Consider the following 144,179-nt stretch of genomic DNA (forward strand, 5'->3'; position numbering starts at 1 on the left):
AGTCACCTCTACTCCTGTGTTCTATTTTCTTTTAGTAGATCCACCAAGTTTCTCCAGAGTAACAGAGGGAATTATTAGCGTGGAGGCAGAAATCTCAAAAGCTATTTATACTATATTCTCATAAGAATATTTATAATAATAAACCTAATAAAACCTAATAAACATTTATTAGGTATTTACCATGTGCTAGGCATTGGGAATACTGAGAAAGGCAAATCTAATTTTTCCCCTCAAGATACTTAAACTCTAGTGGGACAGACAACAAGCACATGATTAGTTATATATGACACACTCAGAACAGTTGGAGGGCTCTAGAGAAGATGATAGACTGGGAGTAGGGAAAAGAGAAAGGCAGGTGGCATTTGAGTTGAGTCTAGAAGGGATTCTAAGAAGAGGTGAGGTGAGACTGCAGACCAAGCCCAGAGATTGGAAACGGTGGACAGAGTGTCCTGGGGGAGAAATAACACTTAGGCCAGTATGATTGGATTGTAAAAGGTGGGAAGGAGGAGTAAAGGAATGAGGAGAATGAAAAGGTAGGAGGTCATATTAATAGTAATCATAATAATGATAATGATGATGATGATTAAAACAACAGCATCACAATTCTTGGTACTCTTCTATCAGCATTTCAGAAAATCACAGAATTTCAGAGTTGTAAGGGGCCCTCAACAAGATACCTGGTAATTATCATTCAGACTTTGGTTAAAGGACTGTGATAAGAGGGAGCCTGCCTCTTGCGAAGGAGGAGACATCTTTTTCAGAGATCTTATCAAGGGAAAGATTCATTCTTCTCACAAAACTGATGGGGTTACATCATGAAGAAGTGCATTTTTTCCATTCTAAACAAGCAATCCTGAGATATATAAAATGTTGCACAGCTAATCAAGATTCTGCTTATGAAATATTTTTTCCATTTCCAAAAAAACCATCCCAAAATTTCGCGAGTGTTTTGTAGCTGAAGCATTCAAATGAGACTTTAAAAAAATACCATAGAATACCGAGGGCCATATAGCTACTAAGATGCTCAAAGTGTCTTGTTTAAAGTAATTTTGCTTAAATATAGTTTAAATGTAATAAATATAGTTTTATGTATAATTATAGTAAAAATTAATTTTTATACATTAACATATTTTTAAAATTTCTGTCATTATTATGCCCAAGGATGAAGATGATTGCATATAAAATCATATCATTCTCAGATACTTAATTGCATCGTCTATATAATCAGATGAACCTATTGTTAGCTTGCTCTACAAAAATTAAAGATAGGATTATAATAGACATAATGGAGTTAGTCCATTGGGACCTTTTTCTTCTTACTGAAATTCTAACTTGTTGATTGAAAAGCAAAGATAAATGCCAGATAAAGATAATTTTTACAACAGTCATCATTCAAGGGGAGGGGGACATTTTAAAATAATTAGTTAAAGGAAACCAGACTTGTGGCAATGGCAATGAATGAATGAATCATTTTTAATTTCAAGGGTTCAAGTTTTTTGTGTAATTCAGGATAGACATGTCAAACACATGATCCAAGGCTTGCAAGTATCTTATAATAGTTCTGAGTGTGCCCAAGCCAAATTAAAATGTAACTGGAAAATATTTAACAAAATAAATAAAAAACAGATAATATTACATTTTAAAATCAGGAATATATGTTTTGTGGCCCTGTTTCTGTTTGAGTTTGATTCCATTGATTAAAGATGTTTATTCATTCATTTGTTTGGTAGATCTTGAGCTACTCTTCCTGGAACTGTGCCCCAGATAGAAAAAAATAGAAAACAACTATAAGACAGGGACTCTGTTGTCAATAGCTCTGAAATCTAGTAGAGGATTTTAAAGTGCTTTGGGAAGGCAGGTTCAAAAAACCCCTCTAGATTAAGGTAGTTCATACCACTGTTACAAGTCTCCCTGCCCCTCTCCTCCCCCCTTCCCACTCCCCCCTTTCAAATAAAAAAAGTAATCCCCTCTACAAGATACCTGATGACTGTCATTCAGACTTTGGTTAAAGGACTCCAATAAGAGGGAGCCTACCTAACAGTTTCCAAAATTTCTTATAATTGCAATCATATAACCCCTTGTGTATTTTCAGAGTATTGGATCCTAGGCAATTGCTAAAAAAACTTTTCTAAAAAGTTTTTAAAAAAGTTTTTTGCTGTTTTAGAAGTTTTGCTGGGGCAGGTAGGTGGTGCAGTGGATAGAGTGAGAAGGACCTGAGTTCAAATTGGGCACTTGACACTTACTAGTTGTGTGACTCTGGGCAAGTCCCTTAACCCTGATGGAGGAGGAGGAGTAGGAAGAGGAGGAGGAGGAGGAAGGAGAGGAGGAGGAGGGGGAGGAGGAGGGGGAGGAGGAGTTGTGCTGTACTTGAAATTAGAAGGACTGGGTCTGAGTAATTTCTATGCCACACTTTAGCTGTGTGACCATAGAAATGTCCGATAGCTTCTCTGAGTCTCAGTTTATTTCTCTGAAGAATGAAAATTATAAGACTTGCTTTAGTTACCTCATAGGTTCTTGGGAAGAAAACATGCAAGTTGTAAGTTGGTTATATAACTGTGAGCTAGGAGGGCTATTGGTATACTCAGGCAAACCTTTGGTTTGTCTTTATTTATGAGGCACTTCCTTCCATGATTGCTTCCTTCAATAGTGCAAGGTTAAGGATTATGGTTTCTCTTTTGAAAGATTTTAATATTAAAGGCTGCTGACTCGAGGTTTTCTAAATGCTCGGAGGAATGCTCGGGGGAATGTCCTTTGCAACCCTCTGTGTGTCTGCTTTCATGCCTCCAAGTTCTTCTCAATCCTTTTCAGACTGAAGTGTCCCTGACCTCACCCTGGGACCTTTGTTTTCCAGTGCAATACTGTGAGAAATTATATTCAAATGTAATCTCTATCAGCATTATCAGAGAATAGCCATCTCACCCTATTTATAGTAGAATGAATATCTTTCTACTTCTCATGACATTTCAAAAGGGAGCAAAAGTCATTGGTAGAGGAATTCAGTTTATTCTTCTTGGCCCCAGAGGACAGAACCTTTCTTGGGGGCAAGTGTGTAGTGGGTAGAAGTTATAGGGAGGCAGATTTGGCATAATATAAGAAAGAATTTACTACATATGAGAGCTGTCCAAAAATAAATAGACTGCCCCATGAAATCATGAGTTTTCTGTCACTGTAAGAATTCAACCAGAAGCTTAATTGACTGCTTTTCAGGGATACTATGGAAGACATTCATGATCCAGGTAGAGGTTAGACTAAAGGACCTCTAAGGATCCTTTTCAGGTTTCTATAACTGATGGGCAAGTTCCAACATTCACTGAATAACATGCAATATTTATGGTGTATTGCTATCTGAGGAGTTCCCATAAATCTCTTTAATTGCCTTTAAGGAGGAATGAGATAAGATAATAATACATTTGTTTGAAGATTGGTTGATTGATTCTCAAGGTACCTAAAAGACAAGAGTATACTAAAGGCAAAAAAAAAAAATTAGGAATCTTATTATTACCAGACATGACTAAGAGAATATTAATTGGGACAGCTAGGTGGCACAGTGAGCAGAGTACCAGCCCTAGAGTCAGGAGGACCTGAGTTCAAATGTGACCTGAGACACTTGACACATGTACTAGCTGTGTGACCTTGGGCAAGTCACTTAACCCCAATTGCCCTGCCCCCCCCAAACAACAACAACAACAACAACAAAACAAAAAAAAAAGAATATTAATTATACTTTCCCATTTCTGCAAAAATTTTAAAAGAATAGTATACACAATCCATTGAAGGTATCCTTGAGGACAGTATAAGAAGGGAATAGAAAAGCTTTCACATGTTTTTCTATTGCAGTCTACATCACAACAGTCATACAGTTAGTTGACAAAGGTGCAATGAATATAAGGTCAGACCACAATTGACTGTTTACCTCAGAAAAGAATTTGTTTCAGTAGAGAAAATTCCAGCTAAAAAACTTTACTCCATCAAAGTTATCTCCCATGTGTTTGTTTGAATTATATAATATTTGTAAAAAGATGTGAGAAAAACGTTAATTTGGTGGTCATCTTTTTATTTATTTTCATTTTTTTTTTGGAGGGGGGAAGGCAAGGCAATTGAGGTTAAGTGACTTGCCCAAGGTCACACAGCTAGTAAGTGTGACACGTGTCTAAGGCCAGATTTGAACTCAGATCCTCCTGACTCCAGGGCCAATGTTCTACTCACTGTGCCATCTAGCTGCCCCTCTTTTTATTATTAATATCAAATGATGCATAAGACAAGCAGACCTGCTTGCTACAAATGTTTTCCTATAGCATGGTACACATGGTAGGATATCCAGTGCAAGGTCCAAGGTCAGGAAGGATTCCCTATATATGGTGAAGATCTACAGATTCTCCTTTTTGTATATGATTCTATGTTAATTGCAGCAAGTCCCTGAAGACTATAGAGCACCAAAAATGAGATGCATAATCACTAAAACAGTTTAGCCTATCTATGCAGGAAAAACCAAGTAGAAGAAGAATTGACCACCCGATGACAACTGTTCAATATAACAAATGTTCAATAAAATACATGTACATGTTCATACATATACATGTACCTGCAGAAATGTATTTATATATATACATATATACATATACATATATATGTTTGTGTGTGTACATATGCATACATATGTATATGCATATGTGTGTATGGATAGCTAGCTGGATCCATATGGAACTATTTCATTGATGTGAAGAATTCTCAGGTTAGGAAATTCTAGGAATGAAGGCAGGCATGTTCTATGCAAATTATTTGTTGCTATTGTTATTCAGTTGTTTTCAGTCATGTCCCACTCTTTGTGGCCCCATTTGGGGTTTTCTCGGCAAAGATATTAGAATGGATTGCCATTGCCTTCTCCAGCAGAGGTACTGAAGCAAATAGGGGTTAAGTGACTTGCCCAGGGTCATTTAGCTACAGGTAGGACTTTAACTGAAGTCCTCCTGATTCCAAGCCCAGTGCTCTGTCCACTGTGCCACCTAGCTGCCATTCAAAGTATAGACTTAGAGATTTAGCTAAAGCATTCAAGTTAAATAACTTTCCTAGGGTCACATAGTCTGTATGTGCCTTACACAGAACTTCAAGTCTCCCAAAGCTTATTCTACATCCACCTTGCTACCTTGCCTACACAGAAAGATATATGCACTTATATACGTAGACACATGTGCATTTGTGCATACACACACTGTTATATACACACATATACATATACGTGTCTATATTTATACTCATGTCTATATTCATATTCCTTCACACACAAATTTGGTTGTCCATTAAATTGAATATTATAAACTGGTTCATAGGCATTAGATTTTTCTTCGTATATAATAAAACTATATGTATGTAGTAGCTCTTAATAGATGTTTATTGAATGAATTGAATGAATATTTACATAATATGTATATAAACCCACACATTAATACACACGTATAAATATATATTAGACAGATTGTATTTTTAATGACCTCAAAAATTCTCCTTGAAATCAAGGCTCATCTTTTCCTGAGCCTTTGCTGTTCTTTTCTATTCTAGATTCCATGAGAATAATTTTTAAAAAATTTAAATGTTTTAAAATAAAGAGAAATACTTGTCTGGTTATTTGATATGGTTATGAAGAACTAAAGTTAAGAGTCACCAAAAGGGCCACAGCATGCATGAGTAAGCTATAGGACATTACCAACCAAGAATTACACAACAGAAGTAAAATAAAAATTTACAACACAAAAAGACAGGCTGATTGAGAGTAGGGGATTACTGATGAAGAACCAACATTCTCTAATAGTTATAGGCGATGTTGCAGATTTTGAGGAAAGCCACTAAAATATTGAGTGGGCTTCTATGGAGTATTCAGGGGAGAGCATATACAGGAGCTGCACAGGATAGGAGACATTAATAAGCTGTGGTACGTGGAAAGTCATGCCCATATCAGTGAGATCACCAATCCATCAAAGTATTTAAGTATTCTTTTCTTCTCTGATTTTCATTATATATGGCAAAAATTAGAAATCAAAAAATAATGATGTGGTCAAAAGTCTGTGCTGCCATTCTCAAGTTGGTTTTCATATTAACTTCAGTTTCTTCCCCTATAAAACAGTGATAAAAGCACCCCTCTCCCAGGGTTGTTGTGAAGGTAAAATGAGACAGTGTTTGTGAAGCACTTTGCCAAAGTACTGTATAAATGAAATCTATTTATCATCGTCATGATCAACATTTTCTACTTAGGCTGAAAGGTAACATTTTAGCTACAAGCAGAAGTAGTCCAAGTGCATTTTCTTTTTCATAACACTATCTATTGTTCTCCTCTACTCAATGATCCAAGTAGATGATTCCCCAAAGAAACTCTCACCTAGCATTCTTGTAGAGTACCTCTGCTCCCGGGGAAGCTATTCTAAATTAAGTTCTATAGTTAAGAGTAGACAAAATTCTGCTATAAATACAATAATAGTTATGACTAAAGTGTAAATCCTAGCTAACATAAACTAGTGAATATTAGACAAATTCAGAGACCATGAGAAAAAAAGGAGTACGTGCATTAACTAGACTTTTTTTGTCATAACTACACTTAAATATCAGCATTATTCTTAAAGTGCAAAAAAATGTTCCTTTTATTGGTGCTAATTTAGTGATAACAATGTTAAATACTTTTTTTTGTTTTACTAGTAATTTACATTGGCTAGATTTTGTAATGTTTGTATAGCATATCTTTATTTCCTGATACAAAATCCATTGTTTTAGCCATGAAGCTTATAGAGCTTATTCTGCAAATGGCTTGAATTTTGTTCCATTTTTGTTTTGAGAGGGAAAATATTTCTTTGGAAGGTGCTATACATTTAATGTATTTACTGTCTACATGATTTATTTAACTTCTTCAAGTCACTTAACTTCTTGGTACTATGAGAAACTCTAAGAGTATACGTTGTGGAAAAGATGCCAATATGCATCGATAAATGGTGTTTCTGTTTTGGGGAGTTCCCTGTGTCAATGAGATCACAGGTCCAGTGTCTTCTACTCTTATTCCTATCCCTGTCCCTATCCCTATTCCTCTCCTCATCCCTACCCTTATCCTTATCCCTTATATACATATTCCTAGATTCATAGAATAGGTATATTTATTTAATAATTGCATGTAGAGCAAAATTCCATGTAAACTGTTTCCTTATTGACTGTCATCAAATTCAAGATATGATTCTCTCAGGGAAAAACTCTGACCCCAATTTGTAGTAAAATATCATTTCTAAATGTAGCAAACTTTTCAATCAATCAATCAGAAAGCATTTATTAAATCTCTACTATGTGTTAGGCACTATGCTAAGGCCTGGGGATACCAAAAGAGGCCTAAAATAGTCCCTGAGCTCAGAGCTTTCAGTCTAATGGGGAAGATAGCACACAAACAAATATAGACAAAGCAAGTTGTATATAGAATAAATAGGAAATAATTAACAGAGAGGAGGAGCTAGAATTAAGGGGGGGGGGGGTTGGGAAAGGCTTCCAGTAAAAGATGGGATTTTAGTCAAAAATTAAAGGAAATCAGGGAACTTGGTAGGTAGAATTGCAGAGGGAGAGCATTCCAGGCATGGGGAACAGACAAAGAAAATACCTGGAGCTGAGAGTTGGACTGTTTTGTTTGTGGAGAAGCTAAGATGGCAGTGTCACTGGATCAAATAGTATGTGGTGGGGAATAAGGTATAAAAAGACTAGAAAGGTAGGAGGGAGCTTGGTTATGAAGGGCTTCAAATGCCAAATAGAAAATTTTGTATTTGATCCTGAAGACCCTAAGGAGCCATTGGATTTCATTGAATCTGGGGGTGGGAAGGTGTTGGAGGTGGGAATATGGTCAGACTTGCATTTTAGGAAAATCACTTTGGTGGCTGAATCAAGGATGCATTAGAAGGGAGAGAGACTTGAGGCAGGCAGACCCTCCAGCAGTCTTTTGCAGTTGTCTAGGTGTGAGGCAATGAGAGCCTGAAACAGAGTGGTAAACGTATCAGAGGAGAGAAGGGAGAATATTTAAGAAATTATAGAGGCAAAATTAACAACTGTGCTGCTAAGTGGCTCAGTCCACCAGGAATGGAGTCAGGAAGACTCTAGTTCAAATCCAGATTCAAATACTTATTAGCTGTGTGACCCTGTACAAGCCATTTAATCCTATTTGCCCCAGTTTCCTCATATGTAAAATAAACTGGAGAAGGCAATGACAAACCAGTATCTTTGCCAAGAAAACCCCAAATGGAGACATGAAGAGTCAGGCATGACTGAAAATGACTAAACAAGAAATCAATGAGCCTCGGCAATAGATCAGATAAGGGGCAGGGGGGTGAGAAATAGTGAGGAGTCTTAGGTCAAATTAAGATAACTCTTAACTTGAAAGCTTGAGGACCTAGGAGAGTAGTGATGCTTTTTACAATAAGGAAGGTAGGAGGTGGGGGGGGGGGGCAGCGTGTAGAGGAAAGATAAGATTGATTTCCAACTTCTTGAGTTTAAGGTGTCTACTGGAGATCCAGTTTTAGATGCTTTTGCAAAGCATATCTAAAAATGAACAATTAAAAACCCCCAATAATCCAGCAACTTTATGTTAAATAATAATGAAAATATTCAAAACGAGCCACAAAATAAAAATACTACAACTGAGATTTGACTGCATTAATGATACGGATGATGATCATCAATCAGATATTCTACATTCAAATAGCCCTTTATACTTGTCTAAGCTTTCACGTTCATGGTAGTATAGCAAGAAGAAGGAAAAAGACTAGAAGAGCTTTATACAACAGACCCCTTTACCCACTGAATATTATTATTGCTTTAACATATGTCAGTGATAGAAGAGGGATTCTTAAGTGAATAATACTTTGGTCATATTTTACTTTATTTCCACCTCCATTTCTACATCCTTGTACTTGTTGCACAACCACCTTCTAAACACCACATAATATTTATCTATTCATATCCTTTCTTGGGGGTACAATGGGGAGAAAATCATATTTAAGAAGCCAGGTCTATTATGGCGTGCCTTGCCCAAAAGAGACATTCAGCGAATGCCCACTGAATTTAATTTGTTACCCCTTATTTCATCCTTGCCCACTTGTCTTGTTGGTGTTGGGATCCAACGACAGTGATTAATAGCACCCTTTCTGGTTCAAGGTTAATTGTAGAGATCTAGAAAATGGTTATGAGGAAACATAATTCTGTTAAACTTAAAAATAGAGTAATGTTTCTTTATGTCCTATGATTGTACTATGCTTATGCAGTCCCCTGCACTCCATGTCCTCTTCTTTTCTCTCTGCCACAATAGCCCTATTTAATTATTCAAGAACTAGCTCAATTTAATTTAATTTCATAAACATTCATTGAGCATTTCCTATGTATATGGCACTGTACTAGTTGCTAGGAACATGAAGATATAAATTAGATAGTCCCTACCCTCAAGGAACTTATTTTTAGCAGGGAGAGGAGGCAGGTACTCAAAGAGCCATAATAACAGTTAGAAAATGGATATTATGTAAATTTTAAAATTTATTTGAAATTTTCAAAAGGAATAACTTCTTCCTATGGGGGAGAAAGGGACAGCAACCAGGGAAAAACCTCATGGAGCAGGTGAAACCTGGGCTTGTCTTCGAAAAGGGGGGTGCAATGTCAATATCCAGAGATGCAATATCGAGGATCTGTTCAGGGAGGATTGTGTTCATACAGCCACAAAGGTGGATGAGAGCAAGAAAAATTTAGAAAACAGTCAGTATATGAAAGGAAGCTTCTTTAACATAATACTAGAAAAGCAGACTGAAGCCAAGTTGTCAAAGATGTTGGATTTGGCAGCTGAGGTGTTAGTTGTCAAAGGTGGAAGGCTAAGAGTTTGTATTTTATTCAGCAAGCAATGGAAGCTTCTAATGAGCCAGACATATTCTTCAAACAGGAGTCTTCCATCTCCAACCCTTTGCCCTGGCTCTCACTGTTGCTTAAAATTTACTCTCTCCTCACTTCCATTTCTTCACTCCTATAGCAGTTATCATCTATCTGTATAATCTGATTTACCACTTAGAGACATTATGATTTTTATGGGCAGCCAGGTAGATAGAGCACCAGGCCTGGAGTCAGGAAGGCCTGAGTTCAAATCTTACCTTAGAAATTTATTCGTTGTGTGACCCATGGCAAATAACTTCATCTCTGTCTGCCTCAGTTTCCTCATTTGTAAAATAGAGATAATGATAGCACCTGCCTTACAGTGTTGCTCTAATGATCCAACTAGATAATAATTGTAAAGGGCTTAACACAGTGTCTGGCACATAGTAAGTGCTACCTAAATGTTGGCTATTGTTATTGTTTCCCACTGCTTCAGGTAGGTTGAATGCTAGGTGACATTGCTAGACATTAATTCCATCCTATACACCATGAGGACTGGTCCTGGGAAATTGTCTTGAGATAATGTCAGAGGGTACCAACCCTCCATAGTTCTCAGAAAGCAAGTGACCTTCCATCCCTGGGCTCAGCCTCTCTCTGGGCATCTATCTCATTAGCCAAAAGGATAGTGGTAGAATGGATTTACCTGATCAGGATGATTCTTAGCCTCACCCACATGCCACACTAGTAAACTGTGCTTCCTCCCTAGCTTCAGCAGCTAGATATGATGGAGTCTTAGATATGGGACCTTGCTTAATGGAGTCAACTACCCATATAAACATACAAGCTAAAGGGTTAATGTTGTTTTCACTCCTTGTATAGAATCAATAAAAGCTATAAGACAATAGAAAATAGAACATTGACCATGTAGCTACATGCCCTAAATTTCTTTAAGATCCAAATAATACCCAGTTTCTCTGTCACAATCGACATTTTGCTTTTTTGTCTCTCTTTATCTTTTATCCTATCCTTTCTCCCATCTAGATGAGCACTAAACTTTTGTCAAATGTTAGCCAAACTTAGCTTCTCTTTCTTCCTTTCCTCTCCTCTCCTGATAGTTATAGAAGGAGGAGGAGACGGTGTGTGGGCTTTGTCTGTGTTAGATATGATCCTCCAATTGGAATGTAAATTCCTCAAAGCCATGGGGCCATATTAGCTGCTCAGTAAATATTTATTATCACTGATATCTGAGCCTGTTTTTTTTTTGTTACTAGGTCCTGATTCCTTTCTGAAACACTAACAACATTGCTAGTACTAAAAAAAGCAGAAACAAAACCTATTGTTAAAATCACATGACATATTTAGGAGTAGATAAATAATAAAAATAGCCAATGCAATCTTGGAAATAACAAGTCATTCAATCTTCAAGCCTAAATAACAGATCTAAGGAATATTTGTGGGGTTCTGGAGGGGTACATACATAATTCTGACCCCACTGAGAAAATCTGAACTGGGGGTATAGGCAAGAGGAGATTTTACTATTTTAAACTCCAGCTGGGCAAACAGGTTTTCCCACACTGATAATGCTGTTCACATCTGTGCAGTATTGGTATAACTGTGAACTGATCCAACCATTCTGGAAAACAATTTGGAACTCTACCCAGAAAATGACCAAATTGTGCATATCCTTTGACCGAGCTATACCACTGCTAGGCCAATGCTGGCATAGAGGTGGGATGGAGATGGGTTGGAGAGAGAGTGTTACTGGAGCTGATTGTTAAATTTTCAGGGTATTTACACCAAAGAAAACAGCAAATGCTACAAGTCATTGCTTGATTTATTGTTTTGTTGATTATCTAGACTTTAAAAAAATGATGCAGAAAGTGTTAATAATGCCAATTAAACTTAAAAGTATATTGAGCCTTCCTTTTGAGAGTCATTTATTAATTATTTACCAGAATACTGTACTTCTGGATGCCAAAGAAATCAAAGAAAGAGGAATGGGTTCTAAATGTCCAAAAATATTTATAGCAGCTCTCTCTTTTCATTGTAGCCAAAAGTTGGAAACTAAGGTGATGTTCTCTTATGGGGAGTGGCTAAACAAAGTGTGCTCTATAAATAAAATGTAATATTATTGTACCATGAAAAATGATGAACTGGACAATTTCACAGGACACTGGGAAGATCTTTATGAATGGACACAGAGAAAAGTAAGGAGAACTACGAGAACAATTTGGGTGATATGATGACATTGATCAATGCAATGAAAAATCATGATTTCCAAAGAATGAAGATGAAACAAGCCACTCACCTCTGACAGAGAGGTAATGAAAATAAAATGTAGGAGACTTGTGGTTTTGGACACGATTAAGGTGAGATTTAGTTTTCCTGGACTATATGTGTATATGTATGTATACATGCAATGAAAGTATGCACTTATATATATATATATATGTCTATATATATATATATATATGCATATACACATACATATGGAAAGAGAGAAAGAGAGAGAGAGAGAGAGAGAGAGAGAGAGAGAGAGAGACTAGTTTATTGTTTTAAAATTTGCTCATTAGGTTGGAGGGAGTTAGAGGGACAAATTAATAAAAATACTCATTATTTGAAAAAAATAAAACCAAATGTTTTAAAATGTTCAAAATCCCTATAGTTTTAACTTTCATGAAAGATTCTCTGAGCATCCAAATTTAAAGGTAGGATGAAAGAAAATAAGAAAAGGGTTTGCATGTCTGTATTTATGGGTGTATGTCAGGTTTTCTGACATAACATATCATGCATTGAGATTATTTTTTGATAATTTCATTTTTAAAACACTAGAGAATGTGGTGAATAGAACTATTTTATCAGATTTTTTTTTACTGAAAATTAGTTTTTGTGATCCTCTGAAACCATAACATAAAGATTTTCAAATGCACTATCTTTGAAGAGATACTACCATAGTTTCTAAGCTATCTTCTAAGAACATATATGGATCTGAAGGGAGAAAAATAGCCAATGAGAACAAGGCATAATACCCTTATAAGTGTCTCCATAGACAAAGCGGAGTGTTTAGGAAATTATTTGAGTGACTATGGTAGGAAAGAAAAAAAAAACAAAAACAAAAGCAAAAACAAACTAATACTCAGGCATTAAGGAAAATGATGATTTCTTGGGTTTGATTTCTTAGGACTGATTGCCAGTACTGTTCCAATTCATCATAAAGATTCTGAGCTTTCCATTTTGTTTTTGTTATCTCAAAAAAAGTATACATTCAGCATATTTTTATCCTTTTGGACAATAATTTTTTGGCTTCTATTTATTTCACTCTAACCTTAGTTTGCCAGCTGTCTACAGTACATTTATTTAAGCTCATTCATATTTAACTCTTTCAGAAAAATAAAATCATTATATAAGTCTGTATAATTGCTTCACAGTCCCCACCTCCAATTCCTTTTAAAAATCGGAAAGATATCAAAATCTTCCTCTTATGTCATTAAGTTAGCAGATGAAAAAGGCCATCTTGGGGACAACATATTTGTCCATTTCAGGGCCCCTTCCAAATGACAAATGAAACAATGATGGGAGAGTTAGTGAGTGATTGATCTGTCAGCTACTCTGCAATCATTTTCAGGAAATAAGTCACGTCAATTAGGGAAAGAGAAGGAAAACAGAAGAGGAAGAGGAAGAAAGGGGTTCTTCCCTTCTCTCTCCCCCAGGCCCATGTTACAAAGAAAAAGTAAAAGCTGGGAATAATTGATGCAATGTTTCATACCCAAAGATCATAGAGAAGGCAGCCAAAAGGAGAAAAAAAAGTCAATTCAGGGTCATTAACTTTTCCAACATTTGAAAAAGACAGTATGCAAAGAGCCCACTTAGCACTTCCATCTCTGTAGAAGAAAGGTTAAAAAATGCATTCTTCATTAGGAGAATAGATGCTCAGGGACTCAAACCTATTCTGTGGTTATTAGTGGCACAGGGTTGAAGTACTGCCACCATTTGGGGACTAATTTAAATCTGGGATTCACTCCATTCACTTTTATTTCCTGCACTGAATCAAGGAGGGGTGTTGTCATACCTCCCCCTGCTGGTGGCAAACATGAAGTGTAGCTTTTATTGGAAGAAGCACCCCAATTCCTAAACCTAGCTTAAAAAATAGGATTTACTTTTGTAAACCACAAATGCTATGTAAATATCACTTGCTTATTTAATTTAAAAACTCAAAATGAGACATTTAAAAATAATTGGAAACATGAAAATGATCAAAAGTACTATTAAAGCTTATGGAAAATTTCTCATTTATGAGAAGTAAAAATAAAGTTGGCATATGTTTTGATTTAATTAAGTTAGATGTGCTATAAAGCTTTATGGTTTTGTAACCTATTCCTTGGATTATTTTTATTCCAGTTCCTTTTGTGCATCAGACCATAGTAGTACCAGATTTAGAGTTGAGCTGTGTAGTTCAGCTGGTATGACATCTTCATTTAAAAGATGATGCCACTGAGGACTGCATGGATTAAATGGTTACCCAAAAGTCACACCAAAAGTAAGCAGCAAAACCAACATTTTAACCCAGCACTCTATGTCCAGTGCTTTTGTCTCTTTACTTTTGCTGCCTTACTTCTGTCTATAATTTTATTAATCAATTAGTCAACAAACATTTATTAAATGTGGACTATGTGCAAAGTACTGTACTTCATGCTAGTGATGCAAAGGTGAAATTTATTCATTTAAAGGCAAATTGTAGGGGATTAAAAACCTGTATTCCACAATTATTTATGGCTACCTCTGTAGCAATATACATGTTTATTTTACATAAGTTCTCTGAAAGTATTGAACTAGATGCGGGGTTATAACATGTCAAAAGTACTAGATCTGTAGTCCAGAGACTTGGGTTCTTATCTTTGCTTTTATGCTTGCTAACCGTATTACCTCCTGAGCCTTACTTAAATCCAATTCACTTACATGTCATGGCATCACTTCCTTGACCGAAACAGAGAATGAAAGACAAACAACAACAATAAATATGAAGAGGGATAATAACACATATACTGCCTACCTTGAAGGGTTGTTGTGAGGAAAGTGCTTTGTAAGTCTTAATGTATTATATGAATAAGATTTATTATCATAATTCAGGTAATCAAGAAATACTTATTGGGCATGTAGAATGGCAAGACACCCTGACAGCTGCTGCCACTGTGAGGATTACAAAATATTAATACAATTACTGCCCTCATAGGGTGTATACTTTAGTTGAGGAGACTAGGCATAGCATAAACAATGGAGAAGCTAAAGGATGATATGAAGTGTTGTATAAGCACAACATGATTATTGACCCAATGGAGCTTGCTGCAGGTATTCAAGAAATGCCAAAGATTAAGCCAAGGGTGAGTAATATAAACCAGGGCTGTCCAAAATGTGGCCCACAGGCTGCATGTTGCCCACAGGGTGATTTATGCCACTGCCTGGAAGCATAGAAATTTAAATAAATGCTTTAGTAAATGAATCCGAGCTACTGCAGAGCTCCACTAAAATGGCAAATCAAAATATATTGTCTATTGTTTCAATAAAAACCTAAGGTTGGACAGCCCTGATATAAACAATGAGTCTTAAAAGTCATAGAGTTATAGGCCATGATGTAGAAAAGACATTGCAAATCATCTAAGCCATCTAAAATGCTGGGGGTTTTCATTGCTGTCTCTTGAGATTTCGATAATAATAGTAATAATAATGGTTATCCATTGCTTATTCATTGCTCTCCTTATGCAGTGGGACCATCTTATTTCATTTCTCCTGTATAACTCTTTTTTGTAATTTATTGCAAGTTGTTCATGCCTATCACATGCCTCTTCGATGCCACTTTGGTGATCTTTAGCTTCTGTTCTTTAGAAATCATAACATTCTATGACTCAGAACATACAATCACCAGAATAGTATTGGTGTCAAATATACAAATTTTCAAATCAAGGAGAAGTATGGGGTCATTAAAAAACACTGGGCAATTTCCCAAAGAGGGTAGCTTGTTCACCCTGTCCTTTTTACTTTTGTGCCCGTTTCGTCTTAGATTTTTAGTGTCCATTCTAGTTAAGGATGAGCTACATGCACAATAGACATTCTCCATCCACATGATTTTTCCTGTATGGGACCCAAATCTCTTGAATAATCCTAGAATTCATTTAGGAGGTTCTGTTATGTTCCAAGGTTTGATTAAATCAGCTCTTGAACCCAGAAATACAAGAGTTCTAGTTCCACCTCTGACATATATTGGTTATGGGACTCTGAGCAAGACAGTTAACCTTTTGGTACTCTAGAAAAATCCTAAAATCAAAACTTACAGAGAATATGCTAATGCTTAACTGCAAAAGGAATTTCTTTATCCAGGAGTTTTCCAAATCAATGAAATCACAGGCCCAGATCCTAAAATCACCTGTGTGTAGGAGCATCTGAAGCACCTCACCATTGAAAAGGAATCCTTCTTAAAGTTAGACTCTATGCTGGACTTCCTCCACAACAGTGGCAAACACCTTTGGCAAGCATATACTTTCATATCTTGCTTGATATTAGAAATCTGAACCTCATTCAGCAAATTTATCTTTGTTACATATTTCAAGAAATTTTTATATAATAACCATGCAAAGTACTCCAAATTACGAACAATTAGAGAAATGCATGTAAAAGTAACTCTGAGGTTTTACCTTACACCCATCTGTTTAGTAAAGTTGATTTTAAGAAAGTCAAACGGTAGAGGGGCTATGGGGAGTGACATTTAGGCACTGTTGGTAGAGATGTGAATTGGTCCAGCTATTCCGGAAAGCAATTTGGAAATGGAACCCCAAAGTTACTAAATGTGGCATACCCTTTGACTTAACATACCACGACTAGGTCTATACCAAAGAGATCAAAGAAAAGGGGAAATGACCCAAATGTATTATACATGCACACACACACATACACACACACACATATAATAGCAATTGGTAGAAATTTCTCATATATATGTATATATAATACAGATGTACATTATATATACATATATATATAATACATATATACAATATATATAAACACATTTGGGTCATTTCCCCTTTTCTTTGATCTCTTTGGGTATAGACCTAGTAGAATAAATATGTATATGTATATGTGTATATATATATGTGCATGTATATGCATACATATATATCAGCTCTTTTTGTGGTAGTAAAGAGCTGAAAACTAAGAAGGATCCTATTAATTGGGGGATGACTGAGCACATTGTAGGCTAAGAATATAACAGAATACTATTGTACCATAAGAAACAATGAAGACGACGATTTCAGAGAAACCTACGACTTGTAAAAACTTTTACAGAGTAAAGTGAAAAGATCCAATGGAACAAATTTATTCTATGATAACAATACTATACATACAGAGGGCACAGGGTGAGTTGAATATGAAGGGATGACATCTAAAAAAAATCAAATTAAGGGATGAGAGAGGAATGTATTGAGAGAGGGAGAAAGGGAGAGATAGAATGGGGTAAATTATCTCACATAAAAGTGGCAAGAAAAAGCAGTTCTGTTGGGAGGGAAGAGGGGGCAGGTGAGGGGGAATGAGTAAATGTTGTTCTCATTGGATCTGACCTGAGGAAGGAATAACTACACACAGGAAAGAGGGAAGAAGGAGATAAAAAGGGGGGAGATAGAAGGTAGGGGAGATGAGGGAGAAGGTAATCAAAGGCAAACACTTTTGGAAAGGGACAGGGTCAAGGGAGAAGAATTGGATAAAGGGGGATAGGATTGGAAGGAGCAAAATATAGTTAGTCTTTCACAACATGAGTATTGGGGAAGGGTTTTGTATAATGATACACATGTGGCCTATGTTGAATTGCTTGCCTTATTAGGGAGGGTGGGTGGGGAGGGAAGAGGGGAGAGAATTTGGAACTCAAATTTTAAAAGCAGATGTTCAAAAAAAATGTTTTTGCTTGCAACTAGGAAATAAGATATACAGGCAATGGGGCATAGAAATCTATCTTGCCCTACAAGAAAGTAAGTGAAAAGGGAATGGGGGGAGTGGGGTGACAGAAGGGAGGGTTGACTGGGGAATGGGGCAATTAGAAGATATGCCATCTTGGGGTGGGTGGGAGGGTAGAAATGGGGAGAAAATTTGTAATTCAAACTCCTGTGAAAATTGATGCTGAAAACTAAAACTATTAAATAAATAAACAATGATTTGAAAAAAAAAAAGATGAGGTATACTGTGGAATATCATTTGTGAAACCTTTCTATTTTTGTTTCATAACTTCTTGAATGGAAAGATTATTCTCATTAAAATTTGTGTAGACAGGAGGTTGGCATATGGGTCAGTCACTACTGCTATTCTCTCAGTCTCCCTTTTTGATGGTAATGTCTGAAATTATTTTCCCCTACTTTTTATATCTTTCTCTCCTTCATATATCTTGAGAAATAATTCCTCAGTATCCACAAAATTGTGTCACTTCCAACTTTAGATGACACTGGTCTTTTCCAGCTACTTTATCCATCTTTGTCAGTGCCATTTTTAGTTCTTTCATATATATATATGTATGTATATGTATGTGTATATATATATGTGTGTGTGTATATGTGTGTATATATATATATATATATATATATATATATATATATTTTTTTTTTTTTTTTTGCAGGGGTATATCAACAATCCAGCTAGCAGCTTCTGTGTGGGTGTAAGATCCACCAACAACCAGCACCCAGAAAGCTACCAACACAGGTCCTTTTGATCTGCTTTACTTAAGGAAAGCCATGTTAAGGGGTTAACAATCTTACTTTAATCCACCATACAAATAACATCCACCTAGTTCAGGGGGAAAAGCCAGCACCCTGAATTACAGACCAAACACAATTCATAGTTATCTACATCTGGGTGTACAGCCGGGGAGCTCATTAGAACAGCTGGCCCAGAGTCACACGCCACTCCTGCTGTGGCTCAGAGCTCTGAGAGAGAATGCAAACCTTTAGGCTTATGCTTATATATCCTGTTCAGGGCTGAATGACCCTGACCTCACCCAGGCTGGGCGTGAAGAAGTTCCCCACCCCCAATATCACATCAGATACAAATCAATGGCTCCCAATTGTTTCAGTGCTGAGAAATACAAAAACATCCCACTTTATCTGCCCCATTCAAACAAAGGCCAGAATCATTAAAGGTCCCACCTTAATTACTATTACATTGTCCACTCCTTTCCAGGATCTATAGACTAACAATATCTAAATTAAATGGCCATGGATCCTGGAACAAAATAGAAACATCATACATTGCAATCACTTCAGGGAAATACTACAAAACATATCATTCACAACAAAGCAAAACATACCATTCAGTGCCATTCCCAAATATTTGTTTACAATTCAAATGTCTACCTCTAGGTCCCAGAAAGTTAATCTCTTTAAGCAGTACAGAATGTCCGAGCAAAGCTCTTCTTGAGTGTCCTCCCCACACAGCAGTTGCAGGCTTCCTGCTGCTACCCTCAGGTACCACATGCTTTAGTTAGCAAAGTCCCAACACAAAGTCCAAATTTTGTTCTCTTGGGGATGTGTCCTTCTCCCCACACTGCTCTAGCACCCCGCTTCCGAGTCCTGGGGGCAGCTGGGCAACAAAGCCAACAGGGTGGTGTCTCTGGGAGTTCATGGCACTTCCCCAACCCCACCATAGACAAATGAGGAGAATTAAATTCTTTTTTGGGGGGAATGGCATTTCATTTAATTGGGGTTAAAAGTTAGTGTTCCCTATCACCAACATCAATTGCAAATATTTATCTGTTAATGCTGATCTGTAAAGAGATTTTATGTATTTCATCCTTGAAAATGTCTTTTCATACAGATGGTCAATGCCAAGTACTGATATCAATCCACAAGCATATGATTTTAATAGAGCATATTCATTACTTTTAATGTATTTATGGAATTCTATTAGGATCTTACATATTGTAGATTAATTGCTTGTAATTGAAGGTTAGTTAGGTAGGCGCTCCTCAATTGCACAGTAAAATGGATTGTGAAATATGAAAATTTCTTTTGCACTGGCATCAATGTCTGAAAAACACTGCTGTAACTGTAGTTTGAGGTCAAAAATATATCCACTACAACTTTGTGGGAATGGAGGTCTTTTTTCTTGTCTTAAAATTATACACTTGTGGAAAGTGTAAAATGGTTGGACAGTTCCTGTGAGTTGAACGATGTTACTTGTCAAGTTGACTCTACCCCATTTAAATTTTAAACATGAATGCTTGTTTTGCTTTGTAATTTTAGGTTGAACTCATCAAGAAATATTGTCAAGGCTGTTATGGGAACCAAGAACCCAAATACATATTTTTAATAGAGCTTGGGATGTACTTTTTAGTTTCTGTGATGATTGTGCAATTGTTTATTTCCATGAGCACTATTACATGTTATAATAGGTTTACATAAAGCATTTAATTTCAAATCCAGAATTAGAATGGTGTAGGAAAAATGTCTGGGGCAGCTAGGTGGTGCAGTGAATAGAGCACCGGCCCTGGAGTTAGGAGGACCTGAGTTTAAATCTGTCCTTGACCCTGGTCAAGTTACTTAACCTCTATTGCTTTGCCAAAAAAAAAAAAAAAAGAAGAAGAAGAAGAAGAAGAAAAGTATGACCAAAGAAAGATGTCTTATCAATGTTATTCGAACTATTTTCTGTCCTATAAATGTTATTTAAGGATCTGAGAATGTGGTAATTGCAAGTGTATTGGGTTGGCTATTAAAATATTTTAGAGAGAAAATATTTTAGAGAGAGGCCATGGTAGCATTTTGAATGTTCAAAAAATCTAAACAACTCAATTTGACATATTGAAATTAAACAGACTAGGGCTTTAAAAGTGGGCACATTCTCACATACCTATTGATAAATAAAATAAATATACTATTTCATGTAGTAATCTCATCAGTTCTCATAGATCCAATTGTTATCTCTATGCAGATGATTTTCTGATTTGTTTATCCAACCTTAATTCGTCTCCTGACCCCTAGTCTTGCATCTCCAACTGCCTGCTTGTTATTTTCAACTGGATAGCCTGTAGATGTCTTAAACCCAGCATGTTCAAAACTGAACACATTATCTCCTCCCCTTCCCCAAATCCTCCTTTATTCCTAATGTCCTTGTTACTGCTGAAGACAAAGCCATCCTCTCAGTCACTCAGATTCACAACCTAGGTATTATCTTCAACTCTTCATTTTCTCTAACCCATGTCCAATTTGCAGACAAGTTCTCTTGATTCTACCTTTTTAACTTGTCTTCCATATGGCCCCTTCACTCCTCTGACACATCAAGCCTGATGCTTACCTCATCACCTCATGCTTATACTATTGCAATAGGCTGCTAGCTGGTCTTCCTGACATAAGTCCTTCCCCAGTTCAGTCCACCCTCCTCTCAGCTGTCAAAGAGATTTGTCTAAAATTCAAATCTGACTCTCTCTCTCTCTCTCTCTCTCTCTCTCTCTCTCTCTCTCTCTCTCTCTCTCTTTCTCCCTCTCTCTCTCTCCATTTTCCCCCCTCATCCACACCACACACACACACACACACACCACACCCTACCCCACACCACCACCGCCAAACATTAAAACAACAAAACTCCAGTGGTTCCATATTATCTTCAGGAACAAATATAAACTCTTCTGTTTGGCTTTTAAAGCTCATCAGAACTTGGCTTTCTTCTTATTTTTCCAGTCTCTAGGTATGATGGATAAAGGGTAGATATTGTTGGGCTGGAGACATGCTTCATTATTGCCTATCATGGGAGATATAACTTATCTTCGATTGGTTGATCATAAACAACTTGGAATCATGCCCCATCTGCCTATAGATCTCAGGCTCTTAGAGACCACTGGAATAGAAAATTTCTCAGGTCACATCTGGCTTTGAAAACTCTATTACTCTAGGCTGTAGCACATGGAGGGATAATTGTAGACAAAAGTGTGAATATTAGAAAGTACAATTTGTGTTCAATTGGGAATAAGTAGGAAACCCATTTGATTTCAAGTAGTGGGTTCCTATATGAGAGTGAGTAATGGGTGACAAAGTTAGAAATGGTACATATGGTTAGATTGTACATGGCTTTAAATGCCAGTGTAAAGAATCTGAACATTGTCTACTAGACAATGGGAAACCACTGGCATTTTAAGAAGATTAATCTGGCAGCAGCATACAGGATGAATTAGAGAAATCACAAATTGGTTACAAGGACAGTTTTTAGGAAGTTCTGCTACACATGTCCAAAATCTTCACTATTAGACTTTTGGCTGGGGTTGAATCACTAGATCAAATGCAGATATGATTTCTCAGACCACTCCAGGGCCAACTTTTTAAATTTCCTAATTTTCTTGGTGTTGTCTGTTCCAGGTCTATTTTCTTTCATTTACAACAGTTATAAATGACCGTTGATTTGCCATGTTGCCTTCATGCTGATTTGTCTCATACAGTTTGATCACTTAGGACACCAGTAGTAATTGAGAGATAGTGGTTACCAAGGCATTATGTGAAAGGAAAAGCAGTAAGATATTTTATCTCCTCCACTAAATCATGAAAGGGAAATATAAGCACTTCACTGGTAAGCAGGTGGCTATATTTTCTCAACCTGAAAAATGAAAGTGAATTGAATTGATGTTAGAAGAAGAAAATTCATAGAATTTCAGAATTTATTCAGAAAAAGAGTCATCCTATGAAAAATGGTACTGATGTTTTATTTTCCACAGAGATGACAGGTGCCAATATATTTATACTTTGTTCTGCAGGTCTTTTCCCATCATATTTCTATTCATGATGCTTCTACAAAGTTAAATGTTTCTACCCAAGGTTTTTGTGTCCATCATTTTTTGTAGTAAAACATTGTTATTAGCAAGATTGTATTTTACTAATTCCTATTCCTAACCTCTGAGAGCCCCTCTGGATTTTTAATCTGTAATCCCCAGTGTTCTCCAGTTTAGTACCATCTGCAAATTAGTTAATATGCTGTTTAGCCTTTCTTTGAAATCAGTAATTAAGATGTAAAGTAAGACTGAACCTAAGACTAATTCCCATGGTCCCCCACTGGGCACTTCTCTTGAGCTCAACATATAACTCTTTTATCATCACCCCTGATTTATCATCTTTCAGCCAGTTTTTGAACTATTTTGCTAAGCTGGTAATTAATTTGATTTATGAAGCAGATTAGCTTTATTTTATCTTGAGAGATATTTGTTGAAATCCCTCACTCATTTTTAGATTTATATGGATTGCATAGTTTCAGACAAAAAGAGAGGAATATTTATTTATTGCTTCCTTGGATTTTGCCTAACTATGTACTTTTTATGTTACTAGATAACTTAGACTGGAGATATTTACAATCAGTCCCCTTAATATTTGTCCAATCATTTAACTGGGGTCAAAGTTCAAACTTCAAACAAAGAAATTACAAAACACTACCATTCCTTTTTTCTTTCTATGCGTTTAAAAATGAAATCTTAGATTTTTATCTTCAGTTCTCTCAAGTCTTCCCACTTCTCCAGGGTTTAAACACACACACACACACACACACACACACACACACACACACACACACCCCTCTTCAGGAAATTCAGTCACTTAATTTCTTGATCAGCCAGAAAAGAATTCTTTGTTTTCAGAATCTGGTTGTTTTCTATTAGCTGCCAATTATCCCCGTCTCAAGTTGACATCCAAATAATTAAATATTCAGGTGCACTGATCTTGCCACCAACAGGCTTTATGGGTATTTGAGAAATTTGTTTAAGTTTAATTGGGAAATTAAGCCACAGGGCAATGTTCCTGCTAAGCTATACTGCTGTGTTCTGAGTAACTAGACTAATCTAGGTCAGAAAAGCACACTAGGACACATAAACACCCAAGAACTACCAGTTATGCCTTTGATGCCAGCCAGATTCTAGGATACTTTATTCTGGTCACTCATTTTGGCACTCTTTCTTCCTGCTCCATGAGTCTGCTTCACCAACCAGAAATTTTCGGAATAGATTTCTTTCTCTGAGTCTTTCTTCTCTCTGCTCCCTGCCACTTTGTGGCTTTTGCAAACATTTTATTACCTTGAGTGTTTACAAAACATACCTCATTTAGTTCTCGGATCTATTTCTGTAGCTCTGGATGCCCTTTCTGTATGTCATTGTGGTAAATACAAACATTCAACCATGCTGTCTCCATGCCTATTTAACTTAATTCTAACTGATGATGCTGTGTATTGCCCACAACCCAATAAATGATGATTCTTTCTTCCGGTTTAATGATTGACTGCTTCTTTGCATAGGCCACCATAAAGATCCTTGGCTTCCACTTTCATATTGTCTTCAAGGTCTGTGTGTTAGAACCCAGTATAAAGAGGGGTATCTGACAAAGAACCTGGATGATTCAGTGTGGCTTTACTTGCTCTTTCCCCACCTCTACCTCTTAGAATAAAAAGCTCAGGTCAAATAATCACCCCCTCCCATCTGAGACTTTTCCTGATCTCCCTTCTCCCAGTTACTACCTCCCCCTCCCCCCACCAGTTACCTTGGATTTGTTTGCATATACTTATATCTGTACATGTCATTTCCCCTGGTGGAATGTAAACTCCTTGAGGGCAGAGAACATTACATTTTGTCTTTGTATTTTCAGTGCTTCAAGTATAAGAGATGCTTCATAAATATTTCTTAATTGTTTGATTTATATACTCATAGGGGATGCAAAATCGAGTTGATGAACTTGGGGGGCTTTGGAAGGGAATTCAGGGCGCAGCACAAAGGGAATTGTAAAAGAGAAAGAGATGGTAATAGGACCACTATACATTCATGTATGTCCTCTGCTAATTATTTGTATTAGGTTTTTTAATGGTTAAATGACACTGTAATACAAGAAACCCCTAGCTACTGACAAGCACCCCCAGAAAGAATGGACTCAGATATCTTTGGCATTTAGCAAACCCCCTGGGACTCCATGACTCCACCAAGGAATCTCAATAGATAGGACCATCCCACTGAAGGATAACCTGGCAGACCCTGTCTAGCAGATATCCCTGGGGCTCCGTGACTCCACCAAGGAATGTAAATGAGATTATCCCACTAGTACGATAACCTGACTGAATCTTTTGATCAGCCAGGACCTTTGTTCCTGTTTCTTCCCCAACTCTGTACCCCCATATCCTATATAAGCCAAGCCATCACCCCAACACATTTGCCATTGATTTGTGGTGCCATACCCCAATGGCCACCGGCTAATAAATTCTCCACTTAAAACTTATACTCTGTGGTGTGTCTCGCTCGCTTCTGGTACAACAACACCCCATGGATATTAGTGTTCGGGGCATTTGCCTAATACCTTTTTCAATGCTCGGGCTGTGGGGATAGTCAGGTACATGAACCAGATCTTGCCTAGCAGAATTTCTGGGACCTGGGAACCATAGGACTCTAGAATCCCACTCAACTGTTTGTTCATAAAGCTGTGATTCAGTGTCACTGAACGATGCTTTAGTGCTCCCAAACCCTATATATGATTATCTATGTTTGGCTTCTTCTTTCCTGGAAGACAAGAGATTTATGACAAGTCACTAAATTTCTGGTTGACTCTCCCATAGTTCAGGGTGAGAAGCTGGAGAAAACAGAAAACGAGGGTGAAGTTGGGAAAAGGTTCAAAGTTTCTGTTCTATGATGACTTGTGTTTCTTGCTTCTTGACTTGTCCATTGTTTTACTAATCTGATTAAACTGTTTACTTTCACTGTTCTCAGAGGCTGAGATGATTTTGAACAACATGAAGGATGTAAGAGAAGTCAGAAATTTCCAGAGTGATGGAGATACTTTTTGGATATATCGATGGATATAGTTTTTGGAGATACTGTTGCCATGAAGGCAGTAGTGTAGAGTATGAAAGTAGTAGAGGCTTTCTAATTTAAAGGAAAATTTTGGAAGCAAGTTTATAAACCTAAGTGCTTTAAAGTTTTCCTCTCCCTTTTGGGAGGATTTGAATATAACACTTAAATTTATAAACTTGCTTCCAAAACTTTTCTTTAAATTAGAAATTAAGGGGCTGCCTATCAGTTGGGGAATGTCTAAACAAGTTGTAGCATGTGAATATGGTGGAATATTATTGTACTCTCAGAAATAATGAGCAGAATGCTCTCAGAAAAACCTGGAAAGACTTGCATGGGCTGATGCAAGTAAAATGTACTGTGTATAAAGTAACAGCAATATTGTATGTAAGATGATCAGCTGTGAATGACTTAGCTAGTCTCAGCAGTAGAATGATCCATGACAACTCTGAACTATTTATGAAAAGTGCTATCCTCAGAGAAAGAACTGATGGTGTCTGAATACAAATTGAAGTACACATTTTTACTTTATTTTTCTCGAGGTTTTTTTTGTCTATGTTTTCTTTCACAACATGACTATTATGGATATGTTTTGCATGGTCACACATGTATAACCTATATTGAATTACTGGTTCACAATGAGGAGGTATGAGGAAGGAAGGGAGAGAGTTTGGAACTCAAAGTTTTAAAAATAAATGTTAAAAAATTGTTTTTCCATGTAACTAAGGAAAAATTAAAATGCCAAATAAAGATAAAAACAAAAACAGAATTTTCCTTTATCCAAGCTACTTTGTTGGCATCCAATTATCTACAATCTTCTTGGGTGAAGTTTACTGCCCTTACTCCCTTCTCTTTCTTTGTATGCAGACAGATCCATTGAACACATGTAGATTGACCTAAATGGGCAGCTAGTGGACAGAGCATCAGTCCTGGAGGTGGGAAGACTCCTTTTCCTGATTTCAAATGTGGGCTCAGACACTTTTTAGCTGTGTGACTCTGCTGAAGTCACTTAGCCCTGTTTACCTCAGTTTACTCATCTGTAAAACAAGCTGGATAAGAAAATGGCAAACCACTACTCCACAAACCACTATAGACCACACTCTGCCAAGAATACCCCAAACGCATTCACAAAGAGTCAAACAACAGCAAGACTGACCTAAAGAGTCTAGTCCATAATTTTTTTTAAACTCTTGACATCTCCATTTTAGAAGAGTTGGGAACAGAAGAATTATGAGGCTCATCTTATTAGGGAGATTTTAAATAATAATTTGGGGTAAAATTAAAGAAAATTTTGGAAACATTGTTTAATTGTACTAGTGGATAAGATTACTACCTGTTTGTTTTCATGCTAATGAGGTCTCAGACTTTATGCCATCTTCTAACAATATGGATTTCTACTGAGTTCGGTTTTGTTAATGTATTTGGCAGTACTCTAACTTTTCCTTTGCATCATACAGCATATCATACATAAGGCTTAGCATATTAGATCATAGGATCATTGATGTGGAGCTGAAATGGATTGCAGATGTTATCTAGTCCAACCCTTTAATTTATAAATGAAGAGACTGATACCTGTCTCTTAAGAGATTAAGCAATGTTTTCATACTATGCACGTGTGTGTAAAGTAACAGCAGCAGGATTAGAGCTTATCAACTTCTGACTCCATAGCCAGATCTTTTTTCATTATGCTATGCTGAAAGATCACTTGATCCGTAGTCAAAAGGACCTGAATTCAAATCCCAGTTCTGATGCTAGTTTTCTAGCTGTAACCTTCTGAGCTTCAGTTTCTTCACCTGTGCAACAGGTGAATAACAGGAATAGTACTTGAACTTTGTACCTCACAGAATTCTTATAGAGAAAATGTAATCTAAACCTTAAATTGTTATATAAATGTTAGCTATTATGAATTAAGTTAATTATAAAAGGTAATACAAGAGACAACTATTAACATACTTTATCTCTCCATTTATAGAGATATAGGCATATCTAGACATTTATATTTAAGTACATGAACTCTTCAGGATGAAAATATAAACCCTATATTGTTAATATACCAATATCATTTTGATTTAGATTTGTTTCCCTTTAATGACATCTATATTTCTGTACATTCTAGGTTTTGACCCTTAAACTCTTTAAAACATATATCTTTCTTCTATGGTGTCTATATCTACTAGAATTCTAAGAGTGGTTGACAAGAACTAGGAGTTGAGAAGAACTGAGCATAACATTTGGTTTGGTAGGATTGAATTCTTGCCTCTATGCCATGGTCACTTATCGCTACTCTCAGTTATGTTGGAAAACTAAAAAGCGGCTGGGTTAGGGGAGTATTCAGTCCATCAACAAAGTCTACCAATGATTCTATATCCCAACCCCATGACATATAGAGATTGTATAAATCAAGTCATAGTTTTTGATCTTTAAGATATTTCTCATTTAGAGATAATGAAATTGAAGACAAGAGGATTAGAGGAAATTGTACCAGGTTACACAGCAGATCAATGACAGAAGTGAGACTAAAAACTAAGTGTCTTCAATCTTGGTCAGAATTGTTCCCACTCCACAAAAAGTTACTACTTTGGAGACTCAACATATGATATACTGCTATTGATATCTTACATTAAAATATTGCCTTACCATTGCAGAATGCATCATGTATACATCATCTGCTGTATGCCTTACAGAAGTTTAATAGGGTACTTTAATGCAAGTCGCATCCTTATTTTAGAAATGATAAGGACCATCGGGAATCAGAGAGGTTAAGTGATTTTCCCTGTTCACACAGCTCTTAAGTGGCCAAGTCAGGGTTCATGCTCAGGTATTTTTACACTAAGTCTGGTGTATGTCTTTCCCTATACCTCTTTGCTTCTATGAAATATAAAAGACATGAACATGGTTCCTATATGTACAAATATCAGTGGGTTGTGTCTTACCCAAACCTCAAATGCTAAAATAGAGATAAGTATGAGAAGCTCATTTTTTACCTCTTGTGAATTTTTAAGGTAATTATTAGATGAACTATATTTAGAGATTTTGACTAAAAAAGGAAACAACTAGATTGTGACCCAGAGACAATTAGAAATGTTTTATTATTGTCTTTTGCTTTTATATCACCTTCAGTTGTATATCCCTCCAGAACCACTGAACAAACAATATAAAAGAAAGGGGGGAAAACAGTTTAGCAGAGCCAAGAAATATACCAACAATATCTGATACTATAGGTGATATTCTGTATTCATAGTCTCCCACCTCTGCAAAAAAAAAGGGATGAAGGTACCTTTTTTCAACTATTTTCCAAGGCTAAGATGATTCTTCATAAATATACAACACTCAGCTTCTTTTATTTTTATTTTTTGTTAAATTTTCTTTCTATTTACATTGTTGGCATCATTATGTAGATTGTTTTATTTCAGGGATATTTAAAAATATTGTCCAATAAACATTCATATGAAATAATATAATAATATGTTACCTATTCAAAATAATAACATGAATTAGGTAAACAACAAACAAACATGTGTAATGGGACATATTGTGTAAAGTCACCAGCTTCTAAATGCAGTATAGCTTTAAATGAAAGTTGCTTCAGGTGGAGGCAGTCCATTCCCTGTAGTGTGCTCTGTGCAGCACGATCCAATCCAAATTTAGCTACATTTACATCATCTAAGAAGAGGTTTGTTTTTCCTTAATAAAAAGTCTTAAAACATGGATGTGTAATTTTATTAACAATGTGATGTGTATTTAAATAGGAATTTTAAGTATAGAGGAAATAAGGCACTATTTGCACCATTAGATGGCAGTATGAGACAAACACCATCACTCCTGTTTAAATTATTGTACTGAAAATGTTATTTAGGCAGACCTTGACTGAGTTTCCCCAACTGCAAAATGGCCAGTAAGATCTGGCTCTATCTACCTTGTAGGAAGGTTTCAAAGATGATTCTGCGACAAAGTTATTTAAGCCCCTTGGATGGGAGAAATGTATTCAAGAGATGTGATTGTGTATGAGGCTGCTCACTGTTACATAGAGCATCCTGTTAAAAAGTGTTCTGGTAAATAAGAGGAAGTCTGGAATAGTGGATGGAGTCTGGGCCTTGAAAAGAGAAAAAAAGTGGAGTCAAGTTCTATCTCTGATATATACTGACTATATCACCCTAAGTAAGTCACTGGTATCTCAATGTTTGCTCTAAGCAACTCATTGGGTAAGAAAAGGGTTCTTAGCCTGAAGATTTTAAAGGATCTGTGAACCTACATAGGGAAAAAAATCACGTTTTTATTTTCATTGACCTTGTGAGCTACTTGAGGGCAGGCACTGTCTTTTGCCTCTTTTTGTATCCCTAGTTGTTAGCACAGTGCCTGGCACATAGTAGGTGTTTAATAAATGTTTATGAACTGACCGACTAATCGCTAACTGAAATTTTCATTTTCCTCAGTTCTGAATCGTCCTGAGGAGGGGTCTGTAGGCATCACTAGACTGACTTAAAAAGTGAAGAACTCTTTCCCCAATACTCAATTGCAGAATAGTTTCTAACCTGCATTGGTAGAGCACCTTTTCTCACCTTAGAGACTTTATGCCAATGAAATCGCAGGCCCTCTCCTCAACCCTATGCTGGTTAATAAATAAAACTAAGAAAGCAGCAGTCCGTCATATACTGACATTCACTATTCAATGCTAAATTGAAAATACATAGCACGCTGACTAGTCCTTTTGCCGAACTTTGCTCATTCTTCAGGATTCATCTTAGTCTTTAGTCATCTTAGTTCCAAGCATCTTTTGTGATCAAAAAGTTAATAGAATATTCTGTACTTCCAAAGTACCTTAAAATAATTGGCCATGGGAAGAGCTAGGAACACTGGGCTGGGTTCCAGGAGACCTGGGTTCTGATCCCTGCCCTGCAAGTGCCTTGCTTTGTGACTTGGGTAAAGCCATCCCCTCTGGGCCCCGATTTCCTGAAGGTTTTGTTCAGAATGATCTCTAAGCTTTCCTTCAACTCTAATAATCTATTATAAGCCGTATTCCCAGATGGCATTATTTTGCCATTTTGCACATGAGGAGGTCCTGGGAGACCAGGGGATTAGAAAGCAAAGAGGCTAAAAAAGCTTTCCCTTTGATTTCCTGAGTAGTCAGTAGTGGATAGGAGGACTGAGGGATGAAGAAGGGGGCCTTTTCTTTGTTTAGTCCTTATCCTCTTTTCACCTTTCTTCACCTTTACCAATTCCCAACATAATGATAAAGATGTTTGGAGGACCTGAGTTCCAATTCCCACCTACTACCTGCTCTTGCTGAGGTCTCTTAATGTCTCAACTTTGTCCACTTTAAAATGAGAGATGTGGAATGGCTGATCTGTTAGCTGCCTTTCAATTCTAAATCCTGTGGTTTTTTTTTTTTTTTTTTTTGGTATGAAACTAGCAGAATTGTTGGAGGATTTCTCAACCAGGAGACAGTTGGCCTCCTGGGAGGATTTCACCCACCAGTGGGTCTTCTAGGGTCTAGGTGAAATAAGTGAGTAGCCAAACTGAGAAGAAAAGAGACTTCATTAGCCAACTAAGGAAGCCTTCTTGCTAGTGGCAGCTTCAGCTCCCCAGGGCACAAATCTTGATTTAGATAGCTTCCTGGGGCTGCTTAGAGGACACAACGAATAATTTGGATGGACCAATTGTATACAATCTGACCCTATTAGAAAATGGATCTTTGTATTTGGGAGCAACATTGGTGGGGTCCTATGCATGCTCCTGTGCAGCAGGACTTTGTGTTATCAGCCTAAGCAGAGTGGAGGTAATAATTCAAATAACACTTTGCAACAAGGTTCTTTTTCCTCCAGAATAAATCAATAAGTATTTAGTGATCACCTATTATGTGCCAGGTTCAGGGGATACAAAGAAAAATTACACATCCCTTTCCCTCAAGGAGCTCACATTTTTACTGGGGGAGACAATATGATCATAAGGATAGGCCTGTGATTGCATTGGCATAGATAACTCCCAGGTTAGGCAGTTCCTTCTACTTCTTTTTAATTTCTACTTTAAGAATTGCCTAGCCAGTCATCTAGCATTTATTAAAAGCCTACTGTATTCCAGGCATGACTGGAAGGAGTACTGGAAAGCTAAATGACTTACCTAGGATCATATAAGCAGTTTATATCAGGGGATACTTGACTCTAGGTCTTATTGGCTCTGAGGATAGTTCTCTAGTCACTACACCACACATTCTCATTTCTCTGAATCAGTAAAAAAATAAATGTTAAGTAAATTTGGTAGGATGGGGAGACACTAGAAACTGAGGAGGCCAGGAAGGCTGCTGTGGAAGAAAGCCCAGAATACTTTTAGTTGGTGGTTTCCATGAGATACTCTAAGATACATGCAAGGTTAGGTGCTGTCCCATTCCACAGGAGAGATTCCACTGAAGAGAAATTAACCAGCTTGTCAAGGGCTTATGGGGAGTCACTGAACAGCAGGAGTTAAGTCTGTCCCCTTCCTTTGTGCACTCAGTTGAAATTACAGTCACAAATAAAACATAGTAACCTTGTATTTGAAAAGTATAAAGACTCAGGTTTTTGGGATAAGAATTCATTATTTGGTAAAAATTGTTGGGAAAACTTGAAAGTTGTCTGGCAGAAACTAGGAATAGACCAATATCTTACACCGTTTACCAAGATAAGATCTAAATGGATACATGATGTAGACATAAAGAGAGTTTTACAAGACAATTTGAAGAATATGTAATATATTACCTATCAGACTTACAGATAGGTGAACAGTTTATGAATAAACAAGAGAAAGAGAACACTGTGAGGTGTAGAATGGATAATTTCAATAACATTCAATTTTTAAAAATAAAATTGTACAAACAAATCTGGTCCCAGACCCTTCCTAACTGTGTCATCCTGGGCCAGTCATTTAATCCTGTTTGCCTCAGTTTTCTCATCTGCAAAATGAGCTGGAAAAGGAAATGGCAAACTACTCCAGTATGTCTGCCAAGAACCCAAGTAGGGTCATGAAGAGTCAGATGAGACTGAAAACGACTGAATGGCAATGACAGTCACTAGAAGGCTAGGAAGGTCAGTTACTGTTTGTCTTGCACTTCCATAGCAGAAGGCTACCTAGTCCCCACCAGATAGATGGCTGCAGGAGGCAGTGCCAGGGAAACACAATCCTGAACCTTCGTTATCAAAATACAGGATCACAAAATCCTGATGTGCTGATCAGGCACAGCCACTTAGAACTCTGATTAGCTGGCTCCTGTTTGCTTACATGGCAGAGCTCTGTGGTCTGGGAAGCAGTCTCTCGGTCTTGTTAGTAGCATCAGGGTGAATGTGTGTGTGTGTGTGTGTGTGTGTGTATGGGTGTGTGTGGTGTGTGTGCGCGAGCACACGCTCGTGCACCCGTGGAATTCATTAGAGGGGGAGGTTTTCTGTCCTTTGTGCATGGGAAGCTTTGGGGCCTCACGTTTCCATCCCCCTAAAACTCTGAGAAAAGGCACTAAATTCTGGATGTCTGAATGCAACCCGCTCCAGGGCATATTGTGATCACCAGCTGGGGTCATGGAAAAATCCCTATCCACTTGATGTAATATGGCACAATTAGGCATATAATGGGAATTTTATGCTGTCCCCCTCTGAAGCATCTGGCATTGGCCACTTTCTAAAACCTGATCCTAGGCTAGCTAGTGTCTATAGTATCACAGCATCTGCGGGTGCCCCTTCACATATTAGCTACTACCCAATAGTGTAGCCATTTCTACAATTGCTGCATCCTCAGTATTGCCATTTAACAGAGTGAATCCCCAGTGTCTGGGAGGAGACTGCTATTTTCCTGGGAACTCTAGTCCTTTCCTAATTTAAATACCAAATGAATCTTAGAGAAGCTCTCTGCCCTGGCATTAGCATCAGCCCTTGGGACAATCATTGTTTGGCTATTCTTTTCAGATGTTAAGAATCTGAAAACAACCCATTTAAAACTCCACCTATAATGTTACCTCTCTATTTGAGTAGCAGAGATAACTTTGCTAAACTCCTCTAGGAATCTCTTTGTTCTGAAGAAAGTGAGAATTAGGAAGTTTTAAGAATACTTTGTTTAAATTCTCAGGAAGGAACCGAACCATTTGTGAATGGATTATTAATTTTCTTCAGTTCTTATTAGCATTAACCTTTTACTGAGTCCTACGTCATCTTTAAAAAAGAGAAAGAAAGAAAGAAAAGAAAAGAGGACTGAAGACTGGTTCTACTCTTCAGATGTTGTCAAGTTTATGAGTCTTGCTCACCCTCATTCTTCTATAATGACAAGAATCAGTGGGGTTTTTAAAAATAACACCCCTGTCAGAACCAATAGAGGCAAAACAAAATCAGAAACACAATAGCAAACTCGGAGTGCTAAAACTCGTTACCAAATGAGATTGGAATATTTTCTTTTTATTAGCTTCTTGAAGGGGCAAGGATGCATTTATACTATTTCAATAAGTTGTATATGGTTTGAAAATTAGCCAGCCATTTACAAATGTAGATATAAAAATGATCATTCCTATCATGTGAAAAAATAGGTGTTTGTTTAGTTTCAGTGACGCCAGAAGATCAGAACATGAGAAAAAATTAGACACTCTAGCAGTGAAAAATTAGACATTTTAGCATTGAAAAATTGACACTTTAGCATCGAAGCTTCTTGAGTGAGTTTTAATAGCACATTGGAAGACTGAAAAATTACTGTCGAAAAACCAGTGCTTGATTCTGAAGCATCAGCACATGAAACTAGCGCAAGGCCACATGCTAAGTTTTAAAGCAAAGTGTCTTTTGTTATGTTTTTTTTTTTTTAATCAGACCTTAAATTTCATTTGTATGATTGAAACTCCCTCTACCAATGCAGGTTAGCACCTTCTGTGCAATTTAGTGTGTTGGAGAGGTGCCCATAGCATGGAGAGGTTAAGTGAATTGTACATGTTTATACAGCCAATATGTATTAGAGGCAGGTCTTGAATACAGGTCCTTCTGACTCCTAGGCTGGCTCTATATTACTCAAAGATGACTGTTTGCAAATTCATCTTAAAGATGGATAGGAAAAAGAGAATGTAGAAATTTGGATAATAAGTGTCAGTCTGTTGACCACCTCTTTCAGACATGTTTCAGAAGGAAGGGAGGAAAAGAGGAAAGAAGGGAGGAAGGGAAGGAGGAGTAGTAAGTGAGAATGGGAAGGAGGGAAAGAAGAGAAGGAGAAAAAAAGAAAAAGGAAGAAAAAAGAAGGGAGGAAGAGAGGGAGGGAGACATGGAGAATGGGAAAAAGAAAGATAGGAAGGAAAGGAGGAAAGAAGTTTCTTAGAAAAGTAGCAGGATTTTGTTGAAAAATCCTGGATTAGGAGTTAGCACCCTTCATTTCTAGTCTTGACTTGCTTGGGACTAGATAGACTGGGCCTCTGATTCCTCATTCCTAAAATGACTTGACCAGTCATTGTCTATGGTGCCTTCTGTGCTTCTACACATTTTGTTGAAACATACGGTAGTTGGGGGTGCTTATCTGGGAACATAACCTCCTGGAGCAAAGGGACTATGTTCTGTGGGTGCTCTCTGAAGCTCCTAATGCATAGTGAGCTCTCAATAAACATTATAAAAAAACATAGCAGCAGCAGTAATACCATGACACAAAGCATATTAGAAACAGATGGTGGGGCTGGACAGCTTGATAGGCTGTATAGTACAGATGGAGTAGGACTAAGATTCTAACCTCTCTTGCTTTGAAGAGTTAGAATAACTAATTATTTTTGGCTCTAATTTGAGGAATAATTTGATAACTATATTCAAGAAGGAGTTGCTTTGCAAATGTTTTGAGAATGTCTGAGAGTTTGATCCCAGGTTAAGAGGCCTTACAGCCAAGAACCAGCGTCAAAAATAAGGGGAAGGATCCTGCAGAGTACCTAGTTTTGGGGAAAAGACCGTGGCAAACTCAACTAATTTAGTTTTTATCAGAATTTTATTTCTAATTTCCATCAGGCTTTCTATCGCCCAGCCTTCAGACAGTGGCTTGGGGAGGCTTCAGTAATCTCGATAACTCAATTCATTTTCTTGGCCCATGGTTAAAAACAAAAACCATCTTGACATCTGCCATTCATAGGTGCATAGAGTAGCAGCCTCACCTACAAACACACAGGTTTGTGAGCTCAGCCATCATCGAACTTACTTGATGACTAAAAGTATTTTTATCTCATTAATGTCTGAGATCAAAGCCAATAAAGTCAATTCTATGTGGAACAGAATCACTTGAACTAGGGAGAGTCAGACACTTTTCCTGTGTTTTTTTTCTTGTTCCCTTGGAGGAATCTGTAGAATAATAATCTTTTCTTTTCCTTTAAAACAAATAATGTTTTTTTTTTCTTTCCCTTAAAAAAAAAATCAGCTCGAGGCCCAGAGGTGGAGAGGTCTAGCTTTACATTGGAGGAAGGAGCAGTGTTAACGAGGGGCTGTCTTCAAAGATGTCTTCAGTCCAGAGGGATTCTCTTCACAGGTTTTTGGCCCTGCAAGGTCTTTGAAGATTTTTGGATTTTTGCTTAACAGGTGGTCTCAGCGCCTGCTGCTGCCTCTGCTGATCTGAAGCTGCACAGCCCAGCATGATCCCTACCTGCCTGGTTTTCTAGAGGGGCAGCCCCAGGAACCGTTCCTTTTTTAATTTTTTTTTTATTTTCTTGGTCCAGTGATTACTTTTCTTATGAGAGAGTTATGGTTTCCCTCCTCCCTCCCCCCTTTTCACCCACTACCAACTGGCCCCCCAGGCACTTAGCATAAATATCTGCCAATCAATTAGACCAGGCTCCGGAGCAAAGCCTGTACTGGATAGCATGCAGATTGTTTCTTGGCCACTAGATGGCAGAATTGATCAAGCATTTAGATGTTTAAGGCCCCCAGGCCCCCTGACCATCCCTAACGCACCCCCCCTCCCCCCGCCCCAGCCCCAGCCAATGTTTAAAAGCAGATGGTGAGAAGCGAGGATACTAACTAAATAGCAGCTGGTGCCTTCTCATCCATCTCCCCCTCCCCCGAACCCTACCCCTAGTCCTGCGCCTGACCTGCCCACAGGCTCTCTGCGCTATTAGGGGCCCCTGTGCTTTTACATCACTCCCAGAAGTGGCACTTTAGGGAGTGACATCACAGCGCCTGCCAATTAGCGGAGTTAAACACTGTGCAGTGTTGTCACAGGAGGTGCGGGGAGGCTTTCGAAGCCTGTCATTTGGGAAGTGATGACCACCAAGAAGGAACCCTCCCGTCCATCCAGAATGCCAAACACCTGTTCTCCCAAAAGCCCAAGCCCCGCTTTGAGGTGTCTGCTGAGAAATGAGCCCTCGCTCATCTTATTTCAGATGGCAGGTAATACACCTCATGGGGGGGCGGGGCGGGGATTATACACCTGCAGTGACAGGAAACACCCACACAACAATCTCAGCAGAAATGAGTATCTAGTTAGTGTACCGGACTTACTACTAGGCAAATTCAGCGTTACTTAGTGGCTAGCGTTTCTATAGTGCTTTAAGGTTGGCAGAGTGCTTGACCTATCTCCTTTATCCTCACCATAACCCTTTGGGGTCAGTTCCATTTTACAGATTAGGGAAACTGAGACCTAGAGTAGTTAAGGCAGGAGAGGTACTTCTCTTTAGTGCCCATGCCTATTCTCTGTTATCTCCCGACTAGTTGTCCTTGTAGTCATGCCTTCCGGCCACAAAGGGATCTTCAAGAATATATGGACTAGAAATATTTTCCCCACTAACACAAACTAATGGGGGTAACGTTTGAAACAAATGGAACTCTAAATAAGAGTTCTGATCTGCAGTAGGACTTGAGTCAATCAGATTGTCCCTATCAAGCCCAGCATCAATATGGTGAGCCCCAGAGAATGGAGTACCATAGTAAAGGTGAAACAGCCTAGGTCGGAAATGTAGTAGCTCAAAGATTCCATCTTGATCAATATGGGGATCGGGCCTATGAGTAGCAGCTACATTTCTAGGCTATAAGAGATAAGGAGGATCAGTCTCAAAAACAAACAAAATATCACATGGATGATGCAGCACAAGTCATTCAACTCGGAAACACAGCAATGATGGGAAATTTTAGCCAGAAAATAGAACATCTTTAGTGTCATCATAAAAGTTCCAAGATAAAAAAAAGGAAAAAGCAAAACAAAACAGATAGGAAAATTTCATTTTTTATAACTATTTTAAAAAGAACTATGTTCAGCAAAATAGAAATGACAGGCAAAGAGTAAATTTACTGCCTTTTTGGCCTTTTCTTGCCAGAAACTGTTATCCGTATAAACTTCTACTTCTATCTTCTTCTCTGCTTAGACTTCCATCTGTTTCCATGAAACACCACCCTATTAATTTTTGTTAGTGGGGAAAAAACATCTCTAGTCTGTTTATTTATGGAGGTCTCATTGTTGCATTTTCCCAGAGTTTCTGAGACAGGTGAACTGACTTGGTCAATGTCATGCAGTTAGTAAGTGGCAAGAGTAGGATTTGAATTCATGTCCTCTACTTTTAAATTCACCACTCTTTCTAGTGTTCTATGCTACCTCTTGTTACATATATAATACACATATATACATACACACAAGATCCATTCCAGCTCTAGATTTATGATTCAATGATTATGTACATCTCTCTCTCTGTCTCTCTGTCTCTGTGTCTCTCTGTGTCTCTCTGTCTCTCTGTCTCTCTCTCTCTTTCTCTCTCTCTCTCTCTCTCTCTGTCTCTCTCTCTCTCTCTCTCTCTCTCTCTCTCTCTCTCTCTCTCTCTCTCCATCTGTCCATCCATCCATCCATCCATCCACCCATCCATCCATCCATCCATCCATCCATCTATCCACCTCTCTATCTATCTCTCTATAGGATAGTATCTATCTATCTAGAAGGTAGTCTTCAGCAAAAGGCAGAACTAGGGCAATCTGAAATGTCCCTGGGTTGTGCAAGTAAAACTCCTATTGACCTAACATCCATGAGACTTGAGAGACTTTAAAGTGTTTTTCACATCAAAGAAAACATGCAGCTAAAGATAGAATGGGTAGGGATGTCTCAAACACAATTACTAATTAGACTTTAAAAAAAGAAGAGTGTGTGTGTGTAGTAATCATAAATCTAGAGCCGGACGGGTGACGACTAAAACACAATTGCTCATTATACCTTAAAAAGGGTGGTTTTATGCATACACCACACACACACACACACACACACACACACACACACACACATACGCGCGCGCGCGCGCACGCGCGCGCGCGCGTGTGTGTGTGTGTGTATACAGTAATCATAAATCTAGAGCTGGAAGGGTGATGCCTCAAACACAATTACTCAGACTCTAAAAAAGGGTGGTTTTATATATGTGTGTATATACATATACATACATGTGTGTGTATACACACACATAATATATGTATATCTGTGTGTATATCTACATATACATATGCACATATATGATAAATGTAGAGCTGGAAGGGTGATGCCTCAAACGCAATTACTCATCAGACTTTTAAAAAGGGTGGTTTGGTGTATGTGTGTGTGTGTGTGTGTGTGTGTGTATGTACACAGTAATCATAGACCTAGAGCTGAAAGGGACCTTAGAGACCATCTAGTCAAACTGTTTCATTTCACAGATGAGAAAACTGAGACCCACGGCAGTCAATTAACTTGCCTAAGGTTATGTGGATAGCAAATGATAGAGGCCCAATAGATTAATTCTGGTCTTCTTGCTTCAAAGCATTTGTTCTTTCCTCTGTATCAGACCTAGAACATGGAACTTATTTTTTTTTAAAAGATGGGGTCTAGGATAGCTTTGTGCATTCACAAAACCCAAGTGCTAAAATGTTAACGCCAGGAGCTGCTATAAACCATCTCGAACACCTTGCCCCCCCCTCAAAAGGTTGCTTTTCATTTGTATAGTTGGCCAGAGTATCAGTGTTTTGCTTTTTTTTTTAGTAACAGTGATCAGAAATATTAAGGATATTAATATTAAGCTTCAGGATAACTGTAGCTTAGAACTCATGCTCCTCTAAAATTAAAAAAAAAAATCCAATTGAAAAGACATCCAGAACCACCCTTCTTTCTTTTTTTTAAAGTCTAATTAGTAATTGTGTTTGAGACATCACCACCCCTTCCATCTTCAGCTGCCTATTTGCTTTGATGTGAAGCACTTTAAAGTCTTGAGATCTATCTCTTCCAAGCCTCATGGGTGTTAGGTCAACAGGAGTCTTACTACCACAACCCAGGGACACTTCAGACTGCATTAGTTCCTTCAGCCCTTTGCTAGGGACTCCCCTCCCCCACTGCACTGAGCTACTCAGGAAGAGACCTTTTTATCCCTTCTGTTTTTAAAAATCTCCAAGCAGTACTTTGCCATCAAGAAGATACAAATTGATTTTTAAAGCTTTCTTTGACACTGTTCCTTTTCATTATTGCTTGGTTTACACAATGAGTGAGTTACTGATTCATTGGGAAGACTTCTAAGGAAGTCTCTCCACTGTCGAGACTTTTTGGTGCAGAAAATCCAATTTTCCCTGCTATAGTTTTATTTTCTTGCTAGTTCCCCAGCATCATCAATCATTCACTGTCAACACAACAGGAATTCATGAGAAACCCTGCTTGTCATACAAAATAATTGTTATCTTGTCTCATAAAACAGTAATCCTGCATAGGTGTCTTAAAATAAATTTCTAAAGGAAGATCTCAAGACACAGAATCAGTTTTAATTCCATGTACACCAGGAAAGTTCTTTCAGGCCTGACAAGCACTTAGAAACAATACTTTCACAACATTTGCTTGGGGGAGATGGAGAGGTTAAAATAACCCTCCCCCTCCCCGCCCTGTGTGACTAATAAGGCTACCTATGCTTGGTTGAAATATAAATTTCTGGTTCCTTGGCTGTCAGCTTCTATGTCCGGGTTATGGTGGTGAGAGCCACGGAGACATCAAGGAAGATATTAAAACCCAAATCAAAGGCAGCAATATTGGGAATCAGCTTACATTAATGAAGTACTGAAGATTCTTTTTGGAATAGAAGAAGAGTAAATCATGAGTTAGATCCCCAGTGGTTTCTTATGTGATAGATGGAGAAGAAAATGACACTTTCAGAGTAACAGGGAATCCTCAACCACCTGTCAAAACACATCCAACACTGAGGCTGCATTAAGACAACAGCAACAACATCTTTTTGACGTGAACACTGTATTTCCACCAAATTTCATATTTGGGTGTACCAAAAGATACAAATATACTACCTGTGTTCCCTGCTAAGAGAACTGAGCGGGCAGGTTTCTGCTGGTAGCATGGGCTCTTTCAGTCTCAATTTATGAGGTGATTAGGGATAGAACTGATAACTGAGCAATTGATATGTCTACAGGTTGTGACCAAAATGGCTAGACATTTATATCAGTTCTCTAATACATTAACTTGCTTTGGAGAGCACATGTGTGTGCGCACATACACATACGCACACACACGTGAAATTAATGTCTGTGGCTACCTAAGTAGGAATAGGACCACTCAATAGAATATCATAGGATTTCAGAGTAGTAAAAAAAGCCTTGGAGATCCTCTAATATGACCTCCTTGTTTTATAGATAAGGAAATTTCAAGACATGAAATGCATTGCCCAAAGTCACACAAGCTATTAAGTGCTGAATCTGGACCCTCTCACTCCATTACATTATAGTGCTGTCACATTTAAACAAGTCCAGTAGTGCTAGGTAATAGGATGGTTTTTACCTAGGAATAACTATAACTTAGAAATCAGGTACCTCTTAAATGAAAAAAAAAATCCAATTAGTAATTGTGTTGAAGACACCACCTTCACCATTTCCATCTTCAGGTGCCTATTTGTTTGTATGTATTCTGCCTTAAAATATTGACCTGCATATCTTCTAAGCCTCCTGGGTGGTGGAACACACACCAATGGAAGTACTTCTACTTAGAGTTTGGGTTTAAATTATAGTAGTAATTTTTGTCTTTTTGAATTTTTGTAAAGTCATCTTGTTTTTATTGTGTACAATTTGAATCAACTGAATACCATCTATGTGTGTAAGATTTAATTAACTGAATTTTGATTGTCAGTCCATCATTAAATATTTGTCGAGGGTGTGGCTAGGTGGCAGAGTGGATAAAGCACCAGGACTGGAGTCAGGAGGACCTTAATTCAAATCCAGCCTCAGATACTTATTAGTATGATCCTGGGCAAGTAACTTAATCCCAATTGCCTCCAAATATACATACATACACACATGTATGTACATTTGCATGTGTACATATGCATATATATGTACACACATATGTATGTGTGTGTGTGCTCATACTCATTTGTTGAATACCAGCTCAGTGCCAAACATTGTAGAGGTAGAAAGACTTCACATCTATGTTGAAAGAAATGGCTTACAAAAGAATTTCTTTACAATAACCTTGTAATTTAGATAGTGGAAACATTGTTATCCCCATTTTATAGATAGGGAAGTTGTAACTCAGGTTTAATTACTTATTTGCTGGGATCACTCAGGTAGTAAGTGTCAGATACATGACTTGTACTCAAGTCTTCTTGTTGCAAAGCCACCACTTTTCCCATTATCCTCTTGTGTCTTCCAAAGTAGAAGACTTGGTGGTCTTCTGTGTTCATCTAGTTAGGGATAGAAAGTGGCATCTAATTTCATTGGTATAGGGAACCCTCTGGTGGGGGGTTCAGGGTAGAGAACTTCCTCTAGCAATAGAAGTTGGCGTACTCCGCTGTAATATTAAGAAGGGTGGGACTTTTTTTTTTTTTTTTTTTTACTGTTTTCTCTTTTAGAATGCTAAAGTAATCAAATGCCTTTGATTAGTCTTGCTAGGTGCTAAGCCCCAGGTCCATATCTTTTTGTTGATTAGGTGTGAAGCCTTCAGCCCTAAAAAGGGTATTTAAACTCAGATATTAGCATTTTGTTTGGGTCTCACTCATTGGAAGAGTGTTGGTGTGGAGACTCTGGCAGCTGTTGTTAAGAGCTACCCTCCCCTCCCACTTTGGAAAACCCAGATGTTGGTGCTTCTCTGGTAACTATGTGTATTGTGATTTGGTTAGACAGAAATGTTGATCTGTTTATATTGTCTCTGTTTGGAATTTCTGTTTGTATTTGCTCTGAAGTTTAGGGTGCTGGCTTTTCATCCTGAACTAAATGAATTATATATATATATGTATATGTGTATATATATATATATATATATATATATATATGTATATATATATATATATATATATACACAGCCACAGTAGCGGCAAGCAGCATTGTTGTTACACCCACACAACCTATATTCATAGAGAGTTACTTGGAACACTGAGGGCTCCAATAACTTTCCCAGGTTCTCATAGCTACAATGTGTCAGAAGCTACGTTTGATAGGTCTTCCTGATTTCAAAGCTGTGTCACACTGGCTCTATCATCTATTTGGGGAGATAAGAAATACGTGTTTGTGTATATGCATAGTATTATATACATACACGTGCAACTTTTGTGTCACAGAATGCTGTGGTATAAACGATCCGGATACGTTTTGGCTGATTTTCTCACTTTTCTTTACTTGTGTGCTCTCAATTGAAAAACCTGGGAATAACTCTGTAGGGCAGCATCCCATATACTGAGACCAAATCCCACTTTGCAAGCATGTAGTTTATAGTTGTGCAGAAGAAAGGTTTATTCTAAGAAAAAGAGAAGCAAAATAGAGCTATTCATTTAAAAGATACTCCCTCGAATTTCCTATTGTCACTTAGAGTCCTAAAGATGAAGGTTTCTCATGCTAAGGCCATCCTGCTACTTTCTGCTGGGAGCTCTGGACCTGTGGAGTGACCCTCTGTAATGCTAGGAACTTGAGGGATTGTTCTTCTGTTGCTTTCCTCTTGCCCCTAGCTGGTAAGACTACAATAATGCTCTGTCTTCTTAGAGATTGCTATCTTTTGGTAAGGCAAGAAAAAAACCCAACAACTTAGGAGCTCTCATTCAACATAGTATCAGTCAAGATAAGAGGTCCTCAAGTGTTTTTATCTAGTTGGAGGTAAGATCTCAACTGTACCTTGACCAATAATTGGAATTTAAACAAATTGAAAGGAGAAATGGAAGAGCACTCTAGATGAAAGGAATAGAAAGGCTTAGAGATGGGAAAGCACAGGGCTGTTTAGGTAACAATTAGACTAAAGAATTGAATGGAGAAAAGCTAGAAATGTGACTGGAAAGGTAAGTTGGGACTAGTTTATAAAAGTTTTTTTTTTCATTCCAGGCTAAAGAATTTGGCTTTTATATTCTATGTAGTTGTAAAGCACTGGAGATTTTTGAGAAAGGACTTAAAGCAGTGCTTAGGTACTAATTAATTAGGTATTAATTTAATAATATTGTGGAGGATTGGTTGAATGACAAAGAGGTTGGGGGCAGGGAGCTTAATTTGTATTAAGGGCTGAACTAGAGTAACTAGTGGGAATGGAAAGGAAGGAACAGATTCATAGGATGCTGGAAAGGAATACTGATTGGAGACATTGGCCATAGGGGTTAGTAAGAATCAAAAAGAACTCGAGTTTTTTTTAGAACAGTGGCAGCAATATTACCGGATTGATGAAATCAGCAAGGGAAGCCAGTATTTGGAAATTAAATGGTGTATCAGTGATTATGCACTGATTTTTAGACATTTTGGGTTGAGTTGATGGTAGAACATCCTGATAATTGTTACTTTCACAAGAGTATAAGCACCAAAACTTGACCTGGGCCCAAAGTAAAAAGAATTTATGGATGGATCAGTATGATTCCATCAGCTTGAGTAGAAAAATAACGCCAAATCATATACAATGCTATATTATTTGGAATATCTTCATACGTAAAGGAATTATTTTTTGTTTGTTTGCTTTTTGGCAGGGCAATTGGGGTTAAGTGACTTGCCCAAGGTCACACAGCAAGGACACGTATCAAGTGTCTGAGGCCGGATTTGAGCTCAGGTCCTCCTGACTCCAGGGCTGGTGCTCTATTCACTGTGCCACTTAATTGCCCCAAGGAATTATTTTTTGAAAAAAAAATCTTTTATATCATGTTTATTTCTTAATATATTCCTCCCCTTTCCCTATCTAGAGAGCAACATTTATAATTTAAACAAAAGAAATAAAAGAATTTTTCATCAAAATTGGTAAACACATTAGCTAAATCTAACAGTATATGCAATGTCCCACTGCCATAGTTCCCCACCTTTGCAAGAAAGGGAGAGTAACCTATTCTGATGTCAGTTGTTCTTTCGTTTACATGGAGGTGGTCATTGTTATTTCTGGGGTTTGCTCACTTCCCTTTGTATCACTTCATATCTTTCCCTGATGCCTAGCATTGTCCATATTCATTGTTTCTTACCACCAAGGATACTCTGTTACAATCATATACCATGATTCCCTTCACTATTCACCGAACAATGGACATCTACTTTGCAATTGTTTGCCACCACCCAAGCGATGCTATAAACATTTTGGCACATATACCACCTTTCTTTCTGTCTTTGATCTAAATGAGAACCACTTTTAGTAGGCAAGCAGTGTCTGGAGGATAGTTGGGCTGGAATCTTTGAAACATTTGAACTCAAGTTTCTAAATCTAAGTCTTATAGAAATCTCTGTCACCTCAAGGTTGCTAGGTTAAATGCCCACACCCATTTATGTGGAAGCACACACATATTTAAAAAATTAGGCCAAAAAATAGACTAATAAAAAAATGTGATGTCTCTTAAAAACATTGTTTCATACATCCTTGCTCTCTAATATAAGATTCCCTGCATGCATTATCCCATCCATGTGCAGGGACTAAACTCTCCCACTGAACAGATGGAGATGTGTATTTTAAAGCTTCTGGATGCTTAAAAACATTCCCAGCATTTCAAAATTATGGATACCATTTTGCTCAATAATTTTGTGTTTGTCTTCTGTGAAAACCTGCCACATTCAATAGCCATATGTATGTTAATGAAAGAATAATAATGACAACTCATGGAAGACAAGAGCCATGCCAATGTAGGAGAGTCAGGAACAAGGCGGCACTCAGACAATATAAAGCCTGATCTGAAGCTTTGTGAGTCCTAACTAGTTTTATGTTAATGAAACAATTATCAGAACACACAAAACCCTTCCTTTTTAATTTGATAAATTGAGTGGCGATGTGAGTTAATTGAACCATTGGTGTGATAATAAGATACAATTGGTATGATTTATCAGAGAATGACATGGTTACAGGCATTGCTCCTAGGGAAAATAACGGCTGTTGTTACCATTTCCCGAGGTGAGCAGGTAAGCTATAAACCTGGGTTATTACTGTACATCTCAATAAGAAAGAAGGCCATTTTGCCTATAACTAAGTGGATCCTTTAAGGCTGTCACTTAAAGGTACCTTTTCTAATTTTGTAGTTACTTTTTTCCCGCTTATTTCACAAATAAGGGTTCCAGTAATAAGAGTTTCTTTAGGGTAGTTATCTGATCCATATCAACTTTAATAAGTATGGTATTGGAAACCTAGTTGGATGATGCTGGGCAAACCGCTTCATCTTTCAGGTCCTCAGTTTCTTCCATCTGTAAAGATGAAGGAGTTGGAATAGATGGCTTTTCCATTCTCTTCCAACTCAGAGTTCCCTTGGTTTATCCTAAATAAGTTATTTTATCTCACTGAGCTACACACCTCTGCTGCCTAGAGGAAAATCTTTTGTGATTATATAGAATGAAGAGGAAATTTCAACTTTTTCACATGAGAGTGGATTTGAAACTATGTGTTTACAAAACAGCTTCTAAAAATACAATTCTGTTTGTTTCTTTATACGTCAAATACACTGATAGACAAATATAGTGGCATGGCAGGAGCACTGGAATTTTGGGAGAGAGGTTTGATTCATTTTGCTAGTGCCTTAGAGGGAAGGAAACAAGCATTTATGAAGTACCTAGTATATGTCAGGGCACTCTACTAAGCACTTTACAAATATTATCTCATTTGATCCTCAAAACAACCCTGGGAGGTAGGTACTACTATTATTCCGTTTTATAGTTGAGGAAACTAAGGCAAACAAAGAGAAAATGACTCACCCAGGGTCATATAGCTAACCTATCTAAGGCTCTATTTGAATTTAAGTCTTCTTGACTCTAAAAGCACTTATGTAATCTAAACAGTGGCAAAAAAAATCCATTCATTCATTCATTCATTCATTCTAAAGCATTTATCTGAAGCACTTACTTGTGTCAAGGGCTACGCTTAGTAGCTTCAATAAAAAGATAAAAACAAAACAGCTTCTGCCTCTAGAAGCTTAGGCTTATGTTCTAGAAACAACATGTAGGCAGATATGTACATACAAGGGAAGAGACCCTAAAACCTGGAGGAATCAGAAGAGCATAACTAATTTTGAATCGGTACCCATGTTTCTGCTTACTTCAGTATCTTAAAATCCAAACCAGTTTCACTTAGTTCCAAATTTCATGCTTGTTAAATGATTGTAAAGAATTTTACAGCTTCCTGATTGGCTGTCAATGGTTCAGCAGGGTCAGCCTTATTATTTATGCCTGGCATATGTGTATAAGGTATAATTTAAGGGAATCTATGACAGCCCCCTCCCTTACTCCAACCTCTTTTTTTATACACCCCTCCCCCCAAAGCTTCAGTAGCCTCCCCACCCAGCTACAAGGAGAAAGGCAGGAGAGGCACAAATCCCAAGTCACCCCGCCAAGGTAAGGCTTGAAGTAATAAGCCAAAAGCCCCCTTTTCCTCCAGGAAGAAGTTTGAGTATCAACTAGGTGCCATTCCCCAGCTTTTCCCCTCAACATGAATCAGCGCCAGTTCCAGAACCTTGGTATGCACGCCTGCATACCAGGTCCCAAGGGCCTTACCGCTCACCCCCACCTCCCATGCTTGACCCAGGTAAACATCCCATAAAAATCCCACCATATTGTAAGTTTTGGTGCCTTTTTTCAAGCACCTAGTGGACCTTTTTCATTATCTTTGTTTGCTCTTCTTATTGTGTTTCCCCTTAATAAAGCTAGTTGGCTTCATTTTCTCTCTGACTCCTGTCTCTTTTCTGTGTGCTATGTCCTTGCTTATTTGAATCTCAAACCTCAGACTTCATTAAGACACTTGTTCCCACCATCAACCCTACCTGCCTGTTATTTCCACCATTTTAGTTACTTTTCTCTGAATCTTGAAGGCTTTTCAATCTTTAAAAGTCTCTGATCAAAATGCAAATGTTCCTGGGAAATATTAAGCCTTATCACCTAACATCCCTACAGTTACCACCTAACACCTTTCTTGACATCTATCTGAGAGCAAGACCCTGAAGGGGAATGGGACACATGTTTGACACTTTCCTTCTAGGCTCTAGAGGACGGAAAGATGGGGTATAGCTAGGAAAGGTAGGAAAACTCCAAAGACAAGCCTTCCCCTACTTGACAATTTTGCCTCGGGCTAGCCCTGTAGTCAGGATCTCACTATGCCTATTTTTAGCACCTTTTTAAGCTCCACCTTTAGCTCCTTCTGGAAAATCATTGCTGAGGGTTCAAACATTTTGAAACATTTGCCTCTTATAGGTCTAGCCTTTCTTTTCATTTTTCTTCCTGTAAAATGAGAATAAAAACACTGACAATTGCATTCATATTTATAAAGACAATAATAGGGTGTCAACATTTCTACAATGAACCGGGTCATTTCAGTATCCCGTATCAGAAGAAACGACAGCCTCTCCACAGCCAACGTCTGGGTTATGGACCAATTTCTCCCTTCCGTGAGGAAGATTTTAATGCCATAAGGTAACATCTTTTCTTCCCACCAATACCATATTAATAAGGGCTATAAATAAAGATTAAATTTAAAAAGAATTACAGTATGGAGAATCTCTGATTCGCTGCATATTTAAATATTAGGATATATTTCTAAGGATTTTTGCTACATCATCAGACTGTCAAAGAGACAGATTTCCATTTAATATTTAATTCTATTATTTCTCAGTATTTTAAATGTTCTTTTTCCTCCAGTAATTCACTTCCAATTCTAGGTCTGCTGCTAACTTGCTGTGTGATGTTGGGCAGATTTTTTGACATCTCTGTGGTTTGACTTCCCATTGGCAATATAAGAATAACATCCTATACCTTTCCTCCCCTAAATGAGGAAAGGTTCAATTTAGATAATGTCAGTGAAATATTCTTAATTACCTTGAAATAAGCAGTAATGATCATTTCTCCACCATTCATGTAGCTCCTTTCTGTTAGAATTTAGCAACTTATTCCCCTGTAGATGAACTTTTCTTATATCTCTCCCTCTCGAACAGATATGTTTCTAGAGCTGTAGCCCGGAAACATTACAATGCTTACTTTCCCTATACAAAAGAATTTTCTACCTTGGGCTTGGGTAAACTAAGGTCAAGTCAACATTTATTAAATATATGTCTGGCCTTAGAAGGGGCTGGGAGACTAGAAAGCCTGCAAACAAAGCATCCCTGCCCTCAAAGGAACTTAGTCATCTTAAAATTGCTACTTTTAAACTTATGCCAAAAGGGCAAATTATTCACTTATAACCTTTTATAATGCATTGCCTTTATGGTAATTATTATCTCAAAAAGAATCAGTAGGTTAAAGTGAGAAGGGCCTTACTCTTGTAATTCAAAACAACAGTTTAAAGGAAATAAAAAAAAACAGAATGGAGCCATGAAAAATAATATTTAGAGAAAGAATTTGAAAAAGAAGTAAGTCCTTCTTATTCTTTTATTTGTTGAGAATCAGTCTTATTCTGACTTTGATTCTTTCTTAGCAATCAACATCGAAAAAAAGTGCACATTTGAAATGGGACCATGCATATTTTTTCTTTAGTGTGGCAGAATCCTGGTATCAGCGGAAACAATTTAACCAACCTCAAATATGATCCATGATTTTAAGTCCCTAAATTTATTATTGAATCAAGTCTTGAACTTACATAGATTTCTTGAATTGCAGTCCAGTAATTAGTGAATTGGAATGATTATTATCAGCATATATATATATGTATATATATGTATATGCACATACATGCACACATGCGTATATGTGTACACATACATACATGTGCATGTATATAGGCATACATATATTGAATATATCCAGTATATATTTATTCATATATGTAGATATATGCACATATATAATAAATTTATACATGTATATATGCATTTGTGTATATGTATGTGAATATATACATGCATGCGTGCATACATGCATGTATTCCCATTTGTACACATGGGGATAGCAAAGAAATTTACTTCTGGAAGAATATAGAGTAGAATGAGAAAAGTCCAGATCTAATAAAACTCTTTCTATCCCTTGAATATGGACTTTTAAATTTTTTGATAATAGGATTTTTTACCCAAGAGGGAAGGACAGCAAACTCTCATAATTCCTATGAGACGTGTTGGTTAGTTGGTTGATTGGATATTATGCTTGTATTGGCCTTTTCATTTTATAGCCGAGGAAACTAGGGCTAGAAAGATGGTGCTTTGCCTGAGGTGACGTAGGAAGTAGTTGGAAAATCCATTCTAGCATTTGTCTCTGGAGTGGTAAAGTGTTGACTTTAGCTGCATGCCAGATGTAGGAAAAGGACCCTGGACAGCTTCAACAACTCTAGCTACATTAAACCATTAAAATACCTTAAATATTTCATCACAGGCCCAAATTGATAAGGTAAATTGCCCAGAGAAGTTTCTGAAGTTTAGGCTAGACATGTCAGGGACAGGGTCAATCAAGTTTCTAGCACCTTGTGTTTCCCGGTCTATATCATCAATGGGATGAGGCAAAGTTCTATTTGTAGTCTGTTTACTACACATGACTAATAGGGTGACCATTTTGCAAGCTCAGCATGGTTCTACAGCCTTAGAGCCAAAGAGGTCATGTAGTAGTCTGCAGTAGCTTAGCCCTACACATAGAGAGAAATCTTTAATGTCGATAATGAGGAAAAAGCTCCCACAGCATCCTGTCCTCACTCTAATAGGCTGGATCTTAACAGGCAAAATAATACAAAGTAAAATTAAGTTATCCAATATAACCTTAGCAAGAACATCCAATAGAAAAAGGATACCAAAAATCAAAACATTGATGTCAAAACTGATGACATCTAATAAACTTGGATATGATATTTTGATATCCAGATACGCATAGCATTTTAATTTTGTTGTTACCTGTGTCTAGGTCAAGGATTCTTTACTTGGTATCTGTGAACTTTTTTTTTTGTATGTTCCTAACTGTTTTTAATAGGATTATTTTTTGTTTGTAATCCTATGTTTTTTTTTATTTTATGCATTTTGAAGCAAAGTGTTATTCTGAGAATGGGTCCATGGGCTTTACCAGACTGCCAAAGGAGTCCATTAGGCAAGTTAAGAACTCCTTATCTGAATTAATGATTTAAAAAATCCAAAATGAATAGGCCATTTATTTGTCATTAAGAGGCAGCATGACATAGTGATTTTGAATTGGCCTTGAAGCTAAGAAAATTTGGGTTCAAAGCCTGCCTCTGACACATATTGGTTGTGTGACTTTGGGAATGTCAGATAGCTTCTTGGTGCCCCAGGCAGCTCTTGAAGACTATAAGTTGCTAAGAAGGAAGTTCCTCATGGCATATATGTACATTTATGTGTATAGATGTATACCATATATACTTGTACATACACATATATGTTATATGCATATATGTCATGTATATGTGTATATGCTTAAAAGTCACATACTCTTGTGGCAGCTAGGTGGTGCAGTGAATAAAGCACTGAACCTGGAGTCAGGAAGACCTGAGTTCAAATCTGGCTGCACACACTTGACACTAGCCGTGTGACCTTGGGCAAGTCACTTAATCCCAATTGCCTTGCCATCCCCCCGGCCCCCCAAAAGTGACATACTATTTTAAATAAACAATGCTAGTTTTATTGTGTGGAGTCATAAGGTATGGCCATGATATAAGTAAGTCTCAATAAAAATCTCAACAATCCACCTCCCAGCCAATTTACTTTTGTAATTTACTGAGTGAAACACTTGAGGAATGGTGTCCCTCTGTCTGTCCTTTAAACACAGGAACAGTTTGAAGACCTCTGAGCTAGCTGACTTTGGGACTTAAGTTGGGACTAAATAGAGTAGGCTTGAAAGATTTATAGGCACTCTGCTCCAGAGAATTAAGTTAGACTCTTATAAGACCTTCTCAAAGAGTAGGAAGAATTATGCATTTGGAGTCAGAAGAATTGGGTTTAAATCCTGTTTCTGTCATTTACTATCTGTGGGACCTAGGTCACTTAGCCTCTCTGGTTCTCAGTTTCTCATCTGGAAAATGAGGAGGTTTTGATCCTTTCATTTTTAAATCTATGAGCCTATAAACCTAGTTTCCCTGGAATAGACCATCTACCTGATAGCTCTTCTGAATCTTTTGAATTGGCAAATGATCTTAAAGTAATAACCTGCAGGCAGCTTTAGGCTGGAATGGTTCCACTGAGCCCACCTGGCTCTGGCTCTGACCTGGATCCCTGGCTTGACTGAAAGACTCCCCGATGCTGTCCCTGAGACGGATGTGTAAACTAGATTTCAGCAAACTATAGTACATCAGGGGTGCCAACTGAAAAATAGTTTTTAGACCGTATTTTCCGACATAGATATTACATCCCATCTAACTCTCAGACTATTTTACCAACGGTAACACCTACCAATACAAAAAAGATGTAAATTTGATTAACTTATGCTCAGTCCTCTTTTTTTATTCATCTCCCTGTCTCTCTATTTTCCTACCTTCATTCTATCTTCCCCCACCATTTCAGGATATATGATCTGTTGAAATAAGAAACCACAGGGAAGGTGAACAAGAGAAACATTATATGTAACACTTTCTTTAAACCTCAAATGAAGCAGTTTTGTGTAATTGTTGCATATCAACAAATAGTACCGGACAGTTCAGACTGTTATGTACCAAAGGTATGAGTATGCATGACTCACTTGATGCAAACAGACCAGCCAAAGATGCAAGCTTATAAATGCAGATGCTGGTTAGGGCAGAACATAGACTAATGGAAATTACTTAGTGTACAGTGGTGAACTTATAGTCATTGAACCTGAGATGGAATCCCAGCTCTGCCACCAACTTACCTGAGCAACTCTGGGCAATTCACTTTATCTCTTTGGGACTCAGTTTCTTCATCTGTAAAATGAGACAGACTAAATGCCTTCCGAGGCCCTTTCCAGCTTTAGATCTGTGATCCTTCTCAGACATATCTGTATACATGGAAGATGCCCTTTCAGGGCCTATCATCTTTGATTTAAAAGAATGGTGGTTTTGTTATTACTTTTCCTTCATTTTGAAGAGGACTAATGACATCATGGGGTGATGTCTTGACTTGCATGTGAATTGGATTTAAGTGAGGCAGAGTTGTACAATCAGTGTCACTCTCTTCCAGAATCGTTGAAGTCCAGTGACAAGGCAAAATTCAGGATGACTGATGAAGGCCCCAGGATACCATGGATGACCATGGAGTCTTCAATGTCTGACCAAGTTCTAAGTGCTCCATGGTGCCTGCTTCAGTTGCCTTTTATGGCTTTTGGAACAAATTTTTCTCCTCTGCCCATTCCCCACATGCTTGGGACAGACATCCCCCTAACTCGCTGACAGATTTGAGGCCTGTCAGTTACCCTCAACCTAGTTTAGCCCATCTGCCAAGATGGTTTACTGTAGTGTGGCCACTGTGGGTGCTACAACTTCTTGGAACTACAGGTGAGAGTTGCATGCCAGGTGGAGAACCAAGGTGGATCAGCAGCCCTGAAAAGGTCTTGGCAAGCTTTCATACCAGACAGAGGTGCTATTCCTCCCCTAACACCACGTAGACTTCATGCAATGTTGGCCACATTGGTGGTGTCAAACTGAAATAGAAATAGCAGCCAGTAAACCATAAAAAAGGATCTTTGCGGGCCATATGTTGACTTAGAAAACCACATATTAGCATCATTCTATGTTGTATTACATTTTTATTTATTTTGTTAAATATATTCCAATTACATTTTAATTTGGTTCAGGTTACACTGGGGAGTGTTGTGGGCCACACGAGCTGTGTGATACTTCTGGTATACATGATAACAGAAGAAAGGTCCAGATGTCAGTATTTCAAAGGTATTAGTGATTCTTTGTCTGCAACTGTAAAGCTAGCATTTATATGGTACTTTAAGGTTTCAGAGGGTTGCAAATATGTCAACTCATTTGAATTTCACAACAATATCTGAGAGGTACACCATTTTGCAGAGGAGGAAACTGAAACACAGAGAGGTTAAATGGCTTGCCCTGGGTCACACAGCTATTAAGTTTCTGAGGAAAGATATGAAGTTAAGCCTTCATCACTCCAAGTCCCAAGCTCTATCCACTGGGCTGTCTAGTTGTAATTGGCTCACCGTGCTATGTATGCTCTGTAGTTTGAATGTTTGTGCACTTTAAAAAGCAGAAAGAAGATGCACTGCTATGTCCTTACTCTTGTATGGTGCTTTATAGCATACACAATACTCTTGGCAACATTAAGCATCAGGATCATTTCACAATAGGAAAAAATGCTGGATTTGGAATCAGAGGATTGGGTTTGAATTCTGGCTCTGACACAGTGGCTGGGTGACTTTGGCACAGTCACTTCCTTCAGGTTACACATCCGTAAAATGAATGAATTGGATTAGATGAACTCTAAGCTCCCTTCTGAATCCAAATCTGTGAGCTCAATGGATCTGCACCATATCCTGTGAGGGACAGAGGACTGGAATAATTATTTCGTATTACTCATGAGGAAACATACTACTAAGTGAAGACTTGTCCAAGTTAATGTGTCAGAGGAAAGAATCAAGTTCATGCCTTGTGATTTGTAATCTGGGCTCTTTCCATCACACCATGTTGCAGCAAATTATAACAATCTTCGAAAAAGAAATAGGAAGGCAGCCAGTGGCTCAGTGGATAGAGCACTGGACCTGGAGTTAGGAAGACCTGAGTTCAAATGCAGCCTCAGACACTTACTAGCTGTGCGACCTTGGGCAAGTCAATTAACCCTATTTGCCTCAGTTTCCTCATCTGTAAAATGTGTTGGAGAAGGAAATAGCAAACCACTTCAGTATCTTTGCTAAGAAAACCCCAAATGGGGTCATGAAGTGTCAGACGTGACTGAAACGACTGAACAATAACAACAAAGAAGAAGAAGTATAGTCAGGAAGAGTAAAAATGATTAGGGGAATTGCAGGACTACTGAATGAGAAAACAGTAAATCAATAAGCTTGGCTTGCTTGGCTAAGTGACTTGAAAGCAGTCATCGGTCATTAAATATTTGAATCATGTAGGTGCTAAGGAGAGAAAAATGAATAATAGGAAGGAGGAACAGACTACCTTCAGATAATATGGTGATAATGCATTCATCTTCATCATTATTATTAATAAGCATTTGAGGAAACAGCTTATCTAGAAAGTATCCCTCTGTTAAGACCTGGAAAGATACTGTGAACTCATAAATAGGCTTACAGCAAATAAATATCTGAGATGATAGATCAGAAAGTGAATAATACAATGGACATGGGCAAGAAAAATAGAGCCAATTTTCATTTCCTTGAAGGGTTTTCGTCCATTTTCCTGTTTTTCATATCAGCAGATAATTGTGAAACATCTATTTTATGTAAAAAGTACTAAGTTTATTCATTCTGAGGTCTATAGGAAAGATATAGTCCCATCTCTGAAAAGACATCAATACCTAAAAAGTCAAACAAAAATGAACAATTTTATTTTCATTTTTAAAAAACTTTGAATTCCAAATTCTTTCTCCCTTCCTCCCCTCTCCCCTCCCTGAGATGCTAAGCAATTTAATATTGGTCATACATGTACAAACATGTAAAACATGTTTCCATATTAATCATGTTGTGAAAAGGCACAGACCCAAATGAAAAAAACAACACCAGAAAGTTAAAGAAAGTGAAAAAACAGTATGCTTTGATATGCATTCACACTCAGTTCTTTCTCTGGAGATGGATACCATTTTTCATCATAAGTCCTTTGGAATTGTCTTGGATCATTGTATTGTTGAGAATAGCTAAGAAATAACTCTCAAATAACTCTCAAAATAATTTCAGACAACAAGAGAAGAGATATCAAAAAGGAAGATGTTATCCTATTGTCTGCAGATTTGTAGTGAGATGAACACAAGTTTTATGGTGGTGACAGATGGTGGGCGTGGGTGTTATTAGGATGTTAGTCCATATTTCAAGGTTTCTCTGTAAACTGGTAAATGGATTTCACTATGAAAATGATGAAGTTTGAGCAGATACTAATTTGTTCAGTTACAAAGCATTTTCATTTCTGTTATCCTAGCTGGTCTTTGTAAAAACCCTGAGAGTTGGGCAGGTAGGAGAGATGTGATTATTGATATTTTACAGAAAAGTGAAGTAGCTTGGCCCAAGTCACATGAACAGTAAATGACAGAACTAGAATTGGAGCCCAATTCTTCTGATTCCCGGTCCATTGTTCTTTTCAACACGTCTTACTATCTGTCAGATAAGTTAGGGTTGCAAGAAGAGATTTGGGGTTATATCTGCAAGGGAAACTTTTTTTATGTGAGGATAAACCATATTGCCTTTGTTCATGTCCTAGAGAAATTGAACCAGACATTAAGTACAATGTTCATAAATCCTCTAATTTAATCTCCTATGTGTAACAGGAAGGAAGGAAACAAGCATTTATTAAGCGCATACTATGTGCCAGGCACCGTGGCAAGCACCTCACCAAGATTATCTCATTTGTTCCTCACAACATCCTTGAGAGATAGGTGCTATTAGTATTCGTATTTTGTGGTTTGGAAAACTGAGGCAAACAAAGGTTAAATGACTCACCCAGGGTCACACAGCTAGCAAGTATTTGAGAATAGATTTGAACTTGGGTCTTCTGATGCCCGGTCTAGCTCTGAATCCACTTTGTCACCTAGCTGCCTCCTTCCTTTATAACTCCTTTAACTTAGTCTCCTATGTGTGACATCGTATATTCTTCCTGCTTTAATAACTCAGTAGATGCTAGAATATTCTTTCTTGGTTTCTGAGTGGAAGAAGAGGAATAGATCCTTGTGGCCCAAAGAGGCCTATGCCTAGGTTTAAATGCTGAGGTGACTGACCCTGAAATTTCTGAATCCTTAACCTTCAAGTAATGTAAACTTCTGAATGCCCACACCATGTTGCAAGATGTCTTTCCTACTGAGCTGATGGATATCATGGGAAGAGACTTGTAGGATTATAGAATGAAACACTATGATGTAGTAGAAGGTACCTTTGACTAGAAGTCTGAATTTCTGTGATCTCAGCCTGCCACTGACAAGTTGTATGATTATCTTGGGTCTCCTAAGCACCATATTGAGGCATTGGATTAAGAATTTGGTAAAAAGTAGGAAAGATTATGACTTATTCCTAAATCATGATACCATTTCTGCCCATACTTTATAAATTATATTTATTCTTTTTACTGTACAAATTATATAAATATATAAACTTTATAAATTATACTTATCCTTGGTACTATATAAATTCAAATACTTGGGCTTGTCCCATCCCATTGTCCAAATTATGGAGCCAACAACAGGGAAACTACTTCTTTATTTGTACTTCTAGGCACTGATGGAGGGTAATATGTGACTTTATCAGAAACTCTCACAGATTTATATTCATTGTCCAAGCCTTAAACTAATAAGAGATGAATTATTTCTTTTAGTGTTAAATGGTTTCAGGGGTAGGGAACTTGCAGCCTCAAGGCCACATGTGGCCCTCTATGTCCTGAAGTGTGGCCCTTTGACTGAATTCCAACTTCACAGAACAAATCCCCTTAATAAAAGGATTTGCTCTGTAAAACTTGGACTCAGTCAAAAGGCCTCAACTGAGGACCGAAAGCAAATGTGTGGCCTCAAGGCCATAGGTTCCCCATCTCTGACACTGGTTAATCCTGATTTTACTCTCTAAAGGATTTTTTAAAAAGATAACTTCAAGGTATTTGAAACTTTTGAAAATATGGTATTTTCAGTTTTCCAGTATTTGGAAATCATTCTAAATTTAAAAAAGAAAAGCAAAACCCTAAACTATAAAGTATTGGCTAGGAATTAAAGGAGTTCCATAGTTGTCTTTAAAGGAAACTTAACAAACAGCAGTATTTTGGGTTAACTTTCCTGCCTGGTGTTTTTAGATGGTACCCATGGGTGTTATAACATCTAAAAGCAACATTTATCCTGATCACAGTTTTATCTTAAATCTGAACCTTCTTCTTCAAAGTAAAGAGCTAGTATAACAGCTATACATAATCTATCTTACTTATTTTTAATAATATCTTGCCTCTAATTTTGAGAACTTTAAATTTCTGAGAAATGACAAAAGAAATGGAAACACCTATGAAATAGGATTCAATCAGATCACCTTAGTTTTCAAATCACAGTAAAAAAATAGGGAAGGTTTTCAAATAGTGAGCTGTCTCTTTTACTTATTGATCTTTAGCAAGAAATAAAGCTATAGTAAAATGTTCTCTCCATATCTTTCTCACTGTATGAAAAGAAGGTTACAGATCAATTGATTTCCCATCACAATTGATTAGATACCTTTCCTACTATCTCTATTGTGACAGCAGACATGCAGTCATATAGATCTTTCATTAGGAAAGTCATTGAAAAGCTAAGGTTCATTGCATGCTTAAATGGTTTGTAGCCTACTCATTAAGCCATTAACTAACCATTAATATTGTTTAACCTCAAACCTTATGGATGAAATAACTTATTGCCCTTTCCTGGCTCTAAAAGACCCTGGACAGGCAAATATTTGCAAGATTTTGTTACGATTGGATTCTTTAAAATTAAAGATATGTTAAGAGATATGGGAAAAGAAAAGGATTCAGGAACCTGGATCTATGAAGACTAATAAGATTTATATGTGTCATCCCTTTGATGTATATCCCAAAGCATCAAGAGCTGGCATCTGAGACATGTACATTATATGGAATTGCTTTTTTGTTTGCATGTTTAATCTGATTTTAATGCTTTTTTCTACATTATTACTACTATCAATAACATTCATTTAATTTATAAAGCAACTCTTATCCCCCATGAGAAAATAGTGTAGGCAGTGCCCTAATGCCGAATTGTAAGAAGAACCAAGATACGTTAGTTAAAGAAGAAGTGGTTACGTGCATTAAAAGAGATTGCTAGTTTCATGTAATCTTTAAACCCAAATGAGTTGATGCACCAAAATGATCTATGTCACATGATCAAAAAGAAAACAAAACCTCCGCGTTCCTAAGGGTGAAAATAAACTTTGGTCAGTGTGTTTCTCTTGGAACAGAGCCAGCAAATAGAGTGAGTTCTGGTTGTTATTAATAAGCCCTATGCAGAGCACAATATAAGCGAAACCCCAAACCAAAAGTCCCCACCAACCTTGCATTGCTGCATTGCTAATATCCCAGCAGGTCAATGCTAATGAAAGCATAGGTTCTTGCTCATAATTTTTATCAGCTATGCTGCATTACAGTGAAGCTGACCATAGACCTATTTGCAGGCATTTCTTTCACAGAATTAAAAACAAAAACAACCCCAATACAACATCGAACATTTCTTCTGATTCTAGAGGGGAAAAAAAAGAGAAAGTTCAAAAAAAATTGCATAAATTCTATGGCCCACGTGCAAGGAGGAATGCAGGCTGCATACAGTGTGCAATTAAGGAAAGATATAAATAGGGCCTACAGTTCATATACAGGAGTAGTCACAAAGCCACAAGGGATATTGTACAGTAGGTAAGTAAATGTAAATTACCTTTGCCAATCTATGCAGTAAGGAGAAGAAAATGATATGTGCATAGCGATTGGACTGAAATATTGCCACAAAGTGTCAGTTTGGGCAAATTGGGGCTGAATTCAATTTGATTTTCCTGTAACTCAAATACTTTGAGCCTTGGTATGCCCTGAACCATAAAAATTAAGCACAGTGGTACAGAATCCATCTGTGGGATACAGTTTGCAACTGTATAATATTTGCTAATAATTTTACTTAAGATGTGTGTAATTTACAAAGCAGTAAAACTAAAAGAGCACACCCTGTCAAATTTGGGAAAAAAAGAGACTTTTTAAAATGTTCATTTGTTAAGATCATTTGAAACAACTCATCCTCTTACTTAACGGCTGATCAGGAGACCCAGACTGTCTTTTATAGGCAGGTGCATGTGGCAAGCAGGAGAGTTAATGCCCAGGGCCATACGTTTCTGAGGCATTTTAATTATTTTCAATGCACTGTCAGGACAATGACACATGTCTAAGGAATCATGCAAATATGCCTTTGCTGAATATATGACCTATACCCTGAGGCACTGAAAAGGGTGAAAATGAACTTTAGTGGAGTTAGGAGTCTCTGTACTATAGCTTTAGAAGAACAGTACAATGAAAAAACCTCTTTTAGGTCAGCTTATCCCTGCTTGTGCTATCTGAAAGACTCCTGAATATGTTGCTGAGTATCTGGAGTGTTAGCTTCTTGGTGTTATTCATTTTTTCCCCAGGATGCGGTTGAAGGATAGGGAGTTTGATTTGTTAAGTAGAACCAGCAGTTCTCCCTCTGGAACCAATAAATGCTAGTTTTGGATGGAGAGGTTATATGTATATATGTATATGTGTATATATAAACAATATGTTTATGTATATGTAGATAGAGGCTTCTTTTTTATTTATGTGATTTAATAAGATTATTTTGGTGTAACATTTATCCATTTAAGCTTAAAGATGAGGATATATAAAAATAGCACACTAAAATAAAAATGAAACCTTTCTATAGCTTCAAGACTGTTCATAAAAAGCTATTTGTAGCAAACAAGACCCTGCTTAGGTCATCGTAGGTTACTATTCAATGGATCACTTCCCCTTTTCTACCATGGTACTGTGATGGTAATTAGGGTTGGACTTCTTTGTTTTCTCTTTTAGAATGCTAAGGTAATCAGGTACCTTTGGTGAGTCTTGCCTTTCAAATGCAATGGCAAGCAAAGTAGACTTTTTGTTGTCCTTTGTTTGTTTGATTGAATCAAGAGTCTTTGACTTGCTTAAGAAACAAGAAAGCCTAGTCCATATAGATTTGAGTGGAGTGATTGTGATGCCCTCAGACCCTGAACAGGGTATATAAGATCTGAGGTTGGCTTTTTGTTTTGGGGCTCTCACTCACTGGAAGGGTGTAGTGTGATTTGACCAGGGGAAACTCTGGGTAGCTGTTGTTAAGAGCCCCCATTCCTCCCCCCTGCTTTGAAAACCCAGATGTTGGTGCTTCTCTCTATGATAACTATGTAATTCTTTGTTCAGACAGATAGAGGCCTGTCTGTTTATCTCTGTGTGTTATTTGTTCTGTTTATATAATGTATGCTTGTAATTTCTGTTTGTATTTGCTCTGAAGTTCAGGGTGCTGACTTTTCCCCCTAAACTAAGTGAATGATAAATGTATGCTTACTTAAAGTAAAATTGTTAACCCCTTAAAGTTGCTTTCCTTAGAAAAGCAGATCAAAGAACCCGTGCTAGCAGCATTTCTGTGTGTTGGTGTTATCGGTCTTTCACCCCCCACAACGGCTGCCAGCAGCAGTGTTGTTATAGGTACCTACAGATCCAATAGACCTGCCTATTCTGAGGGTATTTTACAGCAAGGGATAAAAAGCGTTTTGTGCCATGCATATGTATATAAAGATCTATAACCATCCATCTATCTATCTATCTATCTATCTATCTGTCTATTCCTATATCCATATCTGTATCTCTATCTATGTCTCTTTTCCTTCTGGAAATCTAATTAAACCAATGGACCCCTTTTTTGAATAATGTTTCTAAACACATAAAATAAAAAATCCATGGGATGACAAAGTATACAGATTATATTCATAATAGTAAAGTAAATAAAATAGTAAATAGTATGGTAAATAGAAATAGTAAATGGAAATAGTAAAGTATATAGAAATATATTTATCCACACAATACATATAGGTATACAGACATGTGCACATGTGTATGCATGGGCATACAGACACACCTAAACATACACCTAATACATATATATACACATGTGTATATATATGTGTATACATGACTGTATATGCCCGTGTGTGTGTGTGTGTGTATACACACACACACATGTCTTTACATAGACATATCTATATAGGACAGTGGCACAGTAGATAGAGTGCTCAGCCTAGAGTCAGGAAGACCTGAGTTCAAATGTGGCCTCAGATATTTACTAGCTGAATGACCTTAGGCAAGTCGCTTAATCCTGTTTGCCTTAGTTTCCTCATCTGCAAAATGAGCTGGATAAACTACTCTGGTATCTTTGCCTAATAATCCCAAATGGGGTCATGAATAGTCAGACATGACTAAAACAGCTAAACAGCAATAACTATCGATATTGGTAAAGATAGAGATCTCTCTCTATATGTCTTTATGGATATATAGATATACGCGTCTATACATGTCTATATTATAATATCAATGTATGAGGCCTTAGAACCTCATATGAAGGATCCATGTGTGGAGGTTCTTATGATCCCAGGAGGGACAAAGAAGAAGTGAACATGAATGGTATTGACATCCTGGGGAGAAAAACTGGGTAGCAAGGCAGGGCATCCAGACAGTTTTGTAAAGAAGTTTAAACCTCCATTACATCGATAGGTCACATGGTAGACCAGAATAAGCATTGGACTTAGATCCAGCCTTTGATTTTTGCTAGCTGTGTGACATTGGCCAGCCACTGAAGTCCTCTGAGTCTCCAGGTTTCCTTATTTATGCAATGTAAATTATGATACTTTCAATATCTACCTCATTGTGAAGGAAGTGGTTTAAAGATTTCCAAATGCAACATAATGTGAACATGAATGTCTGTTGCTGCTACTATGACTACCTTACACAAAATGTGGATTAAATCTTCTGTACAAGACATTGTCCAACAAAATGCCCCATGAAGTGGGGTGAAAACATCAGTGAAATGGCACCTTGTCTTCTTACCACTAGAAGTCAGTCTAGTGACAATTCAGCCTCAGAGTTCTGAGTCTGACTGTCCTGGTGTGATCTTTACTCTCAGAGATACCAGGGAAACTGGTTTCATTCTGGAGTTGAGTAAAGCCATGGTCAGGCCATGTCCAGGATGAGTTTGGAGAACCTCTGTTTCTTTTGCAAACAAAGCCCTTTCTCTCTCCTCTCTGCCTCCTCATTCAGATACCCACAGAGTATATCTGGAACCAAAATAGCTTTCTAGGAGGTTTGCTAGAGCAATGAAGACACAGGCCTTGCTTCATCTCCTATCACTATGTCTCTCTTAGATCTCTCCTCCCCACCTTTCCAACAACACTTACACCCACCTCACCCTGAACATATATAATACACATACGTACACACACATACATACACACACCCCTGGATTGTCAGGAACAGGAATGACCTGGAAGAGAGAGGGAATTTTAACAGAAGGCACATAGACCTGCCTATCGAATTTCTATTGAACCAAACATATCTGCTGTCTCCTTAATTTTGAACTTTCTTCTAAAGAATGAGGATAATAAAACCTGTAGCACCTATTTTCCAATGATGTTGTGAAGATCAAATGAGTTAATGTATAGATAATGCGCATGTGTATAATAGCTAGTATTTATGTAATGCTTTGAGGCTTGCAAAGTGTTTTACAAACACAGTCTCATCTGGCCCTCACAACAAAGTGACTTTCACAGGCACATAGCTAGAAAGTGTCTAATACTAGATTTGAATTTGTCTTCTTGACTCCAGGTATAGCATTCCATTCAGTGCACAATCTAGCTTTCTAGATACAGATAGCTATATATCTAAAGATATAGATCTATATGTGTGTATAGATATTTTGCAAATATTCATATATTAAAAACACACAATTGATGAGTATTATTAATGATAATTACACTAATATTATTAATAAAAAGCTTTCAGAAGCCAATAAATTATGTAGCAGGAAGATAAAGTATCTATCATTCTCATTGTCTTGTCTGATGCTAGGATTGTATCAAAGATGCTTTCGGTGGATCTATAGAAGATGAGTAAACATCTTAATACTTTTATTCAGCTACAAAAAGCAGTCTTCTTGTCCACTGATGCACTGATCTGCAGAACATTAAATATAAAAAAATAATATCGCTATAGTGATTTATCCCAGAATTTGTTTTATCCATAACTTATTGGGGAAAAATAAGAACAAAATTAACAACCATAACAATACTTTCAAACACTAGTTCACTAAAGAGAAAGAAAAAATAGTTTGTATACATTTTTGGTTCCGTCTGTTCAGGAATGACTTCTTAAGGTCAGGGTTCCAAGTAGTCATTTGAATGAAGCTATTCTAGTCAGAAGTAAATATGCATCCCTTCCTCCCCTGTCCCCAACCAATTCAGGTGAAAAAAAATGTATCTTTTACTTGAATTATCCAAGTAAAAAATTTTTTTCTTGTCATACTCATAATATGATTGTAACTGTGTGAACCTGAAGTAAGAGTGAGGATAGACAGACAGAAAGAGACGGGGGGGGGGGGGCGGGTGGCAAACAAACAAGACAGAGACAAAGGGGAAGAAAGAGAGAGAGAGAGAGAGAGAGAGAGAGAGAGAGAGAGAGAGAGAGAGAGAGAGAGAGAGAGACAGAGACAGAGAGACAGAGAGAGAGACAGGGATAGAGAGACAGAGAAGACGGGGAGACAGACAGACAGAGAGATGGAGACAGGGAGACAGAGACAGAGACATACAGAAACAGAGACAGAGAGACAGAAAAAGAAACAGAGACAGAGGGAGACAGAGAGCAACAGAGAGACACACACACACACACAGAGAAAGACAGACAGACAGACAGACATAGAGACACAGAGAGAGAATCAGAAACAGAGAGACAGACACAGAGACATACAGAGAGAGACACACAGAGACAGACATAAACATAGACAGAGACACAGAGAGACAGAGATAGAGAGACAGAAAGACAGAAACACAGAGAAAGAGACAGAAAGACTGAGACTGAGAGAGAGACAGAGAGGTTTTGTTCATTTTACAAAGTTTACAGCATCTAATTTGTGATTTGCCTTAATATAATATTTCCTAAATGTTTTCTACAATCAGGAAGAATGCATAATTAACTATACACTAAAATGATTTCAGGGAAGATTGCTTCCAGGAGAATACAGTTATGTAAGGTCACATGACACAAAACAGGATCTCTTCATGCCAAAATACTATTAATAATTTATTGGAGGGAGAGTCCTACACCACAATGAATGAAAGACCTGGATGGGAGGAGTGATCCCACCTCATGGCAGAAATAAGCCAGTTCTGTGCTGAAAAAGATAAGGAGATACCATATGATGCTTTGCAGTTAAAGTGGAAGACCTCCAAATGTGTTAGAGACATTGATTAAGTTTCTAACTACTTTGGTGATTGAGCTCGTAAACAGAATTGGACACATGGGATTGTTTCATCTTGGTGTCCCCAGTGCCTAGCACCGTGCCTCTCATGTAGATATTTAATTAATGCTTGGTGAATTGAATTAGATATGCAATCAACAAGGTAATGAAGAAAATAGGAAAGACATGCATGTGGTAGGTGAGAATAATTTCAGTGGGGGGGAAAAAGAATAAGTGATGAGGGAAAAGATAAGGGGTGTGCTAGCTTCATGAGCTCTGGAGAGATATACGGTTTTCATCAGAATCAGGATTGTGGTCAGCAAGATCACAGATCTTCCTAGAGAAGGAGGTTAGGATTTGAACTGTGCAGGTGCAACAAATAATAAATACAGTTGGGAGCTTTCAAAGGCAAGATTTCTTAGAAATAGCATTGAAAGCAATGGAAAAAATGCACTGGATCTATTGGAATTGCATCTCAGCTCAGAGAGATCTCTCCTTTTCCCTGTGCTTTTAAAGATAACTTCTTGGAACCTTCTTCCTCATGAGTTAAGACCTTCCACTGCCTCTGTGGTAAGTCCCCTGTATTTCAGATTCTTCACGAAGACCGTCTTTGAACCTCTCAAATATCGCTGATATCTCCTTGTGCCATTTTGTACTTAGCTTTCCCTGAAGTAAGTTTCATCCCAGGCTAGATTAAACTATATGTTGGCAAGCTAAGCAATTATTCTTTTAATTGGCATTTATGCAACTCTGCTTATTCCGCATCTTTACATTGAAGGGGCAATGTGGTGGCGGATGTTATTAATGTGAGTAGATGGGAAAATTCCCCCTGGGCTAAGAACTATTGCTTATCATACCTCACTTCCCCTAAGCTGAAAAAGCAGCTAGTATAATTTAAATTCATATAGTACTTAAGATATACCATTTCATCCAATCCTTACAATCAGCTTTGTATAAGTAATATTCTCCATATTATAACACATTGAAATAGTGCTTTTTTAAAAAATCATTATTTATTTAATGTTCTTAGTTTTCAGCATTAATTTTCACAGGAGTTTGAATTACAAATTTTCTCCCCAGTTCTAACCTCCCCCCCTCCAAGATGGCATATATTCTTATTGCCCCATTCCTCAGTCAACCCTCCCTTCTGTCACCCCACTTCCCCCCATCCCCTTTTCCCTTACTTTCTTGTAGGGCAAGATAGATTTTTATGCCCCATTGCCTGTATACCTTACTTCCTAGTTGCATGAAAAAACTTTTTTTTGAACATCTGCTTTTAAAACTTTGTGTTCCAAATTCTCTCCCCTCTTCCCTCCCCACCCACCCTCCATGAGAAGGCAAGCAATTCAACATAGGCCACATGTGTATCATTATGCAAAGCCCTTCCACAACACTCACGTTGTGAAAGACTAACTGTATTTGGCTCCTTCCTACCCAATCCCCCTTTGTTCAATTTTCTCCCTTGACCATGTCCCTTTTCAAAAGTGTTTGCTTTTGATTACCTCCTCCCCCTATCTGCCCTCCCTTCTATCGTCCCCCCGTTTTTTAATCTCCTTCCTCTTTCTTTCCTGTGGGGTAAGATACACAATTGAGTGTGTATGCTATTCCCTCCTCAGGTCAAACCTGAAGAGAGCAAGATACACTCATTCCCCCTCACCTGCCTCCTCTTCCCTTCCAACAGAACTGCTTTTTCTTGCCACTTTTATGCAAGATAATTTACCCCATTCGATCTCTCCCTTTCTCCCTCTCTCAATATATTCCTCTCTCATCTGTTAATTTAATTTTTTTAGATATCATCCCTTCATATTCAACTCACCCTGTGCCCTCTATCTATATACACACACATATATGTGTATATATATATATATATATATATATATATATATATATATATATATTCCCTTCAGGTACCCTAATACTGAGGTCTCATGAATTATATACATCATCTTTCCATGTAGGAATGTAAACAAAACAGTTCAATTTTAGTAAGTCCCTTATGATTTCTCTTTCTTGATTACCTTTTAATGATTCTTTTGTTTCTTGTGTTTGAAAGTCAAATTTTCTATTCAGCTCTGGTCTTTTCACCGAGAAAGTTTGAAAGTCCTCTATTTTATTGAAAATCCACATTTTGCCTTGGAGCATGATACTCAGTTTTGCTGGGTAGGTGATTCCTGGTTTTAATCCTTGCTCCGTTGACCTCCAGAATATCATATTACAAGCCCTTTGATCCCTTAATGTTGAAGCTGCTAGATCTTGGGTTATTCTGATTGTGTTTCCACAATACTCAAATTGTTTCTTTCTGGCTGTTTGCAATATTTTCTCCTTGATCTGGGAGCTCTGGAATTTGGCGACAGTATTCCTAGTTTTCTTTTTGGGAACTTTTGAGGAGGTGATCATTGGATTCTTTCAATTTCTATTTTACCCTCTGGCTCTAGAATATCAGGGCAGTTTTCCTTGATAATTTCTTGAAAGATGATATCTAGGCTCTTTTTTTGATCATGGCTTTCAGGTAGCCCAATAATTTTTAAATTATCTCTCCTGGATCTATTTTCCAGGTCAGTGGTTTTTCCAATGAGATATTTCACATTGTCTTCCATTTTTTCATTCCTTTGGTTCTGTTTTCTAATATCTTGATTTCTCATCAAGTCACTAGCTTCCACTTGCTCCAGTCTAATTTTTAAGGTACTATTTTCTTTAATAGTCTTTTGGACCTCCTTTTCCATTTGGGTAACTCTGCCTTTCAAGGCATTCTTCTTCTCATTGGCTTTTTGGAGCTTTTTTGCTGTTTGAGTTAGTCTATTTTTTAAGGTGTTATGTTCTTCAGTATTTTTTTTGGTTTCCTTTAGCAAGTCATTGACTTGTTTTTCATGGTTTTCTCGCATCCTTCTCATTTCTCTTCCCAATTTTTCCTCTACTTCTCTAACTTGCTTTTCCAACTCGTTTTTGAGCTCTTCCATGGCCTGAGACCAGTTCATGTTTTTCTTGGAGGCTTTTGATGTAGGCTCTTTGACTTTGTTGACTTCTTCTGGCTATGTGTTTTGGACTTCTTTGTCACCAAAGAAAGATTCCAAAGTCTGAGTCTGCATCTGGGTCCATTTTTGCTGCCTGGCCATGTTCCCAGCCAACTACTTGACCCTTGAGTATACTGTGGGGGTATGACTACTTGTAAAGTAGAGAGTACTGGGGGGCAGAGCCAAGAGGGGGGGCAGAGACAAGATGGTGACTGGAAAGCAGGGACTAGCATGAGCTCCCCACCAAGTCCCTCCATAAACCTATAAGAAATGGCTCTGAACCAATTCTAGAACTGCAGAACCCACAAAATAGCAGGGGGAAGAAGGGCTCCAGCCCAGGACAGCCTGGATGGTTGCTCGGTGAGGTCTTTCGTGCACAGAGCTGGGAGTGGAACAGAGCCCAGCATGGGCCGCGTGGACCAACCAGACCAGGAGCCAGGCGGAGTGTGCCCTAGAGCCCTGAATCAGTAAGCTGCAGCAGTTACCAGACTTTTCAACCCACAAACACCAAAGACAACAGAGAAAGTTAGTGGGAAAAGCTTCTGGGGACAGGGTGATAGAGTTCGGGGTTCAGCCACCACCCCGGGGGCAGCGGAGGAGGGGCAGCTACAGAACTACAGCTGTAGTTGCTTCTGGCCCCAGGCCCACCTGGTGGGAGGAATTAAGTGGTGGATCATAGCAGGAGTACAGAGCCTGCTGAAGATCTAAGTCCAGTCCAGGTTGGGGGTTCTTGGGGAAGGAGAAGTGCTGGTGTGGCCGAGCTGGCTGTAATAGCTCTGAAATCAACAGTGCATCCTCCCAAGCTTGGAACACAGTACTCTTTACTCTACAAGCAGTCATACCCCGCTGAAAAACTGAAGGGTCAAGTAAGTTGGCTGGGAACATGGCCAGGCAGCAAAAACGCACCCAGATTCAGTCTGAGACTTTGGAACCTTTCTTTGGTGACAAAGAAGACCAAAACACACAGACAGAAGAAGTCAACAAAGTCAAAGAGCCTACAACAAAAGCCTCCAAGAAAAAACATGAACTGGTCTCAGGCCATGGAAGAACTCAAAAAGGATTTGGAAAAGCTAGTTAGAGATGTAGAAGGAAAATTGGGAAGAGAAATGAGAAGGATGTGAGAAAACCATGAAAAACAAGTCAATGACTTGCTAAAGGAGACCCAAAAAAATACTGGAAAATACACTGAAGAAAATAACACCTTAAAAAATAGACTAACTCAAATGGCAAAAAAGCTCCAAAAAGCCAATGAGGAGAAGAATGCCTTGAAAGGCAGAGTTACCCCGATGGAAAAAGGAGGTGAAAAGACCACTGAAGAAAATACTACCTTAAAAATTAGACTGGAGCAAGTGGAAACTAGTGACTTGATGAGAAATCAAGATATTAGAAAACAGAACCAAAGGAATGAAAAAATGAAAGACAATGTGAAATAACTTATTGGAAAAACCACTGACCTGGAAAATAGATCCAGGAGAGATAATTTAAAAATTATTGGGCTACCTGAAAGCCATGATCAAAAAAAGAGCCTAGATATCATCTTTCAAGAAATTATCAAGGAGAACTGCCCTGATATTCTAGAGCCAGAGGGCAAAATAGAAATTGAAAGAATCCACAGATTGCCTCCTCAAATAGATCCCAAAAAGAAATCTCCTAGGAATATTGTCGCCAAATTCCAGAGCTCCCAGATCAAGGAGAAAATATTGCAAACAGCCAGAAAGAAACAATTTGAGTATTGTGGAAACCCAATCAGAATAATCCAAGATCTGGCAGCTTCTACATTAAGAGATCAAAGGGCTTGTAATATGATATTCTGGAGGTCAATGGAGCTAGGATTAAAACCAGGAATCACCTACCCAGCAAAACTGAGTATCATACTCCAAGGCAAGATGTGGGTTTTCAATAAAATAGAGGACTTCCAAGCTTTCTCAGTGAAAAGACCAGAGCTGAATTGAAAATTTGACTTTCAAACACAAGAATCAAGAGAAGCATGAAAAGGTAATCAAGAAAAAGAACAAGAAAAAGAAATTGCAAGGGACTTACTAAAGTTGAACTGTTTTGTTTATATTCCTACATGGAAAGATGATGTGTGTGATTCATGAGATCTCAGTATTAGGCTAGCTGAAGGGAATATGCATGTTTGTATATGTGTATGTGTATGTATGTGTATGTGTATATATATATATATATATATATACATATATATATATATATGTGTGTGTGTGTGTGTGTGTGTGTGTATGTGTATGTATATATGTGTGTGTGTATATATAAATAGAGAGGGAGGGCACAGGATGAGTTGAAGATGAAGGGATGATATCTAAAAGAAATAAAATCAAATTAAGGGATGAGAGAGGAATATATTGAGAGAGGGAGAAAGGGAGAGATAGAATGGGGTAAATTATCTCGCATAAAAGTGGCAAGAGAGTACTTTGTCCCAAGCTTGAGGGGTTGCACTGTTGTTTTCAGAACTATTTCTCCACAGCCAGCTCTGTCACACCAGTTCTCCTCCTCCCCCAAGAACCACAAACTTGGACTGTGACTCACATCTCTACACTCCTGCTCTGATCTGCTGCTTAATTCCTCCCACCAGGTAGGCCTGGGGCCAGAAGCAACTGCAGCTGTAGTTCTGTCCTCAGAGCTACACCACTTCTGCTGCCCCTGGGGTGGTGGCCAAGCTGTGAACTCCTTTCACTTTGTCCCTGCAGCTTTTCCCACTAACTTTCTCTGTTGTCTTTGGTGTTTGTGCGTTGAGAAGTCTGGTAACTGCCACAGCTCACTGATTCAGGGTGCTTGGGCCTGTTCGCCCTGGCTCCCGGTCTGATTGGTCTGGGTGCAGCCCATGCTGGGCTTTGTTCCAGTCCGCTCCCAGCTCCATGGGATAGACCTTACCCCGCAAGCATCCAGGCTGTCCTGGGCTGGAGCCCTGCTTCCCTCTGCTATTCCGTGGGTTGTGCAGCTCTAGAATTTGTTCAGAGGCATTTTTATAGATATTTGGAGGGATCTGGGCGTGGAGCTCACTGCAAATCCCTTCTTTCCAGATGCCATCTTGGCTCTGCCCCCCTAAATAGTGCTTTAAAGTTTACAGAAAACTTTAATTAGTCTATTTTATGAGGATACCATCTTATCCTCATAAAACCCTGGGAGGTAGGTATATAATCCCCATTTAAGAGTTGAAGAAACTGAGGCAGGTAGGGATTAAATAACTTGGCCAGTGTCATAGAGCTAGCTAGTAAGTGAGGCAGGTTCAATTCAGGTCTTCCTGATTCCTGGTCTAGCATTCTTGTTTATTGCACCTTCTAAGTGCCTCAAGGCAACATGGCACAGGAGATAGAGTTTTGGCATTTAGGGGCAGGAAGATCTAGTCTCAAATCCTATCTTAACCAATAATTACTCTAGGACCCTGGATTAAGTCATTTACTTTATTTGGATCACAGGGAACTTTATAAGATTATAAATTACAAAGTAGTTGATCTGCCTTGGTTGAAGACATGCTGGAAGTTCTTACACATTCGTAAAATCTTAGGTTTATCGTCTCACCCTCCTCTCTCTCCCTCTCACCAAAAGAAAAAAATAAATTACAGATGAGGACAATGAGAGTCGAAGAAGAGAAGTTAGGTAAATCTTGTAACATCATAGAGCTAATAACAGCAAAGATTCAAACCGTGATCATCTGAACTGAAGTCTGCTATTTCCAATTTAACACACTTCCTCTAGATCCCCACTGAAAGATCCAATGGTTATATAATAATAATAACTGTTATTTACCTGGTGCTTTTAGGTTGGTGAAGCGCATGCACACATGTATGTGTATGTTTATGTATGTATGTATGTATGTATGTATACACACATATATATACCATACATACATGTATATATTATTTATATGCATATATAATGTGTATGTATTTCTTGTTGTTTAGTCATTTCAGTTTTTTCAGGCACATCTGATTCTCTGTGACCCCATTTGGGGTTTCTTGGCAAAGATACTAGAGTGGTTTGTCATTCCTTCTCCAACTCATTTTACAGATTAGGAAACCGAAGTAAGCAGGATGAAGGGATTTGTCCAGGGACACACAGCTAATAAATGTCTGAGGCCAAATTTGGACTCAGGAAGATGAGTCCTCCTGACTTCAGGTACCAGGACACTATCCGCTGCTCACCTACCTGTCCGGTCAAATAGATACACACATGTATTTATATGTGTGTATGTATGCATATAGTACTTTGTAAACCCTGAAGCACTTATATACACATATGTGCTTTGTGTGCATATGTGTCTATATACATACATATACATACATACACACATACACATACATACACACATACACCCCCATATATACACATATACATACATACATACATACATACATACACATACACATGCATATGTTCCTCACAACAACCACCCTGCAAGGTAGGTGCTAGTATTATTCCCATTTTACTGACAAAGAGATTGAGGCAAACAGAGGTCAAGTGACTTGCCTAGAGTCACAGAGCTAGTAAGTATCTGAGGCAGGATTTGAATTCTGATCTTCCTACCTACTGTTCTACCTAGATGCCTGTTATGGCAGGAATGGCTCTACTACGTCGATTCTCAGAAAAATGACGATGAAGCATTCTTGATGTCACATCACTGTAATGCAATATTTAGGTACTGGGGAAAACCAAATACAAAGAAACTTGACAAAGTTATTCACAACAGTAATGTCACCTAATCTCATAGATCTATCATAGAAGTTCACGTTTTCCTCTTATATGACCTTTGGGGTTGATATGTGAGGGTTTTTTTTTCATCTTTGGTAGTAGGAGGGGACTATGGAATAGGAGGCAGCTAGTTAGCTCAGTGGATAGAGCCCTGGGCCAGGACAATCCAACCTTAGCCACTTTCTATCTGTGTCACCCTAGCCAAGTCATTAAACCCTGTTTGCCTTAATCCACTGGAGAACGAAATGGCAAACCATTCCAGTATCTTTGTCAAGAAAGCAAAGAACTAGATGCAACTGAACAACAAAACAGAATAGATGAATGCTTTTTAGGAGCAAAAGAGTGGAAACTATGTATAAAGGAAGGCATGAAAAAGAAACTGAGCTCTACTCCTCTTCCTGTACACTTCCCATTTCCTTTTTTCCCAGCCATATCTGTCCCTGTCATTATCATACTTAGCTAAGAAGTAATATTCCTAAATAAAAGAAAATTGACTCTCTCTAGTTTTGACTCCTGAGTATTCTCACTTTATTTCCCATTCCTTTTTTTTTCCAAGATAGAATAGTACAGTAGGAAGATCCCTGGCTCCAGATAAATCAGATCACACAGCTGATACTTATTACCTATGTGAAATCAGGAGATCAATTAACCTGCCTAGGCCTCAGGTTCTTGATTCTTAAAATGAGGAAGTTAGATTCTAAGGTCTCTTTCAGTTCTAGATCCATCCTAGACCACTTTTTCAGGCATAAAAGGAAGCAGGTGGTAGGAATTAGAGTTGGGAGTGGGGACTGAAGGGAATCTTTCAGAATTTTGTTATGGGGAAATTCTGTGCTGTTTAATATTGTAGATCAGCACAACCTTTGTCACCTTCCTCAAAAACACTTCTCTTTTTTTTGTCATTTTCTCCCTTGATTACATAAGGGATATCTATGAGATCATAAGGGATAGGTCAGCTAGGTGGCGCAGCGGATAGAGATCTGGGCCTTTAGTCAGGAAAATTCATCTTCCTGAGTTCAAATCTGACTGTATGACCCTGGGCAAGTTTGCCTCCATTTCCTCATCTGTAAAAATGAACTGGAGAAGAAAACGACAAATCATACCAGTTTCTTTGCCAGGAAAACCCCAAATGGGGTCACAAGGAGTCAGACACAACCGAACAACAACAAATCTCTTACATAAACCATGGCATGAAAAACATCTCCAGGAATATGTACGACGGGAAAAGGAGGTAGATAGATCTTGTAGTGAAAGGGAATACCACCACCAACAAAAACAGTGATAATGATGATAGCCAGCATTTGTATAGTGCTTTTAGGTTTATACCACGCCTTACGCATATTCTCTCTTCTTATTCTAAAAATAACTCCTGGAGGTAGATGCTATTTTTATCCCCCATTTTATGGATGAGGAAACTGAGACAGACAGAGATTATGTGGTTTACCCATGGTCACACAGTTAGCTAGTCAATGGCTGGGGCTGCATCTGACCTCATATCGTAACTCCAGGTTCAGCACTCTATATGCTGTGCCACCTAGCTGATAGATGGACAGCTCCAGGTGGGCATCCATGAAATATTCCAAGTACTGGAAGAAAGCTTTCAGTATGTTTGGTGGATTCTCTATGGAGGATATATAGTTATATCTAGATATAGAAATATCCATCTATATCTGTATCTATAAAAGATATCCTCTATGGATATATATACATATATATATATATGTACACACACACATATATCTGAGTGTATGATATATATATCATATTATATATCATACACATACACGTATATGTGTGTATATACATACATATATATACATATACACATATATACATACACACACACACACACACACACACACACACACATATATATATATATATATATATTCTTCTGCAGGATCAACCAATCAACAAATATTTACTAAGGGCCTAGTCGATGCCAGGAAACATGCCAGGAATACAAATACAAATAATTAAATTACCCTACTCCCAAGATGCTTATGATCAAAGTGGAGTATTTGAGAGCTACATAGGTAGAGGGAGTATTCACTTTGGTAAGATCATAAATCCATTATATTTTTGAAGTATTATACAAGGTGTCCCAAAAGTCTTAGTGCAGATTTAAGCTAGTAAAGCTTTTTACTAGGGTAAAAAAACCCTGAACAAAGCTTTTTTTTTTAGCATCTTAAAGTGGCACTAGGGTTCTTGGGATGCCTCATAGCTTGTTTCTAATGCCTCTGAATCTCACCCGACACTTATGGCCTTTTGGGACAGTCCCTTAGGTGGATATTCATAAGTTATGAACAGTGTCATCAATGTTACTATTGCTACATGTCATAGTAGTGACCTGAATGGCAATTGCCTTAATGGCAATTTAGAGAATTCACCATTTGTTTTCATACAAGGCCATTTTAAGTCATTCACAGACAAATTAGGCAACTTGGAAAACTTGAGGAAAGGAAGCTGAGGATGGGGGAAAAAAGTAGGCACAAGACATAGACCTCAAAAGGGAACCCGAATAGAAAATTGTAGGCCCTAAGTCCAGTTTTGGGCTGTAACCAAAAAAAATGGTATATTATACACACACACCCATATGTATACATATACACCCATATACACATATACATATATATGGTATTGCATATTATATAGAGAGGGTTTATACATGTATATATATAATATATATATATTATATATATATATACATACATACACACATACATCACACATATATGTGGTATAGGAAACAAAGAATTGCAAAAGAAGAACCAAAAATCAGGCGATCATCATACGAGGACATGAAGGAGGCTGTTATCAAAGTGGTACAGAAGAACATAACGCTTAAAAACGAGCATACAGTAGAGCATATGAGTTGTATGGGGTTTGATTGTCATTCTGACATAAAGCAATGGTGGCTGCTGAGTCTTCACATTTATGGGAAACCTCTGGCAGAGTATTTTAATTTGGCATAATGTGTTTTTAAGATTTAGCTTGAAGTCAGGCAGCAGGCTGGAGCCCTGAATTCTGAATAAGATATTAGTTTGTTTTTACTTGAAGAGCTCAGTTTTCCCTGAAGTTTTTTTCATTCTGGATATGCCATATTTAGGAAAGCATGACAAGCATGTTCACACATGTCTTTGAATTTACCTTTAATAAATGTCATATATTCTTTTTTTCAAACTGAGATATTTTCAGGCATTTCATTCTATGCATCCAATATGCAGGGTGTGGATTGTTCCAGGACCATTTTGAGAGTTGGGTCTCTAAAAAGAAAGAGCCAAAAGCTGAATCCAGAGACAATCTAGAGCCTGGGATCTCAAGAAGGGCACATACAAATGAAGATTCTTTGTGTAAGGGTGAGGTTCCTCTCATACCCCATTCAATGAACACGAGGATGTTTTAAACAAGATGACTTGTATTTTGTGATTTCTTCATGAGCTACGAATATTTTTTGAATGAAGAAAGATAGTAACTTGACTGGATGAGAGTATAAGCTATGCCCATTGGACCTATGCATAATATATCAGTCAATCCCTTAGTGAAGTCAGTCCAACGGGTGTTTAGATCAAATGTGGAAGATTTCAGTTTTTAGTTGAAGATTCCAGTTTAAGTTATGACTCTTAAGAAGGAACCTAGAAACTCCAGAGAATTTTTTCCCTCTTTAACCTCCCCCGACTTCCACTGACATAGAACAGAAGGGAACACTAGGAGAAAATACATCCAACTCAGAGCACAGACATACCAAGGTCAAACGTGAACATAGGCACAGATAGCTACAAAAGTCACCTGACAGAAGTAGCAGCTTCAAGGTGAATGACTTCTTGAACCAAAAAAAAAAAATAAGAATGCTGGCTATGGACAGAAGAAAGGACTTTAAGGCACCAGAAATTATAAGGACATATATTCTTTATATGTGTGCTTCATGACCAATGCTTTCTAAACTTAAGCCAATTCTTCCTCTGAATTCTGTGTGTACTTGTGGGGGAGTGTACACCAGGATATGGAGGGGAAATGCCATATATCCAATGTTCTTATTATACCACCTTAGTAATATCTTTCTTGCTAAGGGCTAACTGAGGCTAATGGCTAATAATCAGAATTACCCAATAATAAAAATCCAAAGAGAGTAGTAGTAGCAGCTGCCTTCTCAAACCAGAAGTACTTGTGACCCTAGAGTGAATATTGCAATGATAGCTCTCATTTTTATAGTGTTTTAAAGCTTGCAAAGTGCTTGTTTTAACAACCCAGCTAGCAGCTTCTGTGGGGGCGTAAGATCCCCCTGCACAGCCAGCACCCAGGAGGCTGCCGGGAAAGCACAGGTTCTTTTTATCTGCTTAAACAAGGAAAGCACGGTGAAGGGGTTGACCAGCTCACTTTAATCCAGCATTCAGTTAGCATATAGACGACATTCATTTAGTTCAGGGGAAAACACCAGCATTCAGTTAGCATTCAGTTAGTTCAGGGGAGCAAAGAGGCAAGCATCAAGAGACAGACCAAATACAGATTCCAGATTCATTTACTTACTTCAGGGGAAAAAGCCAGTACCCTGAGGTTCAGAACATTCATTTAGTTTGGGGGAAACAAATCAGCATCCCAAACCTCAAAACCAAAATACAAACAAATTACAAATATCAACAGACAGACCCAATACAATTCATAGTTACCAACATCTGGGCTTGGCCCGAGAGCAAGGGCTGGCCCAGAGTCATGCTTGCCACTGCTCCTGCACCAACCGGAAAAGGAAAGAGGGCTCTCTCCCCTCTTATAGAGTTTTTGACATGATCAAGCACCGCCTGAATGACCAGGGCTGATTGGTTCTTGAGTTGGCCCCTTCCCCTAGGTTAACACCCAATAGAGCGTGGATCTGGAGTCAACACCTCCCCTCAGCCAGCCCCATAACTTATCACACAGGAAGTTCTCTGTTCCCAGGCATGGTCAGGGCTTCCTGCCCCGGAAGAGAAGCCCCAGCACCCAGAGAGGCTCAATGAGGTAAGCTGAGTCACTCAAAACAAAGGCCATTCTGGCCACAGTGCTTTACATACATTATCTCAAGTGGCCCTGACAACAACTCTATGAGATAGGTGCTATTCCTAGTCCCATTCTGCAGATGAGGAAACTGAGTTATAGAGAGGTAACATGTTTTGCAGAGTCATAGTGTCTGAGGCAGGATTTAATCTCAGGTCTTCCTGACTCGGAGTCCAGTCTTCTATCTCCTGGACCACCTAGAATGTACAGATTTGTTTTAGGGTATTGAGTGGGGAGGGAAAAGAAAAGGGGGCAGAGAGTTAGAGTGGAAGATTGATTGTTCTTTCCTTATAATTATTAACATGGGAGTTTTTGTTTTACCTCGAAAATGGGGAAAAAATGAGTGTTTGTTATCTAACAGTGTTATGGGATACGAATTAGCCCCTCCTGCTTCTCTGTCTCAGAAAAACTTTTATCCTTACAGCCTCCCAGTTATCCCATATTTTACCATGAATTCTATAAATTACATGTATGTCGTGATGCTTTCGTGTTCTAGATATTCAATGGAAAGGAAGCTATTTAATGTAGGGACTATGTTCTCTACTTCCTTTGAACCCACTTTTGCTGCACTCTCCACAAGTAAAGAGAGCAGCTAGATAGCACACTGTGTTGGGCTTGGAATCAGGAAAATTCATCTTCATGAGTTCAAATCTGGTCTCAGACGCTTACTAGCTGTATGACCCTGGGCAAGTTACTTCCCCCTGTTTGTCTCACTTCCTCACCTGTAAAATGAGCTGGAATAGGAAATGGTGAACCACTTCAGTATCTCTACTAAGAAAATCCCAAATGAGGTCATGATGAGTTGGACATGAGTGAAAAATGACTAAACAACCACTATGTGAATTCTTAATCAATATGGTTGAATTGCTGAACAACGCTATATTAACCCATATACTGGCAAGCTAAAAAAAATACTGTCATAGACTTAGAAAATAATTCTAATTTTTTAAAATTTCTAGAACTCTGAACTATTACAATGCATCATACTCTGTCTATATTTATTTATTTTTATTTATTTATTGAACATATTTAGTTTTCAGCATTGATTTTCACAAGAGTTTGAATTACAAATATTCTCCCCATTTCTACCCTCCCCCCCACTCCAAGATGACGTATATTCTGGTTGCCCTGTTCCCCAGTCAGCCCTCCCTTCTGTCACCCCACTCCCCTCCCATCCCCTTTTCCCTTCCTTTCTTGTAGGACAAGATAAATTTCTATGCCCCATTGCCTGTGTATCTTATTTTCTAGTTGCATGCAAAAACTTTTTTTTGTTTTTGAACATCTGTTTTTAAAACTTTGAGTTCCAAATTCTCTCCCCTCTTCCCTTCCCACCCACCCTCCCTATGAAGTCAAGCAATTCAACATAGGCCACATGTGTATCATTATGTATAACCCTTCCACAATACTCATGTTGTGAAAGACTAACTATATTTTCCTCCTTCCCAACCCATCCCCCTTTATTGAATTTTCTCCCTTGACCCTGTGCCCTTTCCAAAGTGTTTGTTTTTTATTACCTCCACCCCCATCTGCCCTCCCCTCCATCATCCCCCCCTTTTTTTCATCTTCTTCCTTCTTCTTTCCTGTGGGGTAAGACACCCAATTGAGTATGTATGGTATTCCCTCCTCAGGCCAAATTTGATGAGAGCAAGATTCACTCATTCCCCCCTCACCTGCCCTCTCCCATCCTCCCACAGAACTGCTTCCTCTTGCCACCTTTATGCAAAATAATCTACCCCATTCTTTCTCTCCTTATCTCCCTCTCTCAATATATTCCTCTCTCATCCCTTAATTTGATTTTATTTCTTTTAGATATCTTCCCTTCATCTTCAACTTACCCTGTGTCTGCTCTCTCTCTCTCTCTCTCTCTCTCTCTCTCTCTCTCTCTCTCTCTCTATATATATATATATATATATATATATATACACATACATATATACATACATGCACATTCACATATATATGTGTATATATATATACATATATGCATAAATATATATATGCATATTCCTTTCAGCTACTATGACATTGAGGTCTCATGAATCATACACATCTACGTAGGAATGTAAACAAAACAGTTCAACTTTAGTAAGTCCCTTACGATTTCTCTTTCTTGTTTACCTTTTCATGCTTCTCTTGATTCTTGTGTTTGAAAGTCAAATTTTCTATTCACTTCTGGTCTTTTCACTGAGAAAGCTTGAAAGTCCTCTATTTTATTGAAAGTCCATAGTTTGCCTTGGAGCATGATACTCAGTTTTGCTGGGTAGGTGATTCTTGGTTTTAATCCTAGCTCCATTGACCTCCGGAATATCGTATTCCAAGCCCTTCGATCTCTTAATGTAGAAGGTGCCAGATCTTGGATTATTCTCATTATGTTTCCACAATACTCAAATTGTTTCTTTCTGGCTGCTTGCAGTATTTTCTCCTTGATCTGGGAGCTCTGGAATTTGGCAACAGCATTCCTGGGAGATTTCTTTTTGGGATCTATTTGAGGAGGCGATTGATAGATTCTTTCAATTTCTATTTTGCCCTGTGGCTCTAGAATATCAGGGCAGTTCTCCTTGATAATTTCTTGAAAGATGATATCTAGGCTCTTTTTTTGATCATGGTTTTCAGGTAGTCCAATAATTTTTAAATTATCTCTCCTGGATCTATTTTCCAGGTCAGTGGTTTTTCCAATGAGATATTTCACATTGTCTTCCATTTTTTCACTCCTTTGGATCTGTTTTCTAATATCTTGATTTCTCATAAAGTCACTAGCTTCCACTTGCTCCAATCTAATTTTTAAGGTAGTATTTTCTTAAGTGGTCCGTTGGACCTCCTTTTCCATTTGGCTAATTCTGCCTTTCAAGGCATTCTTCTCCTCATTGGCTTTTTGGAGCTCTTTTGCCATTTGAGTTAGTCTATTTTTTAAGGTGTTGTTTTCTTCAGTGTATTTTTCAGTATTTTTTTGGGTCTCCTTTAGCAAGTCATTGACTTGTTTTTCATGGTTTTCTCGCATGCTTCTCATTTCTCTTCCCAATTTTTCCTCTACTTCTCTAACTAGCTTTTCCAAATCCTTTTTGAGCTCTTCCATGGCCTGGAACCAGTTCATGTTTTTCTTGGAGGTTTCTGTTGTAGGCTCTTTGACTTTGTTAACTTCTTCTGTCTGTATGTTTTGGTCTTCTTTGTCACCAAAGAAAAAATCCAAAGTCTGAGACTGAATCTGGGAGCGTTTTCGCTGCCTGGCCATATTCCCAACCAACTAACTTGACCCTTGAGTTTTTCAGCGGGGTATGACTGCTTGTAGACTAAAGAGTTCTATGTTCCACATTTGGGGGGGATGTGCCAGCTCTGCCATACCAGCACTGCTCCTTCCCCAAAAACCCCCAACCCTGACTGGGCTTAGATCTTCAGCAGGCTGTGCATTCCTGCTCTGATCCACCACTTAATTCCTCCCACCAGTTGGGCCTGGGGCCAGAAGCAACAACAGCTGTAGCTGCCCCACCTCCACTGCCCCTGGGGCTGGTAGCCAAACCGAGAACTCCTTCCCTTCCGCAGCTTTTCCCACTAACCTTCTCTGCTGGCTTTGGTGTTTGTGGGTTGAGAAGTCTGGTAACTGCCGCAGCTCACTGATTCAGGGTGGTAGGGCACATTCCGCCCGGCTCCTGGTCTGGTTGGTCCGCAGCTCACACTGGGCTCTGCTCTGCTCCCCTCCCGTCTCCCATCTCCCAGCTCCGTGTGGGATAGACCTCACCCAGAGACCATCCAGGCTATCCTGGGCTGGAGCCCTGCTTCCCTCTGCTGTTTTGTGGGTTCTGCAGTTCTAGAATTGGTTCAGAGCCATTTTTTATAGGTTTTTGGAGGGACTCAGCGGGACACTGCTTTCCAGGTGCCATCTTGGCTCCGCCCCCAATTATTCTCTGTGTATATTTATTTAAAACTATTTTAGTTGATGAAGACTTCAGAGCTTTAAATTCCATACATTCTTCCTTAATTGGGTTTTTCTTTAGTTCTGGTATTTCACAGATAGGCCTCTACTTCATGCTATTAGAGCATAGGACATTTATCAGAGTCCACCTTGAAGTGGCCATATGAGACATAAATTTCCTTTGGAACTCTGGAGGCCGATTGTCCTTGTCTGTTATTATCTAAATAAATGCTTATATGCACGCACAGACCTCTTTCTGTAAACAATCAGCAGCCATTAAACAACTAATATAACTTCATTTGGCTTTGTGGAATAAGGGCCTAGCTCTGTTGCTCTGTGCTCTCCCACAGGAATCAGATCAATTCTTGATCTGTCCCAAGGGCAAACTTGTTTCGCCCTTGGATTATCACTGGTCTGCTAGGTGGCACAGTGGATAGAGTGCTGGGCCTAACGTCAGGAAGACTCGTTTTCGTGAGTTCAAATCTGGTCTCTCTTACTAACTGTGTGACCCTGGGCAGGTCATTTAATGCTATTGGCCTCAGTTTCCTCATCTATAAAATGAGCCAGAGAAGGAAATGGCAAAGCACTGGTGTATCTTTGCCAAGAAAACCCTAAATGGTGTCACAAAGAGTTGGACATACCTGAAAAAGACAGCATCAGTTATATATCAAGGCAGAATTTGAATCCAGGCCATTTTGACTCTGAGACAGGTCTTTATGTACTATGCCATGGTTACCTTCTAAAAATGTAATATGTTTGTATAATTAAAAAAATTATCAAAACCTGTGGCATCAGTGAGTACTTAATAAAACTGCCAAAAATCGATTGATAAAGGTAACAAGATCACAAAAAATAACCAAAGCATGCCATTTGAAAATAAGCTAAAATCATAGGACGTAGCTTCCCTGCAAGGAAACACTATTTTAATACATCAAAAATAACTGCCAGACTAATTGAACCATTGTTGTTTCAGTTTGTTCAAAAGGAGACCAATGGGGGCAGAGAGAGAGAAGAAGAGAGAGAAAGAGAGAGAAGGAAGGAAGGAAGGAAGGAAGGAAGGAAGGAAGGAAGGAAGGAAGGAAGGAAGGAAGGAAGGAAGGAAAGGGAAAGGGAAAGGGAAGGAAAGGAAGAGTAGTATAGTGGGGACTGGCTAACAGGGGCCCAAACTTTTAGGCAAGCAGCATCTGCTCTGCCTGGTGCCAACTCAAAAGGAGGGATTTGTGGAGTGAGGACAGTGCACAGTGGAGGACCCTATCCTTTATTTTGGATAATGCCAAGGTATTCTGGAACTGTTTCCTGCAAATTTACCTTGTGACAAAAAGAAATCTCTTAACAGGTTGATGAGCTGAAACTGAGTATTCATACAAAAGCCTTCAGTGAAGAAGCTTGATCTCTCTTGTTCCCTGGCAGCTTTTGAGTGAAGATAATGAAGTTCTGTGGGCCTCTAGGTGGAAGAGGGGCTTTCTTTTTCACCTGGTTATCATGAAGCTGAGAGATTGTGATGTTACTTTTAATATTTTAATAAAAATTATAATAATTTAAATTGTAATAAAACTTAGAGGCAGCTAGGTGTCAGAGTATGCTAGTCCTGAAGTCAGGAGGACTTAAGTGAGAAGCCAGCCTTAGAAATTTACTAGTTGTGTGGCCCTGGGCAAGTCACTCAGTCTCTGTCTTCCTCATATTCTGAAACTGTAAAATGGGGATACTAATATCATCTACTTCCCAGGGTTATTACAAGGTCAAATGAGATGAAATAATATTTGTAAAGTGCTTAGCACTGTGCCTGTCTTATAATAGGTGTTTAATAAATTCCTTCCTCCTTTCTTCCTCCCTCCCTCTATACCTTCTTTCCTTCCTTCCTTCCTTCCTTCCTTCCTTCCTTCCTTCCTCCTTCCTTCCTTCCTTCCTTCCTTCCTTCCTCCCTCCCTCCCTTCCTTCCTTCCTCCCTCCTTCCTTCCTTTCTTCCCTCCTTCCTTTCTTCCTTCCTCCTCCTTTCTGTCCTTCCTTCCTTCTCTCCCTCCTTCCTCCCTCCCTCTTTCTTTCCTTCTTTCCTCCCTCCCTCCCTCCCTCCCTCCTTTCCTCCTCCCTTCCCTCCTTCCTTCCTTCCTTCTTTCCTTCCTTGCTTCCTTCCTGTCTGTTGTGTTTTACTTTTTCTTGCTCTTAGGTGAATGATTGTCCCCCCCCCCAGCCAGTCCAGGAACTGGAATCCATAGCAAAGCATGAGTAGCTGAACCTGCTAAGGAGTCAGTCAGCCCTGAGGAGAGTCCCATGATCCTGTTCCCTGTAAGCATATTGGCTGTGTTGAGCCCAGAAGTGAACTTCTTGGGAATAACTGTTTATAGAAACCACTTTAACTTTGTGCTCATTCTCTCCAGTCACTAAAGTGTAGAGTGAAGTGCACTGTTCCAGCTATGGGGGATGTTTTGGTATGTTGGTTCTTGCTATAGCTTTTCAGTAAATATTCCTTTATAAAACTAAATTGATGTTAATTGTTTATCAATGATATCAAGGCAGTAGCAACTAGTCAAAATGATATTGAAGCATTAATTCCTACTTAGATTATATTGAGGAAATACTAACTGATGATTGATGTTGATGATTCACACTGAATTCTGGGCTTATTGATGATAATATTTAAAAAACCCATAGCTCCTCAGGGGTATACCTAAGAACTTGAGGGAAGATGGAACACTAACCTTGCTCTGGGGAACCCCAACTGTTTGTGGGTTGGGAGAAAGTATCTCTAGGGCTTTGGTACAAAAGCTAAGGTTGCTCATCTATCTTTGGTGTCCCCCTGACTCACCCAACTCTCACCTGTGGCTCCAAGAAGTTGTAGCATGCACAGCAGCTACATCCTGGTAAAGCCATCTTGGCAGACAGGCCAAACTAGGTTGAGGGTAACTGACAGGGCTCAAATGTATCAGTGAGTTAGGGCGATGTATACCCCAAGCATGTGAAGACCTCCCCCCAGCCGAATGGACAGTTGAAAATAATTTATTCCAGTGTTCATGAAGGTGACCCAAGTATGGAGCACTTGGAGCTTGGTCAGACAACACAGATGCAAGTCCATCTGCTGTATCCCAGGGTCATTGCTAGTTGTCCAGACTTTTGTCTTGTCACTGAATTTCGATGATTCTGTAAGTAAGAGTGAGGCTGATGACTGCAACTCTGGCTCACTTAAATCTAATTCACGTACCAGTCAAGACATCAGTCCGTGATATCATTGTTCCTCTTTGGAAATGAAGGACAAAAAGCATAAAAACTAAGAAAAATAGAGCAAAGGAGAGGAAAAAGGAAGGAAGAAAGCAGAAAAGGCTGGAAATAGTCTTATTTGATATTTGATTATCATTTGAATATTGAACTATACTTTTTTTTTCCTCTTCACCCTATGTCTAGCAGTCCTGAAGCCATTCTTTTTTCTAAGGTTAGCATTTCTTCAAATAGATCTGATATGGCCCACAAAGGTCACTTTTGTATTTCCCTGATTAAAAACATGACTGGAAATGAACTAGCAGAAATGCATTTTTACATCTGCCTTTTAGAAGAACTTAGAGTTAATTTTCAAAAATACGTCTCTACGTTCTTCTCTGAGAAGACCTGTAAGTGATTGGAATGTGTTTCTAAATGCCAAAAATAGATCTCTCCTGTGGATAGAATTTTTGATATCCTACATGGGAGTTAAATAGAATTCAAATTTTAAAGAAAATATAAGCTATACAAAATTAGATACTTGGGAACCTTTGGTCCTTTGTGAAGTTAAGTTCAGGGAACAATAAATAGTACAACTCTCTCCCAGCTTCTAAGTACTACACTTAGTCTTTTTCCCTTTTATTTGATGCTGTACCTTTCTCTGTCTTCTATGTAAAGGTGTTGTTGCCAGTTGTGTTCAAACGCTTGTAATATTTTTTTTTCCTTTCCATTTATGAGTGACCATTCTCTTATTAACAGGAACTGTGAGAAATATATACTAGACTTCAATTTCCCTGATCCTTCGTTCTTTTTTCTTCTTTTTTAAAAAAAAATCTGGGTACAGTGTTTAAGGTTTCCTCATTGATTTATCATTTATAAAATAGGAAATGTAGTGCTTATTGACCTGATTGCTAGTTGGATGAAATTTCATAGTTATAAAAATTTTTTTAAAGTTGAAAAATTACTTCTAAATTGCTAAGCAAAACTAAAAATCAGCAAAAATATGAAACTTTTTGTTTACAATGGTATACTTTTATACTGTTGGCAGAAATGCATGGAATGAGAAAATAAGTATTATCTTGAAAAGATAGTTGTCTCATCCAAAGAACAGCTAAGATAATTGACACTGTCTTAAAGCTTAAAGATATTCTCCATTGGCTCATACGAGATAGGACACAAGCTGCCTGTTGCAATAAAAAATTACACCTGGAAGCTTATGGATGTAGACACGATGGTTGTACTTTTTATTTGAGGATGTCAAAGGATTTTTCTATCCCATATCATTACCTTCCTTTTGGAGAAGAGTAAAGGGAAATACCATTAGGTTAAGAGACTTCTTAGAACCAGGCAATTAATCTGTGGCAGAAGGTGTAATGGTACCCCCAAGTAATGGCCTGCTCCACTAATCACCAGGCAAGATTCGTTCTTGTAGGGAAGCCTAGTCTTAAAACACCACAGGGGGCACTAAATAAATAAAAAGTGAACTATGTGTGGTCAAGTGGCTTCATCGTTTGCACAAAAGACAACCCTAGACAAAAGAGGCTCTATGTTCTGCAGGAAGTAAGGAGGCAAATTTGCTCATCTGTCTTCTGAACACATATGCTCATTGCTAACTGCATTCCACTGATATATTCTCCCTCCATCCAAATGAACTCAGGGGCTCAAATGAAAACCACACGTAGAACTGCTACTCTTTACAAAGTGTCCAATTTCAGTTACGTGAAAATCCTGTACTGAGGCAAACAACTCTATTCCATATCAAAGAGAGCTAAAGGCTTAGTAATTCAGTATTTTCTCCTGGGAAGGAAGGATTAAAATGGTCAATAAGCCAGGTTGGTAAAGATTCCTTCCTATTATCTGCTATGCAGAAAGCAGAGAAGATACCGTAGGCAAAACCTTAACAGATGCAGTATCCCAAGTAACAGTGGAAGGAAAAGTATTATAAGAAATGCAAAGACACTCCGTAATCATATTGAGACCTGGAAATAAAACAAGAGTCCGTTTATTTGTGTAATGCCAATCAAAGGGTCTATCGCCTTAGGCTCATGGAATTAATCATAGTCTTTTACCAAAGACTTAGGGTGAACAAGGACCATAAGCTCAGAGATGAAAAGTGGGATAGGACCTCAAAGACCGTCCGGCCCAATCCCCCTCATTTTACAGATGAGGAAACTGAGGGCCCAGCAAAGTGGAATGATTTGCCCAGGGTCACATAGGTACCAAGTGGCAAGATAGGGATCCAGACCAATGTCGTCTGACTACAAATCTAACGTTCTTTTCACTTGGATAAATAGAAGAGGGAGAGAATCAAAACCATCTCATGGGAGGGCCTGTGATGGAATCAGAGATGGATGGGAAAGAGAATAATCAACATTAACTAACGTTTGATGAGCAGTGTAATGTAGTGAATAGAGAACCTCTCTTTGCTGAATTCAAATCCAGCTTCTGACATTCTAGTTGTGGGACCCTGGGCAAATTATGTTTCTTCTCAGGGGCCTAGACTGCTCTCTAAAGCCATAAGTTACAGCTGAATGCCTGTTTTGCATTAGACAGAGGAGGTTCTACTTCCACGTCTCCCCAAACTAATGAAATCACTAGCTCAGACAAACTATAACAGTAACAATGACAAAATAAAACAGCTGATGGACAGAAAAAAAATTATCATTGAAACTGTCAGGATAAAACAAACTTCTTTGTCCTGACTACTCTTATGGATCAACATGAAGACATCATGGCTGTGATACCCTACTCTTACTGTTTTGGTTCGTATTGAAGTTATGTAATAGTCATGTAACTTCAGTCACTACCAGTATTCAGTACCCTATGTGTGCAGTGTATTAGTTATTTTTTTCAGCTTCAAGTCATTTAGCCAGCATCTGATCCTTCTCCAGGCTCCATTCTGGACTCTCTTTATCATGCCACAGAAGTTTCCTCACCTTGAAAGTTTCCTCTACCCCTGGACTTCTCACGTTGGAAGCACATCTCTGCAGCACCTTCCTCTGATTGGCTGGTTACCCTCAGAAGCTCTGTTTTAAGGAAAGAAAACCAGGCCAGCCATGTCTTCACAGCTCTCTAGACTCCTGGTTTTCTTCACTTTCTTTATCAAGATTGTGCTTGGGTACCTCATTTTATCTTCCACATTTCTCCTTCCCTGTTACTGGTGATATTGGGTCTGTTAAGGTATTGCCTATGTTATCTTCTATGAGTATTCCCCTATTAGAATGTAAGCACCTTGAAGGCAAGAAACTTCCTTCCTTTCTTCCTTCTTGCCTTCCTTCCTTCCTTCCTTCCTTCCTTCCTTCCTTCCTTCCTTCCTTCCTTCCTTCCTTCCTTTCTTCCTTTCTTCCTTCCTTTCTCCTTCATTTCTTTCTTTCTTCTTTCTGTCCTTTTTCTTTCTTCCTTCTTTCTTTCTCCCTCTTTCTTGCTTGCTTTCTTCTTTATTTCATTCCTTCTTTTTTCTTTCTTTTCTTCTCCTCCTTTCCTTCCTTCCTTTCTTTCTCTCTTTCTTCTTTCATTCCTTCTTTTTTTCTTTCTTTCTTTCCTTCTTTCTCTCTCTTATTACTTTCTTCTTTTCTTCATTCCTTCTTTTATTTTCTTCTCTCCCTCTTTCTTCTTTATTTCTTTTCCTTCCTTCCTTCCTCCTTGTACTTGTATTTCAGTGCTTAACACAGTGTCTGACCCTAAATAAATGCCTATTGCTGGACTTGACTATATAAAGAATATGCAAATTGAGGGTGATCATGCCTGCTGAATTCTTATTTCTCTTCCATGGGACAGATTTTACATAATGATCTAGTAGTATAAATCAACACATTGTCTACTTGAAATCATGGCTGTAACTTATCTCAATCTTGAAGGACAAAATTTTTGTCTAAAAAGAAATGAAAACATTCAAATGACTAGAATGTAGTCAAGTTGGGAATGATTTAGATAAGCTGATATGCAAAAATGGGAGCTTATAAGAGAAATAATTATATTAGTGGCTTGCCAGTCCAAAAATAATTTTCACTTTCAAAGTTCTTCACCCAGAGCTCCTTTGTATCTATGTAGTTGGTTCCCATAAGTATTGCTCTGAAGATTATGTACTACTTAGAAGAAAGGTTATATGGCATATTGGATAGGAGGCAGGCCATGAAATCAGCAAGACTTGGATTCAGATTCTGGTTCTGACTCATTCGTGACCAGAGAAATCATTTTACCTCTCAGAGCCTCCAGGTAATTCTCAAAGCTATAACTTACAGTTGAGTTGCTGCTCTTCATCGTGAGGGAATTTACACCTTGAGAATCTCTGCATGGATTAAGTTACAGATCTGGAAAAACAAAACAAAATTTTGGAATGTGTTGGTAGGTGATGTCAAAATCAGCATGTAAAAAAGCTGTTGTTCACTGAAGATCACTAAGTAATAAAGAGAAAGTAATTGTAATTATCACATAAATAGATGGGAAAAAAACACAAGTGCAGAACAGTCTTGTAGAGTCTGCCTGGGATCCAGGAAGACCTAGATTTAAATTTGGCCCCTTTGATGAAGGGTATATTGATTACATGGTTCTGGGCAAAGCCAATTAAAGTTAAAGCCATCCAGGCAATTCTCTGAGATTCAGTTGCAGAGCAAATTCCAATTGGCATCGGTAGAGGGAAGGAGTTTCCTCATACCAATGAAATCATAGGTCCGGTCCAGAATATATTATTTATGTGTAAACATATACATATATGATGGCAATAATATAACATACGATGTGGAAGGATGTGATACAATATAACATGATGGTATATAGTTATTTTGGGGAGGGGGATTTCAAGTTAAGAAGATCTGATTCAGACACTTAGCAAGTCCCTTAACCTCTGTTAGTCTTATCTGTAAAATGTGAGTAGTGAAAGCACCCACAGAGCTGTTGTGAAGTTCTAAAGAGAAAATACATGGAAAGGGCTATACAAATCTTAGAATGTGAGATAAGTGCATGTTAGGATGGTTTCAATATACAATTCCATAAAATGTTATACTATAATATAACAAAATAACACAATAAAATATAACATAACATAGCGAATATAACATAGTATTAAATGTAAAACAGTGTATGAGGCATGTCTCAATTAGTATTCTTTGACCAGATGATCATCTTGCCCTTTTGTCAAAAGATCTTTTATGAAATTTTATAAGGTGTACATGAGTGGCCATAGAATGCTTGAAATGTATATAAATGAGTATTAGTCATGTCTAAATTGATGTGAATACTTTATTTCATTTCCAAATTGTACTGTGCAATAATAAGCCAGGTACATTCATTACTGGTCAATTCCTTTATAGCACCTTTCAGGTTCTAAAAATCACTAGAAATTCCTCTGCGCTTTAAAAATATAGCAAATATCAATAATTTCTAATTTCATGGGAAATATTTATTTTAATTAAACAATGATATAATAAGGGCTTACTATGTGCAAAATGCGTAAGGGTATGTCTGTTTTGAGTAGAACTTTATTATTTTTATTATTTTAACAAATAAAAGATAAAGGCAAATTGAGAAAATGGTATAATTCTATGCAGTAGTGGCTTTGAAACTGAATACCCTATACATTAGCTCGGAAACCTTTCTTCTACCTTATCTGGTTACCTCATACATGGTCTTCCTGGGGGTATCCCTGGTGAAAATGAAAGGTCTATTTTTTTAAAAATCACTGTACTTCCTAAAGACCCAGGAATTTGGGAATCAATTTGGGACTAAGAATCATGCTAGGAAGATAAATGACATTCATATGTCAGAAATTGCTTCACAATACCATCTAGCTCAGCACGCCATAATGAGCCCCTCTCACCAGACCAAGCTCCAGCCAAAAAAAAGAACACCTACTATTTCTCCATCAAGGGCAACTCACTCAGAGGGCAAACAAAAGCAACCCAGGGAGGCTGACCACGTCCATACAGTAATACAGGTTGCTATGCAACCCTTCATGCAAGTTGGGCAGCAACAGATGGACATTTTGAATAGAATTAATGGCCCTCTGACCCATATTTTAAAGAGTGCCCAAACCTACTGCCTGATAAATTCCATTAACTATAGGCATACTTACAAATAAAATATAGTATCATAAGTGACACAGTTATTACCCTTCCAACTAAAATAAAGTCATAAATCTATTGGCAAAATTTGAGACCAATAATAATACTCAATGAGATTTTCTATCCCCCTTTTTTCTCCTTTTTCTTGATAAATGAATCGCTGATGTCTCATAACCTTGGGCTACATGTTTCCTTATAGCTCTGCCTTGATTTCATATGCAAACCTGCAATGGAGGCTTTGGACTCCACCAGACAGGTGAGGCGAGTTGTATTTCTGTCTTAGCCACTGAAACCTGTGAGTTCTGAGCAGTGTGGGGGAGTCCTCTTTTCACTGTAGCGTTAAGAAAGAACATAACGAGAATAAATATTTCATATACCTTTGTGAGGACTATGTTGTAAACATGTGCCCGATTCAACAATCCGTCTAAAGCTGCAAAAGTTCTTTCTTTGCATTATACCTGCCCTGGCCAGGTTTACATCATACTTAGCTCGTTACAATGGATAAATTTCAAGGGATCAATTGGAACTCTTTAATATTTTAAATTGTTTAATTGGCCAACTTATATTATGAGGACCTAAATTGTAATTGTAGGGACAGTGTGTGTATACATATATCTATATCTATATCTACATCTATCTACATATATATATATACATATTATATACCTTTTAAAAGTAAAACCTTATAAGACATCAGTTAAAGTCAAATGTTCAATATATATTAGTATTCATGTGCATGTATGTACATATATACACACATATGTACTTATATACACACATGTATTTGGATACATATCTATATACACATAATCCTGATTTTATCACTAACTAGCCATTTGAATAACACATTTCCCTTCTCTGGACCTTACTCTCATCATTTGTAAAAATCAAGGTGAATGAAGTAGATGCAGAGGCATAACTAAGAACTAGAAACTAGAAGTTTATTGAAATTTATTTTATTTACTGAAATTTATCTATTTTACTGAAACTCAGGGCACCGAAATTTATAGGGTATCGAGAAGACTTGTATTCCTTCCATAATGTCAATGTGTAAGACATAGTGAGAACTAATAGTTAGGTAAGGGCTGCCCTGCTTTCTGTAACATCCTGAGGTCTCTTCTCCACCAACTCAATTGTGACAGTTGCCAAAATCACTAGTTAAGGTTCTGACTAAATGGACCATAAAACCTTCTTTTCCTAAAAGTCTTCAGTGCTATGTTGTCGACAACAGATGCTGCCAAACTGATTATATAAAAAGTCCAATTTCTGAAATATCAGTTTCTTCAGAGAAAGTACAGATATAACAACTATTGCATCCACAGATGAACTTAAATATGGTGCTAATTTTCAAAATCCATTTTCTAAGGGTTGTTACAAACTCATGTCTGTTGGCATTAGAAATGCAACAGTATTTGTCAAACTTCTGACAAAGCATTCCAGGGGCTCCCTTCTGACTCACAGATCCCTCTGTATTTCTTTAGGTTGTTCCTATCCATAGGAAGAGAGATACTTGTCCATTGATTGTGACTTTTTTTTTAAAGGGTTTACATTTTGCCCCATAATCTTCTGTTGGGGACATCTCTCTGCAGAGGGGAACAATAAGACAAGTGTGCCTTGAGTTGGAAAGAGCTGCTTCTCTGTGAGGTCTCCTGCTGCCTCTCAGTGGGCCTTTGTTTTGGAAATATGAGCTTGGTTTTCTACCATCGAATACATAGGGTTGTGTCTGCTCATACAATCCATTACTTTCTGTTTCTGCCTGGTCTAATTCATGGGAATGACATACAGAATAAGTGTATGTAGAAAGGTAAACATGTCAATGATATTATGTACAACATACTCATATGTATAAAGGCATACACATGCTTGCTTTGATATGCATATAGACGCATGTGCATATACCACACCCCCACACACATATGTACAGATGTATGTGCATATGCATGTGCATGAGTATATGTATATGCATGTAAATAAGTAACATATTGTATATATATATTGCTTACTATGTGATAGGTACTCTACTAAGCCCTTTACAATTATCATCTCATTTAATCCTCACAGCAACCTTGAGAGGTAGGTTTTGTTATTATCTCCATTTTACAGAAGGAAACAGAGGCAATGTTTAACAGAGGTTAAATGACATGCCCAGGGTCACACAGTTAGTAAGTGTCTGAAGCCTGATTTGAACTCCTGACTCTAGGCTATGGATGTGTATATCTTCCTTCCCAGAGAGGGAGAAAAAAGAGCATGGTTCACTAGAAAGCTTTGTGTTGTGATTTTTTTTCTTCCCAGAACTCTAGCAAGATTTAATTTCCAACACTAAACAGTGATTCCTTTTTTTTCTTTTTTAAATCACCATCTGAATAGATGGAATTTCTAATAGATACAGCTCAGTTACAAACTGGTCAATGACTGCAATCCCATGCATTTCTGGATGAAATTTGTAAGAAGCAAATAAGGAAGTTGCTCTAGGCATAAAGGCATTCTTCAAATTTATCATAGGATGCCTCAGTACTATCTATTGCTATCTATCTCTTCCTTAATCCTCTGTTCAGAATAGTACATAGGGACTTGTTTTTTCTTTTTTAGATTATGCTCTGCCTAAACAGAAAATATGACCTCCAAGCAAAATTCATATAATTTTAGCAAGACCATTAAATTTTCTCCAAGTTGTAGGTGTAGTAAAAATAGGGATACCAAGAACAGATGAGCATAAGCAAATGCATTTTCTTTTGATATTGTGCTGCAATTCAGTCTTTTGTTTAAATTGCACACAGAATGATTCCCCTATCTCTCTCACAGCAAGAAATGTTTTCAGATACCAAAGGAGGATCTTAAAGAAGCAGGCAAAACGGAAAAGGAGAAGGTGTCACCATGTTTTGTATTTTTAAATATCACAAGCTCAGAATGTTGAAATGAAATGATGGAGTGCATCTGTTGCGTGTGTGTGTGTGTGTGTGTGTGTGTGTGTGTGTGTGTGTGTGATATCATTCACTCAGGAGAGGTAGAATATTGGTGTAGTGGTTAGATTTAGGAACTCGAGTTTCACATTTCACTGCTGTCACTAGCTGAGTGACCAAAGGTCACAAGTCACTTAACCTCTCTCACTCTCTTTACTCTTCTGTTCAAAGAAGCTGTTGGAATATGTGACCTCTAAGGTCCCTTCCTCCATACCCTCAATTCCCCTTCTCACCATCAACTATGTCTTTGTTCTCAGCCTAATGGCTCAGTGGGAGACATGAACCCAGCTGGAAGCAGATACACAGCCGAGGACAGATGTGGATTCAGAGAGATGGTCAGATGAGGCGGGAAGTGACTTCAAGAAGCATGACCCTTTCAGAGCAGCGAAGAGGGACAGCTATGGAATCAAAATAGGGAAGACCCTCTGAGAACCAGCTGAATGGCTCACCTATAACAAGCTATTGAGAATATGACAAAGGAAAGAAGGACTTTGAGGTCATGAAGAATGAGGAGTTGTGAATTATTCATTGCCACAAATGTATCTTGCAGGTGTGACTAATTATCATTAGACATGAACTCTAAGTTTGAGTCTTACTCTTCCTATAGATACTGTATGAGGTCCAGATCTTTTTTGGAAAATACATTGTGCCAATTGTTCTCTTTATAGTATATTAATAAAGGCCTTTGCTCAGAGCTATTCAATTCTTTTGGCTAATTGTTAATGGGAAATACACTGATAGGGACATATAAGCTACAGTAATAGGGTTAGATTCATCCCCAGAACCTGAAAATAGTAGCCCCCCACTTGAATGGCAACCGAGGGCTTGTGTAAATAGGGGAAGTAGCACATAGGTGGTATGCAACTATAATAATATGATTATAGGATAATGAGGTCTGGTAGGCAGTCATCAGGCTGCTCAGCTGTTGTGAGCCCCCCATGTGGACAAGTCTGGGAGCCTGCTTCCAAAAGGCATGATAACATGTAATGAAAGTGCCTTGTAGAGATAAGGAACATGCACAGACATTCTGTAATGAATTGTGGCCTGCTAGCCACATGATGAAGAAGAACTTCATCTGGAGTTGCAAGGGTGTTTTGAAAAAGATGCTGGGCTAGTGGCTCTTTCTGGATTTGCTGGTACTAGAGTAAGACAAACTACTAAGAACGTCTGGGTTAGGGGCCGCAGGCCTTCTCTCCCTTGGGGTCAGCATGAATCCTAAGAATGTGTGACCTTATTGTTCCTTCTACTTCTGTTGTGTCCATTGGTGTGTGTGTGTGTGTACGTGTGTGTTTGTGCATGTGTGCTTCTAGTTAAAGAATACTGGAAATAGCTATGGCCTTGTATATTCCAAAAAGTCCAGAGAGTCATCCACCAGGAAGTTTGGGAATGGTGTTCATATTGGGCTTCTAGCAAGCCAATCAGTCCTTCATCAAGACCCAAAGGAATGAGAAGTGACCTTTGGGACCCAGCCCAACAATAAATGAGATGCAGAATGATCTAGAGGCTGTCTTGCATCTAGATGTCAACTCTGTGGCATCAGTGAAATGTAGAAATCGACATTTATGAGTCCACTCACCCCAGAGACTAAGGGCATATGGGAAAGACTATGTCCCTCAGGTCTTGGGGGGAAATGTTTGAGCATTTGTGCTTCCTCAAAATATCCCTGCAAAAAAGCTAATTAATGGTTAAATGGTTAAATAGAACTGAAGTACTTATCATGGACAGTTAATGGAAATCAGACTGGAATTGGCTCAAAGAAATCAGCTCAAGCCAACAGTGATTAGAAAAAGGTACCCCCAAGCCCTCAAGAATACCCTAGAAACTTGGTGGGCCATGTAGTTGTTCTCACTCTGGCAAAGTGAGTTCGGTAAGTAACAGTCTAACAGAACTGAGGAATTGTAAGCTATCTCAGAGATCACCTAGTCCAGCTCCTAGCTAAAGGATATGTTCTATCCATTCCTGTGTGGTATTGGAAAAGAATTGATAGAGAATTCACTTTCTACAAAGGAGATCCATTTCACTTTAAAATAACTCATTGCTTTTTTCCCCTTAAATTAAGCTTCGATATGTTTTCTTTGTAACTTCAATTCCTGGTCCTACACCTTCCTTTTGGGACAAATTTATTGTTGTTCAACATGACTCTTGTCACATCTTCTCTGAGTCTTTCTTTTATTGGACTCAATATCCCAGCTCTTACTCTAGCTACTTTCTTTAGAGAGTAGAGGGAGAAGAGAAAGCCCAACAATTGTGATTATATCCACACATTTATAGAAAATTTGAACTGGAATCTAGAGATCTTTCAGTGCCGGCAATCACTTTGCAAACGAGGAAATCAAACTCCAGGGAGGTCACCTGAAAGAGGGATTAGATTTATTTTTCTTGGTCCTAAAGGAAAGTAATCGAAGAAATGGATAGAAGTAAAAGAGCCAAATTTTGGCATGATATAAGGAAAAAATTCTTAATAATTAGAGCCATCCCAAAGTGTAATGAGCTGCCTCAGGAAGTAGTGTGTTACTCTTCCCTGGCCTTGTCAGTTACATTTTAGAGAGGATTATTATGGTGTGGCACTAGGTGACCCCTGAGATCCCTTTCAACTCTGATATTTTACGGAGCTTAGGTCATGATGGGCCCAGGGTCATGTGGCTAATTGGTGGCAAAACTGAGGCTGAAGCCCAAGTCTTCTTACCCCAAGTTCAGTGACCTTTCCAGTAAACTAGACTACCTCCAATATTGAGCTAGAGTCCTTATGGCATCCATCTTATTTCTAGAAACCTAACTTAATATGCCACATTGAAAGAAAATCATTTTAAGCTAAAATTTATATCCATTTCAAAACTTTATTTTTTTTAAACTTTAAAATCCCTTATTGTCTAAAAACACATAAAATGTTGAAAGGAAAAATCGCTGTGAGAAAAAAAGATCCATTAAAGGAACCATTGATAAGGAATTATACTTCCCATCTGGCCATCTCGTTATGATTCTATTGAACATTTAATGTTTAAAATCTATTTTGAAATGATCTTATTGAACCCTTAATGTTTGAAAACTAGTTTGAAATGTTCGATGAATCTGCAGACCTGCTGAGTTTGCACATCTCCAGTCATTTAAATATTTATTTGATTTATAGGTGGTTCTCCATGCTAGGGCCCTTGGGTAAATTCACAGTAAATTACCCAAATGGTGCATGTCCTTAGAGATTTACCATCCAAACCGCTTGCAAGGTAAGATCCAACAAAACTATAGTAACATTACAAATCACCCCTCCTGGCTAGTGATAGGCCCCTTGTTGGAACTTTTGGTAGTTGTCACATATCTGCGGGGGTAGACATAATACAGGAGGCAAGGGAAGTAGGGGGAATGCTAAATATCAAAGAAATAGGGAAGGGCCTCTAACACAGCTCCAGCGCTACCTGAGAATTTCACATGCCACCCTGTAATCAGCCACTATGTCAGAAGAGGTGATGGCTTTTCAGTTCAAGGGAATGTTCTTCCTTAGCCAATCCGTCTGTTTGTAAGACTTAGAAGACACAGTAGGACCCACTTAATAAGGAATAATAACTGGAAGGATGGAGCATTGAAGGGGAAAGATGAATGGTTCTGTTTTGATATGCCCATTTATTTAAGGAATTTTTCTAACTGAAACCTGGACACAAGAAGTCATTTTCCTGGAATGGAGAGAGGATTGCAGAGGAGGGGAGAGAATGAAGTAACGGTCAGCAAACTGAGTAGTTGGAGCCAGTGATCAGTGCATAGACGAGTGTACATTGTTCATTGGTTTCAAAGCAACTCTGTCATCTATCTCTGCCAGTGAACTGGATTTTAAGTTATGTCTGACCAGGCACCTCAAAGTCAGTCTAAGGAAAAGAAACTTAGAAAGGAAAAGGTCCAGATTCCAGTATGGGACAGTAGATAGAACAGGCTCCTTCATCAAGAAAAGCAGGGTCAGCTATTCCAATAAGGATAAAGGAATTGCTTCAGGATAACTGGAACGCTTTCAGGGGCAAGATTTCTAGGAAGGTGAGGGCAAAGTCATGATGGGAGTTTGAAAGCTCAGAATGAGAAAGTTTAGGAGGATAGATGGGGTGGGGCCTTTAATTGTAAATATAAATTCCTTAGCTTGTTATTTAGGGCTCTTTATAACCTACCTTCAGCTTTTTCTTGTTATATTTTTAGCTACATCATTATCTTCTCACCATCTGCCTTTTATCTATTAAATTCCTGCCCTGCCCTCTCTACCAACTGCTGATAGGTGATTGCCCACTACATCTATGCCCAACTCCATCCATGCCTTACTTCACTCTGGAGCCATCTTCTTGCTAGCTACCTCGCTGCTGCAGGCAGGTACCCTCTATTCCCCATTATCCTTCTTTTGTTAAGAAACCATAATCAAATCAACTTTTCTGTTTCTATTTTAAAGAGTATTTCTTTTTACCTTATGATCCCACTCACAATCCAAGTAGTTTTTCAAACCAAAATGCCCGCCTTAGCCACCACTTCTCCATCTGTGTTGCCTTCCCCTTTCTAAATCTACCCAGAAATAAGGGTAAGATTCTAGAAGGGCTAAGGCATCTAGCAACTTTTCTAAATGGAATTCATTAAATTAAAGAGCTAAAGCCAATCTAACATCCAATTCAAACTGGAATGGGCTAGCTGACTTAGAGATGAAATCTCAACGTATAATGTTTCCTTTGTTATTTATGCCCTTGCACACATCAGGTGCCCCATTTAGAGATGAGGAAAATGAGCCTGAATATTACTTAGCCTCTCTGGTACCCACTTTCTTCATATGAAAATGGGAATAAAAATATTTGTACTATTTAACTCATGATGTTATTATGGGGGAAAAGTAGTGAGTCCCAAAGTGTTTTATAAAGGTAGCTTATTACTTAAGTAAAATGTAGCTTATTAATTAATAATAAAGTTCGTGACACTAAGTAAATCCCATTAAAAACTAACGTAAAGTAGGTGAACACCTCTCATCTCAAGTGTCCTTGTTTAAGTTCTTAAACTTATATTATTGATTATGTCAGTTAGGAATTGCGGTACAGTCAGGTCCTTGATTAGTACAAATAAAGAATTCCCCTTGAAGTTATCACATCTCAGATCTGTACTGCATATATCCATTGGGCTTATCACATTATATAATTATAACTTCAAATAGTGTGAATTCAAATATATGCAACCACTTCAGGGGATTCAGTATTAGCACTAATCAAGGCTCAGCCATATGCCACACACACCCCTAGTCGGACCTTGGGCAAATCATATAACCTCCCCTGTGTGTCAGTTTCCTCATGTGTAAAACAAGGCAGTAGACTAGGCCCCTGAGATCCTTTCCAACGTAGATCTGTGATTCTTCTGATCCATTAAATTATTCGATTCACATCATACATTGTCTCAGTTTCCTTATTCTTCCAGTGATTTCCCAGTCAGTGGAGCATACTATGCCATTGGTATTATGAACCTGTTCATACTTTCCTCTAACAGAAGTTATGTATTCTAACTGATGTCTCTTTCAATGGGGTAGAGGATGTGAGAGCAGAAGGCTGCCTGGTAAAGGTTGCTTTCTGCTTTGAAGTTCCTTTCTTTCAGTAAAACTTTTTCTTCTTCTTGGCTTTACGAGAAACCACCTACTCATATTTTGATGAAAACTCCAACTTTTTGCTTTCTAAAGGAGAGGAAACCAACATGGCCAAGAGAGTCAAGGGACTGAAGGTGGAGCGGAAGACTAATTGTTGGCTTTTGATGCTTCTAGTCATCTACTTTAGGACTTCTGCAATCAATTGCAATCTAACTTCTAGAGGAAAGACACCCGGAATGGCCACTAGTGCTTCAGGGCTTGGGGAAAGACAGTAACGAGGGAGATTAGGATGTAAACATGGAGAAGTCTATGAAGAAATCCCAAGGAACTGCAGATGTGGGTCCAAGGGAGAATAAGACTTGCGCTCTGTCAGTGAGCTTTGTCTCTAGTGGTTGTAGTGGGTTGTGGTTTTGCCCACGCAATGGTGTCAGAGAGGGAGAGGTTGGAAGAATTTTTAGGCATCCAAGCAAGCAGACAGATTGTGGTATGACCACTGAGATATGAGACTTGGTGCCACTGACAGATATAACTTTGCCAGTCCAGGTATTCATAAAGGAATGCTCAACACAAAAATCTTGAAAATAAAGATAAGTAAACTTATTTTTTCTATCACTTCTTATACTAGAAATAATTTAAACATAATAATCTTCTTGAGAAGTAGTTTGGTATAGTGAATAGAGAACAGCTTGGAGCCAGGAAGACCTGGGTCAAATCACAACCTCTGAACATGACTGACTATGCAACTCTGGGCAAATCACATAAACTCTGTGCTTTGATGGACTCTCAAGTAGTAGAACCTGCATTGGGTAGAAAGGATTCCTTCATCTGGCGTTCCCAACACTAATGAAATCCTTAGTTTATTAACATCACCCAATCTTATTCTTCATCTATGTAAAAACCTGAAGTGGTTCCATTTCTTCTAAGATAAAGTCGAAACCTATTATTCTGGCTTTCAAGGTCCATCAAGATATGGGCACCTGTCAAGTTACCCCATGTTACTCACTGATATGTCACAGATTTCTTCACCCTTAGCAGTTAACAGTCTGCTTGTGTTCACATATATAACTTTGCTTAAGTAATAACCTCCTTCTAGGAATACCTCCCTTTTTCCTCTCTCCCTAACTATATTATTTCCCACTTTCAAGGCTCACGTCAAGTCTTGTCTTTTCCATGAGGTCTTTCCAGTAAGTCCAAACTGCCGTGCTCTCTTCTTCCTCTGAATTCCTATATTTTCTCATTTGAATTAATTAAACACCCATCAAAGAAGGATTTGATAGTTGAATTTGTCCTCTGAGATATAGAATAATGATTCACTAATGATGAGATATGTGCAGGAAATGCTTTGTTTGAGTAACTTGAAAAGCAGGCAGGACTGTTATATAGTGAGAACAAGGAATCTATGATTCTATGATGGAGAGGAGAGTATGAGGGAAGTGCTGGTGCTGAAAAAAATGTATTAAGACCTAGAAGAAAGTCTCTAGCTCACTGGATTGGTGGACTTTCTATGGTGGTTTTATGGTAGAATGTGGACACAACTGCTCAGGATGAGAATATAGGGAGAGGTTGTTATTTGTACCATTGGAGGTGATGCCAGGACATATCAGATCACAAGAGCAACTGAAGCATCAGGGGAGGATGGTATGGAATGAATGAAAGAATGAATGAATGGGAAAAAAGCTTAATAAGCAAGTACCATGTGCCAAGCACTGTGCTAAGTGTTTGGAATATAAATAGGAAAATAACACAGTTCTTACTCTCAAAAAAATAACATTCTAATGGAGGTTGGGGGAAGAGAAGAACAGCACAAACAATATTTTAGCTGCAAGTTGAGAGAATTTTCAGACATTTCAACAGCAAGTTGAAAGACTGTGCCTTGGAGCCACTGAGCAAATGTTTAGTGTCATGGACAGATGTCAATCTTTTCCATTAAAATGTCCATTTGGGAATGGACTTCACAAATTTATGGACCATGAAAGAAGTGTACATTATGCCTCCTCTTACAACTAGTCTTTCTGAGGGCAAGCATGATTTTGTATATGCTTTTGTAGTCTCGACAACTCTTAGACAGTGTTATGCAAACAGTAAGTGCTCAAAACTATTTTATAATTAATGAATTACATATGAAAGATTGGAATGGAGTCCATTTCTGTCACAGATAAATCTATTGTCATCCTCCCAAAACAGAGATTCATTCTATCTTACTGCCTCTATCATAAAGACATCATAAAATGCCTGTTAATTCTTAGTGTAAAGTGGAGTTTAATAATAAAAAATCTTTAATTGAATAATAAATATTACATAATTTCATTAACAAATATAAGAAACCTAGTAATAGTGGGCTTATTATTAATATTGGGAAATGAATCCAAAGGAGTGGAAGGAAAGTTATGAATAAGTAAACTAGTTTAATTTGAGTTCTTATGGGGGGAAAAGCATTAGCTATAAGTCTGTGAAAAGTATGAATTCATAATGCATTGTTCTTAGCATTTGATTTATAAATCTATCATGAATCTATAACATATCTTATCCATGTGGGTTTCTTCCCCTCCCCCCCACAAAAGGCCATTGTCTAGTGCCTAACATCCTGGTGATGGAGTTCTATGGATCTACTTAGGCTGATGCCAGCTTAGCACCAGGACCATACTCAGAGTCTTTCCATTTTGGGAGAAGCTGTAAGACTTGCACTTCCTTGGCATAGCCTTTAAGAGTTGCATCACCTCTGTGATGTTGTGAAGCATTGCAATAAAACTTTTGTAGAGGTTATGAGAACTCGATCTGCCTAAAGTTATTGAAAAGAATGGGGAACTAATAGACTTAAAGGCCTTCTTTGCTACATTGCAGTAGTGTTGATATTTGCTATTACTCATCAGTCACCTGTTTATTACATTAGATTGAATTAAAAAAACGCACTCAGTTTCACAAATATACTAAAATGGGGGTGGTGGTAGAGGAGAGCCAGATAGAGATTATGTTGGAAAAAATATCTGGGAGATTAAGTTGACCTATAGGAGAGATGGAGTGATAGATTAGATCAAAAGTTAGTCTCAGAGTCAACAAGCCTTGGGTTAAGGTCCTGCCTTTTCCATGTGCTGGAAGTATGAGACTGGATTAAGTCACTTAATAATCTGTATTCTAGACTATAAATTGCAAAGCAGATGTTGATTTCCGTTGGAACAGGGTTTTACCTCACCAGATAGCACAATAGAGTACTGGGCCTGCAGATAGGAAGACTGAATTAAAATTTGGCCTCAGGCACTTAGTAGCTGTGTTACCCTGGACAAGTCTATTAACTTGTGTCTGCCTCAGTTTCCTCAATTGTGAAATAGGTATCACAATAACACTTTCCTTCTGGGGTTGTTGTGAGGATCAAATGAGATTATATATTGAAAAAAATGCTCTAAGTCACTATTGATTGGAGAAATGCAAATTAAAAACAATTCTTGGGTACTACCTCATACCTCTTAGATAGGTTAATAGAGCAGAAAAGGAGAATTACAAGGTTGGAGGGGATATGGAAAAAATGAGACATTAATGCATTGTTGGTAGAGTTATGAACTGATTCAACCATTCTGTAGAGCTATTTGGAACTATGCCCAAAGGACTATAAAAAAACCATGCATATAAAACATCTGGACTTAGCAATACCACTACTAGGTCTGTATCCAAAAAGATAAAAAAATACAAAAAGGAAAAGGACCTATGTGTTCAAAATATTTATATTACTTTTATATTTTGGTGGCAAAGAATGGAAATTGAGGAGACGCCCATCAATTGGGGAATGGCTAAACAATTGTGGTGTGTGATTATGATGGAATACTATTGTACTCTAAGGAATGGTGAGCAGGATGCTCTCAGAAAAATCTGGTTATAGAGCTAATACAAGTTGAAATATACTGTGTACAAAGTAACAGCAGTAGTATAAGATGATCAGCTATGAAGGACTTAGCTATTCTCAGCAATACAATGAAACAAGTCGACCCTGAAGGACTTAAGATAAAAAATGCTAACCATCCCCAGAGAAAGAACTGATGGTGTCTGAACAAAGATTGAAACATATTGTTTTTTAACTTTATTTTTCTTGAGATTTTTGTCTGTTTTCTTTGACACCATGACAAATGTTTTGCATGACTACACATGTATAACATATATCAAATTGCTTGCCTTCTCAATGAGAGGGGTGGGGAGGGAGGAAAGGAGAGAATTTGGAACTCAAAGTTTTAAAAATGAATGTCAGAAATTGTTTTTACATGTAATTGGGGAAAAATAAAATACTAAATAAATAAATTGTTAAAAAAAGAAAAGAAAAAGAAAAAATGAGACTATAACTGTAAAGTACTTAGCACAGTGCCTGGCACATAGTAGGTACTTTAAATATTTGTTGCCTTTCCTATATCAATAAAATAGCAATTAAAATCTGGTTAAAAAGAAAGAAAAACCTCAATATGAGTCTACAGTGTAATATACCAGTAATGGAAGTTAATGTGATGCTATAATTAAGAGGGTATGTTATCCAGGACTACCTGTTATATCTGCCTTTGAATCTGTGTGTAATTGTATCTCAGGTGAGATGGTTTCCGATCCATGTCTTAACAGAAGCTGTGTTGTAATGGGGTTTGGCTGTATGTAGATTGTGCCATACTCATCATATTCGGTTATAAGAATTATCTCATTTTTTTCCCCAAGAGATGTACTATTTTTATTTGCATTGATCTGATCAGTACATTGACTTCTGTACGGAAAAAATCTTTCTTGGTGATGTTTGATGAATGTCTATTGGATTTTTTCTGTAGTTGGATTCAGCAAGTTACATCTATACACAAGAATCATGCTTTGATGTTGAATTTTTTTTTCCACAGCAGAGAATGCTACTCTTTAGTGTTAGGCATGTGAATAAATTACAGGTTATCATTGTGACCCAACATTATATTGGATCTGGGATGATCCTGTCTTAGAACCACAATGAAGACCAGTCTAGGAGAGTTTATACCTCATAAGCATTGGGTACTTTCCAAATCTGAATTCTGATCATGAAATTTAAAGCTCTCCCTTAGTTATTTCTATTTCCTATCTGACTATCATCTTTTATTATCTCACCCTTTTTGGAGAACCTGTTGACTACTTATTCCTGCTTCTGAGCTGTCAAATAGGCCTAATTTTTAACAAATTGTGAAATGGAAGGTTTACCTTTGGCAATCATAAGTCCTCACTGCTCTGCTCCTTTCTCCTCCCTCCCCCTTTTCAGTGTTTCTTGCCCCATTTGAGATACCCAGTGTTTTCATCCTGATAGTACCCTCAGGAGGATATGTCTCTAAATGGTACTTAATAGTTATACCTCTCCCAGGGACGTTTGCATTTAAAAGAGACTGGAAGCAGAGAGCAATTATTAACCCAAAGGAATGAATCACTAATAATGGGATTTCAAGCTCTGTGACAGTTTGGGTGGGGGAAGATCTTTTGGAGCAGGGAAGTCTTCCCTGTTCTCCCATAATGATAGCATCTAGGTCACCATCTTCTGCCTAAGGTTGCCCTGCCTTTTCCCTTGCCTCAGTGCTCTCCCTATTCCTCTCATTTAAACCATTCAGCCCCATTATTTTAATTGCTCAGCACCCTCAGCACTTTTGCATACATTTCTGTATCACTGTAATTAGTTATGGGCTGCTGAGCATCCCTGGAGAAAGTCACAAAATCAAGCTGACTTTATTCACTACAATTCATGGTACATAACCTCAACTGGTCCCTTGCCACTGTTCAATGATACTTCTCCTCTTCTCTTATAATCACCTAATCTTGTTCCCCATACTGACTATTCTACACCTTTTCTCATCTCCTTTCACTATCAACCATGCTTCATCCTCCTCCAACAGACACACACACACACACACACACACACCACACACACACACACCACACCCGCACGCGAGCGCGAGAGCGCACACAGCAGCAGCAGCAGCAGCAGAGGACCTTAGCTTCCTTCTTTACAGTTAACACATAAGCTACATGAACATAAATCCTTCAGTTTCAGAGGTAACATGTCACAGTAGACAGAGAACTGGACTTGGAGATTAGAAAATCCCATTTACTAGATGTGTGATTCTAGGTAATTCATTCAAATATTTTATCTCTCACTTTCCTTACCTCTAAATCAAGAGGTCTGGAATCAATGACTGTTATGGTCCCTTCAAGCTCTAAGTCTATGATCTATTGCTCCCCTTCTCTATTCCACAAACTGTCCTAGTATCAATACTCTCCCTTCCTATCCTCTTTAGTTACAGAAGAGACATCTCTATATTTGTCCAAAGCTGATCCATTTCCTTCACCTATAATATTTAAAGTTTGCAAGCCTTAGGATTCTACCTTCCCAATATCATGAAATCGTAGAAACTCAGACTTAGAAAAAGTCTCAAAGTTCACCTAATTCAAGCTTCATTTAAATAAGAATCCTCTGTACAACATATTTAGCAAGTGGGTAATCGGTCTTTGCTTGATGGTCTCTAGAGAGAGGAAACCGACTATTTCCCAAGGCAGCCAATTCTAGTTAGGAACAGCTATGATTGTCAGGATATGTTTCCTTATAGGAGCCCTAAACCTGCTTCTCTGCATCCTCTACTCATTGCTCCTATTTCTGCCTCCTAGGCACAAGCAGAACAAATATCATTCCATTACAATATGAGATTCTTTTAAATACTTGAAGACATTGATCATGGTTGGCCCATCCAAGTCCTCTATTCCTCATTCTAAGCACCCCTGGTTCTTTCAATAAATCATGGTAAAATATGATCTTGAATATCTTCACCATTTGTAACAATGTTGCTAGCAGCAGCTGTGGAGGTGAAAGACCAACAAGACCAACAACAGGAGCACACAGGAGGGCTGCTAGCACAGATTCTTTGATCTGCTTTCCTAAGGAAAGAAACTTTAAGGGGTTAACAATCTCACTTTAATCAAACATACATATATCATTCACTTAGTTCATGGGAAAAAGTCAGCACCCTGAACTTCATGGAAAACACAAACAGAAATTACAAGCAGAAATTATATAAACAGAGCAAATAACACACAGAAATCAACAGACAGACGTCTAACTGTCTGACTGTAGCCTACAAAGTTACTAGAGAGATACGCACCAACATCTGGGTTTTCAAAGAAGGGGGTAGGGGTGGGAGGGGGCTCCTACAGCTCCCCACAGTTTCATCTGGCTAAATCACTAACACTCTTCCAAAGAGTGTATCCCCAAAAGGAAAATGCCAACCTCAGAGCTCATATACCCTGTTCAGGACCCTGAGGGCTCAGAGCCTACTTAGCAAAAAGCACCACATCCTATACATTGTTTGCAATCAATGACTCTTGATTCAAACAAAGACAAGAGTCAAAGACACCCCGATTAGATTGCCTCAGCGCCAAGAAGCAAAACAAAAGACAAAAGGTCCCACTTTACCTGCCAGATTCAAACAAAGCAAGACTCATTGAAGGCACTTAATTGCCTTAGCATTCCAAAAGAGGAAACAGTAAAAAAAAGTCCTACCCTGCTTAAGATTACACCCTTCTGGCTACTGTCATTTGGATGCTCTCCGATTTACCAATGTCTTTCTAAAAATACCATTTCTAGAACTGAATACAAGACCTTAGTTCTTATTGGACCATGGCTGAATATATTTGTACTGTAATTTCACTTGTTCTAGATTCTTTGCTGCTCTTATTTCAACCTATGATTGCAAAAATTTCATGTTATTTATAATTTTTTATACTATGTTATGTATGCCTTAATCCAGGTGTTAAATATGGTTCTATGGAAAGGTTGGTATGACTGGAGGGAAAAGAGAAGTTCTAACGGGAAGATAGACCATTTGAGTTCATTTTAAATGATGAGTTCAACAGGTGACTAGTGGAAGGAAGGAAGGAAGGAAGGAAGGAAGGAAGGAAGGAAGGAAGGAAGGAAGGTATCCCAGGTATAGAAAGATAGCCTGACCAAAGCACAAAAGTATGAGAGCACTGTGTGTTTTCTGGAATTATTCAGATTGGATGGTATACACAGCACTTGGAGGAAAATAATATCAAATGAGACTGTAGGGCCAGACAGTGGAGAGCCTTGAATGCCTAGAAAGGGAATTCAAAATTTACTCAGTAGGCAATGGGATATAGTCAAATACTTCTGTGCAGATTAGTGACATGACCAGAAATTTCTGTCATTTACTTTCCTGGCACATTTACTGTATTTTATACTATGCTTCCTATATTTTAATTTGTGCTTTAACTTATACTTTAAATAATCTCTCAAGCTGAAATACTTAATCTATGATCTTACCAATTTGGAAGTCCATGCCAATGGCGCATCTCATACTCATTCATGTCCTGCCCATCCTGTGTATAACCCCATATCTTAATAAAACTTCACTGCAAAGGGTCCATTAAATATTCTAGAAGCCATCTTTGCCTTTTTTCCAATATTGTGATGGTACCAGGAGAACATTTTGACTGTTTTTGTGTCATCCTACTTTCTTGTCCCATAACCAAGGGATTTCTTCTTTCTATTGTTCATTTACCAATCACCCTAGCTGCTAGAGTTTTTCCTCTTTAAGGCTTACTTCCATTTATTCTGTTTGTATATATATGTTGCCCCCCTCACTAGAATGTAGGCTCCTCAAGGAGCAGGGACTCTGCTTTTTCTTATATCCTCAGGATTTAGAACAGTGCTTGGCATATGGTAAATGCCTAATAAGTCTTGATTGGTTGGTTGGTTGGTTGATTGATTGACTCCAGGGCCCTGATATGCTTTTCCTCCTCAGGGTGTCCTCCTATTGCTCCTCCTGAATGTACTGTCTATACTGGACAGTTTCTTCACCTAGGCTCCCTGGATCTTTTCTTCTCCATTGCTCCTTCCCAGTGACCAGGACTAACTGCTTCTTTGCTCACATGTTTCCTCTTTCCTCATTCTTTTACTGATTGGCCTCACTCTCTGCCCAAGATGGTTTCTTCTACCATGCAGGTAGTTCTCCTGAAAGATGGTATGGCTGATAGGGGGTGGTGGAGGGGAGAGAAAGCCCCTCTTCACCCTAAGCAGTAAAGAACGATTCCCTCTTAGGGTTGATTTGTCTTCTCAACAGAGCTCACAAGCATCTGTGTCCTTCCTTGACTCACTCCTTAGAGAGTATGTCTTGCTCTTTAAAGTGCCACTACAGGTGTGACCAGTCCTCTGGCCATCCAAATATAGCTGTCCTAATTCTATCAAGCTTAAATGAAGAATTTCTTTATGCCTCTTAAAAGGTTATCAAATGGTGACACTCCTTTGCACTTTGTTTAAGAACTTAACATCTCATGGATTGTCTCTGTTACTTTCTGTAATTTCATCAGTCAGGCTGGGAGAAAATCAATTGATCGGGGGCATCCTGAATAACACTCCCTACTGTATATAGAAAAATGGAAATATGAATGCAATCAAGTCAGTGACAAGTACTTTGATTTCCCAAGTCTCAATAATGTCTGTTTGATAATATCCACTCAAATAACAGTCAACTATTGAAACATATTTGGATGAGCTGATTGGTAGAGTTGAACTCTCAGTTCAGCCCAAATATGGATATAGAAACTTCATGCATTTTCCTTCTTTCCATAGCAAATGTAGATAATAATAATAAGGAGGAGGAGGTAGAAGAGAAGGAGGAAAGGACTAACATTTATATAGTGCTTACTATGCACCAGGCACTGTGCAAAGAACTCTACAATTATTATCTCATGATCCTCACAACAAACCTGGGAGTTAGGTCTTATTATTATTTCCATTTTATAGATGAGGAAATGGAGAAAAATAGAAGTTAAATGACTTGCCCAGGGTCACACAGCTAGTAAGTGTCTGAGGTAAGATTGGAACTTAGGTCTCAGATACACTATAAATCGAAGGCAAACAATAAGCATTGATTTTGGAAATATTGAAATTTCAAATTTAAGCATTTTGTCCCACCACCTCTTCCAATCCTGGCCCAACAAAGCAAAGTTGTATTTTCCGTGTAGCAGACAGTTCTATTTCCAGTTTTATGGTAGAAGACACAAAAGTAGAATTCAGATGAAGTATTGATTTCATTGAAGTATCTTGGCAATATCATTTGATTAATTGTGAAAAATTAGAATCCTAATTTGGATGTTAAATTGAAGTTCAAATATATTAAGTTTTAAATAATACATAAATATGTATATAGTTTATTTAATATTTGTATTATAATTATCTTTAGAGATTTTGTAAGATCAAATTTTATATATGGCAATTCTAAAATCAATTTGAAGGTCAAATATTCATGTTATTTATATTATATATGATATGTGTATCTGCCAACTATATCTTATAATTCCTATACATATATTTGTTATATATGATATGCATATATAAAATATATATGTTTCCTAAAATATATGTATAACCTTGCAATATGCAGATTATAAATATTATACAAACATCATAAATGATGTATGAACTTCAAAGTAAAAGAATTAGGATTTGAATTTTTCACGACAAACTTTGGTGAAATGTATAAAATCTGCTCTTCTTAGTAATATAAACCATTTCTATTTGATGGTCAGAATGGCCTTTCTTGCTTAGTGCTGGGATGGGTATATGTTCTTGTATCACAGCACATAGCAACCACCAAGAGGGGATTTTTTTATCCTCAGAATGAACCCTCCTAATTTGTCAAATCTGTTATTTGAACCAGTTGAATCGCTAGCTTTTATCTCAATTTCTCGACTGCTGCTTAAGAGGATTAGAAGCATTGGCCAGCTTTACAGGGTACCTCACGGTAACGAGATCAATTGCAGCTCCTAGCCGAAAATCAATGAACTGTGGCTTACTAAGTCTGACTGACTGACTGATGCACAGATTGCTCAGGAAGGGAAAAAAAAAAAACCCTTCTGCCCAGCTTCTTTAGTTACGCAAACCCAAGGCAGACAGACCAGCAGCCAGCCTCTTCATTTTGTATCTCAGACATTGATTGTTTGGGGGCCAGGTGGTGGTGGTGGGGATGGGCAGGAGAAGGAACTGGGGAAAGGGGACCTGGGGTGGAAGAGGAGGAGACAGAGAGAGAAGAGAGAGAGAGAGAGAGAGAGAGAGAGAGAGAGAGGAGAGAGAGAGAGAGAGAGAGAGAGGGGAGGGAGGACATAGAGACACAGAGAAACACAGACAGACAAAGAGAGAGACAGACAGAGAGAGAGGGACAGAGAGAGACACAGACAGAGAGACCGACAGAAAGAGAGAAGACAGAGAGACAGAGAGAGACGAGACATAGACGAGACAGAGAGACACAGACACAGAGAGACACAGACAGAGACAAAGAGACACAGACATACAAAGAGAGAGAGAGACAAGAGAGAGCAGAGCCAGAGGAAGAGAGAGATGGACAGAGGCAGAGAGAGAGAGAGAAACAGACAGAGAGACACACACAGAGAGACAGAGAGAGACACACACACAGACAGAGAGACCAGAGACACAGATGGAGAGCAGACAAGAGAGAGAGAGACGAGAGACAAAGAGAGAGACAGAGAAATAGAGACAGGCACAGAGAGAGACAGAGACACAGAGAGACACAGACATAGAGACAGAGACAGAGAGAGAGAGAGGGTGAAGGAGGGGAGGGAGGAGACAACACAGAGAGACAAAGAGAGATAGAGAGACAGACGACAGAGAGAGGACAGAACCACAAAGAGACCACAGGAGAGAGACAGAGAGACAGAGAAAGAGGACAGAGGACAGAGAGACAAAGAGAAGGAGAATGGGAGAGAGACAGAGGGAACAGACAGAGGACAGAGAGGACCAGAGATAGACAGAGACAGGACAGACAGTGACAGAGAGAAAACAGAGAGATAGAGAGACCAAACGTCCAAGACTGGACAGAGACACAGAGAGACAGAGATAAAGAGAAAGAGACAGAGAGGCAGACTGATAGAATAAGAGAGAAATAGTGAGACCGAGAACAAGCAATGCTGAGAAAGTAGAACAACCAAACTGTTCTGTGTGAAGTTTGTTTTGCTAAAGGTTTAAAACAGCTCTCTGATATAAGAGGAAGGTAGGTGTTATTCTATCAGTGCCTTCCAAAATGAAGTCCCTACATAATAAATGTTAAAATGTATCCAGCGAACAATCTGATTTTTGAATCATTTAACCCTTGATCTCCTTTTGTTAAGCTATTCTTCAATTTTGCAGAGCATTATTGCAACTGGTATTCTTTTATTTCTGTTTATCAAAGATGTTATTGAGATAAAATACTGGAGGATCAATCTGGCAGTCTTTGCCCATTCATCAGGTGGGCCTACTGGTTGAGAATTTAATGACTCAAGCTTGTCTGCTTAACCTGACCATTTGCTTCCTAAGTTGGGGAATCCATTTAACTTATATTGCAAAGATTTGGGGGAGGGAATCCTACCTCTGCTTTTTATTCCCTGTGCAACCTGTGGCAAATGCATTCTGTCTCTGGGCCTCATTGTCTCCATCTGTGAAACAAAGGACCACCCTGTTCTGTGACTCTATGTGAAATGTGTAGGCTGACTGAGGCTGCTAATCTTCCCAGTGAGAAGTGAGACAACCTAAAGAGGGGCAGGGGCAAAGGGAGAGAAAAAAGTTTTCCAGCAACATTTATTGCTTTGGAGCTGTGGTTCTTAATTTTTATTGTATCACCTACACCTCTGGGAGTCTGCCTATGGGCTTCCTCTCAGAGCAATGTTTTTTTTAATGCATAAAATAACATACATAGGATTATAAAGCATCCAAAGGTTAGTGAAAATAAAAATGTAATTTTCCCTCCTTACAAGTTCATGTCCACGGATTTCAAGTTAAGAATTCCTGGTTTAGACTTTTAAAAAGAGACCCTGGTAAGACAAAGAACTCCACAAAAGCTGGAGCCTGTATCTTGCCTATGTGTGTATCCTGTAGAAACTGCATTCCTTTAACTTTATATCCTGGAGAAAAAAAGTTTTCTGTGAAGAAAACTTATTCAAGCCCTGTGAAAAAGAGGGTTGGATGTTGTAGAATTCTAAAGCCAGATGGAATATTAGGAATATTTGGACCACCCCATTATTCTGCAAATGAACAAACTGATGGGGGTGGCACTGGGGGTTGGGAGTAGACTGAAAAATCTCTAAGGGGCTTGGAAGATTCAGCATTTGAACCCAGGTCCTCTGTAGTAGAAGTTCAATGGCTTCCCATAATTTACCAAGTATATTATACCTTTGACCAAAGTCACAGTTAAAATGAAAGAACTGGGTATGAGGCCTTAATCTGGGGAAGGGCAGTGAATTTTAAGAGTATTTAGAAGCTAAACAAACCTAAGCCAAGGTTGATTTCTTAGAGTTTTCATTTCATCAGAAGCATTTTAATTACAATTTCAATGTGATTAATATAATTCTTCCCCTTCTTTAAAATCTTAACACAGTCTATTTCAAATAAGCATATTTTTAGGAAAATAGTGTGCAAAGTCATTACTTGTTAATCTCGGGTCAGGGATTTATCGTCTAAGTAATACAAAATTTGAAGTAAAGGTAGTTTTTTCCCCCTTCTCTGTCTTGAACCCCTTTATGAAGGATAGGAGCCTTTCAAGTGGCAGGTGACAAGGGAGCCTCTTAAGCTGCTCTCTTATGAAAGGAGAAAGCTGAGGCAGAGGATCTTAACAGAAGTGGACGCTTGTACTCAAGTGTTTCTTTAGACTGGAAAATAGTATTAGCTTAAATAATTATTTTACGCAATTGGAATTCCCGAAACTGAAAATATTGGCATTTTAGTGCTTTCATGACATCTTATATTCACCATAGGTTAGTTACAAGACTGTTTAACCCTTTTAAAGAGTGTCACCTGATATACTAAGATCCATAAAATAGTTATTGAATCATGAAGCATCTGAGAAAGAAATCTTATTGTAATAAAGAAATACAGCAAGATTGTTTATAAGCACTGCTTCTATGTCTAAAGATTAGTTCATTCAATAAGAATCTTGTAACATGGTACCAGCATGGGTGCAATAAACTTTATGGAATGGCTCATAAGATTAGACTAATTAAAGATAATCTAATTTGGACAATTTTTATCTTCTGGAAAAGAAATATGATGTCATTCTCTGGGAAGAGACACTGTTTCATCTCTGGGGGATGTGCTACCAAAAGAAAATCTCTCAAGATATGTGCAATATTAAAAATTAGGGTTGATCCATAGGACAGTCTTAGATCTACCCATTGCCTCTCAAAAGATCCACCACATAGACTGTTAAGCCCCATAATTATCTCCTCTATTTGTGACAAGCATGGACTAATCAGTCTCTGAGGGAGTTTTCCTGCAGATCATTGAGGAGAGTATGTATGCTTCACATTTCTTATCAAGCTATTTTGTACTCAGTATAACATAAGAGCAAACCAAAGTTCATTATAGTCATCTAGACTAGAATTAATTCAAATTAAGAAAAAGACATTTTTAAAAAGTGGATTTCTTATGATTTGCATCAAGAGTCTTCACTATTTTTTAAGCAACGTAGGTTCTAGCTGCCTATAATCCCATATTAAAAGATTAGAAAAAACATCTGAAGAAATCAGAGAGTGTCTAATTGAGGTTCTTGCCTTTAATCCTGTGAGTAGAGTCCCTCTTGGATATCAAGATCTGTCAGTGCAGAGTCATGGGAATTGTGCAAGGAAAAAGAAACCATGAGGAATACAGCATATTCTTTCCTATTTAAGAAATAAAAAGGGAAAAACACAGTCAGTGATATCAAAACTTAAGTCAACACAAAATAAGGGGGAACCAGACAAATTGGTTTACAAATAGAAACTAATGAAAGTAAGGAAGTGGAGGAATAAGAGGGGCATTGCTGCCTTATAATTATCGAAATCTACCTTGCAAGTCAAAACACATCAAATGAGTCTCTTTTTTTTCCAAAATAAGATGATCTTTATAATCAAGAAATAGAATAGAAATAGAAATAAAACAGACTCAAATTGGAAAGCAATCAATAGGCTCAAATAGATTGGCTATGGAATACTTTGAAATTTTACTTAAGCTCATTATCAATTTTCTAAAAATGCCTCCGTTCATTCAGATAACCAGATAAATGCATTGTATTCTTTATTTTTCAATTGGCTAGTAGAATACTGAGGTTTTTTTTAAAAGTTTGTTACATAAGCATGTAACTAAAAAATGTAAAACTTTCATTTATTGGCAAGTTCTCATGTGATAAGAGCAAATGAGAAAGTACAAAAAAAATCATGTCACAGTTTACGAGAAAGAGATCAAATTAACCTTAATACAGAAGTAATTCATTTGGGTTAGAGAGACAGAATCTCTCTATAACTAATAAACAAGAAAACAGATCCAATGTGAAGATGAAAGGGGAAAAAAATCAGGGTAGCAAAAAAATAGCTTTGTCCTAAAATCAAGGTAAATGTAAATGAAAACATAAACTTTAATCACAAGGATCTTTGCTTTGTTCACTAATTGCTTAGAAATAGGTACAAACCACATTTGTAAGTTAGGTAAGGATTTATATCCAATGAAATATATATTCATATGTATGTAGGTATAGTAAACACATTTCTCTTCAACACATTATACATGAATACTTTAAAAGGGTTAATTCACTGCATATTCAGAAAGTTTCTTTTATTTCCTTCATAAACAAACTCGCATATAGAAAAGTCATTTAAAAATCTATTTAATATGCAAGTTAATATTTTATTAACACTCTTTTGGAAAAAAAGATGCATCTGTTCCAGTAAACTGGGTTATGAGGTACTACAAAAGGCAAGAGGAATCATTCTGTAATACAGAAGAAGCATGGAACTCAGGAGAAATACTGGAAAAAAATTAAAACAATCTAATACTATTTTTTTTCTTTTCAACAGGAAATGGAAAACCTTTTTACAGAATAATAACTTCAATTTGTGTATCATATTTCACAACCAACAAGATTCTGAGGCACTTCAAAAACTAAAAAGTATATAGTGCACATTATTAACATTTTAATGTTCACATACATTTAGGCAATGTCTATGTGGACTTGAATGTCTCCACATAATTCATCATCAAAGACCCACCATGGTGAAAAGGAAATTTGTGAGAGTGTGTGCTTTTGTGTGTTAGTCAGCTCCTAATCTACGTGGATCAAGCCACCAGATAGTTTTACTCATCCCAGGTTAGTTCTTGCTATACTGTCATAGAATCATTCTATTAACTACTGAAGATTATAGAATGAGTATGATTTAAGGCCAAAATGTGATATTACGTCAGAGCTATACAATCACTGTGAAATGCAGAATTGAGCAAAGATCTGGGGGGAATTTGGCCAGGGTAGCACTTGAATAATTTATATTTAAAAACTGCACAAATTAGGATATTTGTATGGATTGAAGCCTCTATTGCCCAAATTGCCTTTACACACAACCTAGATCATTGTTTATCGCCAAATGAAGTCATATTTATAATGTCTGTCATAGCTGGCTACCATGTGGTGTATATAGTATATTTGAACATCTAACCAATTAATTCCAAATAGTAAGACTGACCTTTCTTCCTTTGCCTTTCTTTTCTTTTTTCTCTTCTCTTCTCTTCTCTCCCCTCCTCTCCTCTCCTCTCTTTCCTATCCTGTACTATGCTGTCCTCTCCTCTCCTCTCCTTCCTAGACCTCGGACTTCATTGTAGTAAAGAGTTCCTGGTGAGAAATTTCCTCTACCAATGTAGTGGCAAGCAAAGTGGGACTTCCTACTGTTTTTTTTTTCTTTTGGAGTGCTTCTCAGCACTAAGGGCAATCAAGTGCTTTGATTGAGTCTTGCCTTTGTTGGTAGGAAGGCCCACACCCTTTTGCTAATTAGGTCATGAGAACTGTGCAGCCCTCTAGAGGTGTGAAGCCCTTGGGCCCTGAAAAGGGGTATAAATACGCCCAGAGGATAGTCATTGAACTCAGAATTAAGAATCAAACAATGGAGGCTTTCAGGACTGTGGGAGGCTTTTGCTTTTGGGGCTCACTCACTGGAAAAGTGCCATGTGATTTGACCAGATGAGACTCTGGGTAGTCATTAAGGAGCACCCCACCGAACTCCCCGCTTTGAAAACCCAGATGCTGGTGCTTCTCTCTCTGGTATGTATGCATGTATTGCTATGGACAGAGAGAAGCTCTGTCTGCTGATTTGTGTTATTTGCTCATTCATATATAATTTCTGATTGTAATTTCTGTTTGTGTTTTCTCTGAAGTTCAGGGTGCTGACTCTTTCCCCTGAACTAAGTGAACGATATATGTATGTTTAATTAAAGTGAGATTGTAACCTCTTAATATTGCTTTCCTTAGAAAAGCAAATCAAAGAACCTGTGCTAGTAGCCCTCCTGTGTGCTGGTGTTATCGGCCTTACACAGTCAAAGTAGCTGCAAACAGCACTGTTGTTACACCAAAATAGATTGGCAACTTCTCTTTAACATAGTCTTAGAGAGCTGTTGGAGGGGACTGAAGGATATGACTCATCCAGGGTCACACAGACAGTAGGTGTCAGAAGCAGCCCTTGAACCCAGGTCATCCTGACTTGGAAGAAGGGAAGGAAAGAAAGAAAAGGAAGAAATTTGTAAGAACCTAGGTGCCAGGCACTGTCCTAAGCACTTTACAATTATTATCTCATTTGTTCTCACAACAACCCTGGAAAGTAGGTGCTGTCATGATCTCCATGATGAAAATGAGGGTAAACAGAGGTTGTGACTTACCTAAGGTCACACAGCTAATAAGTGCCTGAACCTGGATTTGTACTAGATCTTCAGGACTCTAGGCCAAGTGTTCTACTCTACTGGGTCACCTAGATGCCTCTCAGGATTAATCACATAGTGATCAAATTGTCTTTGAGATGACTGAAGCAACCAACCTTTTCCATAGTATGGGTATACTCACAGGCCAAACATAGTGGTTGCTCAAAGACAATTGTTTTACTGGTACAGGTATTCCCTTCACCAATGCATGATCAAAATATGTATATTCTAGTTGTTTATTTCTCATTTGACCAATTTTAAGCATACTTTTTGAGGAATAGATGTCATTTGTAATCTTAGTATAATCCAATCATTATAATTTGGACTACCTACTAAATCCAGAATATACTCTCTTCTAGCTGTGTGTGTGTGTGTGTGTGTGTGTGTGTGTGTGTGTATGTGTGTGCTGGGGTGTATTGGTCTAGAGAGAAGGGTCTAGTTTTGCCCTATTTGGTGCCCATCCATATGTGAGTAGTGCCACTGTTCCCCAAGTCCTCCCTGAGAGCATGACTTTCTAGTTCAATCTCTCAGCACTTCCTTTTGAACCAGCTATGGAAAAAGAGAAAGATGAAAGAAAAAATTGCCCAAATTGGCTGCCACAACTATCTCAGTTCCAACTGAATCACAACATTCTTGGGCACCAGAAAACTACCGAGGTTCATTTTATATTTAGAATAGTCCAGATCTACATTGTTACCTACTTTGGGGAGGCTATAAAATATGAATCAATAAAGTCTCTATTCTGTACAGCTCCAAGATCCTGTTATGCCAGGAAAGATCCCAGTAGTAATAAGATTCATAAGATGAGGAGAGGAGAAGAGAGGAGAGGAGAGAGAAATTTTGGAAGAAACTCATACTTTCCTGAAGAAAGAGAAGGTAATTCAAATTGTAATCATGGATCTTCCCCTCTGTGTGAGCTCAGCTCTGTCCACATACATGTATCTTGGTCTCAGAGTTCAGCACTGGGCCACTTTATTGCTAGAGTTCTATTCCATAGAGACTATCCTCTGTTGCTGGTGACTCCTTGCTCCAGACCCAATTTCTAGAGAGACTCCTGTCTGGGGTCCCCATACCCATTATCATCCATGGTACAGATACGGATTATGGCAATAGTGGTCCCTTGGTATCTCTGCTTTAGCTTGAACCAATGAGAGCAGTGGCTTGTGTTTGGACCAAGAGATAACTTCCTCTACTCCACATTCTGCCTTTTTAATCTTCACCATTTTCCCTTGACTTTTAAGCTCTTTGACAACCAAACTATCTATCTACCTCAACCTCTTGGATGTTGTTACTCCCCAGTAACTGAAATGATTGCTCTAGGCCTCACATTCAGATTACATCTTCTCTCATTCTGTATTGAAAATGCTCAGAGCTGTGTCCTGCCTTGACTCATGCCAATTGAGGATACTCTTCCCTTCCTTCATCCAGAAATTCCATAATTTATGTTCTGCATGCCCAGGTCTTAATTCCAGAGTGCTTAGCAACTTCCTTTAAGGAATTTATAATTTAACTGGAGAGACCAAGTATACACTTATAAAAAATTAACTAATAATAGTAGGTAATATATGAGTTAGTGTGCTATAGTAGGAAAAAGACTAGACTTGGAGTTTTAAAAAATGGGTTCAAATCCTAGTCCCAACATTAACTAGCCATGTAAATCCAATGACACAGCAGATAGGGTAAAGATAGTCAGATATAAAAATTAAATTATATAAAACAGAAGGAGAAAAGCATAAAGGAGGAACAGTGGCAAAGCTCTCTCAGAAAATTTGAAAGGTAGAGGGACTTGTGCAGTTTTTCAAGTGGTAAGTGCTGAAGCCGGGACCTGGCACCAAGCCTAGTGCTCTTTCCTATGATTTTCACATTTGCTATGATTTTTGTCCTTTGGGAGGGACTGAAGGCACATGAGAGAAGATAACTTTGCTGGAGCAAAGTGCCAGAAGAAGGATGGAATGTGATCAAGGGTTCAAATAGAGTGATTAGTATTAGCCAGTGTCTTTTGAGGCAGGAAAAAATGGAAGAAAACGGTAATGTAGCTAAGAAGTTTTGAGGAGAGGAATTCTAGAATCTTAGGCTATGGATGTTTTTCTTTGTGGATTATTTCTCTTTGTTAAAAAGAAAAAAAAATGGCTGTTACTTTGTTAGTTCCTGGCAACTCACTATTTTTTCTAACTTGTTTTCTGTTGGACCAGTCACCATATTCTATATGTATAGACTTCCCTCTCCCCGAGTAAAAGCATGCATACCACCCTGAATATGTCCATATTCAATGTCAGTGCTCAATTTTGTCCACTGTTCCAGTTTGAGGATATTTTGAATTATAATTCCATTTGCCAACATACTGGCAACCTCCTCTACCTGATGTCATCTGCAAATGTAATGAGCTCATTGGCATTCCATCATCCAAACCGCTGGCCAAATGTTAAATAGTGTTGAGCTGAGGACTGACCCCTGTAGAACAACCTCTTGTTAGATTTTCCCTTTAATTCATTCCCCAAATGATACTTATGATCTGTATCTTTAGATTTCTAGCATTGGTTAGAAATACTTCAGGACATAATATATTTCTAATAATTAAGAAATACTCTAATTGGAAATCATATAAGGCAGACAGTAGTAGAGCTTGGGAATGCTGAGCAGCACACATAAAAGACAGAGTTACACATATGCATAAAAAGGGCTAAATTGGCCCTTATGAGTGTAACAGAAAATCACGAAGCAAGGAAAAAACACAGACTGGTGTTGAAATGTCCATTACTTGCTTCAACCTGGACTAAAATGCCTATATGGCCCAGGGGAAATTAGAAAGAAAAATAGCATTTTATAAATCATTAAACCAAAGTTTTACTATAGCTATGTTATTGGTAAATCACTTCTAAATGAATATCTTTACCTCTGTATCTAATTGGAACATCATACCACACCTGGTGAATTCAGGCTCCTTCTCTCCCCTCATTCTTCTTATCATTCCCAAGTCTATTACAATTCTACACAAAGGAGTGTGAAATGCTGTTTTATCATGCAATTCTTCTCTCCAATCTAACAAAACACTTATTAACTGCCTGCTTTGTAGGAGGTATTGTGCTAGGCACTAGGGATACAAATAGACAAACCCGTTTCTGCCCTCAGGGAGCTTACTTTCTATTTAGAGGGGAAGAAGAATTTAGTAGGCATTTATGGCTATATGCCAGACACTGTGCTAACTGCTTTACAAATATCTTATGTGCTTCTCATAACCACCTTGAGAAGTAGGTGCTATTATTGAAGAAACAGGCAGACAGAGATTAAGTGACTTGCCCAGGGTCACACTGCTGATAAGTATCTGAGGCCAGATTTGAAATTAAGGCTTCCTGACTCTAGGCCCAGCATTCTATCCTTGTGACACCTAGCTGAAGTGATAAGTGAACATAGATTGTAAAAACAAGCTAGTAAATTGAAGAGGAAGAACATATCAGCTGAAGGTCATATCCTAAGTATGGGAGAAAGTCAATAAAAAGGAATTGAGTTAGTGTTAGTCAAACAACAAGCATTTATTAAGCACATCCTGTGTGCCAGCACTGTAATAAGTGCTGAGGTAAAAAGAAAGACAAAAATAAGACTTTTAGAAGCCCACATTTTAATGGAGGAGACGACATGGAAGTAACTACATACATCAAAGTGATGTGCAATGTAAAGGGACGGCACCAGCAAAGGTAGTACGGAGAGAAGAGAAGAAAGGTCCCTTTCAGAAGGTAGAATTTGAACTGAATCTTGAAAGATTACAGGGAAAGCATGAGGCAGAGGTGAGGAGGAAGAACATTCTAAGTATAGGGGAAAGCCAGTGAAAATGACACTAAATCAGAACATGGAGTGTTGTGAGTGAGGAAGAGGAAACAGGCAAATATAGTTGGCTAATAAAGTAGGAACAGGATAGAAAAGTATCAGAAGGCTGAAAAAGTAGAAAGAAACAGTTTGGCAAGACTTTGAGTGAATGCCAAACAGAGGATTTATATTCAAGCCTAGAGATGATAGGAAGCACCTGGATAGAAGGTTGGATTGATCTCACTTTGGCAGCTGAATGGAGAATGGATTGGAGTAAGGAGAAACTTGAGATGGGGAGATCCACTAGAAGTCCATTAAAGCAGTCTGGACCTGAGGTGATGAGGAATTTCGACAGAGTGGTGACTCTGAGTGGAGTGAAGAGAAGGAACACATATGAGAGATGTTATGAAAATAGTAATGACCAGATATGATAGATGAGTGAAGTGAATGCAAAAGAGGAGTTGAGAATGACATTCAGTTGCAAACCTGGTAACTACAAGAATGGTGGTGCCTTCAATAATAATAAGAAAGATAGGAAGAGGGAAGGGTTTGGGGAGGGAATAATGACTTCTTTTTTGGGCATGTCCAGTTTGAAATGCCTTTGGAACATGCAATTTGATATATCCAGAAGGCAGGTGATGTGAGACTAGAGCTCAGAAGATAGGTTAGGGGTGGAGATATAGATTTGGGAATCACATTATAGAAATAATTGATCTCATGGGAGATAATGAGATCACTAAGCAAGGTAGTATAGAAGAGAAGAGGAGGGAACAGGACAGAACTTTGGGACACTACAGTTAGTGGGAGTGACCTAGATGACGTTCTAGCAATGGAGACTGAGGAAGAGAAGTTTGATGGGTATCAGGAGAAACAAAAGAGAGCAATGTCACAGGAGCATAAAGCAGTGGGAGTATCCAGGAGAAAGGGGGATTAACAGTGTAAAGAGCTGTAGAAAGATCAAAAAGGACAAAGACAGAAAAAGCCCATAGGTTTGGTGTCTAAGAGATAATTGGTAACTTCTAGAAACGCTGCTTCAGTTTAAACGATGAGGTTACATGCCAGATTGGCAAAGAGTTTTAGAAGAGAGGGAATGAGGGGAGTAGAGGTACCAAGTGCTTTCCGGTTTCTTAACATATGGTTTCTCAGTTCACCAAACAAAGAATGTTAGAATTGAGTCATCTTTTTGTTGTTTGTATTTTGTTTTTAGATGGAGGAGACAACAGGGAAGGAGCCAGTAGGTACAAGATTTAAGAGGGAATGGGAATAATATGGGGTTGCAGCCAATCTGATAAGGAAGAATGGGAAGGGAGGGGAATCAAAGGTAATACTGAAGCATTTGCTTTAGCAAGAAGAGTACCTTCTCATGAGAGACAGGTGAAAAAGGGAGGGGTGAAGATTTCTTCATGTTGTGAGATGAGGAGGAGGGAGAAGAGGGATTTCTCCCTGAATGGCCTCACTTCTTTTTGAATAATGTATAGGTGAGGTCTTCATCTCAGAGGGTGGCAGATAGGTATTGTATGAAAGAGAGATAAGAATGTTTAGAATAGCCAGAATGATAGTGAGATAGGAAAACTGTTAAGAGTGGTACAAAAGGAAGTACAACACATGAATTGGAATGAAGGAGGAGGAGGATGGTAGTAATCCCAAGGCTGGGATTTGACAATACAACTAAATGGTAGGACAATCAGTCAAGGGATTCAAGTGTAGAAAAGGAGTAAAGAATAAACTGATTAAGGAGTCAGAAAGGAAATGAGGAAAGTACAGGTGTGATAACCTCATGGAGGGAAAGTAGAATGTTGAGTTCAGAGAATAGCCAATAATCCAGTCTGTCCAGAATTGGAATGTGTTGGAATGTATATGGGAACAAGATTATGGAGGGCTTTAAATGCCAGTTCTGAGGAGTTTGGAATTTTACCCTAGCGATAACAGAAGCTACTGTAAATGTTAATGTAAGGGATACTATAGTCAGACCTACAGCTCTAGAAATATTAATTTTGCTAGCTATGTGAAAGATGATTGGAGAAAAAGAGATTAGAATGAGCAATACAAACAGGCAATCTATATTATGGGTTCAGGTAATAGGTGATGGCCTAAACCCAGGACAGTAGCTGTGTGGCTGGAGAGGGAGATGCATGTGAGAGATGCTAAGGAAATAGCTGACCGTATCTTATGGTAAAGAAAGGGAAGAGTTAAAGGTGATTGTCTGTCCAGTTGCAATTAAGAATGTGATTTTTATTGGTAACACCATTGTATGATTTCCTTCAGCAGTGGGACCAGATCTTGAGAAGGAGTGCAGGTGCATAAAGGTAATAACATAGAGTTGGTTTTCACAAAGCATGAACGGAAATTTAATCAAAGGGGGAGTGATTTAAGAGCATAGCATACCTGATTAAATACAGTAAAGACTTTTAAAGAAACTGAGTCCAGAGAAGTGAATAGGGAGGGGTGGAGTGACTGCAGAGCATACTAAAGATAAAGAATAAATTAAGAGGAGCTGATGGAGAGATAAAAAGGGCAGGAATTTTTATCAAAAAAGAATTTCAGAGGTCCAAAATCATAGGGGTAGCAGTTATATGGTTGTGGAAATATCTAAGATAATGCCCCCTCTCTGTGGGTGGCTGAGGTGGAATGAAGGTACACAGTAATTGAAGGTATGGGTGAATGGTAGATGGGGGCAAGGGTGCTGGGAGGAGGAGACAGAGAACTTCAATTTGTGCTTTGAAGTTCCTAACCAAGAAAGCAGGAGCTGGGTTGGAGCAGAAGAATCTGCTGCTGAATTCCTTGAGGCCAATAGCTGACTGGATTAAGGCTCCGGATTAGGCAAGACAAGCAAAGTAATGAGGCTTTAAAAAAAGAAGAGGTTGCTGAGAGAGTGAGTCAAAGAAATAGACCAGAATTTGCAGGGAAGAGCAAGGAGTTGGCCTATTCTTCTTTTTAGTCTGCAACAACCGATGTCATGAAGGAAGTATTGGAGAGAATGTACAAAAGTTCAGCATCTAAAAAAGGAGTCAGATGTAGTACTGGGCAGGGATAGTGTTGGGGGGAAAGTTTATGTTTGCTCCTCCACATTGTGGCTGGGTCATTTGCTGGTTTTCCAACTCTGGCTCCTACTTAAATGTTTATTACACAATAAAATGAAATATACTTTTATGATATCCAGACAGATCTCTAAAATGAATGGGTGACTACAAGTAAGTTTTTTTTTTTTGATGGTGTTTAAGATGTGCAAAATTTTGCCTTGGATATGGAAAGGAAGATTTAAGTTTAATTTTTCAATGCTGTAGTTTAAAATATATATATACATATATATATTGTTTTACTAAATATTTCCCAAATTATATATATATATATGTATAAAATCAACATTCATTTAAAATATTTTTGACTTTTAGATTCTCTTTGCCCCTCTCCAATCCCTCCTTGAAAAAACATGCAATTTGATATCAATTATACATGTGAAGTCACACAAAACATATCCCCATGTTAGTCCATGTTGCAAAAGAAAACAGACAAAAAAAACCCAAGAAAAGCAAAGAAAATTTAAAAAAGCGTGCTTGAATCTGCGCTAAAAGTTCATCAGTTCTCTCTCTGGAGATGAATAGCATTTTTAATCATGCATCCTTTGGAATTGTCTTGGATCGTTGTTTTTTTGATCACAGTAGCTAAGTCTTTCACAGTTGATGATCCTTACAGTATTGTTACAGTATACATTGTGCCCTTGGTTCTGCTCGCTTCATTTTGCATGAATTCATATAAGTCTTCCCAGGTTTTTCTGAAACCATCCTATTCATTATTTCTTACAGCACAATAGTATTCCATCATATACCACACAATAGGTACACAATCAAAACCATAACTTGTTCAGGCCATTTCCTAATTGAAGGGCGTCTCCTTGATTTCCAATTCTTTGCCACTACAAAAAGAGCTGTTATAAATATTTTTTTGTATAAATGGGTCCTTTTCTTCTGGATGTCTTTGGGATACAGACCTATTAGTAGTGTTGCTGGGGTCAAAGTGTATGCACAGTTTTATAGCACTTTAGGTATAGTTCCAATTGTTCTCCAGAATGATTAGAATACTTATGAACTCCATTAATAATGCATTAGTGTTCCAATTTCCCACATCCTCCCAAAATTTCTCATTTTCCTTTTCTGCCATGTTAGTCAATCTGATAGGTACGAGTGGTATCTCAGAATTGTTTTAATTTGCATTTTTAATTAGTAGTGATTAAGAGCATTTTTATATGACTATTGATAACCTTGATTTCTTCTGAAAACTGTCTGTTTGTATCCTTTAATCATTTATCACCTGGAGAATAGCTCTTAGTTTTATAGATTTGACTCAGATCCCTATATATTAGAAAGATGAGGCCTTTATCAGAGACATTTGCTGTAAAAGTTTTTTCACTAATTTTCTGTTTTCCTTCTAATTTTTGCTACATTAGTTTACTTTGAAAAGTTTGGATCTTTGGGTTTATCGAACATTAGATTACTATGGCCATTTGCTATTATGTATTATATACCTAATCTATCCCACTGATCCATCACTCTATTTCATAGTACCAGATTGTTTTGATGATTACCAGTTGGTAAATCTGGTAATGCTAGGCTATCTCCCTTTATATTTTTTTAATTGATTCTCTCGATAGTCGTGACATTTTGTTCTTCCAGATGAATGTTGTTATATTTTCTAGCTCTACAAAATAATTCTTTGGTAATTTGATTAGTATGGCACTGAATAAGTAAATTAACTTAGAACAGTCATTTTATTATACTGACTCAACCTACCCATGAGCAATTAATATTCCTCCAATTTGTTTAGATCTGTCTTTATTTGTATAAAAAGTGTTTTGCCTGTTATTGACTTTAATTTTTATTGTATTATGGTCCTGAAAGATGCATTCAATATTTCTGCTTTTCTACATTTGGTTGTGATGTTTTTATGCCCTATTACCTGGTCAATTTTTGTAAGGGTGCCACGTATAACACAGAAAAATTCATGCCCCTTTCTATTCACATTAAGTTTCCTCCAGAAAACTATCATACCGAATTTTTCAAAGATTCTATCCTTCCCCTTAACTTCTTTGTCACTTATTTTATGGTTAGACTTATAGCCCTGAGAAGGAAAATTGAGGTCTTCCACCTAGTGAAATTTTACTATTTCCTCCTATAATAATTCATTTACTTTTTCTTTAAGAATTTGGATACTATGACTTTTGGTGCATGTATGTTTAGTATTGATATTACATCATTGTCTATGGTGCCTTTTAGCAAAGTGTAGTTTTCTCTGCTTATCCCTTTTTGCTTTTGCTTTGTCTAAGATCATGAGAGCTGCCCCTACCTTTTTTACATCAGCTAAAGTGTAAGACATTCTGCTCCAGCCCCTTATTTTTGCCGTATGTGTCTCTCTGCTTCAATCTTACAAACAAGATATTGTTGGATTCTGGTTTCTAATCCATTCGGTTATCTGATTCCACTTTATAGGAGAGTTCAAACCATCCACATTCACAGTTAATGATTACGACCTGTGCATTTCCCTTCCTCCTGTTTTCTTCTGTTTATCCTTTTCTTTCTTTCATTAGCCTGTCCTTCCTCTGAAATTTGTTTTGTTTCTGATCACTGCCTTCTTCTATCCACTCTCCTTTTTATCACTCTCCCTTTCCTTTATGCTCTTCGCAACCTACTTCTCTGTTTGGTAAGATAGATTTCTATTACCAGTATATATATATATGTGTATGTGTGTGTGTGTATGTATGTGTATGTATATGTGTATGTGTGTATGTATGTGTATGTATATGTGTATATGTATACACACATACATATATGTATACATGCATACATATACCTATACATACATACATATATACATATATATCTTTCCCACTTTAAACCAATTTAGATGTGAATGAGTTTCAAACATTGCCCACCATCCCACAGTCCTTTTTTGTGCACCTCTTATGAGAGATAATTTTTCCCATTCTTCTTCTCCTTTCCTCCTTCTCCCAGGACATCCCTCTTTCTTCCTTACTCTTTTTCCCCCCATATTATCTCAACATAATTGACTCACTCCTGTCCTCTTTCTGTGTAGAGTCCTTCTATCTGTCCTAATCATGATAAAGTCCTCAGGAGTCAAATGTATCACCTTCCAATATAGAAATGTAAACAGTTTTACCTTATTGACTCTCTTGTGATTTCTCTTTCATTTTTCCTTTTTTATGCTTCTCTTGAGTCTTGTATTTGAAAGTTGAATTTTCTATTTAGCTCTGGGTTTTTCATCAGGAATGCTTAAAATCTTCTATTTAAATATCCTCCTTTTTTTTACCTTGAAGAATTATACTCAGTTTTGTTGAGTAGGTTATTATTGGTTGTAATCCCAGTTCTTTTCCTTTCCATAATATCGTATTCCAAGCCCCCCTCTTCTTTAAATTATAGCTGCTAAATCTTGTATGATCTTGACTTTGGCACCAAGGTATTTGAATGGTTTCTTTATGGCTGCTGGAAGTAGTTTTTCTTTGATCTGAGAACTTTGGAATTTGGCCATAATATGCCTGGAAGTTTTCATTTTGGGATCTCTTTCAGGTGGTGATTGATGGATTCTTTCAATTTCTCTTTCATCCTCTGGGTCTAGGATATTGAGGTGGTTTTCCTTGATAACTTCTTGAAATATCATGTCTAGGCTCCTTCTTTAATCATGGCTTTCAGGTGGTTCAATAATCCTCATATTAGTTATCCTTGATCTATTTCCAGGTCATTTGTTTTTCCAATGAAATATTTCACATTTTCTTCTGTTTTTCATTCTTTTAACTTTGTTTCTTGATGTCTCATGAAACCAGTAGCTTTCACTTACCAATTCTAAATTTTAAGGAATTATTTTCATCAGTGAAGCTTTTTACCATGTTTTCCATTTGACCAATCCTGTTTTTAAGGTATTATTTTCAGTATTTTTGTGCCTCTTTTACCAAGTTGTTAATTGCCTTTTCATAATTTTCTTTCTTTGTTCTCTTTTCTTTACCTAATTTTTCTTCTGCCACTCATATTATTTTGAAAATCATTTCTTTTTTTTTATCTTTTTCTGGTGTCAAATTCATTTTTTCCTTTTTTTTTTTTTTTTGCTTCATTGTCTTCTTCTGAATTTATGTCTTGAACTTCCCTGTCACCATAGCAGCTTTTTATGTTCAGGTTCTTTTGTTGTTGTTGTTTGCTTATTTTCAACTCTATTTCTTGGTTTTGAATTTTATGTTCAAGTTGTCCTCTGTTCCCAATGTGTAGGTAGTGGAAGGGATACTCTCCCAAGCTTTAGGCTTTTTCACATTGCTGTTCCTACAGCTAGTTCTGGGGGTTTGGAAGGTTTTGGTGCTTCCAAGGTTTTGTGATCTAGGGAGAGGTGTGGTCACTTCTCTCCTGGTCTGCACTTTGATTCTTAATTGAAGAAGGGCTCTTGATTCCTTGGGATTGCAACTGATACTGCTTCTCAGGGTCACAACTCTCTTGGAACAAGTAGGGAAATTGTCCCTCATGATCCCTGATCCCTTGTGAGCAAAAGTAATACCCCCCCCCCCCCTCAGGATTCCCACTCCCTCTTGACTGTGAAAGTACTCCTTTCCACCCTTGAACTATGACCTAGATTTGAGTATAGGCAATAGAGTTGCCAAACAGTATCTGTTTTTGTGTCCAGTGTTAGCTCAGAAGCCCTGGTAATCTCTTTCTGAGCAGTTGCCAGGTCCCTTTACTATCTCTGTCTTGAGAGCTCCTGAAGTTGCTGCTATTTCTGTTACTACCACCTTGTTCCAATATTGATGTTTCATCCAAATGGGCCCTGGGCCTGCCTCCACCCCCATGTCAGAGATGTCACAGACCACTTAACTTGTCTTCAACAGGAAAACTGTCTCACTCTGACCTTTTATTGGTTCTACCAGTCCAAAATTTGATTGGAGGCGTCATTTTAAAGTTTTTTTGGAGGGTCTTGGGGGAGCTCAACTGAGCACTTTCTCTACTATCTTGATTCTGACCACCCCCCCAAAAAAAGTCCAGCAAGACTGTGTTATTCAATGATCAGTTAGCAATTATTTGTTGAACACTCATTTTGTTTCAAGAACTGTACAAAGAGAACAAATCATAGAAATAATCAATAGCTATGTCAAAGAATAGTAATTTCTAAGATACAGCTAAAAATACCCTCAGAAGAAAAACTTTCTCTAAAAACATATATTAATAAGATAGAAAAAGAGAATTAATAAACTAAATATGCAATTAAAATGATAATGCAAAATAGAATAGTATTAGAACCCTCCCCCAAAAAGAACAAAAGAGGAAATCTTGAAAACTAGAGGGGAAGGAGATCAATTGTATATTTAAAAGCAAAACTACAGAACTGATGAACAAAATTAAAAGCTGGCTCTTTAAAAGACTAGCAATATTGATTAATCTTTAGCCAATTTGATTTAAAAGAGGGGAAAATCAAATGAAGAAAATAAAAACTGCTCAAGGGGCAATCACAACGAAACAGAAGAAATAAGAATTATAAACCCTATTCCACAGGGTTTTATGCCAACAAACACATGAAGACACAAAAGAAATAAAAGATTGCCTCCAAATATATAAAATAGAGATCTTTATTTGACAAGAATTGCTGGGAAAACTGGAAAGTTATCTGGCAAAAATTAGGTGTAGACCAACATCTTGTATCATACAACAATCAATTTAACATTTATTCACCATTGGAATATTTAGCCTCATACCATAACAAAATTGGAAGAGAAACAAATTATATGTCTTTTACAGTTACGGATAGTGTAAATTCTTAAACAATGAATAGAAGTAATTACTAAAGATATAATAAGTTCTATTGAATTAAATTTTAAAATCTTTGCCTAAACAAAATAAATGCAACTAAGATAAGAAGGGGAATAGTCAACTGAGAAAAATTTTAAGTACATCTCATAGTGGGCTAATATCCAGCATATATAGATGACTAGCAAAAATATGGAAGACCAAATGCCATTTCCAGTCAAAGGAAATGAACAAACAATGCTGAAGCTGTTAATGCAACTTTCTCTTAGCTGTCCTCCCTGACTATTAGACAGTAATTAAAAACTTATAGCAACCATATGAAAGAATGTCTCAAATCACTAAAAATAAAAATATATAAAAATCAAAACAACCCTGATGCTTCAACTCATACCCAGAAAATTGATAATTTTTTTAAAAATTGGAAATAGTTATTACTGGAGGGCTGTTGGAAGGATATGAATACTAATGCATTCTTGGAGGTGTGAAAACAATTTAGAATTACACAAACAGTGTAACTGAAATGTACAAATACTTTGAGCCAGACAAGCCATTACAAAGCATATGTGCCAAGGAGGACAGTGGCAAAAAGAAAGGCCCTAGATACACTGTAATATTAAAGCAGAATTTTTTTTGCGATAGCAAAGAACTGGGGGACACATTGATGAACATCTAATTGCTTTCCTTTATCATAAGAGATCTCTCTCTGGGAGGGGATGAACTAGGTATATAGTGGAAATGTAGGTAATATAAAAATAAAAGGTATTTGTTAAAAGTTATTTTTTTTTTAATTTTTTATTTTAAAATATTTTATTTTTTAAAAACTATGCAATATGCTGCATAGAATACAAAATTACAAGATATCATCCCTTTAGTTGGCAATATAAATAGAACACCTCATAAGGACTAAAGTACATGTTGCAGATGCTAAGTAGTAAAAGAGTTCTTGAAATGGGAAGGTAGTTTGTAAAAGCTTCTTGGAGAAGGTGAGACTTCAATTGGACCTTGAAGAATGGGTGGCATTTGAACATATAGGGCATTTTAAGGAGGGAAAAAAGGAATGAACAGTACACAGAGAAGAGAATGAGTACAGCATATGTGGGGTTAGTGAGAAAGTAAGTTTGACTGGGCCAGTGGTCCTTATTCTGGAGGAGTGGAACATAAGACTGAATAGGTAGAAAAGCTCTTAGGGAACCAGTTTCTCCCAGTTCATACGCTAAATCTTGAAAGGAACTTTGGAGAATTACTTGGTTGATTATTATTATTATTATTATGTAACTTCATTATGTCTATAGTTTTGAGCTTGTAAGTAATTTTCACATGAAAAAAAATCAGTCCTGTTGTTTCAGACTTTGAGACCCCTTCCCTTTTTACCTCACTGTCATTTTATTTCTTTAAGTCTCTGCCATACACCTTGTATCTTGTGGGTGAATTTTTGGCCACAATGAATTGCTCAACATAGTAGAGGTGGGGAACATTAGCTTTTAGACTAGGAATCATAAAATGCAGATATTGACAAAGCAAGAATTTTGCCTTTAACACCAAGGCCTAAGAATATACATTTCCTATAATCAAGGCTCCCAAGTCTGACATTCACATTCTCTCTTCACTACAGAAAAACAACAAACACAATGTTTATGCACAATTACCTTGGTAATTGTCTGATTTATTTCCCCCAATGGGTACAATGATTTTTTTTGTACACACTTCTGCATTTATGATGCCTATCACCAAAGGCATTATAGATTCCTCAAAAGAGCTACAGCAAAAGAGAGATTAGCAGAGTAAGTGTCTCCTTTGTCTTGATTTCTCTGGAGCCACGGAATATTGAATAGTCAGGGGAATGGGCTAAACTTGAAGGGAGAATCAAGCTTGTGGTTCAAGGATTTGTATGAGGTTTGGGTGAAGAAGAGTATCTTTTCAGAGAGACAGGACAATAGCTTGAGGGCATAACAGGGTCAAGGGAAGGTTTTTTTAGGATGAGAAGACCTGAGCATGTAGGCACTTAATAAATGTGTATAGTTAAATTGAATGAGCTCTCTAGGGAAATGTGCTGGGTCTTGTGCCTTCCACAATGAAGTTTCTCTTATTCTTCACAGCTGTACTCAAGGAGAGCTTTTATTTTGGTTTAAAAGATGTTCAAAAAAGCAATCCAATGAAAAGTGATTGTTTACATTTTGGGGCCTGGATAGAACTTTGAAATATATTTATAGTTGTAAAGGGAGTAAAGAATAATGAGACATTTGCCTAATCTGAATAAGCAAAGTGTAGTTTTTTTGCTTGTCACAAAGGTGGCACTTTGTTCATTATTTAGAATTGTGCCTTCCATGCAGTAGGTGCTTAATATATGTTTGTTGAATTGAAACGAGTAGTTTAGCACAGTACTCATTACCACTATGGTGAGGGTGGAAGAGGTCTTCTAAAAATGAAAGTCTTAATAAAAGTGTGTCAGTGCTATTAAACTTCTGCACAAAGGAGCTTAATATTGTATACTGCATTTCACCTCATAATCATCACTGTTACGGGGCAAGTTAGAGCCGAGCCCTGCCCTCCTCGGACTTCCACGCCCGGGGCCTGCTGAGGTAAACTCAGGGCTCTGAGATATGGGTGGAGCCAGGAGGAGGGGTCTCGCCTTTGTTGCCTCCGTAGCAATTCCAGGTCTTTGCCCGGACCTGCTTGACCACATGGCACTTCCGGCTCTCTGTCTGGGCTTACCAGAGCACAAGGAACTTCCTGTTGTTTGCCTGGACTGCCTGTCCGCAGGGAACTTCGGGTTAGCATGGGAAGAGAAGGGGAGGAGAGTAGGCAGAACCAGGGAGGCCCTAATGCTTACGTAACCACAGGTATAAAAATGCTGCTTGCTGAAACAATAAACAGAGTCACTCACCACCTTCGGCTCCCGCCCCATTCACTGTCTGGGAGATCAGGCCCTTTGCTAGGCAAAGGCCTGGGTCGTGGGGGGGGGGGGGGTGCGGTAACAGACCCCACCAAGTTGGATGTTGGGGCAGAGGAGCTCAACACATCACAGATTTTATGCCAATTTTTTTTCAAAAAAGGGGTATGGCCATTATGTGAAACTTCAAAAAAAATATGCTGGTATTAATAAAAATCATTTACTAAACTGTCTTTGGTACAAGATTAGGATGCATGGGATACTCATGAATATATGTTAAAATTGAATACTGGCAATGCACGTGTGCTAAGAATTCCAGGCTCGCCGGCTTGCAATGCACAAGAGATAAATTTGTACCCATATGCCACTGGTGAATACATTGCTGCTCTGTTTACCTGTTAAGTGGTGTGTTGAAAAGAATTATACCATGCAGTAATTACAGGATGAAAGGTTATAAACCAATTTTTGGACTAAAAAAAAACCAGGGTGAAACGATTATGTGGTGACATATGTGTTTCAAGCACGGTCTTTATACTTCAGTTCTTCTTGAATGATCATCTCAAGCTTTAGTGCACACTTCAAAGGAATTAAATTTTTGGAAATTAATTGATCAACTTGGGTTCTTCTTTATTGTTGTCATGGTTAAACGGAATTATCATACACAGTGTTAGTGTATTCTTTGGTATGTAAACCAAAGATGTAAGTTATGTCCCCAACATTTCTATAGTTGCTACCTAGAATTAGTTGTGTGGTATAGTAGATAGAATGTTTGACCTGGAATCAGAAAGACTTGAGTTCAAATCCAGCCTTAGACCTTTTACTAGCTGTGTGATCTAGTATAAGTCACTTAACTTGGTCTCGGTTTCTTCATCTATAAAATGGGGATCATAATACCATCTATCTTAAAGGATTGTTGTGAGAATCAAATGAGACAACATTTTAAAGTACTTTGCAAATGTGAAAGTGCTGTATAAATACTAGTTATTATTATTATTTTCAGTTTCTCTTTGTATCCCTGACTCATCATGCCAAGCTTTAATTTCTCCATCTATAAAAGGTATGAAATGCATAATTTACCTGCACAGAAATACAATGAATAATAATGAACTAGCTAGTTGTGATAGAGTACTTAGGAATCCTTATAATTAAATTAGTAAATAAAAGACAAAATACAAATGTCATTTTATATCGACATGTTTTCTTTTATGGTTTTTCCAAAGATCTACCTAGATCTCAGTCATTCCTTATTCTCTCCATTAGCACTCTATTCATCGTTATTTTGTTTTATTCCTCATCTCTACCATGACGACACAGATTCTATACGAAGAAATGTCATTAAACTGCTTTGCCTCTAGGAAATGAATATATCAATTCACAGACCTATGTTTTAAATGAATCTACCTCTTAAGCAGCCACCCCTTCTGCATACAGAGATGGTTTGACAGAGGAATAAAAGTGTTGGCTGACTTGTAATGTGATAATCTCGTAAAGTCTCTTTTGGCTAAGAAGAATATGATCCGTCAGGGAAATCGGAATCCTTTCTAACAGACAGTAGCGACCCAAGTTATTGGCCATGTTATTATACAACACCTCAGTAATGTTAGCATGAATTACTGCTCGGTTAACACTGTTTACCGCCTAATTATGGCAAAGCACCATCATCCATCAATGACAGCTCTGTAAATGACTCAAGACACCATGGTATTTGCAACCGAAACAACGAGGTCATCGCAAGTTTAATTAGCTGCTATTCATTACAAAACTGAGTAGGACCTTGTTCAAGAGAGAAAATTCTACTTTTCAAACACAGCATGCAGGAAAATGGAAGGCAGGCTCACATTTCAGCCATCTCGATGATAAAAGCTTTGAGTGATAGGAAGGAATCCTTGTTTATCATGGTCTTAAAACTTAGAAGAGGGCAATGAGTAGTGGGATCCATTAAATATAAATTAACCATGTACTACTCTGAGGAGGGATAAGTCAACGTAAGTTAATTCTGGAAAAAATGGACTTTTTCCCTAAATATATAACTTGCCTAAACAAAGTCCTTTTGAGTGTGAAGTAGAGTGCTATATGTCTCAAAACTTTTGTAATTTGCATGTAAATGAATTACAAAAGGTATGGACTTTGTGTTCAGTGTTGCTAATATGAAGTGAGCATTCCAATTTAACATGTGAATAAATGTAGATATCCCCAATCATCCTACTTAATTTGGTCAGATTTATAGTTAACTCTTCTGAATATTCTCCTGCAAAGGTTTTTGAATATTGGACTTTTCTTACTTCTTGGAATTTGGGAAAATAAAGGATGGACTAATCAATGGGATTTGTAATAGGTTGTGCAGAGGTCGGCATGCAAAACTTCAATCAAGATCAAGAACCTGATGATTAATTTGAATCAAAATGATCATTTCTACAAAGTATTTGGGGCCCAAAATAGCTTTTTCGTGGGATTGATTATAATAGATCATTTTGCCGTTCTTTTATTTTGGCTTTCTAGGTTTTCCTTAAAATTCACTGACTTTGTGGAATATAGAAACAATTTCTACAAAAATAAACATTATGTGTTTCTTTTTACATTTGCTCATTTAAGTGGCTCTAAGTTAATTTTTTTTTGGCATTTTGTAAGTATATTTTACTTTTTTTTTTCAACAGTACCTGTGATTTCATGGGTGTAGGGAACTCCCAGTATGGAAACTGCCTTCTCTGATGTAGATGGACAACTTGTAGTTTTAAAAATTTGCCTTTGAAACTAAGAAGTTTAGTGACTTACAATCGTAATGCTATTATGGCCAGTGCAGGTCTGGGAGGCATGTTTTCTTAACTCCAAGGTCAGCCTTCAATCCCTTTTACCACATTGCTTTTTCATAGTATCCTTTTTGTCTTTAGTCCATGCCTGTGATTTCATTATGGTACAGAACTCCTGGTTGGCAATCACCTTCCAATGATATACATTGAAAACACTTGGAATTTGTGGTTTTAGAGAATTACTGAGGGGTCAAGTCTCTCAGTCAAGGTTTCTTGGTTCCATCCAGTTATTTCACTAATGAAGAAACAGAAGCACAGAGAGGTTCAATGACTTGCCAAGGTTCACACAGCTTGTAAATGTCTAAGGTGGGTTTCATATGTTGACTTTTTCTCACTCCAAGTTCAAAATACTATAGATTATATCACTTATTTACAGAATACCACAATACTGTTTGTTCCCCAAGTCTTTTCTCTTTCTTTATTATTCCAGCATGAAAAACCAGTTCTTGAATTTAGTAGGATGTCATCTATTTTAAAAATTAACATTTTTAAGAAGGAATTTATGCACATTTTCTTTTTTTTGGAGAGGGGAAGGCAGGGCAATTGGGGTTAAGTGACTTGCCCAAGGTCACACAGCTAGTAAGTGCACATTTTCAAACATCAGCTATTAATAGTAAAAGGCCAAATAAAACAGAAATGAAGCATTCATTTAGGAGCTTTAGGAAAAAAAAACCTCTCTTGCAAAAACTATAACTACAATAAAAAAGGTTTCTATATCTTATATATACGTACATATATAATTATCAAACTTGTTTGTTTTCATAACCCCAATTCACCAAATTGCTTAATTCTTCACATATCTTTGTCTGCAGAGACACTCACTGGTTCTTTAAAGGTTCTCAACATACTACTTGAACTATGAGTTTAAAGGCCTTTTATACTTAGTAGAACATAACACCATAGGCACTAAGTGATCAAATAAATGCTTTTGATGATAACTAGGGGCTTGGTTATACTCTTCTGTAGTGCATAAGGAGGCAGACTAAGAGACTTTCTGGGATTTCAGTTACATCAATGCATGGATACCTGGGGAAACTCAGACCAAAGATGACCCCATATTGCCAATCTCTTTGTGTGAAACAAGGATGGTATTGATGATGACCAACCATGTGAAGTTATTGGAGCAGCATTATATTTTACATAGGTTTGGGATACAAACAATGTTTGCAAGCAGTTGAATAAGCCAGGTTACATAATACCTTACATCTGAGCAGTGTGGTAGGACCTGGGTTCTAATGCTGTCTCTGTCATTTTTCACCTGTGTGATCTTGGGCAAGTCTTTTGTTCCCTGATCCTTAGAACTTATTTGGAAATTTTGGGCTTGAACCAGATTACTTCTGACATAATTTCTAGTGCTTAATCTGTGCTCCTTTGTCAAGATTAATCTTCCAGTGGAATAAGGGGAGTAAAATACTTTGCCTTTAGAAAATAAGATCTATACCTACTTGAGGAAAATGAATTGACTGCATGGCTGAAATTGAAGTTGTTGATCCTTCCCATTAAAAACAGTCAGCAATTTAACTGAGGGAACTGAAATTTATGAGATAGTTTGTCAGTATGATAGAAAGCTGATATCAGAACCAGAAGACCTGGGTTCAAATCCCCCTCCTAAAATAACATACTGTCTATTGGAGCCTGAGAAAATAATTTAAACTATTAGTTCTATGGGCAACTCTCTAAAAGTCAGTTGTAGAGGAACTACTGACCTGCTTTAGTAGAGAAGATTTCCTTGCCTTGGAGTTCCTTATATCAGTGAATACAATCCCTATCCCCACTCCTATCCATAGTATTACACTAATATACTATGTTCATTAGGTCACATTGATATTAAGTGGCATAGCTGAAGTTCAAACCCAAGACCTCTGGCTCCAATTCCAGTGTTCTCCATTGCACTATACTATCTTCCTAATAGAAATACTCTAATCTAAGGATAGAGAACCTGCAGCCTCAAGGCCACATGTGGACCTCTAAATCCTCAATGTGGCCCTTTGACTGAATCCAAACTTCACAGAACAGAATCTTTGGATTCAGTCAAAGGGCTGCACTTGAGAACCTAGAGGACCATATGTGGCCTCTAGGCTGCAGGTTCCCCGCCCCTGTTCTAATCTAACTAGATTTTCATTCACTTTTGTTGTTGTTCAGTCATTTCTCTGACTCATTGGTCATCATGACCCCTTTTGGGGTTTTCTTGGCAAAGATACTGGAGTGGTTTGCCATTTCCTTCTCCAGCTCATTTTACAGATGAGAAAACCTAGACAAACAGGATTAAGTGATTTGCCTTGGGTCAGACAGCTAATAAGTGTCTGAGGCCAGATTTAAACTCAAGAAGATGAGTCTTTCTGGTCCTAGGCCCAGCACTCTATCTACTGTGCTATTTAACTGCCCTGTATTCTATTCACTGCCGTGAATATAGCTTACTCATTCCTGCTTGTTTTATTTGCTCATTCTGTGCCTCCTGCCAAGAAAATTATCCCTCCTCCTCTTTACTTCTCCAAATTAATTTTATTCTTTAAGTACCAGCTAAAGTTCTACCTTCTCCAAACTTTCCTGGATCACTTTAGGCCATTATAATCTACCACCATGTACCCCTCTCCCTTACTCTAGTCTCTATCCCTAAGCTGACCTAATAGAAAAGGCCAGTGTTGTTATCATGATTCTGCTTTTCAAGTTAATTTCCAGCATAAAAATTACTCTAGGTCCTGTGGCTTATTTAAGATCCTCAAGGTTTTAAACATAGAATTACAGCAGTGAACCCAGTCCATTCATTCTCAAATCTTTACATCATTCCTTTAGATTGCAAGCCATATCCCAATTTCCCAGCTGAAAATGCCTCAGTGAATGCCATCCCAAGACTTAGATCTATATGTCATTACCATTTCCAATTGAACCACTAAATTTTGGTCCAAAATTGTAGTTCAAAAAATCTATATTATGAAGTTATTGGAGACCACAAAGAGGAATCCCAGGGTAATTTAATGTTAGCAAAAGATTCTTGGGATCTAGAATGAAAAGGAAATTTTGAAAGTTATGTAGTTCAACTTTCTCATTTTACAACGGAATCAGCTGAGGTCCAGAGAAGTCACATTACTTTCCCAAGCTCACACATGAAATAAGTGTTTGAGCCCGAATTTGAACCCACGTCTTCTTACTCCAAATCCAGCACATGTTAATTGTGCTGCCTGCTAGTGCAATGCCAAAATATAGTGGATCTCTTCCCTGAAGCAGAGAGGAGACCACAGAACCAAAATTTATGTGGATCTGGGTAAGAAGTACAAGCAGCAAGTGTTCCCTACGAACTGGTCCCTGCTGGTAAAGTCAGAATGATGATGATTCAATTTATCTCTACCATTCCTCCACTTACATCCTTATACGAGCCATCGTTGTGTTTTGGAGGTGATTCTTAAATCATGAAGGCTGTCCCAATGGAGCCTAAAGCCTGACAGGCTTTGTCATAGCAGATGATGACATGATGCTCTTCCTTGTAAAGGCTAATATCTCCAATTGTGCCCTAAATCTTACTCCTCCTCTCACATCCTCCTAGACCTTTTTCTATAGGTCATTCTCATGTATTTTCTCCATCTGTCTCTTCCTCTACCTAAAAATGTTTTTAAACCTCATTTATGTTCAACAATCTTCCATTTAACCCTGCCATTTCATTTAATTATTGTCCCATCTTTATTGGGTCTTACTTTTTTATACTTTAAAAAATACTTTTAGATTTGTGACTTTAGCTGTGTATGGAACTCCTACTAAGTAAACTCCCTCCTTCAATAAAGATTGGCAGCTGTTCTCTAACTGATAATCCTAGAGAGTTGACTCTGGTACTGAGAAGTTAAATGGCTTGCCAAGGGTCACATGGCCAGTGTGGACAGGAATCTTCCTGCCTCTGAGGTCAGATCTCTAACCGTTATACCTTTCTAACTTCATTTTATGCTTTACCTAGACTTTATTTTATATACTGCCTCTCGTTTGTATGTCATATTCATTTTGCAATATTCTTTGCCCTGCCACGCACCCCCCACACTGTCCCATCCCGGAAACTTTCATTTTAACAAAGACAGTTAAGCAAAACCAACAGAGACTTGATAAAGAGGGCAGACAACATTTTGCACTCTGGGTCCCTCATTTCTGCAACCAAAGGAGGGAGGTACATTTCCTCATCTTTGTCCAGGACTAAAATTGGTTATTGTAATTGCAGAGATTTGTGCTTCATATGAATGTTCTTTTCATTTACATTCATTTTACAAAGTAATCTTGTGTGCATTTTTAACCTCCTTTGTTTATTCAACTCAGTATGAATCAAACCTTCCTTATCATCATTTCTCGCGGTATGATATTCCATTATTTAATATGCTTCAGTTTATCCAGCCATTTCTTCATCAATGGAAGTTCACTTTGTTTTTTTCTTCTTCTAAATGTCTCAAAGAGTGGTCTATATCACTTCCTTTACCTACTCATTCCTCAACCAACTCAAAGCAATATGGCTTCAGTCTCCAATATTCAACTAAAAACCTTCTCTTCAAGGTCACTAATAACCCCTTAATTTCCTCATACTATAATTCACATCTAAATAGTACTTTAATATTTACTAAAAAACTCCCTGTGATGTAAGAAGTATACTTATGTAAGTGTAGAAATTTCAGTTTAGAAATAGACCCTACTTCTATATAGTATAACCTAAAACAGAATGCTCTCTTCAACATATCAGGCAAATGATTAAACATTTTTTGCTTGAAGATCTCTGGGAAGGGGGCGCAGCTCACTACCTCTCAAGTTGGCTCATTTCAGTTTTGGAAAACTCTAATCATTAGGATTTTTTTTTCCTTTACATCTAACCTAAATTTGTCTCAGCAACTTTTACCCAATACTCCTAGTTCTGCTCTCAGGGACCAACGAAAAAAAACTTAGTCTTTGTTTCACAAGACAGCCCTTCAAATACTGTACCTCCTGAATCTTCACTTCTCTATGCTTACCATTTCTAACTCTTCATCTATTCATATAACATGGACTCAAGACCCTTCACCATCTTTGGAAACTCTTCACCTTATCACCCTCCCTCCTAAAATATGGTACCCAAAATGGGGTATAGTACTCTATATATCATCTGATCAGTAGGGAAAGATGATCATCTCTTCATTCTTGGAAATATATATGTGTGTATGCACACATACACATAGTACACATGTTTATATATGTAATTGCATATACCATATATACACATACACATATGTATGTATGTATGTTTGTGTATATGTATACAATAATCTAACATTTAGAGCTTTCCAATGGAATGAGCTAGCTTGAGAGGTAGTAAGGCCCACTCCCCAGAAATTTCAAAGCAAAAGGTGGTTAATCATTTGCCTGATATGTTGAAGAAAGGATTCTGCACACAACCATATGCCATCCAAAATCACATCTGCTTTTTTAGCTGCTGAATTACAATTCTAACTCATATTAAGTTTATAGCCCACGAAAGTTTCCTGCATATTTTTCAGGCAAACTGCTAACCATAGTTTTTTTTTTGTATTTATGAAGTCAATATTTTGAATCTGTGTAAGATTATAAATTTAGTAAATTTTATCTTCTTGGATGTAGCTAAGCATTCTTGCATATCAAAATCCTTTTAGCGCCTTACTATCATCTTGTGTGCTCACTATCCCTGTTAGCTTTGTGCCATCTGCAAATATGATAAACATTCCATTCAGGCCTTTATTCAAGGCATTTATGAAAAAAAATGTTAAGGCACACAGGACTGAGCACAGATCCTTGAGGCACTCCAATGGAGACTTTCTTCCAAGTTGATATGAAAACAGGAAAGATCTGTCATATCCTATGATTCACTCAGTTCCAAATCTATTGAATTGCATTATTATCCAGACCACATCTCTTATCCTTTTCCACAAGAGACATTGTTAAATGCTTTGCTAAATTTAGGTAAACTACATCCATGATATTCTTCTGATCTGCCAACTTAATAGCCCTGTCAAAAAAGGAAATGTTCTTAGGGAGTCATGGCATGTTCTTGATGACCAACGTCATCATTGTATCCTTTTCTTGAAGTTCACTAGATATCCATTCAATAATACATTGGAAAATTATGAGAGTAATTGAAGTCAAGTTCAGTGGCCTGCATTTTGTTAAATCCATTTTCTTCCCTTTTTGGAAAACTGGGACATTTGCCGTTCCCCCATCTTATGATGTTTCCCATTGTCCATGTTTATTGGGATCATGCCATATAGATCTGGAAGAGACATTAAAGGTCATTCAGTCCAATGTCCTTATTTTGCAGATAGATGACTAAAAAATTTAAGTGACTTGACAAAGTTACGGATAGTAAGTTACAGATTTTGGATTTGCACTCCTGTCCTCTTAATACTATAATATCTGGTAGTGTACTTCCTACTTCCTACTACACTAAGGCTACTTTCCCGAAATCCATGTTATCTGACTTATATCCCTCAACAAAATAAAAACACCAATTTAATTCACAAGAGTGGTGGCAATAAGAAGTATATGTGTATGTGTATATGTATAATGTTATAACGTAAAGGCAGAATTCATGATTTCAAAGAAAATCATAAATATGCCTGAATGGTTCAGAACTGCAGGATATAAGGAATTCTCTAAGTAGAAGACAGAGGAATTAAAGCATTTATTCAAGCTCCAAAGTAGCAGACCCACGGACCAGTATCCCCAATTCGATAGCCCTGACAAAAGCTTCCAGGCCCAATAAGTCCGCCTCACAAAAGTATCCGGGAGGTTACAGGAAAACATTATGACAGTAAGGCAAATCGTATTTGGGCTCCCTCCCAACGCTAGGGCCCTCCAGTAAGAAGATTACCCACTGGCCTCAAGCCCTTGCTCAGCACTCTCTGGTCTGCATGTGGGTCAGTCCTGCTCTCAGTAGCACCTGCTGCTTCAACTTCTTCTGCTTCAGTTTTGGCTTCTGCTGCTACTGCTGCCGCCACTGCCACCACTGCTGCTTCTCCTGCCTTCACCACGTGTCCATCTCCAAGATGTGTTCTCTCTTTTTATACAGTCATTAGACGTCACCCAATTGACTAGAACTTCACCTGAGCCACCAGAACTTAGGTGGCTACTATTGGCTTTGGTCTTAGCACCTCCCCTTAGGACCCTGGGGGCTTCACGCCCACATTGGCTTAGCACCTAATAGATAGGGGTTTTGGGCCTACTTGGGAGCCAAGATATGATTAGACCTCCCTTCTTTGGCCCCACCTGGAGCCCCACCTTAAGCCTACTCAGATAGACTGGGGGGGAAGGGGGGAGAAAGATCTTCTCATTTACTGATTGCCTTAACAAATGTATAATATATTATAAGAAGTACATGATTAGAGTGTGGATGTTTGTGATGTAATCTAATATCTTCTTCCATCATGACAGACTTTTCACCCTAATAGTATGCTAAATCACTGTAGTCATGTTTTGTAGTACCTAAAATGTTTACAACTCTCTTCTGCGATATACTGATGATACTAACAATGGCCTTGGGTGAAAATCTCATTTCATAGAGCCATTGCTATTTCACATAGCCTGGGTCAAGATGAAGAAAGAGAGAAAAACATAAGAATAGTTTGACATTTATGGTTTATATTCCTCACAACCATCATCACGATTGAAATCCCATTCACGTTCCTTCATATCACTTCATGTTACCATCAACGTTTTCATCTATGAGAGAAAGAAAATCCTATAATGTCTCCATTTAATGATTCAGTGACATCTCTTCTGTTACTGTCTTTATTCTTCCCAAATTTTTCATTATGAAAATTTTTATGAAATTATTAAAAACATTTGTTCTTTATCTTGCTTGAGTAATCACCTCATAAATGTGTTGATCTTTTTAATAACTTAGATAACTCAAAATATTTGCTAGTATTATATAGTACTTTAAGGTTTATAAAATGTATGTTCTAGGACATTTGATCTCCCCAACAAACCTATAAGGTAGGTATTCCTAGCCCCTTTTACAGATGAAGAAATTGAGGCTCACAGAGTCTAAGTGACTTCCCAGGGCCACATTGCTAGAAGGTATCTGAGATATGATTTGAACTCAGGTCTTTCTGATTCTAAGTCCAACACTCTATCTACTATGCTACATTGCTACCTATCATCGTCAAAAAATGTGAGGTCTGGTACTACGTATCTATACAGGAGCAGCCGTGTAGCAACAACAGAGCTTTATTTCATGGAGTTCATTACAATGAACACTACTAGAATAAATAACCTAAAAGAATTCACATCTTCCTTGTTTCATAGAGAAAATGTCATAGTATCTGTTGTTTACATAGAACTTCTCAATTATTTTCAGAGCATATACATTTAATTTGTCTGATTACTTATTATGGATTTCTTTATTTTTCTATTGTTTAGCTTTAGAGATAAAAAATTCGGCTTCAAATCCCAGCTCTGTCATCTGTCTAACCTTAAGCAAGTCACAATCTATTTCAGCCTCTTTTCCTTCAGCCGTATGTGTATAAGATGATCTTCATGAGGCCCTCAAACCCGTGAGTGAGTCGAGGGGGGTATCTACCCCAAGCATGCGAAGACTTCCTCTGGTGGAATGGGTGGATGAGAACAATTTGTTCCAACAGCCATGTAGGTGGCTGAAGCAGGCACCGTGGAG

Source organism: Trichosurus vulpecula, chromosome 4 (assembly GCF_011100635.1).
Source record: "Trichosurus vulpecula isolate mTriVul1 chromosome 4, mTriVul1.pri, whole genome shotgun sequence".
In the NCBI taxonomy this organism is placed as follows: Eukaryota; Metazoa; Chordata; class Mammalia; order Diprotodontia; family Phalangeridae; genus Trichosurus; species Trichosurus vulpecula.